The 141,956-nt window shown below is 38.6% G+C and overlaps 11 protein-coding genes and 2 pseudogenes across 15 annotated transcripts; 7 read left to right on the top strand and 6 right to left on the bottom strand.

Moving 5' to 3' along the window:
* Nucleotides 1–3,003: 3,003 nt before the first annotated feature.
* LOC145498554 (ATP-binding cassette sub-family C member 4 pseudogene) lies at nucleotides 3,004–3,979 on the top strand (annotated as a pseudogene).
* A 27,320-nt stretch (nucleotides 3,980–31,299) lies between these two features.
* LOC145496617 (small cysteine-rich protein 4-like) lies at nucleotides 31,300–32,776 on the top strand. The gene is made up of 4 exons (XM_081476322.1): nucleotides 31,300–31,579; nucleotides 31,713–31,844; nucleotides 32,034–32,154; nucleotides 32,732–32,776. The coding sequence occupies exons 2-4, from the start codon at nucleotides 31,724–31,726 to the stop codon at nucleotides 32,733–32,735; spliced, it is 246 nt and encodes an 81-aa protein (XP_081332448.1). The 5' UTR covers nucleotides 31,300–31,579; nucleotides 31,713–31,723; the 3' UTR covers nucleotides 32,736–32,776.
* A 4,156-nt stretch (nucleotides 32,777–36,932) lies between these two features.
* On the top strand, nucleotides 36,933–40,254 carry LOC145497986 (ATP-binding cassette sub-family C member 4-like; annotated as a pseudogene).
* Nucleotides 40,255–47,791: 7,537 nt separating this feature from the next.
* LOC145498336 (liprin-beta-1-like) lies at nucleotides 47,792–72,185 on the bottom strand. Its single transcript, XM_081478251.1, has 21 exons — nucleotides 71,868–72,185; nucleotides 71,562–71,783; nucleotides 65,886–65,999; nucleotides 65,013–65,127; nucleotides 64,246–64,287; nucleotides 63,317–63,426; nucleotides 62,158–62,341; nucleotides 61,122–61,295; nucleotides 60,491–60,531; nucleotides 59,889–59,980; nucleotides 59,105–59,209; nucleotides 57,545–57,752; nucleotides 56,966–57,023; nucleotides 56,531–56,619; nucleotides 55,675–55,748; nucleotides 54,789–54,837; nucleotides 53,527–53,652; nucleotides 53,147–53,335; nucleotides 51,897–52,100; nucleotides 51,208–51,267; nucleotides 47,792–50,553 (listed from the first exon to the last, which is right to left on the bottom strand). The coding sequence occupies exons 1-21, from the start codon at nucleotides 72,126–72,128 to the stop codon at nucleotides 50,500–50,502; spliced, it is 2,571 nt and encodes an 856-aa protein (XP_081334377.1). The 5' UTR covers nucleotides 72,129–72,185; the 3' UTR covers nucleotides 47,792–50,499.
* Nucleotides 72,186–72,953: 768 nt separating this feature from the next.
* LOC145498337 (transcription initiation factor TFIID subunit 7-like) lies at nucleotides 72,954–81,207 on the top strand. Its single transcript, XM_081478252.1, has 12 exons — nucleotides 72,954–73,553; nucleotides 73,750–73,822; nucleotides 73,943–73,995; nucleotides 74,542–74,622; nucleotides 75,440–75,530; nucleotides 76,076–76,134; nucleotides 76,613–76,685; nucleotides 76,957–76,996; nucleotides 79,231–79,472; nucleotides 79,895–80,013; nucleotides 80,368–80,427; nucleotides 80,508–81,207. The coding sequence occupies exons 1-12, from the start codon at nucleotides 73,488–73,490 to the stop codon at nucleotides 80,544–80,546; spliced, it is 996 nt and encodes a 331-aa protein (XP_081334378.1). The 5' UTR covers nucleotides 72,954–73,487; the 3' UTR covers nucleotides 80,547–81,207.
* A 2,788-nt stretch (nucleotides 81,208–83,995) lies between these two features.
* LOC145496817 (uncharacterized) lies at nucleotides 83,996–93,886 on the top strand. Of its 2 annotated transcripts, none has more exons than XM_081476567.1 (6): nucleotides 83,996–84,510; nucleotides 85,163–85,213; nucleotides 87,816–88,402; nucleotides 89,397–89,556; nucleotides 90,065–91,179; nucleotides 92,272–93,886. In XM_081476567.1, exons 2-6 carry the CDS (start codon nucleotides 85,174–85,176, stop codon nucleotides 92,743–92,745), a joined length of 2,376 nt encoding a protein of 791 aa, XP_081332693.1. In that variant the 5' UTR covers nucleotides 83,996–84,510; nucleotides 85,163–85,173; the 3' UTR covers nucleotides 92,746–93,886. The 2 variants fall into 2 exon arrangements, with proteins under 2 accessions (XP_081332693.1, XP_081332692.1); XM_081476566.1 differs by having other exon boundaries at nucleotides 83,996–84,735.
* A 67-nt stretch (nucleotides 93,887–93,953) lies between these two features.
* On the bottom strand, nucleotides 93,954–97,148 carry LOC145496818 (glutaredoxin domain-containing cysteine-rich protein 1-like). The gene is made up of 4 exons (XM_081476568.1): nucleotides 96,718–97,148; nucleotides 96,351–96,575; nucleotides 95,178–95,243; nucleotides 93,954–94,645 (listed from the first exon to the last, which is right to left on the bottom strand). The coding sequence occupies exons 1-4, from the start codon at nucleotides 96,976–96,978 to the stop codon at nucleotides 94,472–94,474; spliced, it is 726 nt and encodes a 241-aa protein (XP_081332694.1). The 5' UTR covers nucleotides 96,979–97,148; the 3' UTR covers nucleotides 93,954–94,471.
* Nucleotides 97,149–99,295: 2,147 nt separating this feature from the next.
* Nucleotides 99,296–103,309, bottom strand: LOC145498270 (cytidine deaminase-like). Its single transcript, XM_081478172.1, has one exon. It carries the CDS (start codon nucleotides 101,721–101,723, stop codon nucleotides 101,280–101,282), a length of 444 nt encoding a protein of 147 aa, XP_081334298.1. The 5' UTR covers nucleotides 101,724–103,309; the 3' UTR covers nucleotides 99,296–101,279.
* LOC145498269 (cytidine deaminase-like) lies at nucleotides 103,306–104,434 on the bottom strand. Its single transcript, XM_081478171.1, has one exon. The coding sequence runs from the start codon at nucleotides 104,402–104,404 to the stop codon at nucleotides 103,952–103,954; it is 453 nt and encodes a 150-aa protein (XP_081334297.1). The 5' UTR covers nucleotides 104,405–104,434; the 3' UTR covers nucleotides 103,306–103,951.
* A 48-nt stretch (nucleotides 104,435–104,482) lies between these two features.
* Nucleotides 104,483–113,049, top strand: LOC145498268 (uncharacterized). Of its 4 annotated transcripts, none has more exons than XM_081478168.1 (8): nucleotides 104,483–104,629; nucleotides 106,976–107,232; nucleotides 108,229–108,292; nucleotides 109,744–109,874; nucleotides 111,590–111,708; nucleotides 112,039–112,171; nucleotides 112,316–112,412; nucleotides 112,556–113,049. In XM_081478168.1, the coding sequence occupies exons 1-8, from the start codon at nucleotides 104,566–104,568 to the stop codon at nucleotides 112,603–112,605; spliced, it is 915 nt and encodes a 304-aa protein (XP_081334294.1). In that variant the 5' UTR covers nucleotides 104,483–104,565; the 3' UTR covers nucleotides 112,606–113,049. The 4 variants fall into 4 exon arrangements, with proteins under 4 accessions (XP_081334294.1, XP_081334292.1, XP_081334295.1 ...); XM_081478169.1 differs by adding an exon at nucleotides 104,829–104,897 and having other exon boundaries at nucleotides 104,571–104,644; nucleotides 112,316–113,049; XM_081478166.1 differs by having other exon boundaries at nucleotides 112,316–113,049.
* Nucleotides 113,050–113,777: 728 nt separating this feature from the next.
* LOC145498271 (protein POLR1D-like) lies at nucleotides 113,778–119,045 on the bottom strand. Its single transcript, XM_081478173.1, has 4 exons — nucleotides 118,942–119,045; nucleotides 115,964–116,038; nucleotides 115,391–115,485; nucleotides 113,778–115,068 (listed from the first exon to the last, which is right to left on the bottom strand). The coding sequence occupies exons 1-4, from the start codon at nucleotides 118,962–118,964 to the stop codon at nucleotides 114,911–114,913; spliced, it is 351 nt and encodes a 116-aa protein (XP_081334299.1). The 5' UTR covers nucleotides 118,965–119,045; the 3' UTR covers nucleotides 113,778–114,910.
* Nucleotides 119,046–119,142: 97 nt separating this feature from the next.
* Nucleotides 119,143–129,734, top strand: LOC145498266 (nuclear pore complex protein Nup54-like). Its single transcript, XM_081478164.1, has 13 exons — nucleotides 119,143–119,469; nucleotides 121,602–121,715; nucleotides 122,232–122,461; nucleotides 123,362–123,549; nucleotides 123,716–123,818; nucleotides 124,150–124,243; nucleotides 124,750–124,804; nucleotides 125,397–125,490; nucleotides 126,222–126,329; nucleotides 126,970–127,037; nucleotides 127,303–127,354; nucleotides 128,232–128,351; nucleotides 128,765–129,734. The coding sequence occupies exons 1-13, from the start codon at nucleotides 119,232–119,234 to the stop codon at nucleotides 128,879–128,881; spliced, it is 1,581 nt and encodes a 526-aa protein (XP_081334290.1). The 5' UTR covers nucleotides 119,143–119,231; the 3' UTR covers nucleotides 128,882–129,734.
* A 1,822-nt stretch (nucleotides 129,735–131,556) lies between these two features.
* Nucleotides 131,557–136,049, bottom strand: LOC145498267 (bone morphogenetic protein 2-like). The gene is made up of 2 exons (XM_081478165.1): nucleotides 133,391–136,049; nucleotides 131,557–133,270 (listed from the first exon to the last, which is right to left on the bottom strand). Exons 1-2 carry the CDS (start codon nucleotides 133,641–133,643, stop codon nucleotides 132,393–132,395), a joined length of 1,131 nt encoding a protein of 376 aa, XP_081334291.1. The 5' UTR covers nucleotides 133,644–136,049; the 3' UTR covers nucleotides 131,557–132,392.
* Between the last annotated feature and the right edge of the window lie 5,907 nt (nucleotides 136,050–141,956).

Genomic DNA, 141,956 nt, shown 5'->3' with positions numbered 1-141,956 from the left:
GCACTTGCCGGCATGTGTTACACAAGCCGATTTTTAACGCAACAATTTTTAAATCGATGTCGTGTAGCGTGGCGCACAGGGCGACTTTTTTCGCAACATTTCGTCGCAGGAACATGCTGCAGGTTTTTGAGAGCGGTTCAAAAACCTGCAACATTGTTGTCCGAATTTTGCATGTTGCGTTAAAAATTGTCTCGTGTAACATACCGTTGCCGACCGTTGCTGCAACAAAGTTGCGTCCAAAGTTGTCTCGTGTAACATGGATTAAAAAAAGCCGTTAAAAATCGGCTCGTGTAACATCACCTTCGTCAGGGGAAAAATATAGCCTGGTGTTAAAAATAGGACTTCTACTTTGCTGGAGCATTGTTTGGCTAAAATTTGTCAAACATCTTTTATGTTCGGAACTTAAACAAACAGCGGACTTGCGATAAAGCAATCTATATTGTGTTTTTAAGTAAATAAGTTTCAATACGCTCGCGTAAAGATGGTCGCTGTTCAAACTACGGTTTTGTACAGTAAGAAAGTATAAAGAAAAGCTATTTTGTTCTAGTTTCAATTTTCCTTTTGACCTCAGCCCAAAAATAATGTATCTTTATGCAGCTTTTTACGTTGAATATACAGCCTAGCATATAACTTCTGTTAAGTCTTGTTGGCACATGTATCTTGTAAACTGAGTTTAGTTAGTTGACGATTTCAATGAAGCTGACTCTATTCAGATGTCTATTCATGCCTTTTAGTTTGTCATTAGTTTCAAGCTGACTTTATTTAGCCGTCTTGATTTTGTTCCTTACACTTACATGATGCAATCGTGTATTGCTTTTGTATAAGGAAAGTACTCTGTTCATTGTCAGGCGATTTTACATCTCGCCGATTTACGATTTACATCTCGAAGATTTACGATTTTACATCAACGAGTTGTACAACGTAGACGTTTAGCGAAGTACGAAGAATAAAGAGTGAAGTCCAAGTTCTCTGAGTGCCCTGATTTCAGTTGTAGCAAATCCGACGGTACTTTGGAACCCGTGACAAGTTCCTCTCCTGCAGTAAGGGAGTTGCTCCGATTTTTTTCCAGTCATTTTAATCAACTAATTAATAGCTTTACGGAAGAAAAGACTGATCTGATTTCTATTGTTGAAAATTGAATAAATAAGGAAAATAGCAGCTGCACTGTAGTCTTTTCTATTTTACAGTTTGATTGATGACCGTGGCAAACAATTTGGTTCCAATATTTTAACAAGGATTCATCTGTCTGTCAAAATCAAACTTAAAAAGTTTATTTGTGTCCGACACAAGTATTAACTGTAGTTTGAGGCGTGTTTTCATGAGTCTGGGCTCACAAAGATTTGACAATAACTTGGAATGCGTTCTTGTAATAAGCATTAAATAATTCCAAAATGGGACATTTTCAATGCCTCACTGCTCCTTAACGAACATGGGCACCCCGCCCCCCGTTCTTTTATATAATTTAAGTTCTCATATGATAAATATTCAGTGGACAAAATTTCAACCTGAAAAATATATTGACAGTTTCATCTCAGGGGAATAACCTTAAGGGTTACCGTGTACATTCAGATCGACGATTTTCTTCAAATTTGGATTTTGGGGTCAAAGTAATGGTCGAAGACTAATCTCTAATTTTTGAAAACAAAAATTGAGAAAAACTTAATATTGGCGAAGAAAAGGCAGTTTTACGTTATGGCAGAAAGTAAAACTTCCCTCTTGATTGACAGCCCTATAACGTGTAGTATGCAATCAACCGAGATTACTTTCGCGGGAATATTACCTATACGGATACCACGAATTGGCTGGCTACTCGGTTGATCAGCATTGTTAATCCAAGCATTTTCCCTATAATTCTAGTAAGTTATAAGTAAACATGGACCACGTAAAACTCCGTGGACCAGTTTGAAAAAGAGAAAAACTAATAAAAATACATCAATGAGTGAAGAAGCGAAAGTTGGCCTTGAGGATGAAACTATAGCTTTCGTATCAAGGGGGCAAAAAGATCGAGAAAGGTTCTGCATAAAATTGAGAACTTGACAGCGATAACAGCGAAGTTTACAGCGACTCTTTCGTTGAGTCTGATACCGATGAATCGTCGGACTCATTGAGACCCATTGGAATATTATCCATGCACATTTGCTCCGCTGCGCTTTCTTTTGTTTGTTTTCTTCGCCCAGCCACTCTAGCGTTCGTGTCCTCTTTCGTCGTCTCCATTTTGCCAGATCAGCTTCAAGAAAAACCGAACTACGGAAAAATTATCTCTCCGCTTTGAGCGCATTGCGAAACACAAGGGTTTTTCGGAGATTCCCGAGTAAATTTCACCGCGAGGAGCGAGGTTAATAGTAGTAAACTTTCCAAGCGCTGATTGGCTCAGTGATCTGAGAACCCAGTTGACGGTATTTTGTGGGCCGGGTTTGTTTTTCTCAGCGCTGTTTCCTCGAATAATTTTTTTCGCTTGAAGCAGACTCTTTAAAGAGTTGCCCTCAAATTGCCCTCAAATTTGGACAGTAGCTAGATTAACATATAAAAAACAAACACGTGTCTGCGAATTGCTCATTTCGAAATGTTTTTTCTCTGAGAGCGATTTTTGTACGATCACTTCACATTTTTTAAATCCTATTTCGATAGTATTCTGTAACTTTTTACTGCAACTGAATATGGCAAAACGTAGACATGCTTTTTTAGCGCTTTTTGTCATGAAATCGAGGGAAAAAAATAAATTGGCGAAAAATAAAATTCGCTTTGACTTATAGCTTCCAAAAGGTGATTAGGGCGTTCGCATTTAGTGGTCGTGAAAAAATCAGCAATTCCTTTTATTTCAAAATTCTTGGTGTAGTTTGGTAGCCAGCTATATAAGTTTTAATTTGATATATTACATTAGTAGTAAATGGAAAGACACCATAGCATACAAAGTTATCAATATTTTGTGTAATCGATCAATCGACTTCACTAATCTTTGCATTACTATTTTCACCGGACGATCTCCCCTCAACCCTAGCTGGTATGTCCCTTGCTTTGTTGCTGGAATCATTAGATGAAGTTCAGTATGGTATCAGAGCATGTTCTGAAGTTGAAAATCTCATGACGTCAGTAGAAAGAGTTATTTCGTACGCTGGTTTGGAAGCAGAGCCCGGATAAAGCACAGAGAGTTATCCGCCTGAGTCATGGCCACAGAGCAGTGGAAGCATAGCCATCAGAGATTTGTTCTTAAAGTACCTTGAAGGCGGTCGTCGTGTGCGGAGGGATGTCAACCTATCAGTTACCGACAAGGAGAAGATAGGTGTGGCAGGCCGAACAGGAGCTGGCAAGTCGTCCATTGTTGCAGCACTTTTGCGTATGCCAGAACCAGAAGGGAAGGTAATCCTCGTATACATTTAAATTAAAGTCTTATTCACTTTTATGGTACAATAACCATGCTGCAGCACTTTGGTATTTAATCTGCTGTTGCTGACACGGGAAAACAACACTCTGAGTTGCATTATTTATTTTAAGTTAAAATTGTATTCGATTTGCAAGCTTTATTCCCAAGACTGAAGTTTTACGGGTCCGTCGATCAACAAACTGAATGTACTATTGCGTTTGTTTTGCCCAGGTTTTTATTGACGGTGTTGACATTAGAAGCCTTAATCTTCAAAGGGCTCGACGTTCCATGGCCGTGATTGCCCAAGACCCGGTACGCTTTGGAGGTAGCTTGAGAAGAAACATGGACCCATTCTCAAGGTACACAGATCTGGAGCTATGGTCTGCCCTTGAAGTAGTGCCGTTAAAGTTAAAGGTAGAGAGGCAGTTAGTTGGTGAGAGGCAGTTAGTGTGTTTGGCTCGTGCTCTGGTCCAGAAAAGCAAGGTCATTATCATGGATGAAGCCACCGCTAATGTGGATTTCAAGACTGATCGTCTGATCCAGGATGTGATTCTTGACAAGTTTAAGGATTCCACAGTGCCAGCCATTGCTCATACTAAACACGATCATGGACTATGATAAGGTGCTGGTTCTTAATGGTGAACGAGTGGTGGAGTTTGATAAGCCTGAGGTGTTGATAAGAAACGGTGGATTGTTTGCTGAGCTGGTGAATCATGCCAATCAAACCAGAAGGAAAGCTCACTGATTCAGAGGGTCAGTCTGGGAGCCTTAAATTGTCATTTTTATTGTTACAAACTTTTCAATTAGACTGGATTTTGAGCTCATGTACGCAGCTGCTAGACAATGTGTTTTCTACAAACTTGGCAATAATAAAGAGTATACCAAGATGGGCTTAATCGAAGAATACGCCGCAACTCTGCTTGCTACTCGGTAGCATAGCCGTCAAATATTGGTTACACAGTCAGAACGTATCCGAGTAGCGAACCATTTTTGACGGAGGGAACAATTTTGCAGTGAGTGGCTAAGCGTCTATGCATCCATTCTAAGATGGATATCCACGTTTTCCGAGATTACATGTAGTAGCAAGTCAAGTTCTTAGTGCTATTAGTATTCTTGGAATGTTAAGAGTTTTAACTCTTCAAATTAAGATGTATTTAAACATTAAAATGTTTTACATACGACGCTTAGCCACTTCTTCTTACTTATTGCAAAGCCTCCACATTACAGAGGATGGCTACTCCATCAACCCCTACTCTAGGCTCGATTTCCGCCGCTTTCTCGAGTCCGGTCTACGTTCCTCCCCGAAAAGAGACGGCTGCACGCGTGAGCGGCACACCATGTCTGTGACGTAAATTCATAATTTAATTCATGCGGCGCTCCTGGTCGCCGGAAATGTCATCTGATTACAATGTGGACAGTTCCACATGACACCTACGGCTCGAAACATTTGTACACTTGCCGTTCTCTTTTTTGAAATTTTGTTTTTCCAACCTATTTTGTTCCACTTTATTGCTGCGGAAGAGCGCTATATACATGGATACTGTGTTCTAAGGAAGAGTTCGTTTTTAACTCGTGAATTGCGAGCATGCGCAAGAGCGAGTTGTAGATATGATGTGCAGAATGGCACTCGCTCGCTCGCTCGATTGGTCGATTCCTGTAAACTTTTTTTCGATTTCAGGCTTTTACGTGCATTTGATAGTTTTTGGCGAGTAATAAACAAAAGAAATGGCCATCTTTGTTGCTAAGAATAGTGGTGGGTGAAAAAGAAGCCAATGAGAATCTTAAAAGAGTTTAAAACTATACGTTTTTCATCCGTGAATTAAGTTTGGCCAATCTCCGAATATACTTTTGGCAGTTTGCAGCGTATATCTCATTTATGGTGTCAGTGCTTCTATTTTTTCAATATATATATACGGGAAAATGATTTGTGTGTCCGAGAAAGAAAAAAGATAAAAAAGAAAAGAAATTAAGAAAATAAAAAAGTTTCAGGCGGGCGACGGATTTGAACTCTCCACCTCTTGATGGCAGGGCGCACTAGAAGGTCCCTGGCGGTACCACAGAACCACGTTTACAAGTGATTGTGACGAGGCTAAAATAACCATTTTATTAAGTAGTATCAAAACGCTGATCTTTTGGTTAAATCCACCACGGGCTCAAAAGACTCGAGTGTTCGCGAAGTTGAGCTTCACGCTCGCCGAGACCGATTAAGTGACTTAAGTGGTTAAGTGACTCCTTTAAGATGGCTGTGTTCGTTATTCCTGGAGCTGTATCGACGTTGGGAAGTGGTTCGTAAAGTTTGAGCCCACGAATGGCTTGCCGAACGTTTCTGGACTGGAGTCGTTCATTGTTGTGAGAAAAAGCCTTCGTGCCATTGCCAGGTAAGCACTTACAGTTTGTATCTTAAACAATTAAAGGTTTTTTATGTTTATTCTCGGTCATGGTTCATTTTCTTTTCAAAGAAAATGGAATTGATAGATCGACCGTACTTCGGCTGTCCTCGGGAAGTGCTCGTAAAGTCAAGTACTTTACTGCAGAACCTTGAACAGTTCATAGAGAGTAACACTGATCATTCTTGGCAAGACTATTTGAACAATATGTCATGTCAGGGAACACGGGCTGATGCAATTATAATTCAAGCACTGGCCAATTGCCTAAATCTGTCAATTCATATCGCTGAATCATTTCAAACGTTTGCTCCTGTTACTGTTGTTCAAGCAGTGAATGAGACAGGAGAATACACAAACATTTACATTGGACACATAAGTAAAACTCATTATGTTTCTACGGTAGAAACGAGAAATTGTCGGGTATCAAACAACAAAACATGTGATCAAACTGTAGTTGAAAGAAAAAAATTGATAAACAGGAAAAATACAGAGCTGATCAAGGTTGCATGAAAGAAAACATGAAAAAGAGAAGAGCTAGTGCAGATTTTAGAAAAAGAGAGAGTCAAAATTCCATGCAAAGGGACAAAATATTGAAACAATTAGGGAGAAAAGGAAACAAACTGTCACAAGAAAGAAAATGACCAACCCAGAACGCGAAAGAGAAATTGACAAAAAGTCTAAAAGGAAACGGAAAGCAGAGAACCCAGATCACATACAGGAAATTGCAAAAAAGTCATCTAGAAGACAAAAAGTGAAGAATCCAGAACAGGTGTGGTGTCAGGGTGGACCAACAGCTTTACTAAAACAATTGTTGCTAACACTTGTTATATCTTCTTATAAAATAGCAGATCATTCAGGGCTTATCTCACATACATTGGCCACTGGACTATGGAGACTACTAAAATACGCTATAAGAACTGGAATGATGTAGTTACTTGCACATGGTAATTAACAGAGACATACAGCACTGCAGTCAACTATATTCATTCTGGATTTAGTACCAGTTACAGTATCTGAAGTTACAAAAAAATGAACAGGGTGAAAAATGCAGGGATAGCATCACTGGAGTTCATGCAGTTAATAACACAAATCACAAAGAAAGAAGTACATGTATTATATTTGTTGGAACTACTGCTGTCAACTTCACTGAAAACAGCAATGTGGTCTTGAGAACTTAACATCAAATAATGAATTCAGCACCTTCCATCTATTCTTTGGTTATATTCATACAAGCACCATGAACTTCTATCATGACTATTTCAACTAGTAACAACAACATTTTGTACAATAGTTGAACTATTATTAGACTCTGTGATTGCCTTCCTCAGAATCATTTATTAAATGAACTGGCTCTTTAAGGCTTTGTATAAAGCACATAGACTGGTAAGTGCCAGTTTGATTTTACCATAGTCATAATTACCAAAACAAACCAGTTGATGTAAAACCACCATAAATGCAATCAATTCACTGCAAAACTGCTAGATAATCAAAGATTAGAGGGGAACATTTGATACCTTCAGTTAGCTTGAGTTTGGCTGATTTCATAGTTTGACAGTCCTTCATAGTAATTCTATTAGTTATTCCTTGTGAACTAATTTAATACATAATGTCTTGAGTTTCCATTTGTAAAGAACCAGTTTTACTGGCAGACATATTTTCATAAAACCAAGTAAAAATGTACATCTCATATTTATCTGTGTAATTTCCTTAATTACACTCAAATCTGGGTGAGTCACTTGCAGCTGATTATAATCTATACTGTGCAATTTTACAATCAACCCTCCTTCACAGTGCAATTCTCACAAGCTCCTAAAGGTACATTAATCTTTTACGAAATATTTAGAAGTCCTTCAGAATAGTTTGAAATTTTAAGTAAGTAGCCACAAGTCTTTGGCTGATCGGAAGTCCTTGAAAAATAAATTATCAAAAACGTTCGCCACTCTTAACTTACTTACTCATTGCTTTTCCACACCCTGTTGGAAGGGGTACTCCCTTGTGAAAAGGGTAATGATGTTTTTCTCACTTAACAAGGGTGCAAATCTCACTTAGGGTGCCACTAATTTTAGTCATCAGTACTTTTTGGGGTTGCACACAAAAAAATTAATTATATAAAGAGAAATGTTGTCATTGTAGCCCATTCTTTGCAGTCAAATAAAGTTTAAGCCACAGCCAGATTGGCCTCATTTAGGAGTTTAATTCAAATCACCAAAATTTTTACTTTAGAGTATCCCCACCCAGGTTATGTACAAAATACAGCAATGGCTCTAAGTCATTTCCCGCTACCTTGGAGCAAAACAGCACCCTTTTGAACTTTCTTTCCACAAACCTTTAAAGTAAAATGCGGAACGGTGATTGTCTTACATTAACTCCCACTCAGCCCATATTTTCTGTCTTTGAGGCCTAATTGAATTTCATATCATATTCCTCAAAATGTCCATTTACCAGTCCAACACTTCTTAGAACGGTTCATACCCTAGTATGGAAATCAAACCTCATTTCCTATTGACGATATTTAAATTTCATTGGGTTATCAAATTCACGAGTTGGCTCGCAGAGCCTTTGATTTGAGTAGAGCAGCCCCGTTCGACTGCGGTTTATGCATCAGTCAATTCCAGCAGTGCCCATCCCCCCCGGGCTAACCTCCGGACATTAGCATTTTTTTTAAAAAATGGCAAATTCCCCGGGGTGGGGACACATAAGCTGTCTAAATGCCCCGGGGTGGGAACGAAAAAAAAGGGCAAATGCCCCGTCCCCGGGATCGTCGCCTTCCAACACCTACGCAGGTTTTTAATTAATCAGTGAATAAAACCGTCAACTGTTCAGTATTTCAATGCAACAGTAAGACTTCCAGGACAACAGTGCGTGTTAGTTGATTCTGATTGTATTTTTTTCTGGGATTGCGGCGGACGTGCCCCCAGCCGCGAGCGATGATAGGCGCCTGTAATCGCAGGCTTCTTTTTCTGTGAAGAATCAAGACATTTTAAATGATGATGCATTGCATTTTAAGCTCGCAAGATCTGTCTTGAAGATCGCATCATTTGAATTCGCAAACCTTAAGTATTTTAACTCCACTTTCATGAATTTAAAAAATGCCAGGCTAGTTTTGAATGCGAAATACGAAATAGTCGTGTTCACGTCAGTGATTTTTTTGTGATAAACAAAATATAGTTCACCTTGTCGCTTATATTTATATGCTTACAAGTAATGAAGAAATATCTAAAATTGAGAAAACATACCTTTAAAATCATCTGCAAGTTTCCCTTGCCCCTGACGGACAAGCCATTGTTCGACAAACGCCTCGTCTTTCCCGATGGACTCATCCATGGCACTTTCCAAAACACGTGTGTCGAATGCCCGGGGGTCGCCCCGGGGTACGCAAATGCCCAGCCCCCGGGCCGCGATAAAATTGCGGATGCCCCACCCCCGGGACTGACAACGTGAGCAAATGCCCCGCGGTTGCCCGGGGGGGGATGGGCACTGCTGGAATTGACTGATGCATTAGCAAACTGGTCATCCATGTCAAAGGTGACATGTTGGTGTGCATGGTTTCCACTGTTAAGTTGATTCCCTGAAACTTGTCATGTATGTCTTGCCGGATGTCTTGCTAGTTCGGTTTGCTTTACCCGCGATTTAGCTCGTTTTAAAAAAATTAATTTTGCCCGGCTTCGCCAGAGACTGCTGTCGCTATCCTTAAAGAAGGTAATACACCTATTTGACTGACTGGTTGGTCTCTTAAGCCCAATGTTTAGTCTTTGTTGACTGGTTATCTAACGTCCCGGAAGCAAAAGATTCAAATTTTCCCGACCCTGTTGGCTAAAAAAAGAACACATCTTGGCCATTGACCAATTATTCTACTGTTTCTTGTCGTGAATTTTTTAACTTTCGATCTTGATTGTCTCTGAGGTTTTATCAATTCCACATCGTCCGCCATCCCGGGCCGCAATCCGAACTGACGAGATAATTTATGTCCGACAAAAATCTGCGGGCTGTTAACTGATTAGCTAAGACTTACAAAAGAATCCTCACGCGTCCAGCCGTGCCTTCGGGGGAGGAGCGCGGGCTCCTTTCCCGAACAGCGGCTGGTAATCGATCCTACCCCTACTCCGTCTCCTTCTTAGCATGTGGTCAGGTCAGTTGCATGGAGAAGAGAAACACTGATGGTAAAGTGTATTGCCCAACCCTTAGCCTGCGAACGCAGACGTATTTCCGGCTGTCGCTTGTCTCCACCGAAAAATAACGTCTGCGAACCCGAGCCAGGAAACGATTTCTGTGAAGTAATGACTTTTGTTTCTCTTTGGCCAATCAGATTCCATGATACAATGAAACTCGAGTGCTCCTCGCAGCGAATACCTCGCCCAGTAGTTCTGGGGTTACTTGAGCTAAACTGTGATTGGCTTAAAATTCCTACGTCACAGGCACGGCGGAAAAACCGCTGCTCATGCGCAGTAGAGTTCGGTTCGTCTTCCCGCCTTTCCATTTTTAAAATGGCGGACGACGAATCAAAAACGAACACGTCATTGTCATGGCTTTTGGCAACATCTTGCTCGCTCAAGGCAATTACAAACAACTCGGCTACTTTGGGCAATGATCCGTGCTGATGTTTTGACTGTGATCGAGAGGATCGAAACGGTGTTGTCAGTTTTCTCAGGCGATAAAGACAGCTCGTCCGAAAGGAAACTTTCAGCTTTTCCAAATTCACCCGAGGTACCGTTTTTCCTCTTCTTAAGGTCGTCTCAAGTTCTTTAAGGTTTTGAACCGCAATTTCTTATAGCCTGTTTAATTTTACGGAACATATAAAATATGACTTTTTTTTCGTGCTGATGAAAACTTTTAAATGCTATTTGTTCTTGGACTTTTGTATCGTTGCCTGAAGAAAAAAAAGTGGAGGACGAATTCGTAAGTAGTACACACTAATACCTAATTTTGTTGTGTTTTTCACTTGTGTGCTATTCATTCGTGCCTTGTTTTGCCGCTTCAGTGGATGCCATGTACTGCCATGAACTAAAAACTTGTAGTAAGCTTATAGAGGTTTGATATGGCATTGTAGAAAATTGTATTGTACATGAAATACAGCTTGAAGGATAAAATAAATTGCTCTTTGTTAATGTTAGCCTGTGTTTGATATTATGGCTTATGCTACTTCGCACTTACTACGATTCTTGTTCCTTGGCTATGCAGCTTTCCCCGCAGCTGCGGGCTTCGTTATTGCAAGCATTTCTCCATTGTGCTAACGAAAAAGGCAATCCGCCAAAAGGGGTTCTTGTTCCACTTTATACTGGCGGAACATTCGTTCTTGTGAAGGCTTGTAGTTACATCGAAATTCAGTCAGTGTAAAACGCAGACTGTGCACTGCAGACTGCAGAGTAAGGGGGAAGTACATACTGCAGACATTATTATAACTGAATCGTGTTTTGTCGAGAGTCAACCTTAAACAGGCTAACTGGAGAAAATATTCAGGCTAACCCTAGAACTATTTAGGCTAAACTCTCACTTCTTTTAGCTTGAATAAGGTTGGTCTGTTTACTGTTAACACACAGTAACACTTAAAAAGTCTACAGTCTGCATTTTAACACCTGGCCTGCAGTCCAAAGTCTGCGTCATACACTGACCACATTGGAAAGCATGCCTTTTTGCAAAAAGCACCATTGTGAGAAAACACATGAAAACTGCACCATCCCTCCTCCCCTAGTAGTAAGTTTAATTCTTGTTCCAAGCAAATACCGTATGCCATCTCTCCTAGACACTTTTAAGGAGTAGGTTCTGTAGCCTTCACTGCAACAAAATTCTACTGTTTCATATTGTGTTCCAGATAAATTCCATACCCTTGCAGACTCTGCCACCAAATTTTGTTTACTCACTCCCCCAACTTCCAACCATCCTAAGGGGTCACCACCTTATTGTGGAGGGATGGTTTTTGTATCCATGACCCTATGAGCTATGTCAGCTGGAGTCTTGTACTTCTGGTAGGTTGAAGGATAGGGACCAGACAAATTGTGATCACCAGGCTTTCTAGGTTGGGTGTTGGGCTGAGGGCTGATAACCCACTACTGTAGAAAATAAGACTACAGCAGATACAGAAGATATTCAAATCTCTATCAACATCAGTGAAGCAATAAGGGCTCATATCGTAACACATGCATTTGGAGCAAACCCCTTCCTCTGAACACCCCACTGAAAATGCCAGTTCACCTTCACACATTCCTTTTCAAAATTTTAAGTTTTGAATTCTCGTCCCCCCCCCCCCCCCCCACCCCCACTCCTCAGAATTTCCAGTGACCTCCCTTGAGGTGGATATGGTTATCTTCTGGCACCACAATTCACGTTTTGGTAAATTAATCAGATCAGGCAATGATGTCTCAGCAACATGTTTATCTGATTAAAATGCAACTTAGAGATTTGCAATTCCAAAATAACTACATGTAAAAACTACTGTTAAGTTAACCTCTCCCATTCCCAAACAAAAAGACCAAACAAGCGTGACTAGAATTGTTTCATTAAAAACACCCCTCAAATATGGAAAACTAAACTGAAATAAAAATAAAATCCAACACAAACACACAAGCAATGAGCATCATTAAAAAAACTGGATCATTGGATAATGCAATTTGAGAGTTTTCATTGTTTCAGCCATCAGGGGTTATGAGCCATTATACCATGCTCTACAAATATGGAAAGCGTATGCATGATTTTTTGAGCATTTTTATTGTTATTTAAGCCTAGTTTTCTATATTTTGGGGGCCTTTTTAATAAAAGAATTATTCCACTCGTGCCTGTTGGATATGAGAAGATTAAAGCCAACTCAGCGATACGTGCCTTGTTGGCTATCTATTATCTCATATCCAACACGCTCTCGTGGAATAATTGATAATTATTCACTCCCTAACGAGTGAATGATGCGTGATCCAAACAATAACAAAATGGCTGGTGAAAACTTATGTTCCACCAGTGTTTCTGAAATGGAAATCCTGAGAATACAAGAAGATACTGTACCAGAAAATACAAAAAAGTCTTCAAAGTTTTGAATTTTCAATTTTCATTTCAAGTAAAAATGAGAACTTTGATTGAACAATGAAATTGTTTAGCAAACAGACTTTTCATTTAGATTGCTGATTTGAACAGTGTTAACAGACCATTTTACTAGATTGTGATCAACGAGGATTTTATCGCAGGTTAACTAGACTTGCCATGTTAGAAGATTCTGCAAAGAATTGTGCACATCTTCATGCCACTTGCACGTTTTCCACACATGAATTGAGAGGTCAATAAATTATCTTTTAATGGTTTCCTTTTCATCTGTTGTTGAGATCACTTTGTACATAGAATAAAAACTTGTCAACCTCAGTGAATAACAGCCACCATTCACCTCGATTGCAAAGAATAATTGTTAAATATCGCATAAACTTCCACACCAAAATATTATGATCTACAAATTTTTAAGAAGTCAAATCCCAACCAAGTTGTTTACCAAACTATAATTTTTCTGTCTTCAAACATTTTTCTTTATTAATTACTGGGGAATCCTGAAATACTTGTTCCATGCATTTGGTTCCTTAATTATCCCTTTTATTATTCCTTAATCTTTTTATAAAAGGGGACATATCATTTAGTATCCTCTCCAAGGAAGATGGCATTCATTTCATCCATGAAAAAAACTTCTTCACGTTGATGTACACAATGTACATGGCCCCATCACACTGTCACCAGCCAGAAAATCAAGTAATTGAAAGAGGGGAGGAGAGCTGTGAAAATCTGAGGTCTAACTGTGTAAAAAGAGACGAAAAAATGTAAAATTAAATTAAGGTGTACTGCACTGTTCATACTGTACTGCACTGTTCATACATTATACGCAACTTCTTTCAACCTATATTGTGAATACCTCAGTCATTTTGCTAGCTTTGTAACTGGGAAATTTAAATCATGTAGTACAACATAATCATGAAGTACAACAAAAGGATTGTTACTTCTTGAGGTTTCACTCAATAAAAAATAAATAAATAAAAACATTTCATTAACCTCATCATCATCAGACTAATTAAACCCAAAAAAGTCTGCCTTCAGGCCAAAAAATAATTTTACAAGGTAACTTTTAAAAACTCCATCAAAACCACGCAATTAGTCCATTCAATAACAAAACAAAAAACTTAGTGTACATCTGTCATATCAGATTCTTGCACCGCTGCAAGAACTTTTAAATTGTAGACAACACAAGCCAGAGGATATATCTAAACGTGGAAAGAAATGTGTCACCTTGAATGGTATGCTGATATCCGGACTGAATTAAGCTCATTTACAGTACAGTGTCAACGGTTTTCGTCACCTATTTATATGAACATGGCAGACAAAAAACCCAACGGGTCTCTTCCCAGAGGCAAGTCAAAATATGACGGGTAATTCAGATGATAGCGAACAAAATCTTCAACTTTTAAAATGTAGACTCATCAAGTTAAGCCAAAAAGTTTCCGAAGCCACACACGAACTAGCAAATGTTGCCACTTGCAAAAATCAACCATTTACGGAAGGATAGGAAGGAAAACTTGGCATACCTTTGAACATAGCTTTCCATTATGCTGTGTTCATTGTGTTAAGTCATCTGTACACCAATATCTGCAGCAGAAGAGTGTTGTAAATAAACTAAGCAGGTGCTTCCGCTTGGAACACGACACCAACGGCCAAAAGAAATCACAACACAAAGAATAACACTCAAAGAAAGCGACAAAACCAGGCTAACATTTGCGGAAAGATTTCCGTATAACCCCATACATTTATTATGCATGCAGAATTATTAATTATGTATGCGCTCTATTGTTTTTGAAGACAATAGCAACTCCCTAAGGTATTGAATATGTACATTGATAATTACTACTTACTGTGTGAATGAAAGAGGATTTGATTGCGCGTTGTGGCGCGCTATCGCGCGTTGTCTTTTCGCCGATTCTTTTCGTCCCCTAGCTCCATTCATCTCTCTTTTTCTTCTCCATATTACCCAGGCTCCTTACGGATTTTTTTTCCCTTTTTTTTCTTGTACCCCATCAGGTCTCGAACCACTTACCTTTCGCACACCTCTCGCTTACCAGTCTCTCTTCTACACCACTACACTACGAGGTTCAGTTGAGAATTACCCCTTCAAAAAATAATTTTTATTTTACTTGACTCGTTCGCATTCCAAAAACTTAACATTACAATTTACTTATTCATGTGTTTAACGCATGTTGCACGCTGCACGAAAATATGCATCGCATGTGTGGGTCCCTGGTGAATAAAAGGGGGAGTGATTTCTTTCTTTCTCCCAATCGCTTCTCACAGTCAACCACAACCTAAACATCGTAGACCCAGACACAGGTGCGCACACCCAGCACATTGAAAATACGTGGTGGGGAGTCAAACGAAGTATGCCTCGTACAGGAACATCCAAAGATCTCTTCGAAAGCTATCTACAGCAATGGTTGTGGCGTCAACACTATGGAGATGATCCTTTTGGAAACATTATCAAGCATATCGCCGACTTACACGAAGTGCGCAAAGATGCGTAAATTGTTCCTCGTACCACTGTATGCACTGTTCGTGATCTGATCGCCACTTCATGGAGGAAAGAAACAAAATACACAGCTTCATCGCATGGGTCTGAATTTGAGGAAGGAAATCAAGGGGGAAAAAACGCGAAGAGACGCGACAGGTAAGCTAGAATTTTATTTCACTTTGTTTACATTTACAAAATTAGTACAATAGTCGCTAACCCGCGCAACAGATTATAGCTAACCGCAAGCAGCCGGTTTTGCTTAGGCCTAAAACAGTATTTTTAAGCTTTTTTAAAATAGCGAACAGGTCTAAATCGCTATTATTTTAAGCAGTTTTAAGCCTGCGCTCAGTTTAAAAATACGGTAAATGCGCCCAAAATTATGAAACTTCGTTTCGGTTTTCCGTAATTTAGCCCTAACACTCGTAAAATTATTCTAAGTCTCAAGAAATCGTTCCGTTTTTGCGTATTTTAGATAGAAAATTCGAAAAAAAGTCTAAGTCTAAAAGTATGCGACACTTTTAGAGTTATTCAAATCAGATAAGTCTCAAAGGAGCGCTATTGTTTTCGCTATTGTTTAGTTAAACAAAGAACTGTATGCATAATAAATGTATGGGGTTATACGGAAATCTTGCCACATTTGCAACATACTTACTTTTGCTTAATCCACATTCTCTGTGACAAGTAGAAGTTCTAACTGGGTAAAAAATCCACAACATTTCTTGCTGTTCAATGCTAACGCTTACAAAATGTCCAGACATTTTCGAAACTCGTTTGCAGCCGCAAATTGTCAGCGGCGAGCGCTTGAGCATGCTCCAAGACAACGGATTTTTCAGCCAATCAGCGGTTTTTCCGCCGTGCCATGCGCGCTCATGTAGACCGGAATTGACCTATTTCGCCAACCTCGTTCCCACGGCTTTGCCCTTAAAGATTGGGGGGGGGAACGAGGAACGAGGCTGTTATTTCGCGGGAAAAGAAGCCTAAAAATAGACCCATCGATCTGTAAAAAATGCCATGACATAGGCTTAGTGTGGGAGTTGCACATTCCTAGTGATGGGCTCCCAACCTGCGCGTACTTACTTATGCTGCAGTTTGCCGGGGACACCCCGCCAGAATGGAGATCTCATGAATACCGAGTGCCGATCTGAAAAAATCGGCTATGCATTCCGTTCATTCCTATAAAGGAGACAACATGTCTCCAGAGCACTCAACAATGAGTCACTTATCTCTTTTCCCCGCTACTCCTCCATTTTTGGACGGTTTCTTGGGCATAATTTTGACTCCATTCAAGAAAAAATTTGCATTCATAATGATATCCCTGTTCTAGAAATAAGTCAATACGCCGTTCTTTGAATCAAGTAAATTTCAAATTCCGCTACAGGAAAATTATTTCTTTTTTCATTATGTTCAAAGATAGTTTCATGGTTCGGCGAATGTGCAAGCTATACATTACCATAAAGTGGTTTTCAGCCTTCTCACTTAAACACAATTGTACTCTAATTTGTGCAAACCGAATGACTGATAACCAGATTTCAAGGAATATTTTAATTTATTTACACTGACAAATTTAGTACTGTACGGAACATGGAATTTGTCATTTGGCCCGAATGATTTATGTGCGAGTTTTCTGCCCACATCTGATTGGTTTATCACAAAGTTTTCATTTGTGAAATTTCCCCGCAAAACTCATCAGTTTGCTTTCGATTGAATTTTGGAATATAGCCGCTGAATAGCCGCTATTGGAGCTGAGCGTGCATCATTTTTTATAGATGCACGGCTTGAAATTATGGAGCACTGACGAATGTCTCGGGTTTTGTGATACCAGCCCAATAGCGACCCTTCTGAGATGTAAAGATTTTCGCGTTTTCATGCTTTATATTTACTCTAAACTAACTAAACCAAAAACAGGATGGTGTTCCTATGTTTCCTAAGAAATTAATGCACTTTTGAGGTCTAGAAAAAGTGCTGAACGTACTCGCGTTCCGCTTGTTCGGCAGTTTTTTTAGACCTCAAGCATGCATTATTTAAGAAATGGAAAACATTTTCCTCGCTTCTATCGAGTTTAAGTATAAATCAACTAGCGTTCTATCACGAATGCCGTTTTATGATTGGCTACGCTACTCACTAATGATTATGTGATAGAAAATGAGTAGTGTAGCAGTGTGCCCTTGTTAACAAAGTAACAGCCGCTTCTTGGCGTTTTCGAAGTGGATTTAGATAAAGTTTTGAACGACTAGTGGATTTATACTAAAACAATTAGATTATTCGCTCTTGATTTCTATCACGCGATAGAAATCTCGAGCTCACAATCTAATTGTTTAATAGAAACGCAAGTGAAAGTTTGGGCAAACGAGAATTCTGGGGGACGCGAGCCGATATGCGAGTGTTTCCACAGCTTTAACGACTTCCATAGCTCTTGGTTTGCTTTCGGAGGAACAGACCTAAGTAAGCTAGGAACGCGGAAGGGCAAGGAAGTCCTTCTGTTAAAAGCCTCTTCCTCGGCTTGTGCCGAAGTAAAAAGATCAATGAACGAATAACGAGTCCCTCGGACCTTCCACATGAAACTAGCTCGTTTATCGGCAAGTTTTGTCTTATTTTATTGGGTAATGGAGTCTTACGTCAACTTCGTAATGCAAAGTGAAGTCGGTATCAAAACATGTTTGTTTAAACTCTGATTGAACGCTTTTACCGGCAAAAAACCCGGATAATTTATTTAACAGGTGTTAAAATTTCTATGGTTCACAAATTAAGCTGGAGAAAAAGTTAAGCTGAGTTAATACTTTTTTTCACAGACAGTAAAACAATGTCTGTTTCGTTTATACTGAAATCGATGACTTTTCTATGAAGTTTCTATTGTTATGTGGCCCATATGTTATTTAAGTTAGCATTTCAAATGTCTTTGCAAACATTTATCAAAGAAATACTTCGAGGTCATGTTATTACAGCAATACCACGACTTTGATCCTCTATATCAGGTTTACCTTCTTATGTCTAACCAGTTTATTTCCTATATTTGCGCTGATATAATACTGGAAAGCAAGGTCGTAATTTTGAGGATGTCTTCTGTATCATTACAAGGCAAAGCAAGCCGAAATATCCTTGTTTAGTAGATCGATCGAGGCAAGCTATAAGGTATTTCAAGGTATGTATCGATGTGTAAAGTATCATCCAAGGTGATAATTTAAAATTCTGTAATACAGTGTATCGACATATAAGTACATTTCTGACTGCCGTTAATAATGGGGTTGTATACTTGATAAAGATCATGCATGGTAGTGAAAAGCAACTCATCTTTATTGTATCAGACGCGTAATAGAATGCTCGAGGAAACTCTTGCAGTAATGACGAAGTATCGAAGTGAAGTACTGGCGCGGGAAGCGCGGTGGCCTCATGGCTAGTGTGCTCGACTCGGGATCGAGCGGTGCGGGTTCGAATCCTCGCCGAGGACATTAAGTTGGGTTCTTGGGCAAGATACTTTGCTCTCACAGTGCCTCTCTCCACCCAGGTAAATAAATGGGTACCGGCGAATTTAGTGTTGGTGGACTATCATCCCATCCGGAGGATGGAGGATTCATGCTACGGAAACCGGGATAAGCTCTGGCCTCTTGGGCCTCTTGGCTCATATGCAGACTTTACCTTTTTACCGATGTGGTGTACGGGGGGACGGGTAATTTTAAAGAGATGATACTGCAATTCTTCAGTTCATTGATATTATTATTATTTTAGAATTGTAGAACCGCGCAACTTAACGATAAAACCATGAATAATCCTTGTCTGGGAACAAATTCTATGAACAATGTAATATTTTGTGGAAACGCGTTTCTAATAAACATGTGTGTTCCAAACATATTACGATATGAACCCAGTATTAGATGAAAAGTGTGCTTGCGGAGTAAACTGAACATATTTAGTCATGATTCAGGCAATGTACTGCCTGATATGAGCCCTCAGAGTCAAAGTGAAACTGGTCATTTCATTAGCGGCGAACAGACGACACATGTTTGAGCCTAGAGCTGTTGAGGCAGAGCAAACTGGACAAGTTAACACAGGAATACAATTTTTAAACGTAAAACACAAACTTCGGCTCCGGAATAGTTTCTTACTTGAAATAGCAACACCTTGTGGGTCAGAAGAACGATTAGGAAGAACAACCATGGCACAATATATTCAGTGTTGGTTAAAGCGTGATGGATTTAAGTACAATTACACAAGGATCAAAAGACTCGCCTTAAAGAAAGCCTTTTTCATGGCAGTCTTAGACTCGTTTATACATCTGCACAGTAGTGCCACAAAAACTCCCGCTGGAGAAACTAACATTGCTATTTTTTCTAGAATTAGTGTTAACCGTTTCCAGTGGGGGGCTTTCTAAAGACACCAATATCAGTATCAAAATTATCCTTATTGGTATCCATACATTTATCATTCTTTCAACAACTGGGAGGATTTCACTTTTCGTCATTTGAGCACTGTGTTGAATGTATGAGGGGAAAGGAGAAATATGATCAGTGTAGGGTTTAAAAGGTTAAACTATACTATTTGATCCTATTTCCTGCAGCAAAGTTTGGAACTTGGTTTGAACATCAACAAAGTACATGGCCAGCTAGAATTTGCGCTCTGTTGAAAGCATCTCTTTTAAGAGATCACAAACCAACCCTTTTTTCTTGCAGGTGATAGATGCACCCAAGATATTTGCTGTAATTTTTAAAAGCCCTTGTTGTTTTCTTAGAAGTTCTCTTTATTGGAAAACCCTCTCTTGCCGGGTATATCTAAAGCTCATCTGATGTTTGTTTGGAAGGAAAACGTCTGAAATAGTCCTTGACGCTGAGACATTGGTAGCTTGCATTCTAAATTGTAATTATGGAATGGGCGGTTCAATAAAACCTTTAGCATGAGATATATGTCGCTTCCCTCACGGATAACAACTTTAACTTTTATCCGGCTCTGTCAGAAACTGTTGTATGTCGCTGTAGCTTACTTCGAGAAGGCTAAGTAAGTTTGTCATTTGTTTATACATAAGTTTGTTGTTCGCCGAGCTGCGAAAAGCTTAGCTCGGAGAGTGGGAAATGTCCGCGACTTTCAACATGTTCAAAACGCCAGTATTTACAACCCAATGAATTTGAATAAGTCTAAGAGATGCTCTGAGATGATGTTTCTTACATCAATTTGAGCTCGGTCGATAGCTTTCAGGCACCACATGATTCAAGTGAAGAATCTCCTTACTCTCCTTCGCATGTCTGTTATTGTTTTCTTTCTATTTTTGCTGATTAGGGGGAGAGGGAGGGGAGGGGATATCATTCTCGACTGCATTTCTGAGGAAACGAAACAAAAAAATTCAACGTTATCACTTCGGCATATCAGGCGATTTTGGTCGAGTGATGATTCGTATTTCAGCGAAACGCAGTCGAGTCAGGATACCCATGGCGAGACCGCCTAATATGCCACTGAAGCGCACCAAAAAGCTACGATCAGGTATTTACTATCCCCAAATTCCAGCAATTTAAAAGGTGGCTTACTACAGTTTTGATGGATTAAAACAGTCCTTCTTCTAACTCTTTTGAAAATGTTCCAAGATGTTTTTCCTTTCTCTGTTTACTGTTTAGTTAAGTCTTTTACCATTCTATGTGAAACTTAAACAATTAAACGTCAACAAATGGCCAAAATGAACGACCGAGTACCTAAGGAGAGATGTACGGGTCCGCAAATGATCCCAGGACCGCAAATGATCCCGGACCGCAAATGATCCCCAAATTGAACCGCAAATGATCCCGGACCGGAAATGATCCCCATATTGGACCGCAAATGATCCCGATCAAAAAATATGGAATGGCATGGATGGCGGGATGGTGTGGATAAGGAATTGGCGTACGTAAATACCGATGTTTTTATTAAAGCCATCTTATAATTATACTGGCTTACAACTTGCTCTTTTTTTCATACTTTCGACTAAATTTTGTTGCTAACTACGATGTTGTGAATATCACCACTCAATCATCAAAACACGACTTGGCTTGCATTTCTTTGCAATTCTCAGTAAAATTATGATCAATGCAACATATCCTCCTTTGTTAAACATTGATATTTCGGTGTTATAGTTAAATCACATTTCATCAACCATTAACGCCACTCGTCTAAAGTTTTAAACTAAAATCTAACCATGAAGCAACTATTACAGAAGATGCTGTCACCTGAGTAGACCCACAAGCCTACAACGCTTTATCACTCTGTAAAACACCTAGTGTGTAGCACTGGAAATTTGAACAAATTTATTTTGTAATTTTTCCTTAGTCGTATTTTAGCTTTAATTCATCGGAAATGACTACTTGATTATTCTGAGAAACCAAAATTCCAAGCTATAGTTATGAAGTTCAGCTTCATGACCAAGCAAGGCCAAGGCTTGCGCTTCGTTTTGACAATTAGCTGTTTGATAGATGTTTGATACTATCGCCACCGGGATTTCGAGAATGTTTACAAGTACGTGTTTTTCTAAGACTTCTAATTCAATAGATCGTCTTCACGTGACGTGTTTTTATCCTCATCAGGCATAAGAGGCGGTATATTTATATCTGTTTACAATTAGCGTGCTTCGTTCGGACTCCAGAGCATTTTGAATTTCAGGGTTATGGAGGTTGCGTGACACAAGGCTACGATCGAGTTTGTTGAAAAATATACACTTATCTCATGATTTTGAGCCTTTTTTAGAAGTTAGAGCATTAGGAAAAGTGCTTATGTAAATGCTTTTTTGTTTAGTACTGATCATCAGTCGCCTAGAAAGCCAAAGTAAGTTCCAGAAGTTTACACTATATTCCGGCCGCCATATTGGTGTACCACGGATGTACATCAACATGGCGTTTTCTTGCTGGGCTCTGTAAATTTCTGGGAAACATTTACGACGAATATCTGAAGTTTGGGGAAACGCACAGGCCTAAAACTTGGAGAAGTGTCTTATTTAGTTATCTTCTATAGCGTACATCACAATTTCTTAGCTTTTTCCATTGTTTGGTTTTCGATTTATTATTTTCTTTTATTGCGTGACAGTGAAAACGATCTGTACTCTTCGAAGAACAACACAGCAGCTGTGGAATGTTTTTTTGTAAAATGATAAAACATGTTTTTTAGTTCATAATTCTTGTACATGTTGTCACCTTCCTCTGATATAAATCCATGCCATTCCTTATTTTTTGATCGGGATCATTTGCGGTCCAATATGGGGATCATTTCCGGTCCGGGATCATTTGCGGTCCAATTTGGGGATCATTTGCGGTCCTGGGATCATTTGCGGACCCGTACAGAGACTGGGCACTAGCAGGTCAACAAAATAATCTACCCGTGTGACCCCACCTCAAAATTTCAGGAATAAGAAATTGGCTCTGATTTAACATTCATGTAAAGTAAAATAAAAGTCTGTAAGACAGATTTTTCGCAAACTAAGAAAAAGTGAAATCAAAAATAGTTCAAAATCTGTCTTACAGATTTTTATTTTACTTTGCCTGAATGTTCAATCAGAGCCAATTTTTTATTCCTGAAATTTTGAGGTGGGGTCATATACTCAGTCGTTCATTTTGGCCATTTGTTGACGTTTAATTGTTTAAGTTTCACAAAGAATTGTAAAAGACTTAAGTAAACAGTAAATAGAGAAAGGAAAACATCTTGGAACATTTTTCAAAAGAGTCAAGAGTTTGGCCGTTATAATCCATCAAAACTGTAGTAAGCCACCTTAAGACATCATCATCATAACAATAGACATGGCTTCTGATTGGCTGATTGCGAATTTGGGTACGGTAACATCACACAGGTCTGCAGGAACAAAATTTCAATGAGAGGGCTCAAGGACTGACGGCATATGCTGATGGGCAGTTAGCGTGCGGTGGCATCTCAAGCCTTTTTTAACTCGTTTTTCTTGATCATAACTGCCTTGTGGTATAGAACTTAACTTCGTGTGGACAATTCACGAGTCAACTTTGACGCGTCAGTTACATGTGTTCGAAAATCGAGAAGTTGCCTGTCTATAAAATTCCATATTATTTCGAAACCTTGGCTGGATTCAAAATGATTTGTTTTCACACCGGCCTGGTCCTAGCGCTACAGAGGGAAATTATTTTTCAAGTACGTTTGCGATCCTACGTATTTGCATATGGCATCTATACGTTCAAAATTCAAGTAAAACGCCATTTTGGTTTTCTTACAGAGATTTGAAGAAACCTCGTAAAATTCTGGCTGGTAACACGGGGAAAGAACACGACGGAATCAGGAATGTATTCTCCTTCGTCAAATATAACAATAAATAAATGAATTAATAAATTGCTCAGTGGCACATCCCACGGAGAGGCTCTTTGCCCACTGTTTCCAGATTGAATTGGAATTTAGAAGGTTGGATAGATTATCGAGAGGACCGGAGTAAAACCTCCAGAGCAAAGATGAGAACTAACAACAACCTCAACTCACTTAGGACGCCTGGTGGGAGGCGATATATCTTTCGAAAACAATAAAAATCGTCCTATATTAACTAAATAGTCTCTTTTCTTTCATTACCTTCATCTGTCTCAAGTATATCCTTCAAGTTCAAAAAATTACCATTACGATAAATTTCTGCACGACATTGAACGAAAGACAATTTGAACTCCTGGATGAAAATTACTTGTATGTATATTTGATATCCTACTGATTTATCAGCCTAACAGTTAAGTGACACCCTCAAAAAATATTACCAGCGCAATTAAAACTCTGCAAAAGTATATCCTCCGCTATTTAGAGTTCTTTCCACTAATCGGACGAGAGTGCATCCATCTTTATTGTAGTCTTTGTTACCAGATTCTATCACGCCATAAGGTTAAGGCAATACGCAGAAATCAAGTAAAATGCTCTAAATATACTAGCACATCTTCCTAAGGAAATTATAAGCAAAGATTTTAACCTTATATTTTACTACATCTCCAGTTACTCTGCGGGATTTATTCTCCAGCAATACAAGCACCAATACACACAAACCGCTCGTTACAATCGTGTGGAAACCATTCTTCAGCGATTGCAGCGATCTTTACGATAACAATCGATGAAATAGACTTTAGTTCGATCTCGTTGATCGTAAACATTAAGTGGTCATATGGAAAGTGGTAGCTAGTGGCAAGGAGCGCTGAGCTGATAGTGATTGCAATCATCCAAACGCTAGTAGTGCTCACTGTATGGAAGTCTGATGCCAGCTGTCCAAATGGGTTTTTCAAATATATTGGATGGAGATCAAAAGCTATAAATTGCTGGGGAAAAACTGAACAAGTTTTATTGTTGAATAAAATAAAAAGAACACATAAATCATTTAACTATTGTTAACATTAAGTCCGCCTAGTTTACCCTTCATGTCAAGGGAACTGTAGATATTTTCAATAAAGCAAAACCGCGACCATGTGTTCATTTAAACTACTAAAGAAAATAATAGCTTTTCCGCCAACATAATGAGAACTGGTGATAATATCGGAACCTTTTAAAACCGACGTCTTTCAAAACAATTAACAAAGTGATTAACAACTCAAAACCTGAATGACTAAAGTACACAGTTAAATGTTTTTTTGTATTCATACAACTGTTTCACACAAGATAACACATCTAACTTTAAAACCGGCCACAACTTCCTAGTTGGCCGGTAAGACTGTGTTTTTAAACATAGTTTTGCAAGATAACTTAAAATTTGTCGTGGCTAGTTTCATGTAGCACTGACTAAACTGCCGATCTCAATTAGCAATAAAAAAAGACACCTACCAAAACAATTACGAGTAGGTATTTTCAACAAGCTTTTCAGCCTTCTTTATTTTTCATAGCAGCTCCCGTTATTTTTAGTTACTTTGAAGGAGTTTTCAGTTTGAAATGAGTTACAAATGTTGTCGGAGAAGCAAATATCATAAACCTGGAAAATTGAATAAGGGGCAGCAATTTTATTTACCCGTAAAGTTCGCTATTGCGTATTCAAAGAAAAATGTTTTGAATAACGTAGCATAAATTGGATTATTTAATCCAATTCGCCCTCGCTCACTAAGCCAATCCACTCACTGCTGCTCCAAATATCACCAATGGCTTTAACATCTTCACCAGCTTCAAAGTGTCTTTTGTTCTGTGACATATACAGATGAAGTTATTAAGCGGCGAAAAGGCAACTCTTTTTCACCAGCCGAGTGTCCACCGAATCAACTAAGCTATGCGTTTGATAGTTTGCACCTGACAATAGGTGATTCAAATGTGTTTTAAATATCTTTGGTTTTGTTTGAGAATTTTCACAATGTCACTGAAAAGCCCCAAAAATTGAAACGAGAGTCTCGCGATTTTTCAGGTGAGCAACCCCACTCATATTCCTAACTACTTAATAACCGAGAGTGAGGTCGTTACGGGAAAATCTCAAACTGAGGTCTTGCCGTATTGACCGAGCGACAGCGAGGTCAATACGGTAGGCCGAGGTTTGAGATTTTCCCGTAACGACCGAACGGTCGAGGTTATTAAGTTGTTTATTATATGGCTCACGAATTGAAGAAAAAAAAATTATTCGAGCGGAAGTCGTCAATTTACATCCGGCGATGCGCGCGTTTACCGATTCATTCATCGTCTCAAACCCAGGGCAAAACCACACAGTCAGTGAACTTCACTACTGTAATTCTTTACGGGAAAAATGATTGTCACAGCCCTCAAAAAGGTATTTTAGTATCGTGGAGCCACAACTTGATGAGGGAGTTTTTCCAACTTTTGTGGCGAAACGTCAACGCATATAGAAAAGACAGAAAGTGCTTCAAAATGGTCCAAACCAACGGTCTTTCGGTGAAAGAAAATACTAATGCTCCAGAATGCACTGCTCAGAATAACTCGATCTTCGCATTCGCTTTCGACAACATATCTTGGCCTTCTTCATTCTGGGACTTATGAATGAACTTTTCAAGCCTTGTGAGCGTCTAAAACTTCCTGCAGGTATCAGAAATACTGCTACCGACAGAAACCGTCCGATTGTTTACATCTGATGATCCTAGAAGCTGATTTTCACTCTCTTGTGTTGAAGCGAGGGAATCTATTTGATGAGAACTGAAACGGAGTTCAATATTTCGGTAATTATTGTGACTAAGATGATAACTTATAAGTTTCTTCGTGGTTTTTTGCTCAGGATACGTGACACATTTGCCGATGGTGTTTTACACTTAGCGATTTTAGCTTTACTCAACACTCGGCAAACTTTGATTGCTTTTCACTAGCGCTCGCCAAGGTTACCGGTAAGTCAAAAACGACTTCTTTATAAATTTTAGTAAGGAAAAATCCCTAAACTTTTAGCTAATCGGAATTAAATTTACCTCTCTTACTGTTTTTAATCGGCTTTCATCGTTTCAATCCGCTTGAATTTTCCGAGCCGGGCTCTTCCTAATTTGCATAATCCGTAATCGGCCCGTGGGCATTACGGGAGAATAATGCCCTACAATTCAGTGACAATTAACCAATCAGAGCGCGCGTTATATCGCCTACAAACACAAGCCATATAATAAATGGATGTTATTGACTTATCATTATCTGGTTGTTCTGAGCTTTGTTATCGCCAAATTTCATTACACAATAAAGTTCATTTATCGACATAGAAACACCGACATAGAAACTTCTATAATGTACCAATGTCACCGATACCTAGAATATAATAAAACTGTGAACAACTTTTGCGCATCAGTATATGTAGTTTTACTTTTTGAATTTCACTATGCCACCCAACAAAAACATATTTTGCGCACATCTGCCCCGCACAAATGTAGACCACGCTTTTTAATGAGTATTGCGTCTGTTCAATAAAATTAAAGTCAAGGAAAAAACGTGTCAGGAGAAAATAAATTTTAGTGATATCAAATAAGAAGTAATCAATCATTTTCTTGAAATCCTTTTAATACTGCGTTGCTTCATCTTTCGGCAAAGGAAATTAGAAAGAAATATTTTAATCCTCTATTTCACTACAGCTCTTACTTCTCCAGTTACTCCGGAATAATTCTCTTGCAGTGTGAGCACAAATACACACAATCTTGGTGCATTCAGACTGAAAAATGACTCAAATGTACTGTCTCAAAACAAGAATTGTTACATACGTCAAGTTTATCCTGTATGTCAAGGGAACTGTAGATATTTTATTTTTAATAGAACAGTAACATGTGCTCGTAACTCGTCAAGATTAAGGTAAGCGCTCAAATTATTCAGTGCAAGTAAGCGTCGGAAACGTTTCGAAAATTACTCCAAAGTACAGGGTTAGTAATACTAAAAGTGAAGTGTTTTGTTTACGTCGTTAGTAACAGTATAATTGTTTCCAAAAGGTACCACATGTTACCATGCCGGTAAGGTATGTTTTAAAACAGCAGTCATTAAAAAGTTATCACTTTAAATTTATCTTGGGCATTTACACGTAGCACTGACTAAACTATCTCTCTCAATTATCAATAAAAAAGACGCTGTAGTCAAAGAAATTACGGAGAGTATTTTCAACTCTATCAACATTCAGAGATTTCATGACGCTTTATTTCCATAGGAACGCCCGTAACATTCAATAACTTTGAAGGAATTCATTTTCTTAAATCAGTTCAAAATGAGCTAAACATTTTGTCAAAGAAGCAACCATCACAAACTCTACAAACTAAATAAGGACATCGGTTTCATTTACCGGTAAGATTCGTCAAGGTATATAAAAAGAACAGTGAGTTTAATAATAACGAGTAATTTCTTTGAGATCGATTTTGTAATGAAAGCTAACGATACGTGCGAGTAAAAATATATAAAATTAGCATAAATATGTTTCTAAGAGTAAAAATACTAAAAAATGTCACGAACGAATGCAATAAAATATGTAAGATAAGTCATAAAAATATTTACGAAGTTAAAAAGGGGATCAAATACTATTATTAAACTTCTTTTGTTTAATGCAAAAAAAATTCGAAGTCAAAGGACTTTGGAAATGGCTTTTGTTCCTGATATTTAATTTTTTCTTTTACTGCGCGGGACGAACGCGAAATTAACTATAGCGGCAAGGGATCAACCTGGCAAGGCAGTTAAGTTTCCGTGGAATGTTTTTTTTTTTTTTTTTTTTTTTTTTTTTTGCAATAAAATTACATTAGATACGAAAAAAAAAATGACTACTCTACTTACAATGTTAACGTAACTTACAATTTAACAATACCAACAAAACTTACAATACCAACATTATTTACAACTCGTCAATATCTTACATTACTTTCATGTCAGGGGTTAGCTACAATAGGAGGCTTTCTCACATATTGATTTGTGACTTAGATTTATGTTTCTCAATCTTAATTTTGTTTGTCAAAATCGCTAAGAAGGCATCGAAATAAAACTCTTCTTCCTTTCTCGAGGCAGTATATAAATAATATTTGGTTATCATCAAGCGGAGGTTTAAGTCAAGATGCTATATATTATTTCATATATGCCATATATGATATATGCCATATGCATATTCAATTATGCCATATATTATTTCATTTTTATCGAGAGTGATCCTACCTTTTTGGAGCTCTACCAATTAGTAAAGAGAGACCAAAAAAGCCGCCCTTCGGAACAAGTAACAAAAAGATGGGTTAACGTTTGTCTTTCTCCACAGAGGTGACATTTATCATGTTCCTTGATTGAAACTCTAAAAAGTGTCGAATTTGTGGGTAGAATGTGATGAATTATTTTGTATTGGAAAATGGCGAGTCTAGTGTCTTTGGTAACATTAAACGGAAGGCTATAAATGAGTTGTATTGTGTGTTCTGGCTTCTTTCATCCTTCTTTCGGCTGTTACTCTTAACAAAGAATTTAGTCGCTGATCTGCGAGAGAGTTTATCTAAAGATATCTTATCCTTACTCTGCCACATTGCAGCGGAGAGCAACAAGTGGTGGAGATTCGTTAAGTCTCAGAATTCAGCAAATATTAATTTTATTAAATGCTGCCTTCCGTTTCTTTTTTTAAGCCTAATATGTTTCGACATCTCTATTTTTCTCCGAGATTAAAAGCTGTACGATATTGCTGGGATAGTCTTCGTATTTTAAAATAAATAAATAAAAATAAATATACATTTATATAGCGCCATTTTCCACTAATTGTCCATGGCGCTTTACAATACTTTAAAATTAAAATCCTAAGTTTAAAATCCTAAAATTAAAATCCTAATTCTTTAAAAGCCTAAAATCCTAAATCCTAAAAGTTAAAATCCTAAGAATTAAATACGCTATACAGTACAATTAGGCTACAAATAAAAAGTAAAAACTACAAATCAAATGCACGCTTAGTGTTTCCTCTAAATTGATAGCCTTCACTATATAGAGGAGGAAAGTTTGTTTGCTTGTGGCAACAGGGGATAAAATACCGGACTTACTTTACGTCTGACAAGTCCATTCTCTTGGTTCTCTCTCTGTGCTTTTTTACATCTAGCTACACTAAACCGCCGCCTGGTTAGCTCAGTCGGTAGAGCGCCAGTCTGCTGTGTGGGAGGTCGAGGGTTCGAGTCCCATACCGGACCAACACTCAGGGTCTTAAAATAATTGAGGAGAATGTGCTGCCTTTTGTAATCACATCTGCAAATGGTTAGACGTTCAAGTCTTCTCGGAAAAGGGCTATAAACCGTACATGGTTAGTATGAAACGTTAAAGAACCCACACACTTATCGAAAAGAGTAGGGCACGTAGCTCCCGGTGATGTGGTCTGGCCTTGTCTCACGGGTTGGTGCTTGCACCCTTTCCCCCTTGGACAGAATTGTCCGAAGAAAAATTGCTATGGCTTTGCTATGACTATGACTAAAGAAAGGTCTTCAGCAACCAAGCTCATGATCAAATAAATATTTTATTTCTAAAAATGTGTCGACAAAGAATTGCCCGTGTCTATATCATAGAAATCATAGTTAAACAGAGAGTAGTGTTTATGGATAACTGGTTTAGGATAGAATATTTTTGAAACGAAACACAGAAACCAGTTTCACTGTTTAGCCCGTCTCGCTTTTTTCTCAAATGTTTATTCCATTTGCCGGAAAAAAAAACAAGGACATATTGCGTGTTTTCGGTAAAATCCTAATAACAAAAAAACATATCAACCAAAAAAGGCCGCCGCAAATTAAAAACAAAATGAACAAGGAATCGAGCGGTACTTTTCAGCCCAATAAAACCGCTCGAAACCAATAAGATGAAAGTAGTCTCCAGTAAAAAAGAATAATGGTATTTCAGATTCTTTTCAACGAGTTTTTGAAGAGTTATTTAGAAGGTTGTTAACAAAACAGATATTGATAAGTGTCTCATAATTGCTAGTAAAAAAATTGTCACTACGTTTGTGGCACAAGTAACGTTCTAAAACAAAGATATAAAAGTCAAAACAATCACAAAGAGGTATTATTTATTACTTATTATTTTCTTGATGTTCCTAAACATTGCCACATTATCCAACACGTTAAACTAGGAATTCGGCCTTGAACAACAGTTCTCGCGATTGTCAGTTACTCCGAATTCTAATGATTTTTACCTACATTTAAATTCGTTTCAAGAGAAATTTGTTTTAAAATGGCGTTTCTTTACAAAATCTCCGTACTCAGGACTCTTACGCAGACTGAACAAAAACACTTCAATTCGTTGGGTTTGGCTGGGAGCTTATCCAAGTCGTCCAAATATGGGTGTTACAACTCACTCCAGCTGTATCAAGAGGAATGTATTTATATGGGGGAACAACTTGAGTGATATATATCGCTGCAAGAAATAGGGTGACCTGCATATGAAAATAAAAAGAAAACTTCTTATCCGTTAGCCAAGTTGTCTTACTAACATAACTGGAATTCCACCACGACTGAACTGGTAAATCAAAATGAATCGTTCTTTCATCTAACGTTTTTGCAATCTACTCAATCCCGTGTGAATCTTTGTTACATTTGGCACGTGATTAGGGCTTACAGAACAAAGTTTTTCTGTCAAGTAAAATTATATAAAATAAAAATTGAAATAGGGACGCGGGGATGAAATAATATTTAATGTTTAAAGACGAAACTCAAAATATGCACAAGGCCTGGGGGAGATTTGCAACTAAAAGCATTCCCCGCTGAGGGAAATTAGAAAATAAAAGTACACCGCCATGATTTTGTAGTCAATGTAACCATATCAACATGTAGGAATGCTTTTCACGAGTATCTTGTTCATATTCCAAAAGGCAACCGCCTCTCAGAAACGCATAAATTATGCGGCCTATGGGGAATAAATAAGAGCGTGTCTGCAGTCTTCGTCAGTACTTGAAGAGAGTATTTGATATCACGCCTTGATCCACCGTTGCGAGTTCCAAGTTCCAAGTTCCAAGCAAAGGTAGGACATCAGAACGTGCTTCAGTATTTTGAGTTGAAAGAAGTTGATGTCCCGAATAAGCTTTGTTTTAAGCTAAAACTTAACAGCGTTTTACATTTGTTTTTTTCTCCTTATTCGTGTTTTTCTGTTGCAGTAACGATAGTTATGGACACCAAAGTTGCCTGCCTGTTGTTGATCATTTTGGGGGCCCTTACCGTGCAGGGTGCTGTCTCTGGAAACAAGAGGATGAACTTGCACGCCAGGCAGTGGGGCGGCAATGAACGAGGTGAGTGTTCCTCTGTTTCATTGATGACAACCATACGTTGTTAGAATTTTTTTAAAAACTGATTTGTGGCCATGTCAATTAAAATGAATTGCAATTCTTAAGTCGTATTTCAAGCGTTACTCATTGATGGTTTACAAACGAATGATCGTTGTCTCTTGTTTGTTTATTTGTTTGTTTGTTTGCTTACAGAATGCATGAATAATGGCGAAGAGCAGTGCTTCCCGATGGAGCAGTGCCCAGAGGGCTTTCGTGAATGCTTTGAATACTACTGTGGTTCCCCTAGTCTTAGATGCTGCTGCTGGGATGAATGGTAAGGATTCCTAGATGGAAATCATTTATTTTATTTTTTAATATGTTCATTCTTCTTTCGTCCGATTTTTAAACCGACCGACCAGCTCACTTTTACGAGAGAAGGACGATGGGCAACGAGACATTTTAGGGGGATGGCCTACAGTAGGGCAAGGGTTACAAGAAGACTGCTGAAGACTAGTTCGACTACTCGTTCGAAGCTCCTCGCAAGCAAATCTTCTGGGAACTCCCATATAAAAAAGACGGGGTTGGTAGACAGAAATTGTGAAAAAAAAAACCCTAAGAGGTACCAAGATCCTGTTTTGTGGGCGTGACTAGAAATTTTTTTCACCCCTAAGACGACCAACTCTAAACAACACAACATCATCTCTGGTCATATTTGTTTCGGCTCAATACCCTAAAAGGTACCACGCAGGCTCCCGCTGTGGACCTTTTGAGGCTGAACACCCTAAACGGTACCAAAACAGCTTTTTATATGGGAATTTCTCTCCTCCTCCCCCCCCCCCTCCCCTTCCCCCACCGAGGAAGCAAACATTTCCATCATGTAGTGTAATTGAAAATTTCCTTTCTTTTTCCAGGTAATAATGGCGGCAATGACGTCTCACGAATGGAATTAAGGCCTTAACATAGTCTTAAAATGATCATCGGCAAAATGACACCCGAGGAATTAGTTTAGTAAATGCGGGTATTGAGTAAATGAGGAACTGCCCTATAAGGGGTTGGTATTCTGGTAAATATGGGTAATCTGAGAACTTTAAAAATTGTAGCAAGAGGATAAATAAAGGGTGAATCATTGAAAACTATTTCTCTTGTCTCCATCGTTTATTAACACTGAAAGAAGGGGGAAAAGGAAGATTAATGGAACTCGATCGGAAACTCGGGGTTCAACACAATTGATTTGTTGGGTGCAGAAATATATAATAGTAGGACTGGGCAGGGCATTTAATTCAAAGATGAAAACTGCTAAGAACTCGGAGAATTCAGTCATGTACAATCAAAATTTCGTGCAAATATATGCAGCTGACGCAAAGCGCGCGAAAGTGTATGCAAGCGAGTCGCGATTGGCTCAGTGGATTGGCTTGGTTATTTCTGATTGGATGATAAAGTGGCGCGTTTCTTTAAGTGAATCGTGTAGTGCAGTGAAGAATGCAGTGATGTAAAATCCCAACAAATGCGTAGGAATGTCGGTCGTTTCGCCTACAAGTCGATTCGCCTACACGTTTCACCTACACGACAGGTACCGAAGTCGTTTCGCCTACGCTCTGAATATTCTTAGAACATAGCGCGCGCGCGACTTCGATGTAGGCGAATCGACTTGTAGGCGAATCGACTTGTAGGCGAAATGACCGGTTACCATGCGTATTAGTTTCGGCACTCGAGTGAAAACCGGTCTTATCTTAGGATGGATTGCCGTCAGGATGCCGGATGCCTTCCAATTGTTTGCTGGGCAAAGGGCGACCTGCTTACAACAGACCAGCATTCAGTCCAAGAAGAGTGCAAAATGCGGAAGGACTTCGTTCTATGTCAGGCTTACTACATTTCGTCAAAAATACTCTGCTGCGTGTCATATTTTTATCTCCCTTCTCGATGTTTAGATATTCCGATGAAACACGGCCTCTCTTGTTTAGTATATTACATCTAGCCCAAGCGAACAAATGCTTCATCCAGCTTGAAGTAAAGGATTTCCTTATCTTGTTTTTATAGTAAACACCACCAATGAGTGCTGCACTGCACTTGCCGGCAAGTGTTACACAAGCCGATTTTTAACGCAACAATTTTTAAATCGATGTCGCGTAGCGTGGCGCACAGGGCGACTTTTATCGCAACATTTCGTCGCAGGAACATGCTGCAGGTTTTTGAGAGCGGTTCAAAAACCTGCAACATTAGTGTCCGAATTTTGCATGTTGCGTTAAAAATTGTCTCGTGTAACATACCGTTGCCGACCGTTGCTGCAACAAAGTTGCGTCAAAAGTTGTCTCGTGTAACATGGATTAAAAAACGCCGTTAAAAATCGGCTCGTGTAACATCACCTTCGTCAGGGGAAAAATATAGCCTGGTGTTAAAAATAGGACTTCTACTTTGTTGGAACATTGTTTGGCTAAAATTTGTCAAACATCTGTTATGTTCGGAACTTAAACAAACAGCGGACTTGCGATAAAGCAATCTATATTGTATTTTAAGTAAATAAGTTTCAATACGCTCGCGTAGAGACGGTCGCTGTTCAAACTACGGTTTTGTCCAGTAAGAAAATATAAAGAAAAGCTATTTTGTTCTAGTTTCGATTTTCCTTTTGACCTCAGCCCAAAAATAATGTATCTTTATGCAGCTTTTTACGCTGAATATACAACCTACGCATATAACTTTTGTTAAGTCTTGTTGGCACATATATCTTGTAAACTGAGTTTAGTTAGTTGACGATTTCAATGAAGCCGACTCTATTCAGATGTCTATTCATGCCTTTTAGTTTGTCATTAGTTTCAAGCTGACTTTATTTAGCCGTCTTTATTTTGTTCCTTACATGATGCAATCGTGTATTGCTTTAGTATAAGTAAAGTACTCTGTTCATTGTCAGGCGATTTTACATTTCGACGATTTACGATTTACATCTCGAAGATTTACGATTTTACATCAACGAGTTGTACAACGTAGACGTTTAGCGAAGTACGAAGAATAAACGAGTGAAGTCCAAGTTCTCTGAGTGCCCTGATTTCAGTTTGTAGCAAATCCGACGGTACTTTGGAACCCGTGACAAGTTCCTCTCCTGCAGTAAGGGAGTTGCTCCGATTTTTTTCCAGTCATTTTAATCAACTAATTAATAGCTTTACGTGAGAAAAGACTGATCTGATTTCTATTGTTGAAAATTGAATAAATAAGGAAAATAGCAGCTGCACTGTAGTCTTTTCTATTTTGCAGTTTCATTGATGGCCGTGGCAAACAATTTGGTTCCAATATTTTAACAAGGATTCATCTGTCTGTCAAAATCAAACTTAAAAAGTTTATTTGTGTTCGACACAAGTATTGATTGTAGTTTGAGGCGTGTTTTCATGAGTCTGGGCTCACAAAGATTTGACAATAACTTGGAATGCGTTCTTGTAATAAGCATTAAATAATGCCAAAATGGAACATTTTCAATGCCTCACTGTTCCTTAACGAACATGGGCACCCCCCCCCCCCCTCTTCTTTTATATAATTTAAGTTCTCATATGATAAATATTCAGTGGACAAAATTTGAACCTGAAAAATATATTGACAGTTTTATTTCAGGGGAATAACCTTAAGGGTTACCGTGTACATTCAGATCGACAATTTTCTTCAAATTTGGATTTTTGGGTCATAGTAATGGTCGAAGACTAATCTCTAATTTTTGAAAACAAAAATTGAGAAAAACTTAATATTGGCGGAGAAAAGGCAGTTTTACGTTATGGCAGGAAGTAAAAGTTCCCTCTTGATTGACAGCCCTATAACGTGTATGCAATCAACCGAGACTACTTTCGCGGGAATATTACTCACACGGATACCAAGAATTGGCTGGCTACTCGGTTGATCAGCATTTTATAAGTAAACATGGACCACGTAAAACTCCGTGGACCAATTTGAAAAAGAGAAAAACTAATAAAAATACATCAATGAGTGAAGAAGCAAAAGTTGGCATCGAGGATGAAGCTGTATAGCTTTCGTATCAAGCGGGCAAAAAGATCGAGAAAGGTTCTGTAAAAATTTGGGAACTTGACAGCGATAACAGCGAAGTTTACAGCGACTCTTTTGTTGAGTCTGATAGCGATGAATCGTCGGACTCATTGAGATCCATTGAAATATTATCCATGCACATTTGCTCCGCCGCGCTTTCTCTTGTTTGTTTTCTTCGCCCAGCCACTCTAGCGTTCGTGTCCTTTTTCGTCGTCTCCATTTTGGTAGATCAGCTTCAAGAAAAACCGAACTACGGAAAAATTATCTCTCCGCTTTGAGCGCATTGCGAAACACAAGGGTTTTTCGGAGATTCGCGAGTAAATTTCACCGCGAGGAGCGAGGTTAATAGTAGTAACCTTTCCAAGCGCTGATTGGCTCAGTGATCTGAGAACCCAGTTCAAGGTATTTGGGTTTGTTTGCGAAGCAAGAGATTTTTCTCAGCGCTGTTTCCTCGAGTAAATTTTTTCGCTTGAAGCAGACTCTTTAAAGAGTTGCCCTCAAATTGCCTTCAAATTTGGACAGTAGCTAGATTAACATATAAAAAACAAACACGTGTCTGCGAATTGTTTATTTCGAAATACTTTTTCTCTGAGAGCGATTTTTGTACGATCACTTCACAGTTTTTAAATCCTATTTCGATAATATTCTGTAACTTTTTACTGCAATTGAATATGGCAAAACGCAGACATGCTTTTTAGCGCTTTTTGTCCTGAAACCGAGGAAAAAAATAAATTGGCGAAAAATAAAATTCGTTTTGACCTGTAGCTTCCAAAAGGTGATTAGGACGTTCGCATTTAGTGGTCGTGAAAAAATCAGCAATTCCTTTTGTTTCAAAATTCTTGGTGTAGTTTGATAGCCAGCTATATAAGCTTTAATTTGATATATTACATTAGTAGTAAATGGAAAGACACCATAGCATACAAAATTATCAATATTTGTGTAATCGATCAATCGACTTTACTAATCTTTGTATTACTATTTTCACCGGACAATCTCCCCTCAGCCCTAGCTGGTATGTCCCTTGCTTTGTTGCTGGAATCATTAGATGAAGTTCAGCATGGTATCAGAGCATGTTCTGAAGTTGAAAATCTCATGACGTCAGTAGAAAGAGTTATTTCGTAAGCTGGTTTGGAAGCAGAGCCCGGATAAAGCACAGAGAGTTACCCGCCTGAGTCATGGCCATAGAGTGGAAGCATAGCCATCAGAGATTTGTCCTTAAAGTACCTTGAAGGCGTTCGTCGTGTGCTGAGGGATGTCAAACTATCAGTTACCGACAAGGAGAAGATAGGTGCGGCAGGCCGAACGGGAGCTGGCAAGTCGTCCATTGTTGCAGCACTTTTGCGTATGCCAGAACCAGAAGGGCAGGTAAACCTCGTATACATTTAAATTAAAGTGTTATCCACTTTTATGGTACAATAACCACGCTGCAGCACTTTGGTATTTAATCTGCTGTTGCTGTAACGGGAAAACAACACTCTGAGTGGCATTATTTATTTTAAGTTAAAATTGTATTCGATTTGCAAACTTTATTCCCGAGACTGAAGTTTTACGGGTCCGTCGATCATCAAACTGAATGTACTTTTGCGTTTGTTTTGCCCAGGTTTTTATTGACGGTGTCGACATTAGAAGCCTTAATCTTCAAAGGGCTCGACGTTCCATGGCCGTGATTGCCCAAGACCCAGTACTCTTTGGAGGTAGCTTGAGAAGAAACATGGACCCATTCTCAAGGTACACAGATCTGGAGCTATGGTCTGCCCTTGAAGGAGTGCAGTTAAAGTTAAAGGTGGAGAAACTTCCTGGACAACTAGATTATCAACTTAAGGGACCGTTCATTTTTTATGAGGGAGGGGGGGCTGGTGGGATTTAGGAAGCACCATTTAAAAATCGCTTGACCCCCCCCTCAGCTTACCAATTTTTTCACATGGCCCCCCCTTATAGCGGTCATTTTTTGGGATGACCCCCCTACTTCACGTTATTGTGCTCACTATGAAGACAATATTTACAATCTCTATACGAAAGAGAGCTGTTGTTTAAAAAACAAATCAAAAGAAAGAGAAGTCAATTTCGGATCTCCTAGTTATGGCTCGCCCTGAGCGTGTGGCATTTGGCCTCTCATTGGCATCTTCCTCATCTGAATTGATGAATGCAAGAATGACGTCACTTGAGTCATCTTCTCCCCCAGAGTCAATGGCATCACTGTCATACTCATCATTGCCACTTTCATCCGTTTCACTGCTGTGAGCACTTGCCCTGTTGTCATTTTGTGTCAATGTCCTGGCATTTCTCAGTGTTGGTTGGTCAGCTCTGAGAGGACTCTTCTGCTGCAAGCATGAATGTCTTACAATTGCCTTTACTTTCTCACTCTTGCTGCTTTTCAAATGTTGCTTCAGTCCGTGGTGATTTGAGTACTTGTTTAGTTCTGGAACACGTAGCTTTTTAAGCTTGGTTAGATCTTCGCACAACTCAGTCCAAGGATAATCCTCCTCCCTACTTAACTTTGCCTTTTCTTCTGTTCTCTTTTTCCTTTTAAATTCCAGCACTTCAAGATGCTGAAGATAATCCACCACAAACTTCGATTTGACAATAAACTTATCTGCAAATAGAGCAACGCTCTCTGGGCCAGATAAAACCAGCCTGCCACTTCCATGCTCTTTCTTCTTTATATTGTTAATCCAATCGGGGAAAGAGCGCATTACTACATGAGCATCATGAAAGAGGCTCATTCTAAAATGCGCAATAATGGCGAAGACGACGAGTCGTTTAAGAAAAGGTTTACAGCTGAACGATCCAGGCAGTTTGACATCTTACAAGCAAAAGAAGCAATTTTTCTAGGTGCGGATGGTTGTTCAGAAAGGGCGAATGAGTTTTCCATGCAAGGGTACCAGTTGAAGCCCAATGATGGAAGAAAACTGAACTTCTCCATCAAAGAGCACAGAGCAATGGTGCAAAAGTTGAATGTCATATTGAAAGACGTAAAGGAACACGATTCCACACTCTTTCAGTCCAATGGGCTTGCTTTAAAGCAGGGCGAAGAATTTGCCCACAGTTTTAATGTAAAACAGATCAAATATACAGAAGCTAAGTTGACGAAGGTCACGTAGAACATGGAAGCACTAGAAAATAAGAAGAGCAATTATAACAGCATATTCAAAGGCATACTCAAACAGCTCATCAACAAAAGGAGAAGGAAAAAAGAAAACCGCAGAAAGTCAAATGAAAGAAAGAGGAAGCGGACTGAAAACAATAGGAAATGATCTTCCACAATGCCTTGTGTACCCTCCTAGAACGGCCGTCCCGGAGGAGTGTCTTAAAGTTGAGGATGTTGCCACGTCGATATTTAGAAGAGATGGGCCATACATCTCACAGCTCTTGGAAGGGAATTATTTCACCAATGCTGCAAGAAGCAGAATCACCACCAACCTTGAGCGGGAAGTCAGAGATTATGTTTACACCTTCATGTACCCTGAAGAGTACACTCTGACGGAAAGCATTGCTGCTTCTTGCAGCATTGGTGAAAGAGACTCCCATAGCAGCACAAGCGGCGACGAAGAACTCGACGACAGCGGAGATGAAGATGAGTGCCAGTGAAAGTCGCATTCGAAAATAACAGTGTTAAATACTTCTTTTCAGTAGCTACAAATGCTTTTTGTCGCCAAACGTTTTTTTAAAGCAGAAGGAAAGTTTGTAATAAATTTGTATCCTGCCTTCTATGTTTATTCTATAGCAATTTTTTTGATATTCAAACATTATGCCATTTTAAAGTTTTACTAAAATATTTCACGTGACCCCCCCTTTTTCCCTTATTTTTTTGGGATGGCCCCCCCTCGAAAGCCATTTTTTTTCGCATGGTCCCCCCCCAAATTCCACCAGCCCCCCCTACCTTATAAAAAATGAACGGTCCCTAAAGAGGCAGGATCTAACTTCAGTGTTGGTGAGAGGCAGTTAGTGTGTTTGGCTCGTGCTCTGGTCCAGAAAAGCAAGGTCATTATCATGGATGAAGCCACCGCTAATGTGGATTTCAAGACTGATCGTCTGATCCAGGATGTGATTCGTGACAAGTTTAAGGATTCCACAGTGCCAACCATTGCTCATCGACTAAACACGATCATGGACTATGATAAGGTGCTGGTTCTTAATGGTGGGCGAGTGGTGGAGTTTGACAAGCCTGAGGTGTTGATAAGAAACGGTGGATTGTTTGCTGAGCTGGTGAATCATGCCAATCAAACCAGAAGGAAAGCTCACTGATTCAGAGGGTCAGTCTGGGAGCCTTAAATTGTCATTTTTATTGTTACAAACTTTTAAATTAGACTGGATTTTGAGCTCATGTACGCAGCTGCTAGACAATGTGTTTTCTACAAACTTGGCAATAATAAAGAGTATACCAAGATGGGCTTAATCGAAGAATACGCCGCAACTCTGCTTGCTACTCGGTGGCATAGCCGTCAAATATTGGTTACACAGTCAGAACGTATCCGAATAGCGAACCATTTTTGACGGAGGGAACAATTTTGCAGTGAGTGGTTAAGCGCGCGTCTATGCATCCATTCTAAGATGGATATCCACGTCTTCCGAGATTACATGTAGTAGCAAGTCCAGTTCTTAGTGCTATTAGTATTCTTGGAGTGTTAAGAGTTTTAACTCTTCAAATTAAGATGTATTTAAACATTAAAATGTTTTACATAAGACGCTTAACCACTTCTTCTTACTTATTGGAATGCCTCCATATTACGGAGGATGGCTACTACATCAACCCCTACTCTAGGCTCGATTTCCGCCGCTTTCTCGAGTCCGGTCTACGTTCCTTCCCGAAAAGAGACGGCTGCACGCGTGAGCGGCACACCATGTCTGTGACGTAAATTCATAATTTAATTCATGTGGCGCCCCTGGTCGCCGGAAATGTCATCTGATTACAATCTGGACAGTTCCACATGACACCTACGGCTCGAAACATTTGTACATTTGCCGTTCTCTTTTTTGAAATTTTGTTTTTCCAACCTTTTTTGTTCCACTTTATTGCTGCGGAAGAGCGCTATATACATGGATACTGTGTTCTAAGGAAGAGTTCATTTTTTGAGCAGAGCAGCCCCGTTCGACTGCGGTTTATGCATCAGTCAATTCCAGCAGTGCCCATCCCCCCCGGGCTAACCCCCGGAAATTAGCATTTTTTTTTAAAATTGGGCAAATGCCCCGGGGTGGGAACGAAGAAAGAGGGCAAATGTCCCGCCCCCGAGATCGTCGCCTTCCAACACCTCCGCAGGTTTTTAATTAATCAGTGAATAAAACCGTCAACTGTTCGGTATTTTCATGCAACAGTAAGACTTCAAGGACAACAGTGCGTGTTAGTTGATTCTGATTGCATTTATTTCTTTATATTTGTTTTTAAGAGTTTGCTAGAGGATAGCTGGGATTCCGGCGGACGTGCCCCCAGCCGCGAGCGATGATAGGCGCCTGTAATCGCAGGCTTCTTTTTCTGTGAAGAATCAAGACATTTTAAATGATGATGCATTGCATTTTAAGCTCGCAAGATCTGTCTTGAAGATCGCATCATTTGAATTCGCAAACCTTAAGTATTTTAACTCCACTTTCATGAATTTAAAAAATGCCAGGCTAGTTTTGAATGCGAAATACGAAATAGTCGTGTTCACGTCAGTGATTTTTTTGTGATAAACAAAATATAGTTCACCTTGTCGCTTATATTTATATGCTTACAAGTAATGAAGAAATATCTAAAATTGAGAAAACATACCTTTAAAAACATCTGCAAGTTTCCCTAGTCCCTGACGGACAAGCCATTGTTCGACAAACGCTTCGTCTTTCCCGATGGACTCATCCATGGCACTTTCCAAAACACGTGTGTCGAATGCCCGGGGGTCGCCCCGGGGTACGCAAATGCCCAGCCCCCGGGCCGCGATAAAATTGCGGATGCCCCACCCCCGGGACTGACAACGTGAGCAAATGCCCCGCGGTTGCCCGGGGAGCGGATGGGCACTGCTGGAATTGACTGATGCATTAGCAAACTGGTCATCCATGTCAAAGGTGACATGTTGGTCTGCATGGTTTCCACTGTTAAGTTGATACCCTGAAACTTGTCATGTATGTCTTGCCGGATGTCTTGCTAGTTCGGTTTGCTTTACCCGCGATTTAGCTCGTTTTAAAAATATTAATTTTGCCCGGCTTCGCCAGAGACTGCTGTCGCTATCCTTAAAGAAGGTAACACACCTATTTGACTGTCTGGTTGGTCTCTTGAGCCCAATGTTTAGTCTTTGTTGACTGGTTATCTGACGTCCCGGAAGCAAAAGATTCAAGTTTTCCCGACCCTGCTGGCTAAAAAAAGAACACATCTTGGCCATTGACCAATTATTCTATTGTTTCTTGTCGTGAATTTTTTAACTTTCGATCTTGATTGTCTCTGAGGTTTTATCAATTCCACATCGTCCGCCATCCCGGGCCGCAATCCGAACTGACGAGATAATTTCGAGATAATTGACGACAAAAATCTGCGGGCTGTTAACTGATTGGCTAAGACTTACAAAAGAATCCTCACGCGTCCAGCCGTGCCTTCGGGGGAGGAGCGCGGGCTCCTTCCCCGAACAGCGGCTGGTAATCGAGCCTACCCCTACTCCGTCTCCTTCTTAGCATGTGGTCAGGTCAGTTGCATGGAGAAGAGAAACACTGATGGTAAAGTGTATTGCCCAACCCTTAGCCTGCGAACGCAGACGTATTTCCGGCTGTCGCTTGTCTCCGCCGAAAAATAACGTCTGCGAACCCGAGCCAGGAAACGATTTCTGTGAAGTAATGACTTTTGTTTCTCTTTGGCAAATCAGATTCCATGATACAATGAAACTCGAGTGCTACTCGCAGCGAATACCTCGCCCAGTAGTTCTGGGGTTACTTGAGCTAAACTGTGATTGGCTTAAAATTCCTACGTCACAGAAATCGTTTCCTGGCTCAGGTTCGCAGACGTTATTTTTCGGCGGAAACAAGCGACAGCCGGAAATACATCTGCGTTCGCAGGCTACCCAACCCTGAGCACCAGGGCTCGAAATCGGACCCTTCTATCTTCTAGTTTATCACTCAATGTGCTACAAAACTGAAATTTCCACATTCGAGATTTTTCCTCTCAGTGCGCTCTGTATCGACATCAAAAAATTCCACGCCATAAGAAGACATTTGTCACGAAAGAAACTAATGTACAATGTGCACGTACAGGAATGGTGTTTTATTGCGTGATTTTTAGTAAGAGCAGGTAAACCTATTCCGTGATATATTAAAAAATAGTTTGTACAATTTTTAAAGCTATTAACAACGCTTATGTTCCTACAATCACAAAAAAATTTATAGATTTTAGAAATACCGCTAAATACGATCTGAGGAGAACTGACATTCTAAACCTGGCTTAAGTCATCAAGTCAACCTACAGGATGAAATCGTGGCGTTACCTGGCGTCAAAGCTGTGCAACCTGGTACTAGATTCACACAGAACTATGAGAACTTTTGATAATTAAAATTATTTCTTCTCATCTCGCGCTTGAGCCACCTGTGGCGTGACCAAGTTTTGAAAGTGTGAATGATTTTTCCAAGTTTTATCCATTTTTCCAAGTGAGACCCATTTTTTCTGTTTAGAAATATTGCTCAAGAGCGCCTCACAGAAAGCTGCCTATATCTTATCCTTCGAGCGGAGAAGTATTTCCGGGTTTCGTTTGTCTCTGGAGCTTTGATCGCTTGAAATTTTTTATTTTATCGGCATCCAGGATCTTTCTTTTTTAACGGTGTTTCAAACTATTCCGAACAGATTAGCAACAATAACTGTATCTTTCTTTCTCGAAGATCGAAACCACGATGACCACGATAGATCCACGAACCCGCCATTTGTATCAGACAGATCAAAGATATAAACTTCTGCAATGTCAGCTTTGAAAAACGGAAAGGAATCCCTTTCGATGAACTCTCGTGGTTTATGACACCATTTACTCGACACAGCGAATCAAATTTGGCTCGGATCGAGCGACGGTCCGCGAATTTGATCGATAGAGGCGAACAGAACATGGATTTGCCGTCATGCTCTAGTTCGCGCCACCCATTCTTTGATCGCATTTCGCGCGATGCATATACAGCAAGGCCTCTGGTTGTAATATTGACAATTTAAACTTGTTAGGGTGGCTGAACACAGTTTTTGATACCTGTGTTCATTCACCTTTTCCTCTAAAACCCTTGGTCCTTCGGTCGCCAAAAATGGCAGCAAGCAAGTTAACAACACAAACTTTGGTTTTTTGATGGTTAACCTGACGTATGTACCGTTGCCATGGCAACATGAATAAATATAAACAGGCCTTTAAAATCGGTTTCGTTTATTTATAGAAAATCATTAGATTTTCTTCATATTTTGCATGCAACGAGCTTGTAACGATTCTCACAAGTTAACGCCATTTTGCTAATAATTTAACAGAGAGATCTTTAATTATCCCTTGTTGAAGGTTCACTGGAATATCTAGAATTTCCTTTGTTAAAGTTCAATTATTTTCAATACTCCAGTTACTTATTTCCTTAAGTATTTTCGTGCCAAATTTCGTGAAATTCTAATGAGTGGTTTTCGAGTAATAGGCGTATTTCCGAGAGTGCAATTTTCATTCAGTCGCAATTTTTTTACTTATTACGCATGCGCTGCATTTAACTGGGTTCTTTCGGTAACAAAGAAAAAGCTGAGAATTGCTGGGTTCTTTGCATCGTTACCTTTTCTAACATATCTTTGTAATAAAAGACTAAAGCCATCAATACACTGCGTTCAGTTATAGAGAAAAATAACGCAGATAGTGCGGGTGTTACGTAAATAAAATGATCGCTCTATTGACAGCATGTTTGTTTTTTGCAATCCTTGTGCGCGCGCTGAATTGCATCAGCAAAAGCGCGCGCGAAAACTGTGTTCGGCCACCTTAACCTGGCCATATATGGTTGGTGATCTGGTTTTCCGTCACCGGAAATTAGAACCCATGTCCTGCTGGGTATTTCAGAGTCTCATGAATCTCCGATCCCTTAATTTAAGATTAGAATTGTAATAGAGATGTTAACTGAACTATACCCAAAAAGCAAATAAAACAAAGTGCAACAAACGCAGCTAGACCTAGTAATGTAAAACGACACATGTGCCTACAATATTGAATAATACAGTGATTTCAGGAACTTTATCTACTGGTCAGTAAAATTACTCCAAAAAGTTTACAGATGATGGAAGGACATTATTTGCATATCATTTGCATAATCTGCACCACAGCTAAAACCTTATAGATTGCTTACGCAATCTCTGGGTTAAAAAAGGCCTCAAATGTTGGTACTGTTGAGCGAGAGTTAGCCTGCAGTGCAGGCGTCTTATTGGGGCGAGTTAGCGTTACAACCTTGCGACCGCCTTTTTAGACCGCCATGTTAAAATGCGAAACACCTCCTGATTAGTTGCGCTTCACTGCATTTCCGGAAATGAGCGGGTAACCAATCAAAATGAGGTTTTCTCGACACCGGAAGTCTCACAAGGGTACACACCACGAGAAGTTTGTGCCAAGCCGCAGGATGTCTTGCATTCTCACAGAGGTACGTGTTGCGCTAGCGACTTCAGACGTACAGAGTATTTTAGAAATACCGGCAACTGATGAGATCCACATGGAGGATCGAAACCATGGTCTTGCCTGAACTAAGCCGAACAATGGCATATAAAACACGCAAAACAGTTAACAGGACTTGCGCGTAAACAGCTACACTTGAATCGTGTGGTGCCAGAACAACCAAAGGAGGAATAAACCTATACATCGGGCAAGAGAAACATAAGCTCGATCAGATAGTTGCAAGAAACATAAGAATGTCTCTAGACAAACGTATAGCTTTCTCAAAGTAAAGCTACAGCGTCTCCGAAGGAAATCGTACGAGAACAAATATGATATCCGTATTACCGAACAGTCGTCCTTTCCAACAAATCCGTGTATCAGATGATGTCTATAAGTTTTCCTTTTATCCAAGGACAATAGTAGCATGGAACAATTTACCTATTTATGAAGATGTTAATATAAATAATTTTAAGACTATTGCTCTTGCAGCCATTAAATCTTTTGAATAATGTATATCCAGACGTCCTAACTTATCTCGACGAGATTATACTTAATCTATTTTATTTTATCTTTTACTAACTTATAATTTTTACTGTATATATACATATTGTAATTATTTATTACGTGCTTTTATTACGTTATTTTCAACTCCTAGTATAGTTCCACTGTTTCAGGAGTATACTTATTAAAGATTAAAGATTAAAGATAAGGATCTACCTACTGTGCTTGTGAACAGTTCTAGTCACAGCCGGGCCCGGTGTCACAATATAGAATGCAAGTAAGCAACATGTTCACGGTAAATTTCATATTTTGTACCTCAAAAGCAAATTCATGGAGACTTTAAAAAAAGCATATCTTGGAATAGAGATGAGCCTAAACAATGCATAAACACATGGCAAATTACAGAGGTGTCAAACTCAACGAGTCGACATGCAGATAACAGAGCAAACCATGCAGACCTATGACTTACAAAAAATTTGCCATAGCACGATCTAACGGCTCAACTCGGCTTAAAATTCCTTCTTATTACATAAGATGAAGTGCCCTTCATGAACACGAGTGAAGCGACAAGAAAGGTCGAGTGACCGAACAGAGAACGGCAAATGTGCAAATGTCACGAACCGTAGAAGTCGTGTAGGCTAGTCAACCCCATTTTGCGTAAATATTAAGCTTTTCCCAAAGCCAGTGGGTAGCACTGCCAACAGATCTTTTCCGGATACCAGTGTGGAAATTGTGTCTTTTTGCTCCGTTCGTAATTCGCGAGACATTCCAAGTTCACATAAACGCTTGAGAGATTCCTCGAGAGCGGAATTGAAACTAACAACATCACTTTCGACAGAGTTTGCCATGTTTCTTACCCGCACGAACGAAACAAAACTGACTGACAGACAATTGACAGGCAGGGTCAAGCCGCACCAATCAGAAACTCCGTTCGTGGGCGAACGGAGTTTCCTAAAAGAACAATGACCTCCGGCAGGCGAGATTTTCTTCGCTCCACCCCTCCCCTATCCTTCCTCTTGCCTATCATTCACCCCCTTGGTAAAACTTTCTTTCTCTCCCCAGTCTTCCACTGCATGAAAAATTCAAGATGGCGGCTAAACTTTTTACGATGTGAGCGCTCGCTCGAAAAAATCTCGCCTGCTCTGCAGGCTAAGCGAGAGTATAATGGTCGCATTATATCGAAATGCAACTGATTTCTCTTTATCGTTTGACTCTGCTGGCTGATAAATGCAGCTTATAAATCATAGTTTCAACAAAAAAAACTCACTAAGTTAAGCTCGATATATAATCACAAATAACTCTACAAGCTTTTCAGTTCTGCAGTCAGGCTGTTCCATCCTAATTACGCTTGATATCAGATAGTTTTTCTCTTAGTAACTTCCTCATAGGTCCTCTATTCTCTGGAGGGTCGTTACTTGCGGGGTTCTTTAAACTTTAATCTCTAACAAATTAATCCAAATTCAGTGTAAAAAACTATAGTAAAACAGCTCGTCCTCAGGGCCTTCTCCACTTTTTGAAATGGCTAGCCGGAGAAGACTCTGGTCCTCTCCGGACGACCCCGGGGACGAGGTTGGGTACAAATTAACGTTACTTTCGGGGAGCCCTTATTAAAGCTGAAAATAATTCTATGTAATTATCGATGTTGAGGACACTAGACAAAGTCTCAAGTTTTATTAAATCAATTATCGATTAGGTTGATTGCGCGCCTAGGTCTTAGTAAAGAACTGAGTTACAATGTTTACGTATGCTTATCTAGTTTCCTATTGGTTTTGTAATCGGATCTTTTAGCGTCACCACGCGCATATAAAAGCGTAGTTAGCGTCCCTTTAACAGAGTTTCGAAAGATTTCGCCTTGATTAGTAGTAACTTTGCTGTTCTTCGTTTCCTAACCTTGGTACAAGCGGGACCGATATGTAAGTGAATTTCGTAGCTGCATTTAGTTTGTTTAGATTTAGTTTGTTCTATTTTGGGCGAAAGCAGATTTTTGTACAGAATCGTACGTAACACAATTTTGATTGTCTTAGATTCAAAAAGAGAACATCGCATAAATTCGAGCATTATTTAGTGAACGCCCACATTTAAGACTAGGCTATTATGAGCTGTTGATCAGCCGCAAATGTTCATCTTTTGATTGTTTCTACAATCTCGAGTAGTTTTAACGTAGTTTATAATGATTAGTTTATGTTAATTTACGTTGTTAGTTGTTATTTTGTCGCGTTATCGACGTAGACACGTAGATTGTTACACGCCCCCTTGATCTTATGTTACACAGCATTTCAAGTAAATTGATTAGAAATTCGTTATATTGTTATTTCAGTTTACGATCGTTACTATTTGAAGCAATAAATCGCCGTTAACCGTCAACTTGATTTCCATGATTCTTGCTACCTCGCAGACGACGTAAGATAGTCCCGACACTCAGCAGACACGCTTTTACGCGACACGCCTTGAAGTTTGACTCGTTTTCAAGTCGCCGCAAGCGTTTCAATCGCAGTGGCGCGGGGAAAATTTAGTGGTGAACAATAAAGACAATACAATGTTGTCTCGAGACTCTCGGTCTGATTGTTGCCCCTTGGAAATTTGATGTTCTTAAAACTAGCATATTTGTTTTAGGAACATCAAATTTCCGCGGGGCAACTATCAGCCAATAGCTTCGAGACAGAAATACTCTATTGTTTAAACCTTTTTTTTTTTTTCCAGCGATCAAAGTACATGTACAGTAGCCAATTGGCTTACAAATTAAAATAACCACAACAGAGATTGAAAAAGTCAGGTAGCTTTATTATTAAGCTGCAGCGTTTACAATTTTTGTTAAATTAATAGTAAAACATTTATAAATGAGACATGTCAAATCCTGGGTTTTTCTGTTAGTACTGGATGCAAATGTTTAAACTCTGTATCTCGTTGTTTGTATTTTAGAACAGTACCTTTTATATCTTTCGTATTACGTCATCTGTGACCAGTACCTACAGAAGGAACCAAAGTGTTGAGCAACCCAAACTAGCCTGAGTACGGTAGCAAAAAAGGGTTCAAAAGTAAGGTGTAAACATCAAAAACGTCCAGAAAAGTTTACATTCACGCTCTCCTCTTGCAATAATTTTCCTCAAAAAATAATCCATGCCCTGTCCAATTGTTGGCTTCCTGTTATTAGTATATAGCTGTCTGCAGCAGACACAAATTTGAATTTAAGAAATGAAGAAGCTGGCGATGTCATTATGCTGCCATTAAGTATCCCCGCTTCTTCATGTACGCTGGCCGGCTTCCAAAAGAAACATCAGAGTATGTTCTGGTATGAAAGTTTGTAAAAAATACTGTTGATAGCTTAAGCTCGTAATGACATGGCTCCTCTAAGCATCTGATATAAACTGAAGCATTCTTTATCCTTGCAAAATTATTTTACACATTATCAAATCTGTAATATAAATTCTGATATCACAAACTATGCGGTTTAGAGTCCCAATGTGTTTCATACAATTAATACCCAGAACTAATGGTTATACCGCCATACGTCGTGCGTAAGGAGCCATCAGCTAAAGCCTGATTTTCACTAGCGGCGCAAGCACAAACGCGAACACAAACGCAAGCAATAGGGATGACCCAAGTGAAAACGAAATTCGACGCAAGCACAAGTACAAGCAAAATCATCCGAATCTTCGCCATTTTGGAGAACTGTTTAGGCATGAGGTAATCTGGATCCAGTGTTTTCATTGGCCAAACATAACCACGTGTGGTAAATATCCTTGTGCTTGTGTTATGCCTGAGCGGTATTTCGTTTTCACTTGTTGCAGTGCAAGCACAAGAAAAAGGAAAACTTTTGATCCTTGGGCTTGTGCTTGCGCTTGTGCTTATGCCTGCGTCAAGGCCGTTTTCACGGTGAAATAAGAATGATTGCGTTTGCACTTGTGCTTGCTTCGCTAGTGAAAACAAGGCTTAACTATAAGGCTACCTCGCCCCTGGGAGGGTTCCTGTTTTATGAGTCAAATGAGTCAATGAGTTATGAGTCGTGAGTCAATGAGCCATGAGTCAAGTTATGAGTCAGGTCAGCGGTTTTCAAAATTCAAAATGGCGGACGTCGCAAAACTCGGAGTAAGGACTGTGAATTCCAACCCATTTCAGCAAGAACATTACAAGGTCTTTCGCTGTAACTACCGTCCTTTGAGTAATTTCAACCTCTGAACTTGCTCATCTATTAAAATGAAGTCGAGAAACAAAAATCGTTGCGCGGCGAACCACCGAATTCACAGTCAGTACTTACTCCGAGTTTTGCGACGTAAGCCATTTTGAATTTTGAAAACCGCTGACCTGACTCATAACTTGACTCACGGCTCATTGACTCATGACTCATTGACTCATTGACTCATGTTTACCGAACACTCCGCCCCTGGTTGAAAAAAAAAGACATATCTCGTTTTATAAGACCAACGCCACCAGCCAATGTATGACAAAGCACATGATCAGATCTCAGTGCTAAAATGTTTATGCCGTATCCAAGACCAAGTTCCCGGTTGTATATTAATTACAACACGTAGACTGAATTAGAAACATTCCTTTAGAGAAACATGTTTGTGTCACACTTCGTAAGAGCCATTGCTTGCATTATGTCTCTCCTCTTTTAACATATGCTGTAAAAAACAAACATGGCTAGACATCAGAAATACAGAAGAATGGTAAAAGTAGCAAAAAACAACTTAAGTAAAAGCAAGGCAAAAAAAAAATGCAAACATTTAAGCAAAAGAGGGCTTTTTCTGTGTTTACATAGCCTCATCTAAACACGAGGGTAGTTGGGAGAATTCGAGACAGCTACGCAACCTGAGACAAGTGTTTAGATGAGGCTATATAAACACGGAAAAACTACTCTATTGCTTTTATAAAATATTCCTCAAAAAAACGCGCGAATCTAGAACGTCATAACCGTGTCTACATACTCTCGTTTAAATACACCTATCGACCAATCAGAGCACGAGTAGGAGATCAGTTATTTTATAAAACTGCTTACAGTCAATGATAAACGTACAAATACAAACGCGCGCATTACAGCCAAGCTAAAGATCAGAGAATTGAGTCTACAGTAGCGGTGCCAGGCACTGGCAGGGAGTGGGGGAGGAGGGGGTGAGTGAAGGCTCGAAAAAGAGAGATCCTCAAAAGTCTTGGTGACCTTCGCCAGGACACACCAGAATTGCACAGTAGTAAAACACCAAGAAAATTACACTTGGGACCAAGGAATCACTATCGACAGGAGTAAAAGCTAGGATTTATTAGCCAGTTCAACAGCTTACTGTTAGTGAATCAAGTTCCTGAGAGAAAGCTCCTATCGTACCGGTAACACAATCGTCGCCCTGAAGGAGAGGAGAATAATACAAACAATATTTAGCATACCAACAGCAACCCAATCTGTTAATGCAGTGCACATCAGTGTAACGTCATCTTTGTTATAGCACAAACATTAGGTTACCGTTTTCGGAATTTTTTCTAAACATTTTCAGTGGTGTAATAAATCTCTCATTAACCAAGTCTGCTCGAGAATATCTACTCTTGGTCTTTTTTGCACGGTGACAAGACCTCGGGCCGATATTCTCCCACTGCGGCCCTCACTCTTGGTAATTAACAATTATTCCACGAGCGCGCGTTGGATATGAGATGGTAGATAGCCAACGAGGCACATAGTGCCGAGTTGGCTATAATCATCTTATATCCAAGAAGCGCGAATGGAATAATTGTTTTATGAAAAACGCCTCCAAAATTAAAATAAAACTAAAAACGCCCCAAAAAATCACGCGTACGCCTACCATATTTGCAGAGCATGGTATAATGGCTCATAACCCATGATGGCTAAGCCAATTAAAACTCTTGAATTGCATTATCCAATGATCCAGTTTTTAATAATAAGATATATACAGTGAACAATATTCCAGCACCACATGAGGGGTTTTTTCTACTACCACAACAAGGAATAGAATTTCTGTACCTGAAAGCTGCTATCTTCGTCACTTCGTTTTCTGGATCGCATGGACTCTTCACTTCGTTCGTTTGACCGTCTACTTCTCTGTATCACAAATGACTTCAGAGCTGGAGGGACCTCCAAGTCCATGGGACATACATAGTCATCAAGCTCCACGTCACCTTTCCCACGCTTTCGGAGAGCACCAAGTGACATGGTTCTTTTTACTATCTAATCAAGTGAAAAACACTGACGATGAAGACGACGGCGATGGTGATTATGATGAATCAAGTGATTACAGTCAAACCTGTACTATGCGGACCCCATATTAAGCGGACACCAGCTTGAGTCCCTAAATTTTCTACCCACATTTACAGTAAAATAAACCTGCATTCAGCGGACACCTCTGTTAAGCGGACGCGGACAGCAATATTAAGCCATTTTGTTGCACAAAACCTGCAATAAGCGGACACTTGAAGGGCGTTTACCAAAAGCTCGGCTCAGACTCCTTTAACATTGTTCAGCGATGTCGTTTTAAAGCTAAAGCAGATTGATGCATTGACTGACTGGACATGAAGCTATGAGCAGTCTTTGATCTTATACTGTGTTGCAAAAGGGTTAATAATCAACTATTAGTGCACAATACTTCAGAACCTATTTAGAGCCACTAGTGAGTGTCCCAAGGGTGTCCGCTTAACACAGGTTTCCCTGCATAACCTTGTATGACTCTAAGTAAGTAGCAAGCTGCATGTATCTGGATAGAACAAGACATCAGACTAACTTTGCCTGGAGAGATGTCCCCTTCCCCACCGCCCCCCACCTCCCCCCCACCCCCCCACGAGCAGGAGGATTCTAATGATGTTGAAGATGAACTTTAGGATGACGGTGATAGGGGTCGACAACAACGACAAGAATGAAATATGAAGAGGATGAAGTTACCATGACGATATAGTCTCACTTTCGTACTTTAGTTCTTGTAATAACGTTTTCGGAGAAATCTATCAAGTAACGATTTTTTCCCTTATTGTTTTCTTTTTTGAATATTGCTTGCTTTAAATCTTTTTATTTCCATATTAACAGCTGCTTCTACTCAAGGCTAATTTGAAAAGTGGGGGTAAACGAAGTGATTTTAATATAACAGGCATAACCTTCCGGACTTCATCCATAAAAAGTAGGAAGAACTACTATGGAATCTGACCTGTCCTCAAATGAACTATGTTATCAGTAAAGCACTTCAGAAATTCAACAGTAATAAAATCATGCATCGCATGGGTTACCTTATGTTTAATTCCCGGCATGAGTGGTTGAAACATTGGGTCAGCGGCTGCTTCTTCCTTCACTTGATGACACTCAGTACCTACAAGGGACTGGAAATGAGTTGCCAAGTGTCGCCGAAGAAGTGTTTTACTTGTTGGTATGGACAATAGTGCTGCCAGGCTCTCTGCTGTGAAGCGTGGTTCAAGAATCTGCGATAGAAAAAGTACAGGGGAACTCGTCACATTGGTTCACTTAAGCAGACGAAAATAACATGGCACGAGTCCTGATCGTCTCAAACCCCTTGCTGTCAAAATAATAACAAACCTGCCCTAAAGTTTGTGCATTATTGAATTGTGTAAACATTGAGGAGTTTTAAAAATACTCGAGAAGTGTTTGTTACCATGAGTGATCCATGTACACCGCTTCCTCTGAGGTTGGGTGCATATTCTGCTAAATCCACCAGCCGTAACCATTCTGTGACTCGACCATTTGTCCATAACAGTACATCAGCACCTTTTAACCATGACTGTTACAAACGGTAAGAAAATACAAAATGACCTAAAAGGCCTGTGGCATAATAATTAATGCACATGCAATGACAGAGAAGATGCAAAATATTACAGGCAATAGCTGTAAGAAGGACATTCAAACGTCAAACTCAAACGTCAAATTGTTAGATCTAGCTTTACCTGTTTTGAAAAACATCCAGCAAAACAAGAGTCCCTAACACCATTAAACCTGAAACTTAACGAACTTTCTGACTTTTTGCTAGAAATAGAACTCAGCATTTTACAATTTTTGCACCAATTGTTTCTGCACATCCTTAATGCGTTCTAACACGCGACATCATGCATTTCTTTTCATAGATCACTTCCTTTACTGGTTCCCCCCATTTTAACAAACACAAAAAATCTATACATGAGAAGTTTTATTTCTGCTAATTTTGGTGTGCATGACTCACAACTATCTTTCTTTATACCGTGCATAGAAAACACAGCCAATCAGAATACAGGAAAGACGTGGTATACTCAACAGTATTACATCCAACCTTCCCATCATGCACCGTGCGTATGTCGCATTGATTGTGTTGGCCACTGTATTTTCTATTGCACGATATAAAATAGTGATATACCATGGAATATTCCACTTGTCAGCTGTATTTTCTCGATATACACACTCCCCTAATGGCTCGTGTGTATACCAAGAAAATACAAGTGACTCATGGGATATTCCATGGTATACCATTCCGAAAGCGTTGCATTACTGGTCTGTAAGTGAAAAAATGATATAAGTTGAAAAATATTGTTAAACACTTCCAACCCTATCTACACATCTTCGTTCTACTTATTTTTTCGCAGTAAGCAGGATATTGTGTTGCATGACCAAAGATTCTGTAAACCGCACGATCTAGCTCTTCTACCTACCTACCGATTTACCTCCTAAACAAGTTCATGTACGGTAGTGACCTCCCCCCCCCCCCCACCCCACCGCTGCCTTTTTTGCATTTCCCGCATTACTTGGTCGTAATCTAAGAGGTACCAAAAGCGCTTTTTTTAACCCCTAACAGGTACGACGAAAACCCCTGTCCTTTTAAAATGGGAGTTCCCCCACCCCCTTTGGGGGAGTTGGTTTGCATTCAACAACTTGATGCATAGAGCTTACCTCATCTACCGGGTGTCTCTTTAAACAGTTTGGATGGAAATTGTGTAATCTGCAAGAGAGACCACATGACAACTTAATTATTCTCACATTCTGTGTTATCTCAGTTTTCAATGATTACAACCTACCTTCTGTGTTACAATAGTTGAATTACAAACAGCAAACAAAAACAGCAAACAATTTAATCACATGCGTTCAATTATCCAGCGAAACAATAACTTACAGAGTGATTTGAGTGATCTTGTGTAACATGGTTCGTGTCTACATGTATGTGTTTTACGTTTTTCTAATAAGATAAGACATAAAGGCATTGGAGGTATTAAAAGAAAGACTTCAAATTCTTTGAAGACATTGGAATAATAGTGCACTCCCATGTGAGTGATATGCATTTACTATAATTATTGTTTAATACTCTTCTATGCTTACTGTGTACTTCTGATAATGAGATATTTGGAAAAACATTTCAGGATAAAAAGCAGCGATATTAAAACATGACGTTTCGGCGACGACAAGTTACCATTATAAAATGTAAATTATTGTAAGATCAGTAAAGTTATATAAAGAAAGGAAAGTGTGAAACTACATTAGAATAAAGTTAGATAGAGGAAAACAAAAGACTGGACATTACCATTAACAATGAATTATGATCATTCCGTTTTTGTTAATTATGTCCACTCTCTTGTTTTCCTTTCACACTTTCCTTTCTTCATATAACGTTACTGAACTTACAATAATTTACAGTTCATAATGGTGACATGTCGTCGCCGAAACGTCATGTTTTGATATCGTTACTTTTTATCCTGAAATATTGTGTACTTAAAAGGTTTTTGTTGTAGGAACCACAGCTTTGCTATAATTATTAATACTTAAATATCACCAAAGTTCTCACCTGAGGCACTGTATTGCCCTCTTAAAAGTGATATGGTGCAGTGCGTTATGTACTTTGAGGTGTAACATATCACTCTGTTAAATAAATAAACAACAACAACAACAAATTTTACAATACAGTCTACAACATAAAGTAATAATAATAATAACAACAACAACAATAATAATAATAATAATAATAACAATAATAATAATAATAATATTTATACAGGGGGCGATCTCACATAAAGTGGTTTTCAGAACGGCCCTGTGGAAAATATTGTAAAAACGTAAAAGCTACACAAAACAATGCTACCCAAACGTAAAAGATACGATATAATTAAATATGATAAAATTAAGGCAGGCGTTCAAGTTTCTTTTTAAAAAGCAAAATAGATTCAGTTTCCTGTATTTCAAGACTTAAAAGGTTAAAATCGAGAGCTGCTTAGTATGTGAAGTCAACAGCTGCTACAAATATGAGAGTTCATTTTCATGGATTAACATAAACTATCAGTAAGTACTCTAAAATTGTTGAAGACATTTTGGCACTTGAAGTCTTCTGGATAGATTGAAGTCTTGTTTATGCATGACAATCTTTGACTTACAAATCAAAAGCACATAAAGTAGTCCAATGACACGAATCACATTTGCATCAATTTTGCTCAAAAGAAATTCAAACTAACCTGCGTTATATAAACCAAATGAGAAAAATAAAGAGGGAAGCTGAATTATAATGGCAATTTGTACAATACAGTATTTCCTAGCACATATACATTGTATCTTAAAAAAATATTTGTGGAATGTTAACAGAATTATTACACAGGTCCAGGAACTGTTCAACTAAAACCCTTGCTCAGGCGAAGATCTTCTGAACTTACAAATGTGAGATAGTTCAACATACGACCATCAACTGAACCATCACTAAACGAGTCCTTGTACTGTGGCAAACCAATGTCATCAAGCCAGCCTGGAAAATGTGGAAAATACATGCATACATATTCAATTGTAAAATATTTTGTTTTTTCAAAGAGTTTTGATCAATACGTAGGCAAAGTGAAACGAAATTTCAAACATTACTTGGTTACTGGCCACTATCTTGGTAGCTAAAGGTACATTGAATTTATAAAAAAAATAACTGGTTCTGTAATCTCTAGAGAGATTGTTTAACCTGTCCGGCTTTTACCAAGTACAGTTTTATAATCACAAGTCTCAGAGGGTCAAACTATGGTATGTTAACACCTACACATCTGAGCATCTTTGAACTACTAGTTACTTGTTTAATTGCTTTGTACTGAGAATATTTCATTTCATACCTAAAACCCATTGGTTACTCAATCTACCCATCACATCTGCTCCATCTGAAACCAATGCCTATTACAAAGCAATAAATACTGTCACTTTATGGGACTTGAACATAAGGATAGCTTACTAACAAAGAAATACCATTCAGCAGTATCCTATTTGCCAATACACACATGTGCATGTTTCCAATACACTTCCAACTTAAAATCAGCAAAGTTTAAGGTGGTTTACTACAGTATGAGGGATTATTGGAATCTAACTGTTAATTTTCTTGTAATGTTCTAGGAAGTTTTTTTTCTTCATCTAGTAACTGTTTGGTTAAGTCTCTACAACTCTATGTGGCATGTTTAACTTAATACATGTAGATAGCCAAAATAAACAGGCACTATTGGTTTTAAATGACCTTGTTCTCAATACCTACCCTTGCAACACTATCTCAAGATTTCAGTAATGGCATGTAGAAAACATTGAATGATGAAATGAAATAAAAATGAACTATTTCTCAAATGGGCAAAATTTTATATTTCTTTACTTTGCAAACAAAATTAGCTGGTAGATAAAAAAGACAGATGGATGGGAAGTCAATGTACCTGAAGTGCTAGTTGTAGTTTCTTTCTGTGTAGTGGATTCTTTAATCCCATGTCTCTCTCGAGCTGGGCAGGTGAAGCCTTAAGGAGATCCTGTCCACATGTTATCACTTTTCCACATTGAGATGAATAATGTCCTAAGCCAAGATCATCAAGCCAACTCAACACCATTTGTCGACTCCACTGACTAAACGGTAGCTCTAACTGATCACTAAACGCAAACAAGACGTTGCTGTCTTACTTCACATTCACACCAATTGATTCGACCCTATTGAGCCTATGCCTTATTTCTGAGTTATTTTTTTGTTTTTCTTAGTCGGCATGTCAGGTATGTTATGGATGGGTCAATGGATGAGTGAGTGAGTGAGTGAGTGAGTGAGAGATGTATGTATGTCACACGAATCAGATTGGATCTACTATAAACAGCCAATCAAATTTCTTGTTGTGAAGGTAAATGGTTCCGTGGCACCAAGTTAAAGTGCAATTTAATTAAATCAGACTTTCAATGTGTCAGAGGTTTTTTTTCTCTTTCTTTCTATTTTCAGTGAAGTAGTGTTGTGTTGTGTAAAAAGGTAAACTTACAACTCATATAAAATGCGAAGGAGTCTCTAAATTAACTTGAGTATTTTTTAGCAAAAATTCCTCTTGGGGGTTGGAAGGGTTATGTGATCAGTGAGTGAGGGAGTTATGTATGTGCATGTGTCACACCAATCACAGTGCGGGTTGTATCAAAGAACGAATCAAATTGCCTGTTAGAAAATAAGATGGTATGTACATTAATCTGGAGACATGTCAGATTACTGTAGTTTGTTCAGTCAAACATTTTATGGCTCACTATTTAGCTATCTTACCATGACCGATGTAACATCGCAACCAAAAAAACTTGTCAAATTAACCAAATCATTACTGCACCATGAATGCTTCTATCTCTGACACTTCACACAAAAAAATAACTCGTGCATGCCTTGTGTGCCTATGTTTTTGTTTGTATGCCTGAAGGGGGGAGAGAGCTCTCCATGTTCAAGTGTGTATCTCCAAAAGAAAATGTGTGTAAAGAATCTAGTTAGTACTTGTTTGCTTATCGAGTGATAATCAAGTGCCAGTCATGATGTCATATTACACCTAAATGACATCCCATATCAAAAATGTCTGTCATCTTGGATTTCAAAAATATTTCAGAAAAATTACAACACCTGCAATTTTGATTTGCAAAAAATGTAGGTATAAGAACTGTACAGATTTTGGAATAAAATCTTTACAAAACTAAAAATCTTACCTAAACAGAAATTTAAGCTCCAAAAATCACTCAATTTCAATAAAGCATCCTTGGAAAACATGGTTGCCATAGAAATGTCAAGTCATAAAACCAAACATTTAACACACCAAAATGTTCCCAGGTTAAAAATTAGTGGGTTTGACCACTAAAGCTTGAATGCTTTAATGCAGTTTAAGCAAAAAATATTTCAAATCGGTGTCCTCAGAGGCACTTTTAAACACTTAAAATGCTATGATAAAATGTTATGTATGGCTTGCAATGAAAACTTAAGTGCTGTAGTACTTTACCCATAGTCCTTGTGATTGATATTTGTGTAACTTCGTAAATCAAGAGGTTCCACTGCCGCTACCCTGTCTTCAGGATTCATGCTCAATGATCGAGTCCTTCGCAACCTAAGATGGAGGGAAATTTTAAGATGCTGTAAGGATCGGCAGGTTAAATCACACTCGACTAGCCAACAGCCAGCTTATCCCAGATTCAGCAGTGTGACGCGACTGAGTATCACTAGTCCCCAGCAGTAGTTCAATGCTAAGTTGTCACTCTCCTCACCAGTTGTTAATTAACTGGCTGTTGTTGAGAAGGTTATTTATTTAACGAGAAGTTGGAACATGTTTTAGTGGCCATTGCTGTTGTGGAGAAGTGAACATTGTAGAGAGGTGAAAATAAGAATGAATATATGGACCATCTGCCAGGACAAAAAAAGTGGTTGTTGTAGTGAGGCTCCTGTTAGTGGAGGTTTGACTGTACTATCACTACTAAATAATAAAAAGTCCTTTTATTTCATTCCTGCACTAGAAATTTAACCAAAGCCAAAGTTATCAGATTTTGTCAAGCTTGAACCCAAGACTAACACACACAAAAATATTGATAGTAGTTGGATGTCAGTTTTATAAACTTCATTCTACTTTCAATGAAAAGGGACAAACATGTACTTGTGATGCCCCATCTTCTTACATGTAGTTAGACATGTGTAGTTTATACAGCAACTGATTATTATATTAGTTGTTGAGAATTTCAAAGCAGCCAATTAACATATTTACACAACATTGACAATACTTTACAAGAACTTACTTGGTAAATGCCTTTCCAAATTTACTCGAGCTCTTTTTCTTTTCCTCTTCATGTTTCTGAGAAGGAATGTTTCCTTGACCTCTGGCATTGTCCTGCAGTGTCCCAAAATCATAACACAGCACTTACAGTCATGTATTCATGTCTACTAAACTATGGATGGAATTAGTCGATGGGTGAGGGAACAATGAAATTTTTTTGGCTGTCACCAACTGTCTTTCGAGCAGTATTGTAGGATGTTCCTATTTTGAAGGTATAGAAGAAGGATGCACTCTAACAAGACTTTTCATCTCTCCTGCCACATTTTCTGGATCCACCCACCCTCACAGTAAACAAATGAATAGAGTCCAGACAAATCCTGAGACTTAAAGATAGTACCACAGCAACCACCACCCATCCAAATACTACAAAGTGACATGTAAAACTGACAAGTCCTGTCCGCCTGGTCCCAAGCAGATGTACATCAGGTAACGGCTGGTACTAAAAGCTGTGAAACTGCTAGCAAAAATGGGTTCATGTACATCTTGAGCCAAGAATACAGTGTGCTGTTTTAAACCTAACAACTTTCTCCAAGTAGTAGTAAGTGACAGTCATAATGTACACACCTTTATCTGTGAATTCGTATTTTCCTCAGATTCTGTTGCAGCTGTAAAGCAAGAGTAGTGTTACTATTCCTTAATTCCACAAAATATCAAAAAGGTTTCAGGCATTAAGAAATTGTGTGATGAGTGAATGATAACTGAAATTAAACCTTGACCTTGATAATTTATAAAGAAGGGCTATGTAAGAGTTTCTTAGATAACATTGTTAGCTCTTAGTGAAAAAGAGTGATGATCTGTTGAAAATACACGTAATTAATTTGAATGGTCGTGGTCTAAACCAGCCTTGCTAGTGCTGAAAATACATGTTATCCATGTATGAATGAAAGTAAGTAAGTAACTTTATTTCAACTCGGATTGAAGAGGCTGAGAATTCCCTTCATTTGAGTTGAAATAAAAATAATAAATAGCAAGAGACATTTTTCATAAAAAGAATGAGACCATGGGCTCAAGTTTTCTAGAAGCAAAATGGCTACACATGTATCCCTTTTTACTGTCCACTCTGTAGTTTGTGTGATAATTTAGAAGTTATTCAATAGTAGGTACCTACATGCACTAGACATTTATCTAGCTAAGTCATAGCCTTCATGTACTCATGACTGCATGCATGTATCAAAAAACTCCGAAAAACAATTACCTAAATTAGGTTCACTTGAACTTTTATGTCCTCTTAATTTCATAAGTCCTTTGCCAAATGAGGCCCTGATTCCATGTTTTTTTCTCTGAAATGCTGGTGTAGTTGGTGGAGTTTCTGTCTTCAGTGCTTTTAAACTTGGTGTGACTGGATTGTTTACAGCCTGAGTGTAAGATTCTGCAACAAAAACAAAGCTACCACTCAACCCAGCTCATTCAAACTCAGTTATTTCATATTCCTTAATATTTTCAACTTAAAACCATCTTCCTTGGACTTGCCCTTTGGTCATACCCATTCACCATTGGCTATTTTGAACTCACACTATGTCAAACTATTTCCTGTTTCTCCTGAGAGTTCAAAATAGCAGGCTTCAACGGTATTATTTTCTTAAGATATTAAATTTCCTATTCCCAATGTGGACATATATGTCAAATAAGCTACAGTACTAAGAAGATGAATCATCTGCACTCCAGCCACCCCTTAGTTCCTACATTTGATGCACTTGTTATGCTAAACAAGGCAAATGTATTGTCCACAAGTAACAGTTTTGTGGATTAAATTTTTAACAGTGTGTTCTCATCCAAACATTTTGATGGTCACTTTGTAATGGCGATAAAATATATGTGAAAGTTGGTCGGTTAAATTTCTTTAACAGCTTTCCACAGCGAAGTAAAATAATATTAACTATTTTGCATAACAAGGTAAAGCAAGTAGATAACGGTAATACTTTGATCATTCTTATGATAGGTCCATATCTTAGATAGATCCATTTTTCCATAAATGGTGCAGAATTTGAATAACAGCAAGCATGCTTGCGTTTGTGAACAAAAGATTTCTATCATCAAATTGAATGTGACTGGTTAAGGTTTTCTGACATACACACATGTGTTACAAGTTGTTCATATCCTGTACATAATACAATCACTCTACCTGTAAGTAACTGATAAACTAAATCTCACCAGTTGGTGTCAGAGTAGATGACTTATTTCTTCAAGGCATTCTTGTGATTCAACCACTAATCACTTATCACTAATCATACCTGTAAACAGTGTGCGGTTTAGGTTTGGGGTAGTTGCAACATATGGCTCTGGGCTACTGGTACTGCTAGTTGTTGTGACCAAATCTGCACTGTGAACACTAGTGCTGTCAATACCATCCAGGGACACCACAGGACTACCATCTGATCCTTTGCGCTGGTTTGCTTTCATAAGCATCTCTTCAATCTGGAAGCGAAACAAGATTACTTGGAATGGTTCCTGGGGGGGGGGGGGGGGTTACTCCCTTATATGGGCTATTATAGGTATGTGCGGCCCCAAATAGTAGCGTTTTTCAGCTGTTTTGGTCATAAATAGGGTATCGATTTTGGTCACTTTGGTCTTAAATAGAGTATGGTTTTAGCACTCTAGTCTTGAATTGGGTATGTTTCTTAGAAGGAGCTACTTTTTCATTGTTATCAAAAAGACCATCAACAAAAGCCCTTCACAACTTATGTTTAGCACAACTGTGCCAGCCGTAATGGTCATAAATAGGGTATCAAATTTTTGACCACGTCATTTAAAGGATAGCAAAAATCCAAATGTTGGTCATAAATAGGGTAAGGGTTTTGGGAAGTGGGCTGCACACGGGCCCCACCCAACATTTCTGGGAGTACCCCCCCACCCCCACCCCGCGGGGGAATGGTTACATGTCTGCTATAATGCCAACAAACCAATCAACTAGATGTAAAATTATAGTCTCACCAACAAAGTTTTGGAATATTTAATATTCAACTCAATTGCAAGTCAGAGCAAGAAAAAACTAATACCATTTTTAATAACAACTTTCCTGAGACCTTCAGCTAGTCAAACAATCTACATTTTATTTCCATGAATGAGCATAATTTGAAACACATATTTATTTAATAGCCAGTATTTCTTTGTATCATTAGCACTTTCATTAGCACCTTTGGAGAACTGAAGAGTCAACATTAAATATATGTATCAAAGGTAGGTGCAGGGTATGTCCAGAGGGTACAATGCATGACCAGTTCCCAAACAAAACTTGTAACAAACACTTTTTGCAAAATACATTTCTATCAAGGATAAATTTCACAGATTGCATGATTGGCATCGGTTCCTCTCATTATCCAATAATGAGAAGTAAAAAATTCATAGTCTACATGTACAATTCTCCTCAATGTTATAGCATGACATACTTACTCGCTTAAATTTTGAGAGAGACTGTTGAACTTCTTGCAGTTGTTGGTCCTTTTCTTTGCAGGCTGTAGTTAAGGCCTCAATTTCCATTTTTAGGTGGTTCACCTCTGAAGCTACATGTATGAAGAGTAGTATTAAAATAAAACAAATTAATGTTGATGTCATTAGCTCAGCATGTCATTAGTGTATCAGCTGACTTATCGGTGGTGTGTTAGTGGTGTGTCCATAGTGTGTCAGCTGACATGTTGGCCAATGCGTCAGTGAGATCTGATTCTTTACCTCTACCTGTAACTCTGTCTACAAGGTAAATGATGGTCACATACAACACCACAAACAACGTTTATACTTATTGATTGACATACCCATATACACTGTTTATACAAGGCACTACTACACAATAAAATAGGATAACTAAAGTAAAATATTAGACTATAGTATCAAAATAATTATTATTTATAGCATACATGTATGTGTATTTAATTTAATAGTACCGGTAAGTATAATCTTATAACAGAATGTGGAAAGGCCAAGTAACATCTGATTTTGCTGATGAGTTTAGAAAAATCTAGCGAATAAGTCATCTCTTTCTTTATCAATCTTTTTGCTGTAGATCCCTTTTATCAACCTTTTTATACCTAACTTCTGTTTACTTAATTTTAAATCTATCAAGGGTCCTTCATTCTGCAGAAATAAGGATCAAAAGGCATCAGGAGACAAAATTCTAATAGCCAACTTGGGTTCACTTTTCTCTTCTTATTTTCTGATCCTGCCAGACATTCACCTACATGTACATTTAATTCTGCAGTTGTACTGTATTCTCCTTCATTTCTTGAAGTTGTTCAAACAACCAACTTTAAGCTCAAAAATCAAAGTCATCAGGGTCTAATAAAGCAGACCACCCAGGTCTGAAAAAGACAGCAACAATAGCATACCTTTTTCTCTGAGCTGATGTTTTAATGCCAATGGTGGCTGACCTGGGAAAGAAATAGATTATTTAAACAAAATTACTGCAGCACTTTAAGTTCTCAATGACACCTTTTTTAAAATCTGATAAATTATTTTCCATGTAGATGTAGAAGGAACATAATTTTAATCTTGTTTTCCTAAATCATAATTAAGTGGTATTTTCTGAAATCTCAGTTGTATCCACTCAAAAATGTTTTAAACGTTTTTTATCATATATATCATTATCCAAACAAGTCACACTAAATTTCAGGTAATTCTGTACCAGAAATAATCATTCACTGAATTTAATAATATCCTTCCAGATTGTTACCCAAGCTAGATGCATCCTGAATTCAAGTTTCTAACCAACTTTATGTTGTTTGTAATCATATGTATTTTTAACAGTATGGACGTATCACCTTTTCAACTGACTCTTTAAAAGGATGTTGTGATCTGATACTACCAGTACATTGTAAATTTAGTCAGGAATCTGCTAAAATTAAATAATAATTACAGAAGTTACCAAATTAAGATTCATTTTAGTGTTTATGTCAGCTGTAGATGTGTCCCTAAAATAGGGGTTTGATATAAACTAACAAGAGGTAGAGAAACTACATGCACATGTATGTACATCTGTAATTTTGGGACCAGGTTTAGTGTCCACTCAAAAGGGACCGTGACCACTTAATAATTAAGAGTATCCACCCAATTGGAGTTCTGATGAAAAGGGTTTGAACACCATATTCCATGCTACCTTCTGTCTGATGTGACCTGTTAGCCATTTCTTGCTCATCCAGAAGAACTTCAATGTGGTCTTTCAACATTTCAATTTCCATCTCTTTTTCAGCTAATATAGCCTCATGATTTTCCTGAGCAACCAACAAATATACAATATTGTTTCACTGATCATCTCTCTATTTCATATCATAATTTGAGGCAAATTTCCAAAGTGTAAACTTGTTAATTTTTTTTATTATTAATTTGTTTCAGTTTGGCTCGTCATACATATATGTACATGTATCACCTTAATTTGTATGAAATAAATTACTTAAGGTGGCAATGAAAATGATCAAAGATGGTAAATAATGTCATTGTGTCTGCTCAACAAAAATAGGTTGAAATATACATATTTTGACTGATCCTTGTCAATGCTTGGTCAATAGAAGTCATTTGATAGTAAACATCTCTGAAAGGTACATCATCAAGCATTTAAGAGACTGTAATTACATACATATAAACCATCTCAATGCTGTCAACATGTCAAAATTTTTCCACTACATAAGCTTTAGGCTACATATTGTATAGTATGGGCAGAATACTGATATCTGATGCACAGGATATCACAGTAAGTTTACTTCAAATTATCTCCACCAATTAAACTAGAATAGCCCATTTCTAAGTTGCCTTTTGCCTCTGTGTCAAAATGAGTCTTTGTGCAAAACCATTGATATGAAAATGTGTCCAGTGACCAACAGTTGCATTTTCATGCAAATAAAACTCATTTTCATATGAAAAGTTTCACATGAGGACTCATTATGAAACAGAGGCACAAGGTAACTCACAAATGGCCTAAGTATTCTTCTCCACTCTTTAAACTCTGCACTAAAAAATAACCTAGAGATGGTACCTTGGATCCTGTTAATTCTGTCCCTGATGCCTCATTGAGAGCCATTTTTAGAGTAGAAATTTCTGTCACTAGCTCTAGTTTCTCATTTAATAAATTGGTCGTCTTCAATATCTCCTACAAAAATTCAACAACAATTTAAATTTTGAGGGTAATTATACCTTAGTAGCCCAATCAATAGAAGCACTGTGTTCTAGCTTACCTTCAAGTAAAACTCCTTTTTATAGATTTATCCTAGTATTCTATTGTATTAAATTGAAAGACCTGGACTGGACTCAGTGTCCATTGAGTATCAGTTAGGTAACACCCTTCTAAAATAGGTACTGGGATCCCGCCAAGATTCCCAGCACTTGCCGGGATCCCACCGGGATCCTGCCAAGGTGGCCCGTTTTCCCAGCTGGATCCTTCCAGGGAAAAATTCCTGCCCTGTGTCTCGGCAAGAATCCTGCCAAGAAATCTGTACTTGCCGGGATGCCACCAAGAAAAAACACTCCTCCGGGTTCCCAGCGAGAATCCTGCTGGGAAGCAAAATCTTGGTAGTATTCCCGGCGAGAACTTAATTCTCACCGTGAAAAAATTCTGGCATAGAAATTCCCGCTGAGAAGTTGCACATTCTCGTGGCTGGGGAGGGTGCATTAAACCTGATCTTGACATTTGACCCTGGAAGCAAGTACTGCTCTAAAACTATCATGAGCCAAATCTAGTTAAAGTAATTAATAGTTATTACGACTCAATCTTACAGTTCTGCATGTCAAAAATGAGCCATGAAGACGAAATCCCACGCGTGTTTTATCTAAAGGATGCCGATTGCATCTGGACAAACTGGAGCTGCAACGACTAGCTGCGTGCTCATAAATGTGCTTTGTAGTTTATAGAAGAAAGATAAGATCTTTGTTGACTTTTGTGTGTAGCTTCTTTGTTTTGAAATTTCTGCATGGTTTTATTAGAAGTCCATATATAGGATTACCTCTCTGCTCTCAGGATTCCAGTGACCATCACTCAGTGATGACCTTCTGATGGCAAACTATGAATATTGACTGTAGTATTAACGTTGACTCGGCCTTGTAAGATCTTGAAAATTTACTTTGTGACAGCATTCGGCAAATCTCTTTGGTGAACATCTTCCTGCAGGCCACATAAATAGCAAACTTGCCATGGGAATCTTCCCGCCTAGGTCGTTAAGGGCCCATTAACCGATTTATGCGCACACTTGCGCACGTTGCTAAGGAGGTGAAATTTCACTTCCGGTTACTTACATCAGCATGAGCGTGGAAAATAAAAACAACTCAATAACTTCCAAATTCGCTTACGTTTTAGATGTTTTTCTTTGTGTTTCACAAAATGCAGAGTAAAAAAAGTACAAGCAGAGACAAAATAAGAAAAAGACAGAAAAACAAGAGCAACAGAGAGAGAAAAACTAACTCCGTGTGGCTTTGTTTGATCTTACCGAAGTGCACTGGTAGTGTAAACTGCGCACGCGCTGATAGGGTAACTTCCAATATATATCGGGCGCACTTCCGGTTTCTTTAAATGCTAAAGGAAACGTGGTTTTTCATTAAATCCAGCCTTTTTCGATGGATTTCAATCAAAGCCAACATTGGCAAGATAGCTATGCATTCCTTTTTCAAAATCATGCTTTTTCAGAAAATTACGAATTTTTTAATATTTTGAAATTCTCTCAAAATATGACCTTTTAGAAATGAAACAAAATCTATGCATAGCGTAATGAGGATTTAAATTAAAATAGTAAATCAATAAAAAAAATCCTGATAAAGTAATTTGCCTGGGAGCCTTTGCGTTTTCTCAGTATTAGTCACATGACCATGGGCATGTCCTGATGACGTCATCACTAGTGTTACTAATCATGAAAAAGTTAAAACACATGAAATAACTCTGAAGTAACTAAAAATGATGAGCTTACATGAGATTAAATTTTCCTTAGCAACGGCTTGAAAAGATCGGTTAATGGACCCTTAACCCAGCAATACAACTGGCTGACTAAAATCATGTCAGACAAAGCACATGCCATCCCACGAGTAGGAGAGAAAACCTTTGAGAAAGTTTGAGAGCTTCTTCGAGTGCTGCTAAAAAATCCACCTCAGAAAGGAGCTGAAAAATTGTTTGTTTGCCCGGTTTGTTTACTTCGAAACTTCATCAAGGACCTTTCTGCAGGGAAAAGATGTTTTGTTGAAGTTGTTGCAAGCTTAAATTGCATGCCAGCTGTGTGAGCATCAAACCGTGGAGGTTGGTTGTGCGAGGAATTTCATGAAGACTTCTTCACGCTAGCCTCGATGGAACTGTGTGCAAAAGTGCTGAACAATTTTACCAGACTCCAAAACCTGGACTTCGGATGAAGACAAAAATTTTGAATGAAAGCCATTCACACTGGGGTGAAGTTGTACCTGTTACCACTTATGGTAGGCTATGATTATCGGACTTAAGTTTTGACGAGGCTTGAAATGTCATTCATGAAAACTATGAACACAAATTTGCTTCTTCATGGCTTCAACTGATTAAGCTTGGTAGATCACGTTATCTTCTTCGCTTCAGTAAGAGGTTAGTTTCCCTTTCATTGTTATTTCAGTAATGATTTTCTACTACTAAAAATTTTGTTACGTGCAGATATCGCAAAGTGTTGAGTACAAGAATATTCACATTTCTTTCAGCACAAAGCGTATCATGCTAATTTGTGTACATGAGCTTTGGTGAACATTTTATCTTCTTGCAAACCAAACAACTGTGACTTAATTTATCTGTTAGCTAATTAATTAAATTGTGTTGTTTTGAGTCTGTTTATCAGTTTGTTTTTCTCGCTATCCAGCTGTTTTTAAACTTCAAACCTTGCACCATGAATTTTGCCAGAACTTCTTCTTCTTAAGGTTACAGTATACCTTCGGGTCGGCAATTTTCTTCAAATTTGGATTTTTGGGTCAAAATAATGGTCGAAGAATAATCTCTAATTTCTGAAAAAATTTTTTGAAAAAGGCTAAATATTGGCGGAAAAATGGCGGTTTTATGTTTTCACCGGAAGTAAAAGTTTACCTCTTGATTGACAGCCCTATGGCGCGTATGCAATCAACCGAGACGATTTTCGCGGGAATTACCTATATGGATGTCACGAATTGACTACTCAGTTGATCAGCATTGTTGTTCTGACTACCCAGCATTTTTGGTATTAGGCTTGTCTCTATTAAGTGATAAGTAAACATAGACCACGTTTAAACCATGGACCAGTTCGAAAAAGCGAAAACAGCGAAGAACGAATGAAAATACATCAATGAGTGAAGAAGCGAAAGTTCGCCACGCGGATGAAGCTATAGTTATCATATAAGGCGGGCAAATATTCGTGGTAAGAGAAAAGAAAGGTTCTGTAAAAATTTCGGAACTTGACAGCAATAACAGGGATGCTGACAGAGACTCTTCTGATGAGTCCGATATCGACGAATCGTCGGACTCATTGAGACCATTTGAAATATTATCCATGCACAGTTGCTCTCTGCGCTTTCTTTTGTTTGTTTCCTTCGCTCAGCCACTCTAGGGTTTGTATCCCATTTTGCCAGACCAGCTTCAAGAAAAACCGAGCTACAGAAAAATTATCTCTCTGCCTTCGGTTCCTTGAGCACATTGCGAAACACAAGAGTTTTTTAGAGATTCGCGCGTAAATTTCACCAGGAGGTTAAAGGTAGTAAACTTTCCCTGCACTGATTGGCTTAGTTAGCTGAGAACCCAGTTGAAGGCGTTTGTGGGCGGAGTTTGTTTGCGAAGCAGAAAATTTTTCTTAGTGCTGTTTTCTCAAATAAATTTTTTCACTTGAAGTAGACACTTTAAAGAGTTGTAACTCAAAGGGAATTTGTTCAATTACTCTTAAATTTGGACAGTGGCTAGTTTAACATATAAACTACAAAAGCGTGTCTGGGAATTATTAATTTCGAAATACTTTTTCTTTGAGAGTGATTTTTGTACGATCACTCCACATTTTTTTAATCCTATTTCGAAAATGTTCTGTAACTTTTTACTGCAATTAAATATGCCAAAACGCAGACATGTTTTTTAAGTGCTTTGGGCCCTGAAACCGAGGAAAAAATTAAATTGGCGAAAAACGAAATTCGCTTTGACTTGTAGCTTTCGAAAGGTGATTCGGGCGCTCGCATTTAATGGTTGTGAAAACTTCGACAATTCATTTTCTTTCAAAATTTGTGGTATAGTTTGATAGCCAGCTCCCTAAACTTTAATTTGATATAGGGTTTTAGGTATCTACAGCTTAAACTGCACGCGCTACATCACCTGCGCGCAAGACACCCCTGAAGGTATACTGTAACCTTAAATCGTTGACACTATTTTTCTGTGTCACTGACATCTTTAAAAACAAATTTAAGTAGCATTAAATTGAACCGCCATACCACTATATGTGTACGTTTTTTAATTAAGTTAGTTTTGTCTGTATTTTAACTACTCTAAAGCATGTAAACACTGGGAAGCTTCAACCTTTATTTAAAAGACGATGGCTCCAAAAGAAATTCGTGGCAGCATGTCTAAAATTTTGCCAAGATTCCCACAGTGAATCTCACCAAGAACTTCACTTCCCGCTGTGAATATTGGCAAGATTCCCGGCAAGATTGCACCGAGATTTTGGCTGCTGGGAATTTGCTTCTCGTTGAGGTTCTTGTTGTGATTTGTGTTAGGAATCCCGGCGAGATTTTGGCTTCCGGGATTTTTGCTTCCCGGCGAGAATCTCAATGAGATTTGCGGCAGAATCCCGGCGAGATTTTGGCCGCCAGGATTTTTGCTTCCCGGCAAGAATCTCAGGGAGATTTGCAGCAGGATCCCTGCGAGATTTTGGCCACCGGGATTTTTGCTTCCTGGCGAGAATCTCGGCGAGATTCGCAGCAGGATCCCGGTGAGATTTTGGTTGCCGGGAATTTCGCTTCCGGGCGAGAATCTTGCTGGGATCCCACCAAGATTCCCACCGGGAACATTCCTGGCGGCCAAAATATTGCCAGGATCCCAGCAGGATTCCCAGCCAGCATCCCGCCAATATCCCATTACCTATTTTACAAGGGCAGTCAAGTATCAGAAGATGTGTCAGTCAATATATATTACACTGATACGTACGTTGGCCATATTATATTGTTGCTGGCTTGTAGGCCCTCATCCACATACATTACCACCAGGCTAGACTGAAGAATCACTTCTAAAATTCTACATGTTGCTACATTATTGTTTTATTCTGAAACAAGTCATTTTTAATTGAAATCAAACCCATAAGTTCGTACTATTTCAGGACAACCATTCATATTCTACAGCAACATCCAAGCAGTGACAGCTGTCAACTGGCAGTTGACCAGGAGTTAGTCAATACCCAACCTTTTTAAATTCTCGGTTGATACACTAATATTCAGATTTACATGTGACTGAGTGAGTTGACTCATTCAATCAAGTGACGGCCAATACTGAACTGTAAACTATGTAAACACACTTGACCGTACTCGGTCAACACTCAACTAATATAAGCCCACAGTTGAGAGCATTCACTAACCCTGACCAACACAAAAGTGCACATGACCCCCAGTAGTTTTTCCCCTAGCATCACGTCAAAACTAAAAGTTGACAATTAAAAAAGGCTTAGTTTTATACGTAAGACTTACTTCTAAGGGAATAATCGGACACAAAAACACTCACGCTTTCAAGAAATTGCTCTGCCTCTTCAAATTTTATTTGTATCTCCTCCTTAGTAAACTCCAAATCCCTAATCTTCTCTCCCTGTGCTTCGACCTGATCAGTCAGCACGCTAACTTGCAAGATCAAAGATTCTTTTTCGTCTTCTAATCTGCTGATTTGTAACGACTGCCTTTCACAGTTCGTCAGCTGTTCGCCACTTCGCTGTTCATCTTTGGACGTTACCTAAAGACGAGAGCATGACAACTTGTTTCAAAACCTGCATGAAAACTTAAAAGGTAAATCAACTCACCGATTAAGAATAGTTACATTTTGTAGAGAATTCAGCCAGCCAATGAGAAAGTCGATGGTTGAACCGGGAACCTCTATCGTCAGCTTTGCATCGCGTGTCATGTCTTCTAGTTTCCCCCTTAGTTCTTCAACCAAGGAAAGAACTTTATCTTTACTCGAGCAAGAATAAGTTTGACTTTTTAAGCTTTCCATGATGAGTTGGTCGTCAGAGATAAGCCCGTCCATTTGCTGTAGGGCTTCAGCTAACATTGTTGCCGCGTCGCTCGCTACTGCAGCCATCTTGAAAACTTGTGGCTTCCGCTAATACTTGCCTCGTCCTCGTGCCGGAAAAGAACTTGCAGAACGTGTGGCATGTGAAACAGATCCGGTGTGCCGGAAATTCCGGAGGAAGAAATCAACAAATTGTGTAAATTGGGATGTAAAATCAGTGTTACACATTTTGGCTCAGAAAAAGAAACTGCCAAAACGTTTCGGGACGGGAAAACCACCAGTTTTGATTCACATTTAATTTATGAACAAATTTAGTCAAATACCCGCGTAATGCGTTGCATTACGTGCCTAATACCTTCGTAATAACTTCTGGATTAATCTCGTTACCGGTGATGGGTAGGTGGTTTGTGGGTTGTAGGTCGTGGGTGAAAAGTTCACCTGCGGAAGGAAACAGCAAAATCGTTCCCATAAAAATGACTGATTAGTGTTGTAAATAACTGGAATAAAAAAGAAGGTGACAGCTGAGCCAATATTAACGTTGCAGTGATACGATCTACAGAGTGTCTAACCTCATTGCCGGAAACAATATAAATCACTTACAAGTAGGATCGCTGGAGTTGGTTAACTCTATGGCTCACCGTGTTTTATCCTACAAAGGTTACAGTTGATTCATATTTCGTTTCTTGGAGCGTTTTTATCCTTATTTTAGTTTAATTTTCTATATTTTGGGGGCGTTTTTAATAAGTAAAACAATTATTCCACTCGCGCTTGTTGGACGTATGGGATGATTATAGCTAACTCAGGGTTTAATACGCGCCTTGTTGGTTATCCATATGGAGGATATTTACAAGGCGGCTCAAAGATATGAATTTTATTTAATTTTCGAGTAGTAAAAACGATATTTTACGAACGAGCGCAGAGAGAGAGAGAGAGAGTAAAATACTGTTTTTAAATTTTAACACGAGAAAATAAAATTCATATCTTCAAGCCACCGTGTAATTTTCTTTTTATGATAGAGATGAACTGACTGTTTCCACAAACAACTGTAAAAAGCGAGAAATGATATCATCGGTTCATCAATGCCCTCCGCTCACTAGTGAGGATATGGTAAATATGTCACTCGGGTCCCTGATGTGTTTCGTCAGGAGTCCTTGGGCTCCTGGCTTCGTATGAATTTTACGAGTGGTGTATTTTCAGTAAAACACTCGTATCTATATAATAACATCCCATTTCCAAGCCTGAAGGCCCGCTTGTGGAATAGGGTAGCTAACTAGTTAAATTTATAAATTAACATCACGAAGCGGGAAATTTGCCTCCCACATCTCCAACCCTAGACCTCATGAAGTCGGAAGCCTGGTGAGAACGTACGAGTACTACCCATCACTCCATGCGGCATTAGCGGAGAAAATGGCGGATTGAATGTAGATTATGTCTTCGAAAGCAAGGTCTGATGGAGGTGAATTGGAAAACCAGTTTATTTTACGTGTGCCTCAGGTAAGATGAGTTGGTTCAAGGGCAGGCGTCAATCTAATACTACTGTTTGACATATTTAGTTGTCGCGACTTTCTGTAGTTTTTATGATCATCATGCTTTACTTGTCAAAAGCTGAAACAGTTCGATCTGTTCAACTTTTGTAATCAGTGATCTGATATGTCAAGACAGTCAGTGATTCGAAGGCATTATTTTACAGGTTTATGCGTCAGCACTAAGTCTTGCTATCCAGAATGGCACGCTAAAAGATAGGCTTTCGATTGAGTTTCAAGGTCAGTTTCATACGGTTTTTTTTTTTTTTTTTGATTTGTTGTTTGTGGTTATTCATGTCTACCGGGTTTAAATATAGTTTTCTTCATTTTAATCATACATATCTTTAAAATGTTTTAAAGCCGACTATAGACATGCAACAGTCAGATTTGATGGGACAGCTTTATCAGCTAAGGTAAGAATGTAAACTTATTTAAGTTTTGTGATCATTGTTTATAATTTGTGCAGGCAGACTTAGAAGTAGGGTTAGTTTTGACACAAACTGCAAAGCATTCTTTTACTAAAACTATAGCTTCACAATTTCCAAACTTATTTCTCAGAAAATTGCCGTTTCATTTGTTTTCCAAAGAAATTTCTGGGATTTCTGCTAAGTACCCAATGGGCTGTTGTTACATGTAGCAGTCTTTGAATCAACCACATCAATAAGGTCTAGTACAAATACATGGTGGACTTCAAATAAATGCCAAGGATTCGAAGAGTTTCAACACCCATCTACTGTACATTTGTATGACTTTTATGTCCTTCACCTTCACTTGTGAAACTTACCCTTAAAACTTCTTACATTTTACCTTACACTGTGATTCAAAGAGTTTCAACACCCATCTACTGTACATTTTTCTTCAATTTTCTGTTAAAAGAGAGGCTCTGATCAGTCTTAAAAAAGAAATCAGATGAGCTTCTTTAACAAGCGAATACCATGCTTTGCTCTTCTTTGTAATAGCTTGTGGATCTGCCAAGCATAATAGAATCTCACAAGACAGTGGACAGCAAAAGCTTTTACAAGACTGCAGACATCTGCCAGGTACTGTTTTAACACCAGACCAAAACTCCATTCACTCAATGCCCTTAATCAATCCTTCATTCAATCAATTAATCAATCAATCAATCAATCAATAACTTATTATTGTACTGTGAAAACTAGCTGGCTACTAGTGGTCCACTAATAGGTGATATTCGTATTCTCGGTATTGGACTGGAACTAGCTTGCAACTGAGGCTGATCCTGGGAGTCTTTTCAAATGAAAATGACATTTATCTCTTTTTAATGATATTCCCCTGCACGAGCCTCTATTGCAAGATACAATGGGCAACAAAAGTGTTGAGACAGTTGGCAGTAAAATTTGAATATTCAAGCATCTTGGAAACATTTTCCCCTGTTCCTCCCAAACAATGTCGATTTTTTTATTTCTTAGAGTACACAGACCACGGTGCCTACACAACATTGAATTTGGAGAAGGGCGGGGGGGGGGGGGGGGGCGAAACAAATGCATTAATTGAAATGATAATAGGATTTCTTTTTACTCACAAATGAGTTAATGCACTGACTTGCCATAACTCACAGTGTCTGAGACATAATTATGCATTAAAAATGTCTTAGTTTCTCAAGGTAATGTAAGTAGCAGCTTAAGATGATCTCCATAAACCTAAATTAAGAACTCTTTAAGGAACCAAACTCAGAAAGCCTCATGGCCAAAGGTAGAAACCGTCAAGTCAAGCCAAGCCAAAAGATTATCATAAGATATACAGATGGGAAGTAAAGACTGATGAAAAAATACCTTAATATGCAAATGAAGAGATATTTAACAAAATGTGGAATTTGTTGGGCATTTCTACATATAGATGCTAGTTTGTTGTGATGATGACAGCTTAACAGAAGATGAGAACATTTCTCCCAAGAAGGAATCCAAGAGATTTATTTGGAATCATGGAAGTATGTATTTTATGATAGTTGCAATTGTGTACTAGTTAAAATGTTTTATAGATGCATTGTACTAGGTTGTGTCATTTTTTCACAAGATAGTCCTCGTAACAGCAGTATTTTTTTTTTCAAACTGTGGCTTAATGTGTGTACCCTAATCTTGGTTGTTAGCAAGCTTCTGAACCTGGGTATGATTGCAGATGAATCTGTATAAATGGTACATACAAGTTATGTACATAATAGTCTAGAGCCTCTTAGCTTGGGCAGTTTGTTTTCCCATCACAGATCATGTGATTTTCTCTAGAGAATTGTTCTTTTATCTATCTAAAAATTGTTCATTCACATACATGCAACTATTTGAATATTTGAAAGCAAGAATTCTCAAGAGTATCATCCCATGATGAAATGGGGCAACAAACTGCCCAAGCTACAGTAAAAAGGCCTATTGTGGCAGTTCATATTTACTTACATCCCAATGCAGAATTATCTGTATCTCATAAAATAGAGGTTAATAATCATTTTCAGTGTATAATTAAAATAGTTCTTAATCCTTTCAGTTACTGGTCCACTGAAGAATGTCCGCAAGCGACGATTTAGAAAAACAGCAAAGAAAAAGGTATCTGTTAATGGAAATACTGTTGGAAGAAATTTATTAACTAATCTGCCTCAGAGGATTGCTTATAGAGAGTGCCACTGACTTTCTCCTGCTAGGTTCATCTGTACTTTATATAAGTCATATTGAAATTGATGAGGAACGTACATCTAATTAGACCCTTGTTTATTAGCGATGTTTGTACAATTCAGTAGTAATATGCAAATAGTTGTGCATGTATTCATTTAAGATCCAACAAGTGGTAGAGGCTGGTATGCCACTACCTGGCTTTCCACAGTAACTGGCTTATGTTTTGGCAAACATAAAATGTAACAGAAGGACTGTCAAACTAAAGTACTAAGACTACTACAGGAAAAGATTTTTTTTTCACAGAGGCTCCCCACAATAGAAAAAAAAATCTTGATGCCTCTTTTAACAGATCAAAAATGAACTCTGAAACAAGCATGAAACATGACTATTAACCTTCACTATTGTTTTATAGTTAGTGGAGTCCCCAGAAGTTGAAAAGGAAGTCAAACGTTTGCTAAGGACTGATCTGAGTGCCTCTAATGTCAATATCCTTTCTAAGTTACTGATGTTAAGGAAAGCTCAATATTAATAATGATGTCATTTTTGTCGTAATTTATAAAAGTCAAATATATTTTAGAATACACAAATTCCAAGATGGTTATTGCAAGGCTTTTGCCGTGTAAGTACATTTTCCATCTGGCTTTAAACTATTTGCCATTCATGCAGGAACACTGATAGTAATGTTGGACATCTAAGGCTGGATTTTGTCAAGACCTTTAAGTTGGCTCTCAGTTGTACCTCCTTAATGCACTATAAGCTTTGAGGTCCTACAGGATGAAGAGAAACCAGACGAAAGGTAACTTGTTTGCATTAATAATTATTTGCCAAATGTTTTGATTCAGATTACTTGTAGTCTATCCTCTAAATTAGTTAAGCATGCAAATCAAAAAGAATTGAGTCTGGAGATACCCACTAAGCGAGCAATTAAACTGACACCACCTAGCCAGGCTTCTTCTGGAAGAATTATTATTATTTTTTTTTTTTTTTTTTTTTTTTCGGGCTGTTCTTGCAGATTTTGTGGGCATAAGGGCAGGTGGATTTATGCTATAACAAGTTTGCTCCAGACATCAAAAGTCAGTAAACAAGGTTGTAGGATTTCTGAGGGAATTCTGTGATCAAGTTTTGTACAAAAACTTGGCCACAAAATGGCCATTCATGCTCAAACACATTTACGTTCAATCGTGTTTGGTTTCCAAACAAAAGCAGACTCCACGTTTACATTGTTTTTGTAACTGTTGTCGAGTTTGCATTTAATTACTTACATATTGCAGGGCTCAAAATTAATGCTTGCAAACTCACAAAATGCGAGTGATTTTGATAATCTGTGAGTGAGAAAAAATATCCACTAGCAAACATTTACGAGTTAGAATCGTCCATGTCTCCTAAACATTTGGAGAAAGCTGTTCCAACGCAAGAAAGAATGTACGGACGACATCTGAGCCAAATAAAACAGCAGATGCTGAGCTAAGAAGGGCAAGTGTTTTTTTGTTAGCCACTGACCAGCAGTATTACACCGAGGCTCTGTCTCACAACTGCACATTTGGGTGTTGTCGTCCCTTGTGATTTTGGAGCGATCGTTTTCATTACATATGTCAAAAATAACTTCTTTCTTCAAAAAGCCCTTTGGCCCCTCAACCTCTAACACGAGTGCCAGTAGCAATGAAGACCTCAACCCACCAAAGAACAAGAGTTTGAAGTTGGGATCCAACAGAGATAACACAGCAAATGCTGCTTGTGAATGAGGAATTTCCACAATGAAGAGAGTGAAGTCAGACTGGCATTGGGCCTTGGGTACTAACACCATGGACATGCTGATTAGAGTGAAAATAAAGGGCCCGAAAAAACAGACTGATTGTCACCCCAGAGCTGCAGTAGATAGGTGGTGGCTGTCAGGACAACGATAAAGGAGACCAAACATTTAATACCTTTCTTTTAACTTTTCAGCTCATTAACAGAATATCAATTCTAATCTTTATATCAGATATGGTCATTGAAGTTTCAAAGGGAAAGAATTTGCTAGTGGTTTCACCAGTTCGCTAGTGGAAAAAAATCTTACTGGCAAAACTTTGCAAGTGGTCCAAAAAGTTATCTTCAAGCCTTGTGTAGGTTAATCCATGAAATCAATGCAAGTAAATTGGATTACTAAATTTTCAATTGATTTCATCAGGATAATGGGGTGACAGTGCATTATTTGAGATGTACAGTTAGTCTGTGTCATGGCCACCCTCTCCAAAAGAAAATTTGGAGAAAGCATCTGTGTGTTGCCATTGATAATCGTGTTCCTTACATTAATTATCCACCCATAAAAACCATTTCATTGTCACAACAGCTGATGTGGCACACAGAGACAACAAAGAAACTTGCTCTCTGCATGTTATCTTTGCATGAGATGGTTAATGACTTTCAATTGGCATTCAAGATAAAGAAACAGGCCACTCACAGAATAATCTTGTCTACATAAAACGCTGATTACCACCGTTAATCTGGCTTTTAAACTTCAAAATAATTTATGTTGTAAATCTAAATGTCATACACAAAGTGTAACAAATTTTGATTGTGGTCTTGATCGCCAACTCTCTAAATATTTGTCATCGTGACCGATAAAACATAAGGCATTGAGTTCAATAATTTACTGCACTTCATCGATCAATGGATCAACCAATCAGGTCATTTTTCACACTTCCCTAGAAAATTCACGTGCCTTGAACATGATTAACAATGGCAACACACAAACGCATCTCTATTTTTCTTTTTGGGAAGGGTGGCTGTGACACAGGATAAGAATACAAAGAGTCCACAAAGTCATCAAGATATCAGTTTTCCCTTCATGTTTTTGTAACTAGTTAGATTATAACTGCACAAATCAATTTATTTTGGCATTTATGTGAAAAGTGCAGATGACACGTAGTTTCCTTATTCAATGGTATCTTTGAAAAGTTGAAAAACAACTGAACCATTTTGTCTAGGGACTGCTTCCAGTATGTCAGTATACAGTCATGTATTTGTCTATTAATATATTGTTTGTTGTAGTGTTGTATTAGATGCTGAATTACTCAACACATCCATGCCGTCACCTCTGTCTGGAACTCAAATTGAAGAGCAGGATGGTGGGAGTGATGATGAGGACAGGAATGAACTGTTCGCCATCCTTCAGGAGGCCAGTAGTGATGATGAGGAAGGAGATGAAGATGATACTCAAGAAGATGATGGAGATGACAATGACATAAATGTTGATGTGGAAATGGAAGAGCAACCATCCGCTGAATTAAGAAGTAAGTGAATTAGTCAGCTGTACATTATCATAAGGTATGCCTTATGCTTGAGCTCATTGAGACATTATTATTTTTATATTTGTTACATGACTTAAATAGCTGAGAGAACCAATAACCAGAAATGAACTCTTACTGCCGCCCCAATGGACTACAAGTAGTCTCTCGTTTCTCTTAGTCTGTCATGTCAACTGCGCTGCTTAAGAAAACACAAGATAAACTGTGGTCATACCTGCACTACTTTTTCTCTCACACGTGCTTTCGCATCACCCTCTTTTCTAAGAAAACAAGATTGCTACTAATCCACTGGCCCAATATTCTTAAGACCAGAGAACATATTATGAAGAAAAGTTTTTCTTAATTATGCATTTGCAACGTTTTAACAGATCATGTAAGCTAAGTTTGCTTATTATTATCTCTTTTAGTGAATGAAAAAGAATCTAAAGCTCAGTTACATTCTGCAAGGGAAAAGCTAAATGAGATCAGAGCAGCTCGAATAGAGCAGGAGACGCGAGTTAGAGAAGCCTCTAATCTATTCCTTAAGGTAATTTGGTGTTAGGGGGTTAGGCTTAGTGCTATACTTTTATCAAGGCATTGTTTTTGCATGCAAGTAACAAGTAACGACCTGATCACCTGTGATTTCAAAAAAATTAACATTTTGTGAAGGCTCAGGGGACTTTGACAAAAGAAATTGTTTATTCGTGCTTCGACCTCATGTGATTTCTTTTAGTTCAGTCTCGTGAGCCTCTGCGCCATGTAAGAATTTTATTATGTCGAAATTGACCCAAATCGCCATCTTTTGATAGCAATATGTTAATGGTGGCATCAAACTTGAGAACAAGCCAAGTGATTCCTTAATTCAGTTGACTAATTATTTCTTGTTTTCCTCATTCCACAGCAACGCTTTGAGAAAGGTCTCGAGGAAATCAAATCCCAGGAGACAGAGCAAGAACAGGAGGTAGATTGTTTTGCCGATTTTACATCTCAAGTGTTGACCAGTTAACCTATTAACACCATTTCTTTTAATTCTATGTGCAGATTCGAAGACTGGAGGGTCAAAGTCACACTAAGCAATGAAATCTGTAGAGGAAGTGGAGACATTATGTATTTACTGCAGGCTGTGATGCACGTTCAGTCCGTGATGATAATCAGCATTAGAGAGAAAGATTGCATCTGTGATGGGGAGGCGAAGTGTATCACCAATGAGGGCAAGGGTGATCCGTGAATAGGACGGGTGGAAGGAGAACTAAAAGCGAGAACTGGATGCACGGAACTCGTAGCAAGAAAACATTCCAAACTTCCTGGATTCTTCAAAATATAAACAATTTTGCAATAAGTAAGAAGAAACGATGAAGTAACGACCATGAAAGATGAGCGACAAAGCTGATAGGCGTGGATGGTTAAGGCGCTTTTCTCATACACTTTCTCAGTTGAAATATTTCGTGTACAAACTCGTCTCGTTACCTTGGTAACTGGGCTGACATTTCTCTTATGAACTGAATACTAAACTCCTCCCGCTGACCAGGCTAGCCCGGTTACCGGGCTCATCAGAAGAGGCCCTAAAAAGCAAAAACAAGTGTTAATTTCTGTGGGCTACAAATGCTGACTCTTAACAAAAGGAGCTGTGTTTGAGCGGCCAATAAAGTATAATCTTCTAAAATTCGTTCTTGGTTCTTGGTTTTGAGAGTACTGCGTGCTCGTATAATCTGCAAAGTGCATGAGAACTGCCGAGGGGGGGGGGGGGGGGAGGGGGGAAGGGGTAGCCTGCCTCGCAGACAGTCTAAAATGACGTCACTAAAATTCGAACTACAAAACTATTGATCTTCCTGAGAGTTTACTTTAATGATGTATAAGAGCAGCTGAAAACTAATATTCATACAAATTTTCGCTCCGAATGGATTCCTGGTTTTGTGATACACTACGCTTGAATTTCTAAGCTTTTGCGTGATGCCGCATTTACATGACGGCCTAGAGAGCTGTCATGATGGCCAAAAAAGTGACTTATTTCGGGGAACTTGGCTATCTGAACAGTTCATGTCTTAGAAAAAGTATTATTTTAATGATTTAGAGTTCCTCCAGGGATAAATTCACGCTTTTGTAGCAAAACTCAGTGACAAATGTTTCTGTCGGTTTCCGGCCGCCATGTTGGTGCCCATACGGATGGGCACCAGCATGGCGTCCCATACAAATCTCTATAAATTTGGGTAAAAAATTCTCCGCATATCTCGCATAAGAAAAGTTGCTGCGACCAGAATTTTGGCGAGAGTCTGCATATTTACCTTCTTTCATTTCCCAGATTCTGGACTTTATCTATTGACCGGTTTTGATTTTTATTTTGATCCATTTTGAATTGCGTGACACTGAAAACCAGCAATACCGGGGATTTTGTAACACGTCCGGCTGCAACGCAGGCTGGGGGGTGGGGGGCTTTCTCGCCTGCTCTTTCAGACGGCTTCGCCGCTCTTGCTTGAGAACCCAAGCATGAGCGAGTTCGTTTTGTGAAGAAAATAGTTGTGTTTAGGAGGCTCACTACGGTTTCTTGCATTTTTCAGCACTTATCCTATGCAACAGACTGAAACCTATCTTGGATCATAGAAAAAGCTTATCATTCAGCTAGAAGTCTTTAATCGTACAGTGAAGAAAACAACAACCGAATTTTTTGCAAAAGCTACTGGTAAACACAATTCTTTCTACATTCAGGAGCTAGTAACGGATCTGTTCCGTGAATTGTCTTCACCGCAGCCAATTTGTTGCTGGCTTAGCCTGCAAAACAGGTGGATGAGCGGGAAAGAGGGCGAAACGCGATGCCGGAGAGTTGAGCACAACCACGAGCGCGAAGCGCGATGCTGTCTGGAAAACTCGTGGCCAGTCGCTGCCATTAAACTAACCCCAATGCGGACTGTGGACATTTTTCGTGGCTTGTACTTGATCCCTGGGGAAATTTTGCTCTACCCCTCCCCTTCCTCCCTTCCTCCCTCCCCCCTCCCCCCACAACAGAAGTCGTAGAATGGCCCTGGAAACACGCCCCCAAGTGGTCAATTGTGTATGAATGTTCGTGATGTATCTGCTGACTGACAATCATCATCATCATTATGATGAATGTCTGGGCTGCTTAGCAGTGTCACGCCATCAAAAATAAAAATCGTAAACATTCAATAAATTAAGTCAAGAAGCTGAGATATGAAAGATGATTAATACATAAACAACCTCGACAAGATTTAGGTCTGCGGTTTTTCATTCGCGCGTTATTCGGAAAAGTGTTTCACTAAAATTTATAGAGCTTTGCATGGAGTCGCCATGTTTGTGCCCCTCGAAGGGACACAAACATGGCGGCCGTAAAGTAACAGAAACATCTCTCAATTAGTTTTGCCATTGAAATGGAAACTTAGAACTCGAGAGCTCCGACACATTGAAATTAATACATCTTCTAGAACAAGAACTGTTCAGTTAGCAAAACCTTGAGCAGTAACTCATCCTTTGACCTACTCGAGAGCCTTACTGGCGCCATTTTAATGTCACGCAACGCATAAACTTGGAAATTCATGTGTGCTCTAATGATGAACCCTATCGGGCTTAAACGCTGCAAAACGTCACGTTATTGGAGGGTCTTACATCTGATGAAACTAAAACTTCAGAAGGATTGATAATTTCTTACCTTGGAAATGATGACGTCACATGAAAACCGGAGATATAAACTATCTGCAGTTACAACACAGTAAGAACAATGGGAAACAAATAGTAACAGATATTTAGACAAGCATGTTTAACTTGTTTGTCTAATTCGGGTCTCTATTAGGGCTCTCGTTTATTTTGATTTCAAAAAAGTTCTTGTAGTGCTCAGTAACTTTGAAACAAGAAACATCAAAATTGTGTGGACAATTCTTAGGTTTTAGAATGATGTTTGAGCATCAAAACATGTTCAAAAAACCGAAAAGTCCTCTTGTGTGAATATAAAAACGAAACATACATTTGACCTGCAGGATGAAGATTTCAAGGCATGAGAGATTTCACAGTTAAGTACTTAACTTGAGTAGTTGGAAAATAAAGTGAAATAAAACTTCAAATGGCCTAAGCTTTTTTACCACAATTGCTTCTAATCTCGCAATCTGATTGGCTGATTTGCCGTGGTCGATTAGAGTCGAGTCCAGACAACGCTGCTCGCGTCAGTGTGCCACGCAATGACTTTTTCAGCTCGCGCTCTGAAAAAAAAAAGACATTTTCTTTGACGTTGATATTGCGGACTCACGAGGCACAGCTGAGTGAGTCCACAACATTTGACCACTGTGATGACGCGTACTCGTTGTAGAAAAGAGTACAGACAACTCTAATAAACCACATTCGATATGTTAATTTCACTTATTATAGATGTTCACACTTATTTAAAGGCCATCAAAGGTCGTAAAAATGTCTCTTCAACGCGGTTATTTTCGCTAAGGGTTGACGTAATTTGATATCCATATGACGTCACGGCAATGGGAAATTAGCAGTCTCTCGACAAACCTCCTACAAATCTCAGGTTATGATAAAAGTTGTCTCCGGTGTACCGGGAGTTTGACTAAATCTCTTAAAATTTTGACGTACTCAGTACGTCATATAGGCACTTGAATTGAAGGGCAAACATCATGACTTACTGAGTACATAATATATCAAAGTGAACTGCAGGAAAAATATATATTTTTAGACATGAGACTTGGATAGTCGCTAATAAAGCCTGAAAAGGTAAATTCATCCTTGAATAACCAGCATCTCGTGACACACGCCGCCTCCCTGAGTATGAGGCAAAGTTAATCATTGTTTGCTCCCCTGACCCCCACTCCCCCAGTCAAACCCCACACGTAATTTCCATACAAATAGAAGCGTTGCCTGTTGATCCGTTCGACACGGGCACACACACACAGACAGATGCGCTTCACTATCTTCTTGCTTTGTGGTAGAATTTTGGCAGCACCAGTGGAATGATCTCGTGGAAGTTATTTGTCGTTCTTTCTTCAATAATAGACATTCATTTCTTGGATTTCCCAACAAGTAGCAAGTGAAACAAGTTAGTTTCACCTTATGTTCTGCTAGCGTACTTTGTTGGAGAACCCACACGGTGTGAAAAATTGATTGCTAGAAACGGGGTTCGTGGTACGTGAGTGAATAATTTTCAATTCACTCGTCAAAAAATGTCATCCTAAAAAATCGTACTGGTTATCATGTACGATGGTGTATCGAAGGATCTGAGTCCCTGGAGAATAAAGTATTCTAACGTCTCATCATCACAAAGGTAAGGAGATTTTTGGTAATCAAAATACATGATGATTAACTTTCAATGAACCTTTTAAAAAGTTCTTAATGGACGATAAGCAGAATATTTTTTCTCTCACTTCTACACAGAAGATGTCCTTGTGAGTTTGCCCTGTAATGTGAATAACAACCCAATACAGCAGTAAAATGTATTAAATTATATTGGTCACCTAATCGAACCATGTTCGATCGATTTTAGTTTACATTGTGATTCGAACTAGATATTTGAAATGAGTAATCTTTTGGCTGTAATATTTTTAAACGCTTACATAGGCTTACTATAGTGTACGTTGAGGCTAAGCGGTTTATTTAGAACGTAAATATTACTTGGAGCGCTTTGTTTATAAACGAAGGTGTTTTAACCCAAGAATTCACGTTGTTGAAATGATTTGATTCTTTCGTTGTAGGGTTTCTAAACATGGCAGAGGGTGGTTTAAAAGGTTCGCGATCGGCCGAAGGTAAGTCTGAGGTTACCTTAATTAAGGCAAGGGAAAAGCTGTTCAAAACTTTTTGCATCCAAGTGTTTGCCAGTGCTTTCTTTTTGGTACCACAGGCTTAATAAAATTAATCTGCTTATTCTTTTAACATATTTAAGATTAAGCACAAGGCCTGTTCACACTAGCGACATAAACGACATAATGATATAAAAACATGATGTGAACATCGACATAAAGGTGTAGGGAAAAGTTCATTTTCTTCCTTATGTTGGTATGTTCATGCTGTTATGTTACTATTATATTACTATGTCAGGATGCATATGTTCACATTGCAAACAGAACACCACAACATTCTTCTTATGTCAGTATGTTTATATTGTTATGTTGCTAATGTGAAGTAGGCTTAACAGTATTAGGTCCAAAGGTAATGGGTTAACAATGTTCCCAGTGAAGTCAAACCAATCTAGCACTCAGTTGAGAAATCAAACACAAACTAGTAAAGAGCTTTCTGTGTGGGGTGCCTCTAAATTGAAGACCCTGAGAACCCAAAAACTCTAAAACGAAGATGCCCTTTTTTCTCTTAGGCATTTTCACCTTTAGTAAAGTTTTGCTCCTTTTTTATCCGGCCGATTTTGTTATATGACAACACGGCGGGAAGTTTTTAACTGCCATCTTCAGCTGAGCAACCAAGCTCTCACACTCGGCCAGAAGTGACATTCACAGTATGGTCAACATATATAAAACTCCATTTGGCACAAAAATATATATAGATACCAGCACTTGTCTGCAAACATTTTTTTTTTATATATATTCAAGTTTACTCATTTTGGGAGAACTTTTCTCAAAGCTTTTAAATGCTAAAATTATTCAGTCAGCATTCAAAATAGTTATGTTTTTTAAAGTTCCCATACCTGAAGAAGGCCAAACACCGAAACGTATTAAACTTGCGGGAACAGTCAAGGGTTTGTCTCTTTGTCCCGTCATTTACACCTATCTACAGATCTACATTGACACATTGTATTCTTGCAAGCTTGTATTTGGTTAACTACAGTACTTTTCCACTTACGATATAGATGATGATTACTTTGCGAGAAGCATAAAACTCGGAGTAGCAAATAAATGTGTTTGAACTTGTATGACTTCACAAATCTTTCTATTTTGTACATAGCTTTTTATCCAAAGAAAGCCGAACTGCCTAAACATTATTGAACTAGTCGACCTGACATAGATTGTTAGATACTCTCACTCCCGGCCAAGCATGGGAGCATGATTACTCAGCTCAAGATGGCAGTTAAAAAATATTTGCCGCATATAACAAAGTTGGCCAGATGAAGAAAGAGCAAAGCCTCACTAAAGGTACGTGTAAAAATGCCTTAGAAAGTTAGGGGGGTCTTCATGAATGAAGACTGGACTTGAGATAGTGGTGGAAACTATGCCAATAGTATTCTTGACCTGGGAATAGAATATGAATGCAAAATACAGTGTTTGGTGAAGACTTAAGGTCATTCCCCCAAAAAAGAATGCAAAATAGATTTTCATTCAAATTTTGCCTGTTGGCTGCTTACATCAAGAGAACTTAAATTTTGAAATAAAAATGGGGGGTCCCCATATTCCTTTAGGAGCAGGAGGACCCTCAATAAACTCCATAATTCCTTAAATTATCTGCTTTTAGAAACGTTTACATTTAAACCACACCCTTAACGCTTTGTGAGAGCAGAAAAATAGGGAGAAAGTTAAGCAAGAAATACAACAATGGATGTACTACATCAATGTTAAGGAGCAATTTGATGTACGTTTTATGATAAAGGTACCTACATTTAGTCGACAGGGATTCAATATGTTCCAAGCACGCAGTTTTCTTGAGGGCACGTCTTATTGTTTACGAGTGTTTGCTATGCTCTCATTTTCAGTAATAATTGTTACTCTGCAGTAGAAATTGGTCTATATTCACTGTATAGAAAGACGGTGATCGCTGCAATCAAACTAAGTAAAAAAATCGTTAGGTCCCTGTACTCGTTTCCGAGAAAAAATTATGATTTGTCTCTCGCAACCCAAGCTGTTTAGAAAAAGCCACCATTTTGTATGTGCACACGCTTATGAGCATGCGCTAATGACGCAAAAATCATGCGCAGTAGGGATGCACAATGCAATTCTGAGGAATAACCTTAAGAATAATTCTTAATAACAAACATATTTTAAACTTTCACATAAAAATTTTGTAATTATTTCATAATTTTCTCTATGAAAGTTTAAAATATGTTTGTTACACCATCAGTTCTTAACAGTATTAAATTGTTTTAAAAGAATCACATGACTCTCTCTCATAACCCCAATTGTTTCATTTCTGGTTCACTAATTTTATTTAATTTTCAACATTTTATTTTATTTTATTTTACAAAGGAAGTTGACCAGATTCCTTGCCAAACTCAGACAATTCAAACAATTGCTGGTAGTTATCTTGCCTGAGCACTAAGTATTTGTCTTAGATGAGCAAACAAGTGGAAGCTATATCTCACACTAGCTGTAATATAACTATTGCATTGAGCAGTAATGGGATGGGGGTTAGTATTAATTATGTGACTTACAGGACAAGACTTACAGGGGTGTTCATTTCCATTCACAGGCTTGGACAAACCAGGGAAACCAGGCAAGCTATCATCTGACCTTTTAAACAAGTTTGAGTCAGACCCTTCCTTAAGTGGTCCTCAGCCATTAACTGTAGGTCATTCTAGACTGAGCACACAGTCTTTTACATCAAGTTCTGAGGAAATTGCAACATCACAAGAAAATGTTAAATCAACAAGTGCAACCGTCCAAATCAAAATCCCTGATCAAAATGAAGATCATCTCTCTCCCAGTAGTGGTGATGAGGGCATGTTCTCTGATGATGAAGGAGGGAAAGACAAAAAGAAGAAGAAGCGGAAATACAGATGGAAGTGGAGTCCTTTCAAGAAAATGAAGAAACTCTTCAGGAGAAAGAAAAGTCCGACAAGAGTAAAATCATGTGAGGAACTTCCAAGAGAACGTTACAAGCCAACTTATGCGTCATCTGAACAAGAGGACAATGACTCACTAAGGACTAGGACAAAATCAGAACCTTCTCTGGTGGAAACAAAGACCAAGAGTCCACTTGCTGCCATTGAAGTGTATGAAAGAAGGAATACTGTGGACAATCCAGTACAAAGGACAAAGAGTGAGCCTTCAAGGCAGGTAAGCAACTGAATATCACTAGATATCAAATGTACAAGTTATATTGACTTGAGCAGGGGAAGGAGGATGCCAGAATCGTCAGTGGGGGGGTGGGGGGGGGGGTAGAATGTGTATGATCTTACCTTTTTCAGATCAAAGTAGGTGATTTGCAATTAGGGCTCAAAGTTCCCAGTGTTGTTTTCCGGAGCCTTGTATCACAGGTTGGTGCTTCACATTTATGTAGGGTTAACCTCATTGCACCTTCCCCCCTTGGACAGAATTGCCCAAGAAAAATTGCTTTGTCTATACCTCAGTTCAGACTTCTAAGAATTGTACATGTCTCTAATACATGACCTCAGCAAATCAGGAATGGCTCACATTTGCATAAACTTTTGAGATGGACTTTAAATTCACAGTTTCAATGGGGGAAATTAGTTTATACAATAAAAAGAATTGACAAATACTTGTAAAAAAAAATAGTTTTTGGCAAGTATGACGCTGCGTTTTGTCTTGGCCAAGAGACTCTTCAGAGACCTTTCAGAATTTAACAGCAAACTCGTTGACCATTGCTTTCAAATTCCTGTTCGCAAATTCAAGATGTTAGCACCCTAGCTGTCTCTTGGGCAAGACGAAACGCCACCCCAGACTTGCCACATAGTATTTTTTCACCTTATATAAATGAACTCATAAATGTGTGGTTGGGAATCCTGCAATAGAGGGCCAGACCGCTAACATCTTGAGTTCATGAACAGGACTTTGAGCACGATATTCATTAAGTTTGCTAAACATTAAATTGTGAAAGGTCTCTGAAGAGTCTCTTGGCTGAGTCGAAACATTACATAAGAAAATAAGTTCATGTGACCTATTGTATTAAGTTCAAGGTTTTATCAGGGGCTGAGAGTTGTCCTTCTTGGAAGCTAAAACTCCAAGTTGTGTGACTGACTCTCATGTGGAACAACACAATTGGTAGTTTAGCATTACATACAGGTGTAGTACATACTTTTTGTTTTTTCAGTCCTTAGGCAGACTGTTACAAAATGTCAAAGTGCAAGGCAAAAGTCAAGACAGCATCAGTGAAGAGCCTGCCATGTCTTCAGATGAACGAGAAAGTCAAACAGGATCCATAACTACAGGCCTGGACTGGACCATGATCAGTTCTGATAGTGGTACTGAAGGTACACTTCACCTCATGACTATTTACTGTTTATCTAACTTGCAGGATAACTTGTAGGAAACCGAACCTCTTGACTTACTTATTTGCATCTCATTTAACGCCCATAAAGCCCACTGGCCTTTTCTGTACAAAAAGTATGAATTTATGTAATCGTTCTTCACTCAGTGTAACTGTGGACTTGTCTTAAATGTAGGCTTTCAACAGCTCTAAAACGGGGTTGTTATCTTTTATTCTTCATGTGCTAAGAGGTTTCAACATTAGAGGCGATCGACACAAAAATCCTGTGAGCCAATGCTTAAACTTATGGAAGGGAAAGAATTGGGCTTAAAACCAGGATTTGGTGAAAGTGAATTTCCAAAACTCTTTATGAGGTCCCAGCTAGGCAGGCAGAAGCATTTACATTACGAGATAGTGTTTCTTGTCAGTGAAGGTTTACTGGGGTAGGCACCTCGCAAAGAAAGCAATCAATCCTCTTGGTGATGTGTAACAGATCTCTAATTGATTTGTAGCTGCTGTCAGCTTTGAAAGTCTGCCAAGGGCTTCATCATTAGAGGGATTACAAGCTGCGCATGACAGGATTAAAATAGCACCAAAACACCGCCGACCACCCACCAGAGCTCACCCCAACAGCTCATCCATGAACATCAAAAGAAATCCTACAAAACCACACAGGAGGTCCAGGACCGATCCCAAAGACATGTCTGCCAAAACTAGTGTGGAAACTGAATCTAATGAAGAACTGGCCAGTAACAGAAACTCAGATATTGTTAATGCAACTATTTTCGAGGCTTTGGAAAGCAGCGAAGAGCAGAGTAAGGAGAAAGTTCTTGCTGATATGAAAGCTAAAGCCAGTGACATTCTTGCTAGAGTACAGGAACCTCCAAAAGAAAGTGGTACAAGCACAATTGATGAAGTGGTAGCCGAGATAGTGCAGGACAAGGAAGATCATACCGAAGCTGAAGGAGAGAAGAACAAAGAAAGTACTGAACAACATGTCAAAGTATTGGATGAAAATGAAATGGATAATAAGGACAACGTTGTTATCAATAAAGAAAATGAAGATGTTCAGCCGACCAAACCAGACGTCCAGATGGAAAACAAAGAAGAGTCAAAAGCTAAAGAGACGATTCTTAAAGAACTCAATGTTAGGAAAGAGGGAAGTAGGCCTATGTTGGACATGAGTAGAAGGTCTAAGTCACTCGGCAAGAACTTTGGGAAAAAAGAGTCAGCTATGAAGCCACCGATGCCAAATCGATTCTCTCTAGATAGAATTGATCAAAACATTGACAACTCAGAAGGAACAAATACCGCTGCTCTGGAACTTAGAAAACTAGTTGAAAAGGAGAAATCAATTAAAACTGAAAGTGTTCATGAGGAAAAAAGCAATGATTCGCAGAATTCAGGCGAGAAGACGACTCCTGTAGACGACAGCAAACTGCGATCCAAAGATTCCACACCTTCCTCGCCGGTAAAGAGTTCTGATGCAGACAAAACTCCCACTGGAACAAAACTGAAAGGTAAACCCACAGAGCAAGATAACACTTCAGATCAACCAGACTGGATAAAACTAGCCACCAAGAAAAGCGCACGGCTCTCACAGCTGCTCGATAGCAAAGACGTTCAGGTAACCCATGCAGTCTATGTTTATCACTAGCAATGTGCTAGTTAATATAGTTGTAGACCAAGCTCTGCCGGAATTCTTGATATCCCGCAATAAATTCTTGACACCCCAACAAGAATTATCGGATTTGATTTCTAACACAGAATAAATAGTGTTTCCTTAAGGTAGCCGGTAGCTTTTATTTTCTGTAAGAAATCTGGTGCTTAACAGTGGCAGATCCAAACCTTGAGCTAAGGGAAGGGGAGGGGCGGGGTTTTTTTTTCTTTGCTTGCCCTGCCGGCTTTTCTTCCTTCTGTGATATTCTTTTTTAAACCAAAAGAGGCGGGGGATGGGGGGCGTACCCCTCGGGTCCCTCCCCTAGATCCGCCACTACTTAAGGAGGCTGGCAACAGTTTCCAGTACTCTTTTGAACAATTATACTTTGACAGATGGATGCTTCGTCTACTTATCCAGTGATACTGCAATATTGGTATCACATAATGCCCTGCCATTGATGAACTAATAATTGTTAACATACAACATAATAGGTTACCACAGCAACAGTACAACCTGCCAATAACTTTTAGCTTTAGGTACTTATAACTCAAAACTGAGCTCGGTGACCACCATTTTCATGTCAAATTGTAATAAGCATGAGAAGACGCAACTTTTGACAAAGTTTAAAAAAATTCTGTTTAGTGGGTTGAGAGCCATCGTAATTTTCGAAATTTAAGGTGGTTCTGAACCCGCCTAGACAGAATTTTTTAGAACCTTGTCAAAAATTGCATCTCATCCTGCAGATCAAAATTCCGTCATAGACAATTAGCGGTTGAAGCTAAAATTATTGGTGTTTTTAGCAGGCCATACTGTAACTATGGAAACCTATTTTGTCACAAAAATGAGAACATTGTGTTGTCCAATGATTGGGTAGTTTTTTGACGCCATGATTGTAGTATCAACTGATAAAAAGTGGTTATAATGACCCATCAAAATTCAAGTCTAGGAAAGCGCTGGAAACTGTTCCCAGCCACCTTAGGCACGCTAGAAGAGCTTCGAAGTGTATCAACGTACTTCCTGCTTGTAGAATTCAAACATGTATTTTTTTTTCTGTTTCAGGCATCGCTGAACGTGGATACTGACTCGTCGTCCTCTCCCGCATTGACATCCGATAATAAAGGTAATAAATTGAAACCTGCTGTCAAGGAAAAACCCAAAATAGCGACTAAACCACAGGGACTAACGAACAAGAAGAACTCACCCGACGCGCCTCAATTCGGAAGCAAAACGCCTAACATCGAAGTAGATAAAAAGGTACCATTTCGAAAATCTCTGAGTGAAGAAGAAACGAATAAAGACAAAGCGCTAAGTCAGGTATCTTCCACCGGGAAAAGTGTATCATCAGATAAGTGCGTGGTGTGTGGTAGAACAGTCTACCAAATGGAGAAATGTAACTTTGACAGCAGTGTGCTTCACAGACAGTGCGTCAAATGCTCTGTGTGCAATCGGCTCTTAACAGTTGGTAACTTTGTTATAACTGAGAGTAAGGTGTACTGTAAACCTCATGGACAGGCCATCAGTGTGTCTTTGTAGCTAGATTGCAAGTTTGCAATGAAGTAGGCTAAAAGCGCCACTACGTTTTACTGACTCCGAGAGTAATCCAAGAGTCTCTACAGACCTTCCACTACGCGGTAACACGCATGCGGTATGGGTCCACATAGTAGAGTACATGACTCTCAAAAATTATACTATTAATATAGGACCCTGGTGCAACAAAACATAAATAGTTTAGGTTAGAAATTTCTCTTTAGATGTATTATTGTTGTAGATTATTATGGCGGGATACGCTTTCGACTCGTGTATATGATGTTCGACATATGAATTGTCTAAACCTAGCATAACCCAGTGGCTTAATATTGCGAACAAACTCGTAATCTGATTAGTTACGCAGCTGTCACATATCGATCAGTAGAAGGTTCCAACAAGGTTTTCCATTTGAACAAAACCGTCAATATCTCACTCAGTCATTGGTTATGCGGGTAAAACAGTTAGACCACTCGGTCTCGATAGCTATTGACTTTGATAGACCTGTGGCTCTGGGTTTTGCCTCTCGTGAATGACCACGTTATAGATAGCTGGAGCTTATAATTGAGCCTGTTTCAGTGTTATGGAAACCACAATAGTAAACATAGCAGTTTAATTGACGGGCAGTTCCCTTTAGGCAATTTTGTTCTTTCTGATTTTATTAATGTGTACTCGGCGATACTTAGCTTCTACGTCACTTGTTTCACGGGATATATATTTTCTTAGAAGTCTTACATGATTTTACTTTATTCAGTTTTATTTTTGCGCAGTGATGTTTTAATGTGCTTTTAAACGTATGTTATTTTATTTAAGGGGCATAGCCTTCAGTGGAAATCTCTGGCTAAACGTAGTCATAGATAGAAGCAAGTTTCTAGTTGTTTTGTCGACTTGCGATCACTATGTTTGATGGCGATAGAACCTAGCTACTTTCGAGTCTGTTTTGACAGAAAATAAACAGAGATCTTCTAGTAGGTTAACCTAGTCCAAAAATTTAGACAGGAAATCTTATCAAAATTATTTTTGTTGATGTCAAAGTACTATTTTTAAAAATGTTAAATTTAAGCTGTATACTAATAGTTGGATTGTAAGTTCATTACCAGGTGCTAATATTAAAGAACACAGAAAGATAAAGTAACATTCAGTCTTAGTAATGTGTGAGGTTTATTTCTTTAGTGTACACGTAATTTCGGTCAACATTCTTCCGTACAAACCCGCAGGATCAGTTACATGGGCTCCGGGTACGAAAGAGGGCAGACTTCGGCCAAAAGTGAAAAGACAAATCCACTTTCAGTTTAATTAGTCTTTCTAGTTTAAACTTGGCAAAACATTTCGAAACAGTTTATTTCACATCTGTCTTGATTATTCTATTTCCACCAAAGTTGTTGGGTTTTAATCGATAACCCGCACCCTACATATTTTAAAACGTCCAGTTTTGGGACCGCTTCAGGTGTTCATGGCCGGCGTTCTAGGGTCGAGTAGTTTTAATAATGCTAATAGTCATTTTGTTTACAGGGTAGGAAGCCGCCAGTCTACCATAAGTTTTTACTCATTCATCAAAGTCGAACCAGCCGGCATAATTATAATATAATTATAAGCATTGATTTAGATGACTCCGCACGGCTGGAACTCAGACGAAGTACACCCGTTTTCTTTCTCCGTCTTTATAGTTTCGAGATTCTGGCCCGTGTTACCCTGTTGTTTGTCATTCTTGCTTATAACAGCAGATCCTGTTTGGTTATTTCGAACACTCTGGGCAGAGCTGCAAGCCGTTCTCATTGCACGCAATACATCGTAAAACATTTATCTCCCTTGAAATTCTTGTTTTTCGTGATCTCTTACTTCCATGACACTGCGTACAATTAATGTAGCGGAAACCACCACAGCCTGGGCATACGCCACTAGTCCGCCTCTGAAATGGAGATAATCATACCAGTTACCATGCTACCCCTGTCTATTGAATATAAAACGACTACGACAGACGTTACTGTCAAAAAATGTATTTAAAACTGAAAAGCGATGTCCTGTTTGAAAACAAGAAATCATATTTTCATGCAAATTATCATCAAGATCTTGTAGACTATTTCAGCTCCCTAATCAGTTCTATTCCGTTATTAAGGTGACTGAGATACCAACGGACTCGGAAAGTAAACTGCCTTGAAACACGATTTAGTTAGTAGAGGGAAACTATGAAAATAGTAGTTTGTGACAACACAGTCAGTTATAACCATGCATGGATACTGTTTTACCATACTTCCACCTTAAATGATTATAGCAAGATTTCCTATCATTGACGTACAACCTTCGATGTTTTCAGTTGAACGAGAGTATTTCATGAATCAAATACAAATTAATGTGTATCATATTGCAACTTGAAACAATATGTTTTGAGAGAAGACCGCTCTAACCATGATACACCTAACGAATGATATTTAGCTTCTTACCTCAAAGTTTTCAAGTAAAATTTTGAGTTCTCCAGTTTCATTTAAATGCTCCAGTTCTTTAACACCCTGGATAATAGAAAAACAGAGAAAGTCGTTTGCAAGGCATAATGTATTGCGCTAAAAGTAACAAAAAAGCCCGTTTTGTGTTAACACTGATCTGTACTTGTACTCAAATGTCTACCATCTTATTATTTTCGTAAAATTATGAATCAACGTGTGGGAGTGGAGTCGTTTTAGGCAGACAGTCGGAGCGGCAGCAGTTAGACTTAAAAGATTTGTTTTGTCTGTCGGTAACGCTCTTTATCAGTGTACAACTCCCACTAGAAGATATCTATACCTCCATCTTTCAATTTTAGTTCACCATTACGCAAGCTCCTCTTTCTACAATTTTCTATTTTTTTAATTACACTTAGCCTTAAAACTCTCGGCATCTGCCAAATTAGACGAAGGTCTATGCATCTCTTTGAAACTCGCCGGCAACCGGCAGCCTTTGGCTTTGGCATTGACTAAATAGCAAATAGTAACAAACGTGGTCAGTTCAAACGGACCAAGAGCAAAACATGTATTACGGCCAATGAATAACCGTTTTGAATGAAGTCACTGATATCGTGCACGGTTGGACTTTTGAAATAACCTTACATAAAATAGTATTATTGCTCTTTTATTTACTTCGTAAGGACTAGTTATAGGACTTATATAGTCATATGAATATGGACGCTCGCGAAAAATTCATGTCAACGAAAATAGATTCTTTACTGCTGGAATAGTGAGTGCTATAAAACATCGGCGTTCGCAGGATAATCCGCACAAAAAATCTTTTATCTTAATTTCCACAATTGACAATTCATCACTTTGTTATTACTGACACACACAAAAGATTGACGTGTAATTTGGCGACATGGGAATAGAAAGGACTTAAAAAAACATCATGAGCATTTAAGACAGGTTATTGTTAAGCTATAAAAACGAACTAAACCGCGTAGAAAGTTCCCACGTTATTTCTAATTTACGTCTAAATTGTAAATATATGCATAAAATATGAAAACACGGATTAAATACCTTGTGAAACAAGGACACAAGACCTCTGCCAGTCATTAAAAGAATCTGGCAATATTGTGGAACTAGCGAGGTGGGCGGCTCTTTGCCGGCAACATGTACTTTACATTATCTTACCCCTAGAGAAACGCCATTTACAAATACATGAGGAACGGAGGCGTTTTTGCTTGCCAGTCGCATGTCAAGTTGGCTTTGATAGTCTCTGTGCATAAATATATCTCGCTCGTCCACTTTAAGTCCCAGATTGTCAAATAATTTCCGGATGTACGCACACTCTTCCACTTTTGATCGAATTCCTCCCATTGAAGTAGTGTAAACAACGATCTTGCCTTCTTCGTTTTCCTGTAAATATTAGACAAAAGACGACATCGTCAGAAATATCGCACGCTTGGCATTTCTTATCACACGGATATATTAAACTGTTCGCATAAATAATTAACAACAAACGAATTTGTTTTGATTCGTAGGAGTTTCGTAGTCCTACCTCTGAAGTTTCTCCAACAAAGCTAAGTCTCAAAACTTCCTTCCGTTCTCTGATTATATTCTTGTATCCGCGTACAGTTCCTGTTGGTCCAAGGATTTGCGCCTTGGAAGAGCCCTGAATCGCTGTGCGAATCTGCTGCACTCCACTGCTTGGATTGTCTTGCGAAGTGGTCGAAGAATCTCCGTTTATGTGGTTAAAAGATGTGAGTTGGACGGAGTTTGCTGAGCCATGTTTCGGTGACATCTTGCTAAAACGAAACATCAGTGATAACGGCGGCGACTTAACAATCGTACATCACCGACAAGTCACTTTCGTTTCATCGTGACTCTTCAAAGTGTTCAAAAATAAGATGACATTGTGAGCTAACAATAGCTGTCCAATTGCGCTTTGTCAGTTGCTTTGTTTTCGGTCATTAAACTATGTTTCGCTCTTGCCACAGGATGAGGATGTCAAATTTTGATCTGAATAGCCTCATTCTTATTGGTCAAAATTTTAGTGCCCACACATGCATTAATTATATGTTACTCCTAACTCGTCCGGTAAAATATCACTCAAGAAAATACTAAACTTATTGCAAAAGACAAAAGGAGCTAAAAGGGAAGAATTATCTCGAATGTTTTGATTCAATTGTCATTAAACGCTTGAGTTGTTTTGTAAAAGACGTAACAGGCAACTTGAGAGTTTTGCACTGAGCGTGCTGAAAAGGAAATCATTGCTAACTGACAAGTAAATGAATGCAGAAAATGCTTTATCGAGTTTTTTTTGCATATTTGGGTTTTCTCTCTATATGCAAATAGACGTGCGGATGAAGGTGGTATAGATTTCGCAATATCTTGAGCTAACCAAACGGATGTTATCTTAAATTAAAACTTCCAATCTCGATGTAAACCGCACTTTTAATGTTAATTAACGCAGTCATAAACCCTAACAGCTTCTTTAGATAGCACAGCAGCTAATAAAGTTATAACTCCAGCTACTCACATGCTAACAGGTCCAGTACCAGTTTCATCGAAAGAATTAAGCAAGATCTGTCTGCGCTGGATCATGGTGCATCAAAAGAACCGATGAATCCATTCTGATCGTGGATTCATCGGTTTCTTTGATGCACCATGATCCAGACAGATCTTGGATCACTGATCCTGATCCAGATCACCCTAAAGGAACGCAGCCTAAATTGTCAGACACCCCAAAAAAGTAGACATAATTAAGGTCGGCGCTCACGAGGGGACTAGCCCCAGCGACTGGTTCTTGCAACAAGTCGCGGGGACAAGTCCCATCGTGTGAACTGGCCATTTTTGCTTCAAAATCTAGTCGCAGGGACCAAACTTTGGTTCCTACGACTAGTCCCACCAAACCAAACCAGTTTGAACTTTTGGGACAAGTCCCTGCGACTTGTTGCTCAAAACGCTTCGTGTGAACTGTTCGTAGGACAAGTCCCTGCGACCAGTCCCTTCAAGTTAACTCTTCAGGGGACTAGTTGCAGGAACTAGTTGCAGGAACTATAGTCTCAGGGACTACTGCCAGGGACTACTCGGCCCCTCGTGCGTGCCGACAGTAAACTACATGTATGTTAAATGAATGAATGCCGTGAGCGCTTAAAATTAGCAGTCAAAACTGCCAAAGAACAAATACAAAACTAATGTTATTGTCATGACACAAGTACCGATTAGCTAGTAGTTGAAATGCAACGTCACGGTAAGAACAGTCGCCATTTTTCGGCTGTCCGTTCAGTTCTTATGGTACAACAACAACAACAACAAAAACCTTTATTAACGTGTCTGGGGTATTTAGCATTGCTGCCAATAGTTTTAGCATTTTGCTGGTAGTTTTAGCATTTTGTGTCGGTCTTCCCTCGCTAATGATAGCAGCAAATCTTCATAGCTTAGCTTCATCATTCAGTACTTGTTATCTGCTATTCAGAATTTGTGTAGCAAGTAGATCCAACAGAAGGTATTTCAAAAGTGTTCTGCGATAGACTTTTCCAACGTATTCACCAAATAAAAACTTGAATAAGGAATGATCAGGGCTGTAGCCAGAAAGAAGTTTGACTGAAGCAATGTACATGCTTAAATTCTCTTCCTGGGTATTTAAGAGTGTGACTTATCAGTGATGACTATAAACAACGAAAACGAAAAAATATGACTGAGGCAAGTCTGTTACTAGCTAGCTAGGGCTCTGGTGATCTCAAATGATATCTAAAACCGAGGCGGAAAAGGCTCTACTCCACTGATATAAGGCTGTTCAGCAACTGTTGGAGGCACCTTTTGATATTTCGATTCTAAGCAACCTTTTGAATTCTACCCATTTGAAGAAATCGGAGCTAGCAGCGTTGAAGTTTCCAAATATTAACCGGGGGCCATGCGACGCTTCCGAACATTTCTGAATTCAGTTTCTGAATCTTGCCAAAGACGATCAACCACTTCTGAGAAAGATGGTATCTCTTTTGAAAGAGCATTTTTTTTAAATGATACTTTTAAATGATCACCTTTGAAGACAAACGATAAATAGGGCCAGAAAGCGTGAATAGAAATGTTGCTATAAGTTGTTCAAAACTCAAGTAAAACCACGACCTGCTGGCGAGTGCTTTCACTATTAAGTTTTGGATTTTCATGATGACTTTTCCATCCTCTACGTTCTAATATTAAGCGTGTACACTATGGAAAAGTGTAGCTAAGTGGGGTCTATTCAGAGTTTTCCTCTAGAAGGAAAATGAGAGTGAAATTACGTGCATGCGACAAGTCGCAATAACGAACTTTAACAACAGAAATTTAAATCAGAAGTAAAATTCTGGCGATAAGTAGGATTCCATGTTTTGTTATGGCGGACTTCACTGCAAATTCTCCACGTAGACCCCCACCCCTCCCCCTGTACGTCGAATCTTCCTGAAGGTCTGGAGGAGCTGTGATCAATCAACCAGAGATATTTTCAGGAGGAACTAGCCTTGAATAAATCATGTGTCTTCGGTACCACCTTTTTCTCGCGCTTAGGCCTTATCGCCTGACAGTCTAGGAAATACATTGAAATGTGGGTTCCCTCTCTAGCTATTGTAATTTATTCATTCTTTCAATTACTTATTCATCAATTCATGTAATCTAGTGGACCTTAAAAAAGGTTATACTGATTGATAAGAAATGAAGACTTCCTTGAAATCCTTTTCTTATTTCTAGAAACAGTCCTACCTGATGTATTTTATTTTATGAATTACTCAGTAAGTGTACTATATTATGTTCATGGGTAAGACAGCTGTTGGCTAAAGAGGGATAGAGGCAGGTGAAGATATCTTTATCTTAACCGGCCATCCCATTTTGTCACGACACAATGATCTCTAACTAAAGTAAGCAGTGAACAATCACTGTATCAGTGTAAATGAATCTAAAACTTCTGCTAAAATTTTTCAAGGTGTGTCTGGGAAAGGGTACACTACTATAAAGAACATGGCTCTTTGCCAATCTTGTCATCAACCCCCCTTTCTTCCACATCCTTTCACCAGGAGAGTGATTACCTAAGTCAAGTCATTGTATACAGTTACCACCAGGGATTTGAAACCTAGGCATGCCCCTGTTTGGAACAAAAAGCCCCTTAACCACACCCTATATAGGACAACACCCTTTATTCCAGAACCCTTTTTGGGACAAAGACCTAATGCCCTGCTAAATATCAGCAAACATTTTAGAACTTGAATCGATGAGTACTGCTCCATATAAACCATATTTAATGATAACAATCACATAACCAACCCTGTTAAGGAAAGACTTACATACATTTACATTGCCAGTCCAGTATCAAGTCCCCACACAGGCCATATAATCCATCCAGGGGTGTAGCTACGGAAGTCCTGGAGTTCCCGTGACCCCCACCCCTTTTGTAAGCCTTTTCTAAGCAAACAACCTACAACAGGTGTCGAAAATGACATGATAATCTGGTGAGTACCCTCACTTTGACACAGTGTGGCCCTCCTTTAAAAATCCTGAATATGCCCCTGCCTTCCTCCTCCCAAAGTCCTGGCTTGCCTTGGTGGACCTTGACAAGTCACCAATCAGAAACAATATTACATGAATTAAAATCGCATACAGTCAAACCAAGTGAAGCGTACCCCTCAAGATTACATGAATGAATTGATTGTTTGAATATTGAACCCACTAATCGTTTCAAGAATACAATAATGAATTGATTATTTGAATATTGAACTCACTATTTATTTCAAAAATCAATATTAAATTGATTTTTTTGAACATTAAACCCATTAGCCGTATTCTTGGAACGACTAATGGGTTCAATTTTCCAATAATCAACTTAGTATTGCATTCTTGAAATGACTGGCGGGTTCACTATTCAAATAATCAATTCATTAATGTAATCTTGAAGGGTACGCTTCACTTGGTTTGACTATAACACATGCTTATGTTTCACATCAGAATTTAAGAAAACACTGTGTTCTCTGCCAACCCGACGACCCTTAGCTACCATGAAGACATGTTGATCGGTTACTTGCGCAATGTTCAGTTCTGCTCAGTTCTTACTTCTCAGCTGAGATCGATACTAGGGAAAAGATCACCCTGACTTTATTTCTTCAACTTTGCTCTCTCCAAATCCTCAGATGTGAATGTCATTGGTAACAGCTCTGAAACACTCAATTTCTTGTAAGACAGGTCTGACTTAACAAGGTACACATCACAATCCAATCCAAACTCCGCTATAACTTGTCTGCAGTCGCCACAAGGAGCGATAAATTTTTCTGTATCACTTGATATGGCAATGGCAGAGAATTTTTTAAAGCCCATACTCACAGCCTTTACTAAGGCAGTTCTCTCAGCACAAATCGTCAATCCATAACTTGCATTTTCCACGTTACAACCATCGATGATCTCTCCAGTGTCAGTCAGCAAAGCTGCGCCGACACGAAACTTACTGTATGGCGAATGAGAATGTTGCTTGGCTTTAATGCTTCGTTTCAGTAAGGATGTCAGCGTTGATTCTTGGTAACTGTTAGTGAAACTCTTCTCCATTCCAGGCACGTCTGTATAAAACCAACGATCTATGAATGCTTGTCAGTCTGTTCCTGTCTGTTCCGAGTATCAATCTCATCCCCAGGGCCAACGCGTTTTCAGTCAGCGACGACCAAAGTATCGTCCCTTCCCTTGGTTCTCCATGTCCTCCTAGTACATTTTGGCACGCATGCTTGGTGGCCATGTTGTCCCCTTTCTTTGCCTAGTTGCGGTGATCACAATTTGTTTCAGGCCACCGTAAAAATTCCAAGTCCGACTCGGCTTTTACAACTTTATAAGGGGTTTTGGGTGGGCTCAAAAGTGCGCGGGGGGAGGGGGGTGGGGCGGGGAGCGTAGCGGGCTTGTAATCGGTTTATATAAAAATAATTTTATTTAACAATAAAAAGATCCTTCACCCTAATAAAAACGTCTCGAAATGACCTGATAAAAAAATAACTGGGGACTAACATCCTCCAGTTTGTTATAGATGTTTTCAATTTGTTGATTTTATGTTTTAAAGGCACAAGACATGGAAGTAAGGAAACAAATACACAAAACACAGAGTTTATGATACGGTGTTTCCTCATGATGGCAACCAATAAAGGGGTGTGTCGAGAATCATCATGAAACGGCAAAATGATTAAATGGCACTATGGAGATGTAGCCGTGGAAGGGGGAATACTGCAGTCCACTCCAAGGTTCAACCCCTTACCCTTTTGTATACCATTTTGAAAGAAAAGGTAGCTGTTTTGAATACCTTTTATTGAAGAGGTACACTTTAGACATACTGCTATAACTGGCCTCTCCACATAGGCCATTACCGGGAATAATTCTTAGGGGGTAAGAGTCAATGTGGCATATGGATGTCTCTTTGATGTCACTTCTCATCATCTTGGGGTGTTAAAACAAGATTTGCACGGCTATAGGTTATTTTAGTTAGCTTGTTTGACCTAAACACTATAGGGTAAATGACCTAAGTTCACTCAAAATTATCTCACTTAAAAACCTCAGGGAGGGGGTTGGGGGGAGGAAAGAGCCAGTAAAAAGTGAGGGGAATACTTGTTAAAAACTGTCTGAAAAAGAAACCCAAATGTTACCAGAATCCAGAGCACAGTCTTACTGTCCTTGTTTTTTCATCAAAAATGGTCACAGGTTCTCTAATCAAGAAATTCACAATAGCTAATTTACTCTAGGGAGACCATAGACAGTAATTTTGGCAGTGTCATCTTTTTTTTTATCAGAGAATATTTCAGGGGCAGATCTAGGGGGACGATGCAGGGGGTGCACACCCCCCTCCTGAGATGAAGCCTTCTTCTTCGTATTTGCTTTTGAAGTTTGTTTACCTCACCAGTCAGTTATGCCATTCCTTAGTGGTGCACCTCCTCCTAAGAAAAATCCTCGATCTGCCCCTGTATTTGCATTAATTGTTCCAATTGACTAGGACAGTCAGACCATCCACCAAGGCACTTCTGACAAAGTTAAAGACATGTTTCTTGAATCTTATACGACTTTGTGGGCATTATTTTGACCCTGATAAGTCTTGCATTACCATAATGAAATTCTTTTTTTGCTGCCTGACCCTCCCATATTTACTAAAGAGATACTAAAAAAGGGGAGCTAAAGAAGCAAAGATTGCTCCTTACTTGCTTGAAGAGGGAGGCAAAATATTTTGGTGTAGTTTGGGCCTCTTTTTTAATAAAAGGGAGCTGATCTGCTGATAGTGTATAATTAGTGAAACTAAAACCTAAAACTGCAGAGAAGCAGACTACATAAATGTCTTAAAACAACACAGAGAAGACTATAAATTAGACCCTCTCTGGCCCAGGAAATCTTCACTATCTTGTGAACTTCCGTTAGTTTACTTCCCACTAAACAGTGGGTGAACGATAATACAGGTTTGACTGTCTTCACAATACACCACAATTGCCGGTATTTTATTTTCCAGTCTCTGTCGAACCCAGTCCCTCTTTAGTTCGCCAGGCAAGGAATGGCGTTGCGTGATGATTTCAAGCGATGTGACAGACGCCTTGTTGTATCTGCGTGTATTTTCCCCAAGATTTTGCGAGTAGTTTCCATGTGCAGTCTCGCACTGAACGCAAATTTCATAAAACCATCGATCATATTTGTCGTTTTCGGCAAGAGCTTGGGCATGACAATGCACATCCCCACCACGTGCGTTGATCAACGTTGCGCAACGTTAGCTTTATAGCTGAAGTTCAGTTTATAAGAAAAACATTCATGATTAGATGCTATTTCTTCATATTTGCTCTCTCCAAATCTTCGGATGTGAACGCCATTGGTAACAGCTCTGAAACACTCAATTTCTTGTAAGACAAGTCTGACTTAACAAGGTACACGTCACACTCCAATCCAAACTCCGCTATAACTTGTCTGCAGGCTCCGCAAGGAGCGATAAATTCCTCCATATCAGTTGTGATGGCAATGGCAGGGAATTTTTTAAAGCCCATACTCACGGCCTTTACTAGGGCAGTTCTCTCAGCACAAATCGTCAATCCGTAACTTGCATTTTCCACGTTACAACCATCGATGATCTCTCCAGTGTCAGTCAGCAAAGCTGCGCCGACACGAAACTTACTGTATGGCGAATGAGAATGTTCCTTGGCTTTAATACTACGTTTCAGTAAGGATGTCAGCGTTGATTCTTGGTAACTGTTTGTACAATCGTTGTTTATTCCTGCCATATTATGGCCTGACTGTTGATCCTTGAATTATGACATTTGATGTTGTGTGACGCAAGACGGACTGTAACCAAGACCACCACGATCACATGGTTGAACGTGGCACAGTCGTCTGCGTACACTGAGGACTGGACCCGATCTAGAACCGCTGTTTTGGCGACAATATGGCCGCTTGGTCCTCCGCAGTCCTTCGCCTTGTTCATCAATTGAATAACTTTACACGACCAGGTAAGTCGCCTTGGAGTAAATTTTATGAAATTCTTGCTTACCTGCAACATTTCGTGTACCACTCTTCGTGTGCTGAGCACGAGAACTGAGTTTGTTAGCGTGAGGAACTGATAAGACGCTGATAAACATCTTCACATTTACATGAGTTAAGTCGGTAAGCTTTATTATTTCTTGTTGTTGCATATATTAAACAGTTGAGATGGCTTATAAAAGCTTATTATAAGTATAGTTTAAAGGAAAAAGGCTACCGCACCTAGACAGAGAACTGGTAAGAATGCTACCTGCAGCATGTGAGCTACAGGATTTTTTCAAAAAAACTAATTTGCTATAGTAGAATTCTTCTGGTATACTAATGCAAATGCTGTAATCTGATTGGCTGAGCTACTCGTATACTATCAGTCATAAGAGTGCAGTGGCTAGATGTACATAATGTCTGGGGGGGAGGAGGGGAGGGAATTCCATATAAAAAAGATGGGGGTGCTCATTGTAACTTTTAAGGGTTAAAAAGTAGTTTTGGTGCCTCTTAGGCTCTTCAACCTTAGATGGTCCACAGCACTGCAGGCGCTTTCTTGGTACCCTTCAGGATACGGAGCCGAAATAAGTACGACAGGAGATATTTGGTATTAGAGGCAAAAGGTCTTGTTTTAATTGTAATTGGTACCTCTTAGGGGTGAAAAAATTTTAAGCCATGCCCACAAAGCAGGATCTTGGTACCTCATATGTTTTTTTTTTCAGAATATCTGATGAGCACCCCTTCTTTTTTATATGGGATTTCCCCTGGGAGCATAATGGCTTTGTTTTCTACTTTCTCTAATGTTTTGAGGAAGATTTATCACTGGATAATTTAACTCTGAAGAACACTAAAGAAAGGAAACTGACCGTTATGCAATTTAAAAACCTAAAAATTTTTTAATGCACCAATGAGTGTGTATGCACAGCTGCAAGTTTTGAATAACAATTCAATCCATGCAATTTTGCTATTTACACTGTAGCATGAAGTTGAATACTGCGTTGAGAAATGATTCGTCTTAAAAATTTTGAAGGAAATGTAGTAATAATTCTTCTAATTAAAAATAATTAGATTATTTGTTCTCAGTTTTATATGAGTTGATAGTTGATTTGGCCTTTAGTCTCATTAACTATCACTTGTTATAGTTCACCACTAAATTTTCGCTGATTCTCATTGGTTTAAACTGATCACGTGACGTGATAGTGTTCATCCGCGGAGAGACACTATCAGCCCATAGTACCTGTCCCAGGAAAATACCTGGATGGACAGTACTTGTCTGTGAAAAATTTTCTGTAAACAAGCAAGCTTATTAAAAAATAAACAATTGAAATTGTATTAAGTGGGTTTTGTTTATTTTCCTTTTTAAATTTTACGTTTGGCTCTCACGGCTTTCATCTAAAAGAGTTGAAAATAATTCAATTTGATTTTTGAACTGGTGCATGGAAGAAAATTTAGTGGTGAGCAATAAAGACAATACAGTGTTTATGTTTCGGAACTAAACTAGCATATTTGCCCTTGAAATTTTGCTTCTTGGGCAAATATTTGTTTTAAGAACATCAAATTTCCAAGAGGCAACTATCAGCCAATAGTTCCCGAGACATGAACACTCTATTGTTTAAATAGAGATCTTGAGCTTGTAATCTAATCATATTGTTGTTAAGTAGTTATGTGCCTAGCAATGTTAAGCATGAGGGTGTTTTAGTGGAGAGGGGTTGGCACTGGAATAGCACACTTGTTTAATATTTCCTTTGTAGTCAATGGTTGGCTTGTGGGAAAGTTTTTACAGTTGCAGGAGTGAAGTTAACAGTACAACATCACAGAACATGATAAAACAATTTTAGTTGTAATTGCTACAGAATAATAGCAGCAACCTGATCTTTACATAACCTGTTATTGTTAAAGTGAGTGTGTGTATATTGTTACATGTCCCATAGAATAGTTCATGCTTTCCATAAGTAACTACACTGCCTGTAACAGTATGTTATGAAGACTTCTTTCAAGATTACCCAGACAAAACGTTTCATAGGAAAATTGGGACCCAAGTCTCAGAGGGAAACTTTTGATTGACCCTATTCCACAGTATGAACAGTTTGAACAGCTATAATAACCCCACATTTCTGCAGTTCCACTATTCTGGAATATCCAGAACGTATTACAAGCATTCTGCCAGAGTGCCCAGACGTCCTCTTTGTGTCTCATACATGTACTGTAGGTATTAGAGCAAGTAGGGTACAGGGTCAGAAAATGAATTCATGGCATGTTACCTCCTCACAATCAAAAGTCTTCATTATTGTGTTGTATATTATTGTCCACTAACTGACTGGTCTGGTTAACAGGTTCCTCCAAGTTATCTTGCAAGCCTTTCCTTGTTGATGGCATCCAAGTGGGTTACATTTCACCACAAATTTCCAGCTTCATTAGCTCTTATAGTGACGTATTTGTGATGGTTAAAGGAAATGATGGTGAAATTACACATGTTGCTTTGACTCTAGAACTTAAGAATTTCACAGAAAGAACCCAAAAAATTGCTGAGGTCATGGAAGATCTGAGACTTAAGGATGTGTTTAGTACTTTAAAGGGATGGAGAAATGAGGCAAGTTGAAATTTGTGTTAATAGAATTATGTTACCACTGTATACAGTCATGTACATGATGCACACTTAAAAAAATCTTCCAATTTGTGATCACATACACATTTTGTACTTTCTTTTTGCCAAAGAAATATTTTAAGTGTTATGAAAACCAATGCATACAATTCTTGTGTGGTCCAAAACAACAGAGGAAAACCACCATTGACATGTAAATTATAATGCTGTGGATTCTAGTCAGTATAAAAATGTGGGTACATCTTTTCAATTTGGCTTAACTAGTTTGTGGAGGGTTGTTGATAGTTTGGACATTCACTAAGTTAACATACTTTATGTTGGCATGGTAGCAAGATTAAATGTAACGAACTTGGTATCTCCTAGTCAACTCAGTCAGACAGTGTTATGTTTCTATTAACTGCGTGTGACTTAAGACAAGAAATTAGTAGGCAAGTCCAGTTATGATTTGTACGTTATCACTGAGTTACATCCATTTGCAACTGAACCTTATGCATAGGAAATCCTGTGCACAGTTTAAGTACATGATTATGCATGACTAAGATCCTAGTTTAATCTTCCTGTTTATCTCTATCCACCAGCAGCAGCAGCTGAGTAGGGTAGGTAAGGTTAAGTCTGCATATGAGCCAAGTGGCCCACCAGGCCGGAGCTTATCCCGGTTTCTGTAGCATGAAGTGACTAGGGGTATTTCTACTCTCCCCTGGATGGGATGCTAGTCCATCACAGGGTTACCCCCAGCATAAAGTTCACTGGTACCCATTTATACACCTGGGTGGAGAGAGGCACTGTGAGAGTAAAGTGTCTTGCCCAAGAACACAACACAATGTCCCCAGCCAGGGCTCGAACCCGGACCGCTTGACCTGGAAACGAGCGCACTAACCATGGTGCCATCGCACCTTCCGCAGCAGTTGGGTAGACCCTTTTGAAATAAAATGCTCTCAGGTTTCATGTTATATTGGTCTAACTTAAAGTGGTTTTATTTTCAAGATGTATCCTGTCATGCCTTCATTTGACAGCAAACCGTATTTTATGATGGAGAGATCAGCCACCTGTGAGTCAACTGTCATGAAAATTTTTTTTTCTCTATGAAGTAGAGAGTTTTCATGATTTGGTCGTAGATGTTACTACTATGTCATTATGACAGTCATTTAATTCTATGAATTCAAAGTGAAAATTTTGTCATGGACAAGCAGCTACAAAGAAAGTATTTAGTGTCCCTGATCAAAGTCAAACTTGTTACCTTCCACATACTGTTCAGATGCTCTGCAGGAGATTAATGCCAAGATTAGATCATTTATTTTAACAAATTATACTGGTCACGTGACTATAGACTACGAGTAGTCCCTCTTTCGCTTAGTCCGTCGTGCATGACGCGAAAGAAATTCGCGAGAAAAAAATGGCTGCGCGAAATCCTGGGGTCTAGGAGCACGCGAAAGGAGGGACTACCGCCTAAGCCCAAGAGTTTGCCCTTTCACGGCCGAGTGATTTTTCGGTGTAGGATTTCTCATCTTGATGTCCTCTTATTATCGCCTGTTATCAATAGCCCCGGGAGATCTGAATAAAATTGCTCTACTCTACTCTTCAAGAAGCCAGGCAAAAACATATGCCGTGAGAAGTATATCTTCGTTCAGTGTTTGTTCAGCGAAACTGTCGAAGAAGGTTTAAAAAGAAGACGGCGAATGAGGCCTCTTGTAACGATTTTCGCTGCGTCTAAAAGTTATTGCGAAAATTTCAATAGACTTTCAACCAAGAATTTACATTATACATTATACATTATACATAGGAGATAATCCAACTGCAGTGAAATGTTTGCCAATAGCAGCGGAAAATTTCAGGTGAATGTCCGGTGTCAAGTGAGAGTCCGGTTCAATCTTTCAAATGGACGGGAGAAAGGTCAAGCTCAGTGAATTTATATTCGCTGACTTAGACGATGCTGTTGAGCGGCGAAATCACTAACACGCTCGCAGTCGGGGTGGAGGCAGAAAGCTTTGCCAAACAAAACACTAGATAAATTTAAATCTTTCCAAAGCGCCTGTTGGCAGATTCGCAAGAACATCACAGCTTGCGAAGCGCGATTCCAACGCTTCGATTTGCTCTGGTACCGCTTCGATTTGCTTCGGTTCCAAAACATTCCTGCAAGACGTCACAGGTATCTCGAATGTTGACAACACGTTGTCAACGCTCCTAACATAAGCCAATCATATTTTTGCGTTGTGAGAGCAACGCATAATTCAAACTCTTGGGCTTAGGCGGTAGTCCCTCCTTTCGCGTGCTCCTCGCCTCCAGGATTTCGCGCGGCCACTTTTTTCTTGCGGTTTTCTTTCACGTCACGCATGACGGACTAAGCGAAAGAGGGGCTACTCGTAGTCTAACGTGACTATAAAGTCATTTACATTTTCTTAGCTATTCTGAACAGATCCTTGCTGTTAGGAGCTTTGCAGTAAATACTACTTATACTGAATAATTTTATTAATTTATTCTTTGCTTGTCTGTTCTTGTCAGGCCTGTTAGGGACTGTGCGGTATGGTGTTCATGTAAATGGTTATTACACAGATGAAAGCGGAAACATATATATGTGGTTGGCGAGAAGAAGTCCTACCAAACAAACCTGGCCAGGCAAACTGGATCAAATTGTAAGATGAAGTCATTAGAAATGTAGACTAAGAGAACTTAACTCTTTGCAATTATGTATACTACAGTCGAACCTCGATTATCCGTACCTCGATTATTCGGATTTCTCGATTATTCGGACTTTTTCTCTAGTTCCAATTTTGGCATGAATATTTATTAGTCATGATCAAGATCCGTAGCAATATTCTTCTTAAAACTATAGCACTGAACAGCGCAGTCAAAAGCAAGTTTGCTTTGCTTTAAAAAGCAGCACTCACACATGCCGTAACTAATGAAGAACACTCGAACGAGTTTTGATTGGTTCACAGTTGAGTGGTTCAAGATGTACAGTAAACCATATTGTTTTCCAAGCGATTTGTAAAAGTGTTGTTTCACGATTAAATGTTGCTTTATTTAAATAGTTTTGTTCTTCATTAATATTCATATTTTCGATTATCCGGACCCTCGATTATCCAGACTATTTCGTCCGGTCCCAATGAGTCCGGATAATTGGGGTTCGACTGTAGCTAATAAGGAATTGCAAAAAAGTGCAAAATTCTATTCAGTGGGAACAAAGAAATTGTGGTGTAAGCTGAGTGACTTGATTCCACTGTGAGTTCTAGTTGTTCCTATGACATAATGAATGTACAATAATGAATAATGCTGGTGTCAAATAATCATAGTCATGTTAACTACTGATGCAGATGGACAAATTTAAGAGATCTTGTCCCAGGATTGCAATAGTGTTAAATTTGAGTGGACCTTTCAGCCTTCTGCCCCCACAAAGTATGATTTAAGATCTCACTAAAATGAGCACAGCTGAGGAAAAGATCCTGTGATCTGTTGTGTTATAAATTGATAAATAGAACCTCTGTACAGGGGGTTTAAATTTAAAGGAATACTCAAAAAGTTCATGTACATTTATTTATTATTATTATTTTTTGATTTGCTATACAAACAAAAAATAGAATTAGAGTACAATGATTAAGAAATGACAAAAATTAATATTAATACAAGATTACAATGAGGATGCAAAACTACAATATACATGTATATATTAAAGGATAGAAAAAAAGTGCAAGGGAACCTAATAAAAACCATGGGACTAAATTCTTGTCATACTCTACATTTCTTTCTGCTCTTATCACTTTCTTGCCTGCTTTATACCAAGTATATAACCCTTAACGTATTGTTTTGTTCTGTTGTAAAGTACACAAGGAAGTGAAGAGAGCATGAAACAAGTGTAGAGAAAATGCAGGTGAGTGTTCTTTGCTCTTGTCCCTTTGTGTGTTAAAACAGGACAATGTGGACATTCTGATTAAGGCTGTATCATCCATTTTATTAGTTGAAGAATTAATTACTTACTGTTTTAATCTTCTATTATCAGCATGCAGAATGGCATCAAACCAGAATTAAGGAAATTACCTTAGGGAAAGCTCTATGTTTCTGTTAAATAACCATAACTGACCATGCTAATACAAACAGTTTTGAAATTTTCATAATTTGGATGACTCACATCCATTCTCAGTTTTGGTAATAGCAATAGAATTATGTCACAACTTACACAACACCTAGAAGTTTTTGTTTCCTCTAACTGAAACTGACAGTGAAAAGGGAAATACTGGTAATTAAATTTACTTTAACTTATTCTGACAAACTCCAATTCAATGTGCCATTAATGGGGCTTTGTTTTGTTTTTCTTTATGTGCACTAATATACACGTAATCTCTGACTTTAGGTGGCTGGTGGCATGATCTGCGGGGAAGGAATTCAGGAGACACTGATAAGAGAGTGTGCAGAAGAGGCATCTATACCAGAGGAGCTCGCTAGGACAGCTACATCAGCTGGATGTGTTAGGTACTGCTCTCCACCTGCATATGCACTTAGCTTGCAGGGCCACAATAGTTTCTCCTATGCTAAACAAGTGTATCTGGGTGAGGGCAGTCCTGAAACTGAGTGTTGTTGGTGGTGATTGACACGCTGACAACCTGAGCAGAGGTCATCTTCAGGATCAAGTGAAATTACCAATGAATTATTATAACACTTTTTCTTGTATCCCAATTTATAGGCCTCCATTTAGCATCACTAATGGATATTTTTGGTACAATTTCATGGAATGCCAACAATAGAAATCTCATCTTAATATCCGTCTATATTTTTTGTTTTCTTTCCTTTGTTACTCACCAGTTACTTCTTTGAAGATGAGAGAGGCTTATTTCCAGAAGTGCAGTTTGTTTGTGACTTAAAACTGTCTCGCGACTTTCAACCAGTGAACAGTGACGGGGAAGTTGGTGAATTTTATTGCTGGTCAATGGACAAGGTGTGTTGTTTGAATCTGTATCACAGAATATTAATTTTACCTATGTCTACAGGCTGTTCCTACAGCGGAAATTACTCCTTATAAGAAAAAAAATTGTTCTGCCCTGTCTGATAACTTGAATATTTTTATTTTTCTTTGTAACAGGTGAAAGAGAAAATGGCAACGGATGAATTTAAACCAAACTGTGCTCTTGTTGTGCTTGACTTTATGATTCGCCATGGCCTTATTACACCAGACAATGGTGAGGTGGTAGCTTCCGTAATCTTTTACTTTGTTGCAGTACTTCCATTATGCCAACTGTTTGTAACACTTGCTTGGTAGTGGTTTAATCAGACTACTGGTAATTGACTTTGAGTTTTTTGACAGTTGTTTTTCTTGTTGCAGAACCTCATTATGTTGACTTTGTACTTGGTTCTCACAAACCACATTTCTAATGTGTGAATATCTGTTAAAGAAGTTGAACATTTAAAAAGAAGCCGGATATTTCCATGAGGAGAGAGCTGGTATAAACTGTACACAGTTTCATAACCAAGGAAACTGGAGACTGGAGACAATTTGGTAGAGAGATATTATCTCTAGTGGGCTCTCCAGTGTTCATTGAGGAAACCAGAGCATTGGTTGAAGTTGAAGGGAAAAAAGAAACCATCAATAAACAGTTCATTATGAGCTTTTCTTTCTCTTTTGATGAAAGTGGCCATTTCCATGAAGTCAAAACCATTTACTAGGTAAAATTCCGAGTTGATAATCTATCACCAGGCTCCAAGTCCCTTGGAAATAATGCCATACCAGTGTACCAGTGAGCTGTGTAACAAGCACACCATTCTCATTACAGACACTGATCTACCATTCAGTGTTTGTGTTAAGTAGATTCCACTGTACCGTTATCATGGAAGTCATTGGCACAGGCACAGCCAAAGCCTGCACTGTAAAAATGGCCAACACAAAATTGGCAAAATATAGATGCTGACTTTGTTTGGTAAATTTTATGCAACAAATATACTTTGTAAAGAATTTTTAGAATAAAAACAACTTTCTTTTAATTTACAGAGTGTAATGCTGTTTTTAGTCTGGGGCAATTTGAAGCAAAGCACTGGCTTGTTAGAAGAAGTACAACAGTCACACAACCAGCCATAACAATCAGTAAATATCAGTAACAATAAATAAAGAGAAACTAAAATCCATGTGACTAACAATCACTAACAAACTGTTACAATCAGAAAGAATCTGTAGCATCTGTAAACTTTAAGACAGATTCTTATCCATAGAGACAGACCTGTCTGTCTTTAGAGAAAGATAAGTATTTAGAGAATAGTGGAATCCCAAATATCACTAGCTTGCCAAAATCACATTGAAATGCCCTGAGAAAATGGCAAACAACAAATACTACAACACAGCAACAAGACATGCCTATTTTATTCACTAAACATTTCATTTCATACTTTTTATAACAAAATTGTTCCATTCCTTTTCAAACCAATTATCAAGTCTTTGGAAAACGATACTTCTCACAAACAAGAGTCAACTCTGTGTCCTCTTACTGTGAGCTTGGACGACCTGCTGCTATTTATAGATTTTTTTATGGCAGAACACCATTTTAACTACAGAAGGCCGCATAAGACAGTAAAAAACCCAGAAAGTTGAAAGTTTTATTATTTTCTAGCCATTGACAACTCTACAAATTTCTCTATTCTTTTTAAAAGACGTATAAATTCAGTGACTCTAGTTTCAAGTTAATATATTACATGTGCGATTATGTTAGATTATAATACAAGATGGCCATTATGTTATGTCTGTACAGTGTTATGGTTTTGACCACTTCTACCCATGATTAGGGGTAGCCATAAAGTGCAAGTCTAAAATGGAGGCAAGGGGTGAAAAGAGGGGGGGTGAATAGCACTCTGTTTAGCCTGAAGAGCACTGCAGTTACCCTGAAAAATGCTTCGGTTAGCCTGTTTGCAGTTAGCTCTCAATGGTGATAATGTTAACAACCCTAGCCCCTCACATAAGTTCCCCATCTCTCACCCCTCAACCTCGTTTTAGACCTGTCCCCCTTAGGTAAACAAATGGTTCTCCTTCAGTTGTAATTCAAAGAAAACACATCATTTAAGTATTTTTCATTAAACTTAGAAGATGTGACTAGTTGCCAGTTTCAAGACCTGTCTTGCAAATTTTAATTTCATTTTGCATGAATTATGTTTAATCAAGTCACTTCCTAATGAAATTTTGAGGTAGAGTCAAACAGGTAAATTTTGAAAAAAATGTTATTACAAATTTCTACAACAGAGCCTCAAAAGTCTTGGCAAATTACATATATATTTCAGAATATCTGTTATGTATAGATGACAGATAATAGGCTATTCTGAAACTGCACAGAGAACTGGGGTGAGTTTCAAGTTTTAACCAATCGATAAACTGACACCACATGAAAATTTTTATGATTTTTGTGATACTCTTAAATTGGGCAAATATATGTGATTTTCATCTCAGTTTCTTTCAAATGGTAGGTGAATAATGGAATCTTACCTGTAGTTGTTACAAAACTGATAAAAAATTTTAAGAGTTAATATGGTTTTGGGGGACGCTGTCTCAACATTAGAGACGTTTGTATGGATTTTGAACCATGTTTTGCTGCTTATATTCATGTACTTAAATTCTTTAAACTGTAACATAAATGTAAATGGTTGGTGTGTAGTCCAAAGAAAGAACTCCAAAGTACCTTGAGTAGTTCAGTTTATAGCTTCATGGATTGGTATGTTTATGCTTGGACTTGTGTTTGTGATGTTTGTGTCTATCTTTGTCAGACTTGTTTTGGTGTTTGGATGTATTCTTGCGGTGACTGTCCTTGTGAACTGGTTTACGGTTTGTTGCTTTTTCCTTGGTTTTACAGGGTTCTGTACCTATGAGAAAATAATATAAAACACTTCATTGAAGATTCCAAATACAAACACAAGCAAAGTGATAACAACATAGCAGCTACAAGAATCTTTGATCCAAGGTTACATGAATGATGTATATTGAATGATGTATGTCATTACCAAGAACAAATAGAAGCTACCAGAAAAAATGGCACAATGAATGAAAATTATAGAAGAATACATTTCAGATGCACATGAACTTGCATTGTCTGTCAATTTGTTTAGCCTGTCAATGTGACCAGCAACTTTCCGAAAATTATTTTGAGGGCTGATGGGCATGCATAACTTTGGGTCATGATTATACCTGCTTGTTTGGGTTTCTTTTTTCTTGGCTCCAGCGTACTAACTAACACATTACGAAGGAATCTCTTGTTTGTCACTGGAAGAGGACACCTCTGCCTTGAACACAAACAAAATTATGAGTTAAATGATTGGAAATGACATACTCTTTTATTTGATCATTAATTGACTCATTCATGAAAATACTTGTGAAAAAGAACCCTTGAGTAACCCTGATGATAGAGATCACATGCAAGGAACTAATAGACATAGACAAAACAATTTTTCTTGGACAATTCTGTCCTTGGGGGAAAGGTGCAATATAACATTGCATTGCATAACAAAAAAATAAGTTTGGCTGGTACATCCTAGGTTAACTAGTAGATTTTCAAATTTAGTAGCCTCACAGAAAGTGGCAAAACTGTTTAACACTGGATTCCAATCCCAGCAGCTGCAGATATGCGACCAATTTTGAGAACGCTGTCTTAACGTAAGTTCTTCTGTATTTCTTCACCTCATTTTCTTTCTTGTAGCAACTTTTTTCAGGACAAAAAATATTGATAACTGCAGTAGCTAAGAAGTGTTTTGTTGTACTTACCAGCCCATTGGACCCACCTCTTCTGCTCTTGATTTAGCTCTCTTTGCTTCCTGTAAAAGTTCCTCTTGGGCAAGCCTGTAACATTAAATTATACCCAACAACATAATTAATAAACCCTTAAATTTGAGTCATTTCTGCAAACTGTCACCATAAAACAAATAATTATTAATGTTGCTGTTTTTCATATAATGTCAAAGATCAAGGAGATGGCATTCATGTTTCGAGTTTTGGTAGAATTTTACCAAGTATATGTATGTATGTATGTATGTATGTATGTATGTATGTATGTATGTATGTATGTATGTATGTATGTATGTATGTATGTATGTATGTATGTATGTATGTATGTATGTATGTATGTATGTATGTATGTATGTATGTATGTATGTATGTATGTATGTATGTATGTATGTATGTATGTATGTATGTATGTATGTATGTATGTATGTATGTATGTATGTATGTATGTATGTATGTATGTATGTATGTATGTATGTATGTATGTATGTATGTATGTATGTATGTATGTATGTATGTATGTATGTATGTATGTATGTATGTATGTATGTATGTATGTATGTATGTATGTATGTATGTATGTATGTATGTATGTATGTATGTATGTATGTATGTATGTATGTATGTATGTATGTATGTATGTATGTATGTATGTATGTATGTATGTATGTATGTATGTATGTATGTATGTATGTATGTATGTATGTATGTATGTATGTATGTATGTATGTATGTATGTATGTATGTATGTATGTATGTATGTATGTATGTATGTATGTATGTATGTATGTATGTATGTATGTATGTATGTATGTATGTATGTATGTATGTATGTATGTATGTATGTATGTATGTATGTATGTATGTATGTATGTATGTATGTATGTATGTATGTATGTATGTATGTATGTATGTATGTATGTATGTATGTATGTATGTATGTATGTATGTATGTATGTATGTATGTATGTATGTATGTATGTATGTATGTATGTATGTATGTATGTATGTATGTATGTATGTATGTATGTATGTATGTATGTATGTATGTATGTATGTATGTATGTATGTATGTATGTATGTATGTATGTATGTATGTATGTATGTATGTATGTATGTATGTATGTATGTATGTATGTATGTATGTATGTATGTATGTATGTATGTATGTATATATATATGCAGCAAATGCTACAATCTGATTGGCTGAGTTACTTGTGCACTATCAGCCATTATTGATCAGTGGCTGGAGATCATCCACACAATGACAACATTTTCTGGTTTCTCCAATGATTTGAGGAAGATTTAGAAATATCAAGTACTGGATAATTAAATTCTCAAGAACACTAAAAAAGTAATTTGACTATTATGCAACTTTAAACCTCAATATATTTCAGTGAAATGATGAACATGTGTGCATGACTGCAAGTTTCAAATAATATTGTAACAAATCAGTCTGTGTGATTCTTCTAAAGCATGCTGAGAAACATTTAGTTACAATTCTTCCACACCAATTAGATTACTTGCTCTACATTTCCATGTGATGATAATTGATCTCCCCTTCAGCCTTATCAGCTATCACCTCATAGAAATCAAGATCAAATGATCTAATTGTTAAATAGGTCTTTAAATTGGTCTTTCAAGATGGTGACCGTGTCAAATTCCCTACCCTAGGGACATTGCATACAGTCGAAATCCTCACCCAGGGGACAGACCTCACAATCAGATTCCAGTGGGCAATCCCACCCCCATGAGCTTGACATTGAAACAAACAAAAAAGTCTGAATTCCTCAAATTTTAAGTGGACGGTGACTTGCTGAAAAGATTAATAATGTTCATCTAATTATGCCAAAAGAATTGTGGTCAATAAGACTAATTTGTCTTTTGACAGGATGAACTGGTAACAGAGAGCTGGGTAAACTTAGAGTGACCTTTTGTGTACATTTGAAGAATAACAAACATCACAGCCTCCATTTGTCTTCAAAAATATCCAAGAAAATTTCCCTCGGACGCATCTGTTTCTTGGAAAAACGTTTTCCGCCGTTATAATCATGGATGGATAAAATGTCCAGTCTTATTGCTCATGATCTGTCTTGGAAGCATCATATTATTAAAGTAACTTCTAAGATATCAAAGCTACATGGGATTATGGTTAGAGTAAGACATTATTTACCTATAAGAACATTACAAACTGTATATAATGCTATGGTTTACCCATACTTGTGTTATTGTAATGTTGTATGGGCAAGTATTTATCCTTGTAGATTAGATGCTCTATACAAAGTACAAAAGAAAATTATAAGAATTATACCTTTTTCTAAGTACCAGCAAGTAACTAGACAATTATTCATATCGCTCCAATTGTTAAACATATATGAGTTAAACTCTTACCAAATAGGCTTATATTCATGTATTCATACACCAAGGGAAGCTTGCCTAGTGCTTTCTCAAACTATTTCTCACTGAATAATACTATTCATCAACATTATACCAGGTCTTCTGGAAAATTTCATATGAAATTCAAAAGAACAAATTATGGAAGATTCTCTATAAAATATAAAGGTCCTATGATTTGGAATACCTTACCAGATGTTTTAAAGAATATAAGGTCTTCGTAGATGTTTAGAAAGAAATTGAAAACTTTCGTGCTTAATCAAAATATTGATTATTAGATAAATTTAAACTCATTATCTTTATTATTGCTGTTTTGTGGACACAGATTTATATGGCCACCATATATTATGAAATGTTATTGTTGAGTTATGTTTAATATAAATAATAGGGGGATCTCCTTAGAAAAGCTTGTATGAGCTTGCTGGGATCTCCTGTTACTCTAAAATGTTATTTATTTATATATCACACTGTTGTAACAGATGAGTGGCAAATAAAAAAGAAAAAAAAAGATAATTTTATTTTAAATCTCGGCCGACTTTGAGAAAGTGAGAAAGTCTCAGCCTTACCTTTCTAATTCGTTGTTATCCATTGCATATGAACCTGAAGTTCTCTCTAAACAGTATGCTACACACAACTCCCTGAGATGTTGCCATAAAATAAACCGGGGAAAAAATATTTCGGACGATGCCGCGAGATTACATTTCAACTTACGAGAGATAACGAGTTACCTTACGAACGCTTACATGAAGTAACAGCTGCTGGACGCATGCAGGTTCGTTGAACTTCGCGCTTAGAACGCCTGTCCCTTTTTGTGATTTCTCGTTGGTTATCTGGTTTGGTTACATGAAGCTTTGACATGTCGTTGTTCGGTGCAACTAGTCAACCTTCCACTGGTGTAGGGTTTAGTTTTGGGACTCCATCAAGTACAGCTACAGGGTTTGGTGCTTTTGGGGCGAGCCAGGTTGGAAGTACAACCAACAAACCTCTATTTGGTACAACGAGTTTTGGGACCGGCTTTGGAGCAACAACCACTACAGCGGCTACTGGAACGGTGTTTGGCTTTGGCGCTAAGACAACTGCATCTTCCACTTTTGGTGGGTGGTTAAATTACGTTTACATGTCTGCTTATTAGACCCTTATTAGTCTTACTTGATGCCGTATTATAGTTGATGTACCTATAGGTATATATGTACCAGTCAATGTCAAGCCCCATGGTAGAGGGGCCGGGCATCCCCGGGGGATTTGACTGTATTTCCTTTCCCATTGGTGTGGAATAGTTAAAGATTTGACGCAACACAAGGAAGTTTGACAAGATCATGCAAGAGCCTGGAACTAGTCCCTCCATGTTGAAAACATTACCCAGGGCTTCTGGGGATTGCTGCACTATTCAAGGGCACATGTGTTCATTGCCCTTGCATTGTTGAATATTAGTCCTTGTTGGACTAAACAGGTTTAAAAGGCACTTGCATTTGGGAGAAATGCCTCTTTATAAAGCTTGGGATTTAACTAGACGGAAAAGAAAGGTTGTAGCAGTGAGAGTACTTTATATCATCTTGTCATCTTAGCCCCAGGGAAGGGGTATTTGACATCAGTGTTTTCCCCCCGGGGTAAAGAATTTGACGTGAAAATAGGCTAAAATGTCAAATCCCCCTGAGTATGCCCAGCCCCCTTACCCTGGGGCCTAACATTGAAAGGTGCATTATTAATAATATAATGCACCATGGTTTTTTTCACTGCCACAAAAGAGATCTTAATCATGTATTTACATCATCTTTACCTTGATTTGTAAGTCAGTGTGACCTTCCAAAAATTAATTTTATTGAATGAGACAATATAATAAATACCTTTTAAAATGAAAAAGGTCATTTTAGTACTTTATATACATATGTCTAACTTACATGTTCATGTGAACATTTGCAAATTAAAACAAAGCATAAAAAGTAATTGAGACTTAAACTTGTGGTCTCTGCTATACCAGAGCAGGGTGCAAAGAAAACCAATTTTAAAGATCTGATGCACTAGCCCCAGAAAGGCCTATGGTTTGACCAAATTCCAAAAACGGTTGAAAGAATAGTACCCTAAGGTATCTTTGGGAGTTCCGGGCTTGTGTTTTATTGGTCCGTGGTATGACTGTAATGACAACTTCTTCGAGGAGACGTGATAAGCTTGCAAAACTTAAGGAGCCAAAAACTCAGGCTTCATTTTTGCATGGATTCTCTTGCTTCAAGCAAATTAATAGGGTATGTAGATTTGATAGAGTTATAAGAAACTTGGCCAAAATGACTTACATGTATTCATCTATGTCAAAATAAATTTTCTGAGCATTCAATAACAAATATCAAAAAAAGCTTCACACATTTTTGTAGTCCGTCATCTGCTGATTTGACAATGTGCAGTTTCTTTGGTCATACATGTACGTGTGAACATAAAGCGAGGTAACTCAGTTCAGCAAACACTGTCATTTTTGCATTTGAAGGATTGCATGTGCTAATGAGGAGGACATGGGGTTTACAGTATTGGACAATTTTTTGTTGTGGTATTTCAGTAATTTTAATCTTGAATGGTGGTATTGCGGTATTCTCCAAACCTGTGAGATGTGGTTTTTTAGCATTTTGGACAGTATTAATAATATCCTCCGAGTCCTCCAACGTTTTCCAAACCTTTTCTAGTTTCCAGTCAGAAAAGGATATTAAGTTATTTTTTGTTAATTAGTAGCCAACATGCCAATAGATGTTACTTATTTTGTTTATTTTGTATAAATCTAGGGGGTTGGGTGTGGGTGTATTAACCAAGTGGGAGACTTATGTCCTATTGTTAAGCACCTGTACTTGTACGAATCCTAAAATAAATAAATAAATAAACCTGACTTAACATTCATTAACAAATTCCTAATTTTTATTTCCATGTTATTGATGCTCTAAACTTGACATACATGTACAGAGTTATGTAGTGGTTTCGGTATAACATCAAGTTTTGAATTTTCATTGAAGTGTTGTAATATTGGGCGATTTTTTTTTTTCAATATTGCAGTATTTACTGGAGGTCTACATGTACAATAACCTTAAGGACCAGTCATATTGATAGCAAAAACTTGCTTGTATGCAATCATTGACTGTTTATTTTCCTACATCAACCCCAGTAACCACTTGATTTCTCGACTCAAGGATCACATGTATCAGAGTGCCTGAAGTGTCTGATATTTTATTAAGCTTTGTTTGTTTGAAAGGTTTTGGTACAGCAATTTCCAGCACGGCTCCGTCACTTGGAGGAACTCTCACTACTGGCTTTGGCGCAGCTCAGGGGCTTGGTACTTCCACCTTTGGTCAGCAACCCACTACAGGTACAATTTTTACTAACACAATGAGTTCCAAGATCAATGATAAAATTTATTATACTGGTAATTGGTTTACCAGTACTGTTTTAAAGAAGAGAAGTTAAATTGTGAAAGTCTCTCATGGTGTTATATAATAATATTGTAATGGTTTTCTACTATTTCATATAATTATATTTTCTGATAAATTATGAGGGAGGTGCAACGCAAGGTTTTCCACTTGAAACATTGTATCTCTAAATTATTTGTCATTTGATTTCTGAAGACTAATTAGCACATTAGCAAAAGCATAAGAAACATACGCAGACACAGTGGAGTGCAGCTAAGTAGTGCTTTTTGTTGAGAAATTTCCATAACAAAAGTTGCTAACTATCAACATCTTACTGCATCTGCATATAATGTCTGCTTATGCTCGTGCTTATGTGCTTGTGAAACCAGTCTTAAGCCTATACAAAGCAAGTAATAGTATTAATAAAATGAAGCAGTTCACAGCCTCGTTTTGAGGACTTTCTGTTTTGTTGTCAGGTTTGTTTTCACAGCAGAGAACCCAGTCAGCAGCACCTGCAGGCCAACAGGTTGCACCCCTGACACTGTTAACAGCTGCTTTATCTCAGCCTCAGATATATGGTGATGAGAGAGATGGCATTATTGCGAAGTTGAATCAACTGCAGGCATACTGGGGAACTGGCAAAGGGTTCTACAACCAACAAGGAGCAGTTGACTTTACACCTCAAAATCCATTTTGTCGTTTTAAAGTAAGTTTAACACAACATATGACCAAGGAAACTTAAATCTTATAATGACAAAAATTACTAAAAAGAAAATTAATTTGCGTATCATACACATAATGGCTAACATGTTACAAAGTAGGGCTTTATCGACTATGTAACCTGAAATTTTTTTAATGAAATTACATAAACTGAACAAACTGTCAGGAAGGCATGAATGATTTCAGTGTTCGTTTTTTAAAATTACTATGGAAAGCCAACAGAAACAAGTAAATAAAGTGCTTTGTTAATATTCTTTAAATGTAGCTTAGTTTTTATCTGTTAAGCTGTTGAAGTATGCATGCACTTGGCCTTTTAGAGAGCACTTGAGCTAGAGTTGTTCTCAGACATGCCTCGACTAACTCTTACAGTTCTCTCATGCTCTTGAAACTCCTGTGTGCATCCAAAACCTGATAGATGCACAGTATGCTAAACATGAATCACTCTTAATTAAGTTTTATTTTCATGTCATATTTGTCTCAATCCATGTTGAGCAAATTGATTAAAATCAATAATTATTATCTAGGGATGGGCAAAAACAAGTCATAATAAAAATAAGAGTAATAACAAAAACAGAACTCCAAGAAGTTAAACATGTATAGTGGAACCCACCTTAAGACCACCCTGTTAATATCCTGGTCACCTCAACATAACTGTCAATTTTTTCTAGTCTGAACAAAAGCTCAGTCAGTCATTTTCTTATATAAAGAACCCCTTTAATACACCCACCCCGTTAAATATGGCCAAATTTTTGTGGCCCATTTGTGACTGGGTTAACAGGTTTCTTCTCTACATACATGTACATGGCAGTCTCAATTTCAAACTATGAGTAGTTAGGGCTTGAGTATAATACAACTGAGTGTGGTAAGGAATGTGTTCTGCCTGAAGGTTGTAGGCTACAGTCGTCTTCCTGTTGCAAGCAATGAGGATGGCCATTTATCTCTTGAGATAAAGAAGAAAGAAAGTGAGGTGCGTGCTGTGCAGCAGGGACTTGTGGATGCACTACACAAGTGTCTAGGAAGTAAACCGACCTTGATGGTGTGCATAGAAGGGATAAAACCTCTGCCAGATGACAGGTAGGTATTTTTTTAGCACTTCTTCAGAACCTGCGACCTCTCAATTCAAGTTTGTTGCTTTAACCACTTGGTCATCCTACCTCATATTAATATCTCCCTAAATATCTTGGTACTTAATTATAGGTAGTAATTATTTTGAATTCATGTTTTATTTTGTGTTTCTCAGGTCAGAAGTGGTTATGTATGTTGTTGAAAGACATCCAAATGGTTCCTCTAGAACTGTTCCAGCCACTGATGTTTTCACGCATCTTAACCAGACCAACATCAAGGTAAAGATGGTTGTATGAAAAGGTTCTTTAATTCTACTTACCAAAGATACTCTTGGCAGTCACCTCAGTCACTTTTAATTAGTTTTCACTTCACAGTACTGTCCAATGTCGGTAATCCTGTTTGTTAGGATTGCAAACAGGTTTTATTGAAAGCTCAGTGGTGAAATGATCACCACTGATGTGAAGCAATAGAAGTTCAATACCTATACAACAAACACAAGAAAAACGCACCCAGCTGTAGTATCTGCAACACAATACCTGCTTTATTCAACTGTCATTTAATCCATTTGGTTTACAATAGTAATATTTCTGTAAATGCTATTTTCAACAGGCTCAGCTTCAGACAATTGGCATTGTGAATATTTTGATGAAAACAAGTCTGTCACCATCTCAGTTACAACAGTACCTGGATAACCCTCCGGCTGGTTAGTGTACACCTTACCTGTGACTTGTTTCGAGAATTGATGAACTAAAGATAAAGTTGTAGCAGTATTTTTTTTTTTTTGTCATTGAACTTCAGTATTAATTATTACAAAGCACCAAAAGTGCCTAAATTTTGAATTACATGTAATCCCCTGGTATTTGAAAATTCCTATTAACATAAACAACAGGCAATGGCAAGACCGCTTGTCACTGTAATAAGAACGCTTACTATTTTTCCAATGCCTGTCTGCTCCGTAGAGGGGAATTAGGCTGCTTACAATCCCCGGCTCCCTATCTTACTCTGTGGGGTAAGTTGTACCAGGTTGGGCTAACTGTGGCGTCCTTTCTTCATCTCAGCAACACTAATGCGTCATGTGTGGCATGGCCTCCTCGTTCTCCACCTTCCTGTTGTTTTAACTCTTGTAGCAAGAGCTTTTACAAGCCAGCCAGCTCTTGTTATATATATCGGAGTTTTTTTTTCCGTTGATGTTTTGTTTTTTTCTTGTAGGAATAGATTCTCTTCTTTGGGAGCAGGCAAAAAAGGACAACCCCGATCCACAGAGGTAATTGACGAGAATCTTTCGCAAACCTTCTTGTTTGAAAGGTTACTTCGTATTCTGTAAACAAATTGGACCTTGATGTAGCTTCTGATGGAGGTTAATGCAGGATCTTTTCAAATACCAATGCTGTCGAACTCTTTTTTAATGATATTACCCCCTCAGTGGCGTGCAACCATGGACAAATGGATAAATTTGCACTTTTGGTACTTTTGCGCACACACCAGATGCAAATACAACTTCACCTGCCTAACCTCTTCCCCCCCCCCCCCCCCCCTCAGATACAATCTTGAAGACTAGTACCTGCAATTTCTCCTGAGTTTCAACATTGCTTTGGGTGGGGAGGGGGAACAGCAGTGCGTTTTTAAAAGGATAGCAGTGCTTTTTTTTCAAACTTCAGTTAAAAATCACAGATAAGTCCAATCCTAGAGTACATAAATATCCTATTCTTCCGGCATTTGATGCCTTCTCAACTGCAACCTACCTATCATAAAAATATTACGGTATGAAGGACCAGCAGTAAGTAATGCTTAACACATTGGCTAATAACACCTGTGTGACGCACTGAAACCTTGTTTGATTTAATCATTATCTTTAGATTAATTCCAACAACAATCACGGGATTCAGTGAACTGAAAAAACGACAAAAGCTTCAAGAGCAGGAGACATTACAACATCAGAAGAGGCTAGCCGTAAGTTACTGCTAACGATTAAGCCACCACACCTCCAGTGCAGCAAAACTAACCGGCCTTAACGCTGCAAAAGCGCTTGCCGAACGCTGTTGTTTACGCGATCATTAAGGACGGCGCACACGAGGGCACTAGCCCCTGCGACTAATCCCTGCAACAAGTCGCGGGGACAAGTCCCATCGTGTGAACTGGCCATTTTTGCTTCAAAATCTAGTCGCAGGGACTAAAATTTGGTCCTTGCGACTAGTCCCACGAATTCAAACTGGAATAAATTTTTGGGACAAGTCCCTGCGACTTTTGTTCCTCAAAACGCTTTGAGTGAACTGTTCGTAGCACAAATCCCTGCGACCAGTCCCTTCTTGTAAGCTCTTCAGGGAACTAGTTGCAGGGGCTAGTCCCCTCGTGTGTGCCGACCTTTAAAGTTTCAAAGCTAAGGTGCCTGGCAATCATATCCATGAATATGCTTCAAAGCATTCTGTTTTCAGTGTACAGCACGTTCCTTAAATTACGTTATTCCGTTTAAGTTTAATTTATGGAACCTTTCCAGAAAACTGAACATAAACTTGTTTTGAGATACTTATACATTCTATTTCAAGACTGTATGGTCGCCATCCCAAGGTAGTGGACACCCCAGCCTAACTGGCACCAGTACATGCACGACAAGTCGATATTATTGTCGACTGTTATGTTAGCCTCTTTACACCAGGTTCTCTTTTTTTCCTTTTTTCTTTCAGCTTATAAGTGAAGAGATTGCCGATCTTCGGCATAATCACGCTACAACAATGGCAAAACTGGCGCAGTTCAAAAGGAAACACTTGGAATTAAGCCATAGAATACTCGAGGTGATGCTTGCTGTCAAATTACTCTGATAAATGCTACACTGAAATTCAAATGCTAAAGTGTGCAGAAATTAAAATGGTGTTTTTCTGCTTATATCAAGTGGGAAAGCTTATTAAAAATTACGTAGGCCTGTCTCTTTAAATTTGGAGGCTAGTGCTCGATAGGTCTTCAAATGATACAATAGATTATCATCCAAAAGAGAAAACTAGTTCTTTTAAGTGTCTTTTATCAGTAGTTACCCAGAGACTGCCGACTGAAATGCTTTCTAGCCTGCGCCAGGCTCTCGGTTTGTGCGGGCGAAGGGGAACCTCGCTTTGTTAAACCTGTTCTTCGCACCAGTCCCGTTCTTTGTGCAGCTCCCTAACTATAAACCAAACATCTGGAACAGGCGCTAAATCGATGCTTAGGAGTTGACAACATGTTAACGCAAGGTGCTTTTCTCCAGAAAAGTGGATGCATTATCACGGAAATTGACGAAAAGACATCAGTTGTATTTAAGCCTTCAGATTATTGCCGTTTGTGCTTTTCTATAATAAAATGGTCCTGCGTGGATTAGATAGGTCTAGTTCTATCTGACATGAAATGACAATCGAAGCAATATGTTGATGTTGAGTAATCTTTAATATGAATTTTTTGTTTCAGGTCATGATAAAACAAGAATGTGTTAGAAAGAGTGGTTACTCTGTGCAAGCAGACGAGGAGCAGCTCAGGTTAGCTACTACTTCCACCTTTCCTTGCTTCATCCAACGTTTAAAGTTCCTGGGTTTTGTATTCTTGAGTTTAAAGAAAACGTACCGTACCTGCGTTTTCTTGCTAAAAATTATGTTCAAATGTGATGAGCCTGGTCACATATAATTAGGAGCTGAGGGAAAATTTGTTTAAAGGTGTTGTTGGATTATATTTTTCCTGTTTTAAGGTCGTTGTGTTCACTTCACGTTTTTCTGTGTTTTGTTTTCCTTTATCATTGATTGACAGAGTGCAACTTGAATGCCTGCAGGCAGAGTTAAACGCGCCTTCACAGTTCAAGGCAAGTATTTAAAATAACTACAGGTGGAAAACGCACCTCTAAAAATAACTTGTTTAATGAAACTTTGGTCAAAGACAAACTGAAAAACTTTCAGTTTATCAGACTAACGTGTACAACGATAAATCTAACCGGAGTTGTTTTAGGCACTGTTAAGTTGTAGATCAACCAGACTAAGTTATACGCCAAGGAAGGCTCGGGGGCTAGGGAAACTGAAGCAAAAGAAGCCGCATCCAAATTGATGCGTAAATGAATGATTTCTTTTGCTTTAGTCCCCTAAACCTCGAGACAGTGTTAAAAGTTTGACATGTTTTGATGCACTGAAATTGACGCATTTCACTTCCAATACAACTATGTCCCAGGCATGATCATTGAAAAAAGTCTCAGTCCTGCCTCACGGGCCAGTAACAATCAAGCTCAATCAGGAATAATCTGATAAGCACAAGCTAAGCATAAGGAATTTCGTTTACTCTTGTGCTGGGGACAAGGGCCATCAATAATCTCCTAAAAGAAGGGTAGATCGGATGAATCAGTTCATGTTATACAAGCCTCGTCATACTAAGTTTAAAACTGAACATTTCAAATGACAATCATAACAACTAGTTCCACCATTTCCTCTTTCAATGTTGGAAAATGGCAAACTACATTCATGTGTCCGTTCAAAGTGTTTTTTCAACATTGCGCAGTGGTGGAGAGGGACGAAATGTGTGAAAACTGAAGTGTTTCAACAGTTTTGAGAAGGCTTTTAGGTTATTTTTGATGTCAGTTCTGTATTAAAACGGACAAACACTCGAAACGTCTTGATTATCGTTTTACGGGTTAAAATTAAACCTTTTCCTACGATGCACGTATAGCTAACACTGCTTTGTTTTTTTTATAGGCTCGTCTAAATGAGATGATGTCACAGATTCGCTTGCGGCAGAGCCAAGCTGGCGAGAGACTGGGGCGAGTAGATGGCAGATATGTAGTGGAAGGTGTTATGCAGGAGCAACTAAAACAAGTAAGAAATGTTTGCAGCAAATGATTCTTATCAAGTCTAGAGCAATATTGAAAAGTGTTTAAATCCTGTCTTCCCACGTCAAACTGAAAGTCAATTGATATTGAAAGGAGTTATTTTTAGTGGCGCAAAACTGAATGTACAGTAGTAAAATAAATGAGTTGAATGGGTCAAAGTAGATACAAGACAAAGGCATAACAAACCCAGCTTCCGGGTATGTGGCTCCGTGCAATACCTACCTGTTATTGTTCTGACATGGCTGACGTCACGACGGCTTGTATGACGTAGGGTTAACCACTTCGAGTGGCTCCGCATTCCTCTCAAAGTTATTCGTCACTAGCTTTAGAAACAAAGCCCAGAGCCTAGATAATGGTACTATGGTGGTCAGGTATATAAACAGTTATTGGTTGTTACAGCATCTCGAGCGTCAACAAGTGGGTCTGCTGCATCTCATAACAATTATCAAGGACGACCTACAGGACCTGGGCACTATAGAACGAGGACTCACGGAGCTGCCTTCATCACGGACTTAGATAGAGACAGACTGGAAACTAGATACGAAAATTGTATTCTTTCTATTTATGTGTTTGTCTTGCGTGCTCGCTGGAATACTTGGGTTGCAAGTTACGTTGTTTCACGTCGCCACTGACTACTTTCGCGAAATAAATACCTGCGAAATGCCTTCGGAAAATTTACAACGCAAAATTGTTGAAAATCAGAGGTCTTTTTTCGGACGTCAGCCAACAACCTGATATTTAACAAAGACTTAACAGCAAATAATCTCTCAAGTTCTTAGTGGTGACATTAAAGTTGGCTTGTCAAGCCCTTTGTTTAATGCATGCAACGTGGCTCGTGAGCCCGCTTTATGGCTGATTTTGACCAGCGCATAACCGTAAGAAACATGCGTGGACGGAGCAAGGAGCTGTTAAGTAACGTATGCTTTCTGTTCTTAACAAAAGAAACTAACTATCCGGATGTTGCTACTTCTGCGTATGTTTCTAAAACCAGCAGTGACGGGAGGCGTCATGTGGTTATGATGGGAGGTGGGTTTAGTTAACGGACGTTTGAGCGAAGAAGTTAAACTTCCTTTCAAAGATCCATTGGAATTCATCGAAGAAATAGTTTCTACATAACAGTTTGGGACAGTTTTTCGAAAACGAGGACACAGTAAACAGTAAACAGACAAAGTAAACAGACTTAACTGAATTGTGCGTTGTTGTTTTATAGTGGCCTTAGCTAACGTTTTAAACGTACTCATCAAATGTGTTGTTACTTTTGTTCAAATACTGGTGCTTTCAATTTTGGACACTGTAATTTTAGCTGTCAATATGCTACGTATTCAAAATTGAATTTATTTTTCTGTGAAATAAAAAAAATAGTCCTTGCACAATGTCTCTGTCATTTACGTGCAAAGATTACGGAAAGTAATGTAGTAACAGATATTTAGCGCCCTTCTTTGATTAAATAATTAAAAAAGTCATTAGCAAATATATTGCTATCAACTAACAATATATTTAATAACGTCTTTTAGCCTCCCTGATTTTCCACTAATTAATTTATGCACGAATTGCACGTACAAAACAGGACACTGTTGGATTCTAAAACATTCATTCATTCATTCATTCATTCACAAATGTGTTTAACTGGCCTTCGTAAAGTCCATGGTATAATAAACTAGTTGAATATTGTTCAATACAATCTTCATTTAACAGGCAACTCTTATAACAAATAATAATAAACATCCTCCCTTTTACATCATTGAAGATTGTGGCCTTGTCTCGTGCTTAATTGGGACACAAATTAATTGCGTCTGATCCAATGCTGACCGATTTCGATGGCTTTCTAGAAATCGATCTTATGAATTGACCAATACAGTGGAAGCCATTTGTAAAGTATTCAATCAAAAGTAATTCTTTTTGCTGTTTTTGGCGTTCCACTAAATAAACCGATGAAATTGTTTGAATCGCATCATTCCAGCCGCCCTTCGTCTGTTCTGTTATTAACCCACAGTGAATGAACACTAATCAAACGATCACGTCAATAAACTTTGTGTTTACTCGTTTGCAACACGACGTTAAGGTTACAAATAACTCCGTAACAAGATAAGAACTGGAGTAAAGAGCGTTATTTCTCTGTATGTAGTCTCTGGCATAGATATTATGCAATCGTTGCCGCATACATAAGTATTGTGTTATTGTACTGAGAGAATAAAGGTTAATGAGTATTATAACAGCGTCGCAGTTCTCCTGCCTTCATGTATTCAACGTAATTGATGTGGAACTTTCTTTACTCCAACAACATGATACTATTTACACGTTTTTCGCTGCATATATATTTAAATCACCATACGTTGAGGTTATTCTACTGTTTGGCGTTGAGTAAAGAAAACCGACGAAACATATCCAAAAACTTGCCAGTTGCACATTAATCACTTGTATAATCCTCATTAATGCGAAAAGGAAATAAATACATAAGTACATTTTGACGTCGTCAATTAATTTCTGGGAAACCACATTAGAATTTATTAATAGCGATTTACGATTATCAGAAATGATCAGGACCTGAAGCAGTTAACATGACTCAACGTTAATGTCTCTAGAAGCATCTGAAGCAGCATTTAATTTGCTTTCAAATTCATTTGAAGTTACATAAGAGAATAGCTTTCAGGATGCAAGACAAAAGGAGCTCTTGAAAAGAGAGCCGAGGTTCAATCATTAATCCCACAGACAAAAAATGTTGTCAACCTGGTATGCATATTTAATTGTTTAATAATACAAGTCGAAAACGACATTGTATCCTTTGTGAACAATGCTTCAGGCAAGGCGGGCTATTTTTATCACCGACCAACCATCCACTCGTATATTTGTTTAACGGCATGTTGAATAAACTGAGAAAATTATACCGCACCCTGACATTATTCTTTGAAAAGTAACGTTCGATGAATGACAGCATTAAAATTTATGATGTGAAGTTTATATGAAATAATTCATGTATGTTTGATCGGTGGCTAGGGGATTTTTTGCTCAAATCGTACACCCTGAAACAACCGTTCAGATCATGTGTTCCAAATACCGTAACATAATTATCTGTTAATTGCCACTGATTAACAGACCTTTCTCAAACTGGAGTAAACAAAATTGCGTAAGTACATCAGCGGAATTTGCGCACAGGACATTGGACTGAATTGTTTGAAATACTAGTCTCCTCCTTAGAATAAAACAATATTTATTTGAGGAACTCCTTTGAACTGCCAATACAACCTCTCTCCCATTTATTTTCACCTCTTGAAATATTAGTTAAGTCACCAACAAGACGTCAGAAGACAAGCATTGCACGATATCCTTAGTCAACAATTTGCTCTTCACTGTCAAGTGCAAATGTTTCAAACAATGCCTTAAGTCCGTCACTGAAAATTGCGGTTTTCCTAAACTGAGTAGAAACAACATAGGTAAAGTGCCCTGCGCCAACATCGAAAACTACGAGAAAGAGTGCAAAGTAAGAACAGTACGTGATAGCGGAACAAGTTTTGCGCATCTAAATTTATTGAATTCATGCTTACACAAGCGTGATATATCAAGTCTGAAATTCATGCAAATTTCTCGCGAAATAGACGGCGGCATAGTGCCTCGCCGGAAATAAATAAAATTGTCTTTGAACAGAAGGAGGCGATTGAGGCTGTTTATTGGTCATAATGGCGTGGACTGTGCCATTTATAGCCTCTCTTATACTATTCAACAACTGAACGCTTTTCAGAAATTGAAGAATTCATTTAAGCGTATTATAAACGCGCCATTAGCTAGCGTGTGCTACAAGCGAGTAGTATAAGTGGAATGAAAATAGTCAAACTATATCTTGCTCCACAGCTGCGAACCTGCCTGGGGTCGCTTAAGACTCTACTCAAATTTATTCACTATATCTTCCAATATCGTATTAGGGTGCTAAACACCATTTATCAATATAAATATGTTCTTTGACACTTAATTTGTTCTCTATGTTTTCATTTTAATGTACTGGAAATTTCGGGCCTGATTTTGCTCTACTGTTTTAACGGCATCCACACGTTGACGCCACCATGCCGGAGTATTCTTTGAGTACAATGCTGCCATCTAATTCAAAGTACATCAAGCTCATAGAGTGTAAACTCGTTGGTACGCAGCAAGCGGCTGGGATGTCTTTATTATGGCGGTGATGAAGCAGGCTTTGTATGATGGCGTGGTTCGATGGATTGTAGACCTTGTCAATGATTTCTGGACATCTACCCATGCAGTAAAAAGCGCTGAATCCTCGAGGCGCTATAATCCATTTGTCCCAACTTAAGTCACGAAACTTCACAAACAGTTTGCGTCTTGCACACTTGTCATCATCTACTGATCTTCGGCTTCTTGTATTTGAAAAGGGACTATCGTCCTTGTTTGTTCCCTTTCGTTTTGTGTGTTGGTCGCCGATGTCCCGTGTTTCGTTTGGAATCTCATTGACAGATTTCAGTGATTTGCCTTGCTTTTTCTCCTTGGTATCACCGTAAATAACCAAGATAGGTTCTTTTCTACCGCCACTTGCAATGTCGAAATCCGAAGTCGGAATTCCAAACCCGACCACAGTGATCCACAGGCCGAAGTTTCGCGAGGGCCAAGAACTCCAAAACGTTACCGCGGAGGTAACATTTAAAACGATCCAGGCGCCAACTCGACGACATTTGACAAATCTGGTATCGACTGTAGTTAGCTTTCGCTTCCAACTGTTGCTTCCTTCAACAGGTCGACGGTTCAAACGATACACTGTCACCTTGAAATGGCCGTGTGTGTTGTCCAGCTTAGAACGTCTTTTAAATACCCTGAGCTCCGCTTTCTTTATTAGTTCGTCCGGTTGAAGCGAGGATAAGTTGAAGTAGAAATGTCGCTCGTCTGCACGGCCGACTTTCGGATCTGCAGTGAGAAATGAAAGGCGACGTTGACAAATTATCATAATATTTATGTAGTGCAATAATAATTTACGCAATTACGCTTCATTTGCGCGTGCATCTTGTGGTAGGAATGATAACATACCTCGAAAGAAAGTTCTTATCGTTTTACCAGGAGCTGACTTGCGAAACTTTGAATAACTACTCGGATGAGCTTGCTCCTTGTAGAGGTCCATGACATATTTAGGCACTTGAGACCTGCTTCTTGACACGCTCGGCTTTTCTTTAATTTCTAACAAGTTCAATAAATCGTTTTGCAAATGGGTAAGCTCGGCTCCGTTTTGAAGAGATGCTGGTGTGAAGCACACTAAAAGTAAAATGAAGTTGAACGAATTCATTGGAGATCTCTGCGGGAATCCTTGGCACTAGTTCACTCTGCTTGTCATTCGACAGGGTTAATCGTTGGGCCGCCGGTGTGGTTGCTGAATGTAGCACTGATTACTGAAGTATCCAAGTGGTTCATTTGTGATTTTATAGCCGCCCCCTATATTGTTCACGTGCACGCCCGACATAAGCCACAGTGCAGTCTGCTACTGCTGATGCCACGCAGGAATTTATATATTCCGTACACTTACTCCGAAATAACCTGCTAAAAATATGCGATAAGTGTTCCGGAAAAAAAACCAATATTTGTTTAGTTTTGGCAAACTCAACAACCATAAATAAAAAGTGTTCTTTCCGATTATGGTGCTTGATAAAGCTGGATCGATTACTGTGCTCACTAAAGCGATGAAATCGTGCTCACACACCGTTAAGATGTTGGCTAAAATATTTTTACATGCTGATTTGCGAGACAGCGGTCATTTTGCGGCTGGATGGAGAGCTTTACAACAAAGAGCACTTCACAGTACTGTCGTTTAGAAGTTATCTTAATTAAGCGGAAATGAGATGTAATCTTGCAAGACTCAGTTGGTCGTTAAACTCTGAAAGTGTTGACTTATTAGTCTTGTGTAATACAGAACTGTTAGGCTGACATAATTGCGACACTTTGGCTGCTGGAATGACATTATTCTCAAAGTGATTAGCAACAAAGGAAGAAGGCGTGATGAAGAGACAAAACGGGTTGAAAACAAGGATGTTTAAGCGCTTTTTCGCAATTTGACTTCCCAGAAAGACAAACTGATGGCAAAGCGTTCAGTTCAAGCACAGCGCAAATTAACATACAGCGGGCGACATGAAGCTTCCACTTAGTATTGTGTAGTTTATTTGCACTGCATAACAGCAAATCTCTGTCAGCTTCGTAACGTTCGCTCTCCTTTAGTTTGCTGGTTTTTAATTGTCCTAGCGTTTCAGACAGCTTAACAGTCTTGAAATTACAGGAACAGACACAAGGATTAGTGCAAAGCATGCTTTAATAACTCGTTTGCTTTCCTGTGCGTGGAAACATTAAAAAAAAAAACAACAAAAGCAGTATTGAAAAAACTTATCAGAGCGTGCCCAATACTATGGTGATGTCAGTTCAGATATTTTATTCGGCGATTTAAGTGAATCCTCGTTACCCCCAATCTACAACATTGAACTAAAATACTATTTGTTATGATGAGAGATAATATACTTAATGTAGAATGCTGCATATCGCTTAAAAACAGTCTTATTTTCTTAAAGAAAAACATCGTTATTCTACAACTTGTAAGCCTTTCCTTGTTTCGAGGGCAAAATGTAGCATGTTGCACTGGCCGAAAATTGTTTCTTGATTCCAAGTAACGAGAAAATTTTCGCAATTTTCATTTCTTTGTTTAGATTCTTTTACGCATGTCCTTCCTTCCGCTGGGAGGGAGAGTGAGTCATTTTGGACGTAATACATCCGTTGGTGGGTGGTGTAGGAAAGTTATTTTACACATGAAAGGCCACAAAAATTTAGTCGGTAATTTTTCATTGCCAAAAGTTATATGCAATTCACTATTTCTCGGTTAGAGCCGCAGGGAAGATGCCAGTGCATCTGTGACATTTGTTCAAATCGGTTTTCGATTTCTCTGTAAAGTATTTGACAGTATTTGAGTGCACACTGTTTATGGTTTGTTTTGGCGTAGCTGTGTTCGTAACCAAGCCCGTGAGACACAATTTGGAACAGACACCGCGCCTCGCCGCGTCACACAGACGTGTATAATATATAGGCCAACTACGCCTAGTGCAAATATCAAATAAAATTGTCCAAATACTTTTAATTCAAAATTACGTTAGTAGCAAGCTTTGTCAGTTTTTCAGTGAAGGCAAATGGAGTTGCGAAATCGTGAGAGCAAGTAAACACAAAGACAGTAACGTTTTTATATCTTTAGTATGGTCTAAAGTTGTATTATTTCATAGCCTTGGACTAAAAGAGAGCAGATCTGTTACATTGATCATAAACGTCATCAATTGTAACCCAGGGACAGAGTTAAAAGGAAACCCTACAACAACAACTACACGACGGCTATTTCCAGGTTTCTGCGGTGTAAATATGATATCAGTGAAATGGAAAACGCAATTCCCTTAAATGGTGTCATGGTTTTAACCTGACATCTTGTTTAGCAGATATTAAATTTGCGTTTTCGTTTCTGCAGGATTCAATTAGCAACCCACTATCGTATAAATTTTTCCACGGTCAGTCCTTTTAGAGACAAAGAACTTAAGTTAGCCCAAGTCACGTTTCCCTGAACTGAAATTTCTTCGAGATATTTGAATCGTGGGAGTTCTTAAATTAACAATATTTTGTACCATACTAAATTTAGTAAATAAGATACTGCTTTATGTGGAATCATGCAGGTGTAAAGCGTGGACCACAACTGTTTTTCTCGTGAACAAAATCACGACACTGCAGAAGTTCCAAGGTACAATACGCAAATACATTCTTTTCTAGGCGTTAACTACTGTTGTCTTGTGGCCAAACAATACATCTATATTGCCGCCAAGAAACAAGATCCTTTTTTCACTCCTTATCTTGAATTTTTGAAAAACAAGCTTAAGATAGACGAAAAAAAGATTCCAGACCTCGTTATTTGTTTTAGCACTCTCAGTGTGCGTGTGTGTTTACAGATGTAATCTGCAAATTGTTGTGCAAATTTGGTTGTTAGTATTTAGTTACTTGTTATACTTTTCAAATTATTGTACTTATATGGATCTATAGAGGTGCGCGGCAAACTATGATATGTTTCTGCATTTCGATAGTAAATGGTTAAAGAAGGCAGTGTTTTTCAGTAGCAAATGTGAATCGTAACATTTTTACTCTGGGTTTTGTCGAATTCGTTTTGACGTATTATTCCCATGAAGAAAAAACAGGCTGAGTTTACTTTTCATGGAATAATTGAAATAAATTTAACATTCGTCAATGTATGGTAAAAAGCAGACTGTATGTTGAAGAACGTGAGCAAAATTCAGAATACAGACCAGGAGCAGGTCCAACCTCGGAACCAGGAATTATCTCTTCTTCTTTTTAGCAGGGAAATTCTCGTCACCAGTGTCGCCTGTACCTCTCAGCGGCGGGGCCTTGGCACGAGGGAAAGGTGGCTTTGGAAACACGTGACTTGATCGGTTAGATTTTTTCTTTAATTCAACAATGGCGTCCTTCCCGAAATAACCTCTAACTAGAAACCGTTCGATTGGATCACCTACAAACTTTAACAGATGTAAATATCCATTCACGCATAATCCTCGCCGTGCTTAGGTAGCATTGAGGGTTTTAAGAAAACCACAACTTCACTGGCAACGGGAACGTCGCTAAACAAAAGGTTTAATGAGTAGTACAATGGCTGTGCACATGCGTTATAATTCTTGGTACATTTCTTTGCCGTCCTCTGTAAAACCATAACGTGAAATGACCAAATTCTGCGTTGTGTAGGGAACGTGAACCTCGTCGGATAACTTTTAAAATTTATGATTGTTTTCGAATTTTACGCTGTGTTCCATAATCAGTTTCAAGATAAACTCCCTATTAACAGATGTAAAACAGAAGTAAAATTCTGGGAGGAAGTGACCTCCATGTTTTGCTATTAATGACTTAACAAAAAATTCCCCTTGTAAACCAGTTTAACACTTCCCGAAGGTCTGTAGATGCGATTGAACGGTTTTGATAGAGATAAACAAGGAAGTATTTTAGGCAAGGAAGCAAGGAAGTATTTACGTGGGTCGATGAGCGCACGCCGGGCATACCGAAATATGCTGAATTATTCAAGGATGCCAGACTCGAAATACCTCTGGAATGTCCTATTAGAATCGACCTTTTTTTTCTTTTTTTTTTTTCATCTTCAACTTCAATACTTCAAGGACTAGCAACCCATCTGGGGGTGGGGGGGGGGGGGGAATAGAAATACTTGTAGTCCCTTCTTGCTACTGAAACCGGAGGTAAGCTCCAGCCTGATGGGCTGCTTGGCCCCTATACAGACTTAAATACATGCTGAATACTTTTGAATATTTTACGTAATATATCAAACACGAAAGACCGTGTTTGACCACATTTCCAAACACCGAGAAGAGAGTTGAAAATACGACGCGCAGCGGAGTATTTTTGACGAACTTCGAGGTGTTTGGAAATGTGGTCAGACACTGTCTTGAGTGTTTGATATATCTTCTCAATCGAAATTAAAACTAAGGAGAAAACGGAGAAATAAAGTCGTTCAAATCTATGCTAATTAAGATCAGATATCCAAACACCGTCACGGTCAGGATTTCCTTTGTTTAAACTTAATGAATTATTAATGAGTTTGAGAAATGTAGATCACGTATAACATGCCCTTGAATACTCTTGGATTCTATGGCGTCACGGTTGCGTACTCGAGGCTATAATACTAACCACTTACTAACCGAGTGCGAGGGCCGTACTGGAAAATATTAGCCCGAAGTACGGATCTAGCTGCGCTTGTTCCCCCAAAAAACGACCGAGGGTCAATATTTGCCAGTGCGGCCCGAGCAAGCTAGGTTAGTAAGTTGTTTATTATATGGTACAAACCAGAATATACACGGCTTATGAACGTTCCATGAAACTGTCCGAATGACAAAATCCCGACCAAGAGAGAACCAATCAGAAGGCTCGGATCTTCTATTTGCGCTTTGGTACAGTGCAATTAAAAGGGCTAGCCAATCAAATCATGTCTCCAGAGCCAACTTTTTCTAGTGTCAAGAAAAACGGGGCAGGTGACTCCGGGGAATTCTTACTCACACATGCGCATAAGAGCGATTTACCTGTTCAACTGGAAGCACCATGAACAGCGTTTGATTCACCCTCTCTCTCCTCTCTTTTACTACCAGTATAGCCCACCAAAACGAAATGTTACAGTGTACCTATTCTTACAAAATCGTCCATTTTAAGAGAGAGAGAGAAAAGTAAAATTTAATAAAATACTGGCTGTCTGGAATAACCATAGCAGCTACCGAGCTAGTGGAGCCAAGCAGCCCATTTAGGTATCAAATACAGTTCAACGCCTATTAAACGGCCACCCTCAAGGAAATGGATAGTGGCCGCTTAAAGAGGACTGGCCGCTTAATGGAGATAAAAACAATAGAAAAGCCCTCATCGGGACTTACTGACCTGATTCCTGATTACTGACCGGCTAATAGGGGTGGCCGTTTAATAGGCGGCCGCTTAATAGGGGTTCGACTGTCGATAGATAAACTGAAATAAAGGTCGGTTGACTATATTTACATACAATGGTGTAGCTTTGGGCTAAAAACACAAATTACAGTCAAAGTGGCCACCTATCAAACGGCTGTGAGAGCTTTTCTATTGTTTTTACCTCAATTAAACGGCCACTCCCCTTTATTCCCCGAGGCTGGCCGTTTAATAGGGGTTGAACTGTACCTCAGTACACAAAGGCCTGTGAAAGCGGTTTTTTAAAGTTATACTTGGGTCGCACAGCCTATATAGACCACCGTTCATGAACCCAGCATGTCATTGAGACTATCCCTGAAGTCAATGGCGGGTCGACGCAGTCAACTTGCAAATTTGTGGGTTTAGAGAAAATGTCCCGTCACAAACGCATATTTATTTTTTTACTCTATAGACACGATTGTTTTACTGGAAAATACATCTCTCGTAAAATTCATACAACACTACATCCGGGATCCGAGTGGCGTATTTTCCATATCCTCGTGATCACTTGTGAGGATATTGATGACGTCATTTCTCACTTTTCCACGATTGTTAGTGCAAACAATCAGTCTATATAATAAAAAGAAAATCACGCGGTGGCTTGAAGATATGAGTTTTATTTTCTCGTGCTAAAAACAGTATTTTTACCCCTTTCGAAAAGAAAATTCATATCTACGCACCGCAGTGTAAATGAAGTAACAGCGTAGACAGTAATTTGGAGCACACTGCTGTCTTGAAATACTTCGACCGAAGACACGGTTGTTTCGATATCGAACAGATCATAGAAAACTGTTTAAAGTGCTTTAATGGAATCGAGTGTTCCCTAGAATACACTTGAGACAACGCCTTGTTCTATCTAAAAAGGTGTTATATCGATTACAAAATCACGTGACACACTTGCGTTACTATGATCTCTAACCTAGTGATACGATCTATCGTTACAACGGTTATTATTTAAAAAAAAAAAAACGTCGTCCCAAATTAAAGCGACAGTGCGTTAGGTATAGTTACTGGTGAGGGCTCAGTGGTTTCACAAAGAATTTTCTTGATAGGTGAATTGAAATCAAAGGTTTTTTAGATAAAGTTGTGAGCAATGTTGCGTAGTTTTCTCCCGTTCAACTCCGGTCAGAAACGAACTGATTTGTGAACGGATATTTAAAGGTTGGCACACACCACCCACTAAGGGACATGTGTCGGGAACGTGAAGCAGAGACATGCCCCTTCGCGTGTACAGGAAGGACGCGGCATGTTACAGTGCGCAAGCTGGTGCACAGGAAGCTAAGCACAGTGGCATAAAAATGTTGTGACGATACATTTTTCCGCTGGGAATGTACATTTGCGGCCGAACGAGCACGGGAACTGAACTGAGCGAAGAACGCTCTAAAAAACGAGGGAAATCTAACTCTGGAGAGCACTGTTCAGTAAAAGAGCACTGTTTAGAACAGGCGTAAAGGTGGCAGTATAAGCGAACATCGAACAAAGAAATTAAGAAGAGCAGCTTATACAAAGGTGCAATGTTCAATCTCAAATGAATACAAAGGAAATTAAAGAAGCGCAGCTATAAGAGAATTCGAAAAGTACAAAGTTTAATTTAAATGAAACCTAAGTGTGGGTAAGAAACTTGGACTACGTTGTAAGGCAAAATACTACTGTTGGCTCTTCTAGAATTTTCCGATTAACAAAGAAATAACTGAGCTACAGTGAACTTTCTCGTAACAATGTGTTGTAGCGAGAACAGTTTACAGGAGTAGTGTAGACGGTGCGACATTGAACTTTGAGGTCATTTTGTTCCTGCTTCATGACCCGCGAATTCAAACCACCTGAATTTCATTCATTTTGTGCCGGTGACAGTTGTTCCCAGAACAGAACTTTTTTCGCAAAAATGGGCGTGTTACACGAGGAAAACTGTCACTGCCACGTGTCCTTACAACATGTTTCCTAACAGTGGAACCTCGCTTTATCACCAACGGCCGCTTTTTTGGTCAGAAAAATCGCTCGTTCAGCCATCGCTTTCCGTTATTTTCTTCATATTTTAAGGATCTCTTTAATTTTATGGCTCAACGATGGTCGTATTATGAGGCCCTGTTAGGGGGGGGGGGGAGGGTGCCCATGTCCCCTGTCTGAATTTCACAAGGGGCTATGTCGGCATTTCGCAAGGTTCTTATGTCGCCTGTCGGAATTTCGTCTTAGAGGAATTGTGTCAGGGAATTCGACCTTGTTCAATTGAAACGAAATTATACACGTGCATAAGACATCATAATACCTTTGTCTATTAAAAAAACTGACAATACGAAGACAAACATCAGGAGAACAAAAATCAATCAAAGTTCGACTGAAGAAGTCGTCTGTTCTAGCCATATTTTGCCAAACAAAAAAATAATAATGATAAGATAATTTGAAAACCGAGACCAGAGTGACTTTCGGTTTTTGTAGGTGCAGTTTATTCAACTTCGATCCATGGCTAGACTAGTAATGACCCCAATAAATAACGAATCGATGTGACACTACCAGTTGAAAGTGAATGCCTTGTATCAAATTTGACATGATAGTAGTGTAGAGAATATTAAAACATCAACTGAAGTCACTGAAGACACAACAGCAATGGAGTAATAATTGTGTATATTTTGGGGCCGTCTACGCTATTATTTGAAAAGCTCTAGTCAGAGGTCCAAACGGTCTGGGCGAATGACACTCCTCCCAGATGATATACACAAGGACATTCTGCCAAAGACCACATCTGCTCTCGCAACTTCCAATGTCTTGCAGATAATCTTTCATTTCATTTTGATGTCTAAGAAATGTCTCGTACGACATCTCTGTCAGTTTGATAAAGTTGTCTCCTCTTTGAAAATGTCCTGCGTCCACTTTGCCTGCTATAACATCTCGGTGAATTAGTGCTTTTCGGTCCAATGTAAAAAGAAGACAATCTTCAAATGAGGGAACAAATAACTAAACATCACAAAAGTTAGTTTGTTCCTCGTCGCTTATGTCAGCTTCAACAGTTCCAACAAGGAAGGGCCCTTTTTTTGAAAGTTCCACAAATGTGATCACGTTTCACTATCAACACTCTATTGGCTTCGAATAAAATGTT

This window comes from Orbicella franksi, chromosome 9 (assembly GCF_964199315.1).
Source record: "Orbicella franksi chromosome 9, jaOrbFran1.1, whole genome shotgun sequence".
NCBI lineage: Eukaryota > Metazoa > Cnidaria > Anthozoa > Scleractinia > Merulinidae > Orbicella > Orbicella franksi.
The sequence above is the reverse complement of the archived record's forward strand: the minus strand, read 5'-3'. Positions and strand labels throughout refer to the sequence as shown.

Excerpts from the sequence above, each read along its gene's own strand:
- LOC145496617 (XM_081476322.1), top strand. The coding sequence starts at position 31,724 with ATGGACACCAAAGTTGCCTGCCTGTTGTTGATCATTTTGGGGGCCCTT. Across the intron at positions 31,845-32,033 it reads GTGGGGCGGCAATGAACGAG|AATGCATGAATAATGGCGAA; the intron begins GTGAGTGTTCCT and ends GTTTGCTTACAG.
- LOC145498336 (XM_081478251.1), bottom strand. The coding sequence starts at position 72,128 with ATGGCTGCAGTAGCGAGCGACGCGGCAACAATGTTAGCTGAAGCCCTA. Across the intron at positions 63,427-64,245 it reads ACATCAGCTCAGAGAAAAAG|CTTCAGAGGTGAACCACCTA; the intron begins GTATGCTATTGT and ends TCATACATGTAG. Across the intron at positions 51,268-51,896 it reads ACGAAGATAGCAGCTTTCAG|GGCGACGATTGTGTTACCGG; the intron begins GTACAGAAATTC and ends CCTCTCCTTCAG.
- LOC145498337 (XM_081478252.1), top strand. The coding sequence starts at position 73,488 with ATGTCTTCGAAAGCAAGGTCTGATGGAGGTGAATTGGAAAACCAGTTT. Across the intron at positions 75,531-76,075 it reads ATTTATTTGGAATCATGGAA|TTACTGGTCCACTGAAGAAT; the intron begins GTATGTATTTTA and ends TAATCCTTTCAG. Across the intron at positions 76,686-76,956 it reads TCTGAGTGCCTCTAATGTCA|GCTTTGAGGTCCTACAGGAT; the intron begins ATATCCTTTCTA and ends AATGCACTATAA.
- LOC145496817 (XM_081476567.1), top strand. The coding sequence starts at position 85,174 with ATGGCAGAGGGTGGTTTAAAAGGTTCGCGATCGGCCGAAG. Across the intron at positions 89,557-90,064 it reads TTCTGATAGTGGTACTGAAG|CTGCTGTCAGCTTTGAAAGT; the intron begins GTACACTTCACC and ends ATTGATTTGTAG. Across the intron at positions 91,180-92,271 it reads TCGATAGCAAAGACGTTCAG|GCATCGCTGAACGTGGATAC; the intron begins GTAACCCATGCA and ends TTTCTGTTTCAG.
- LOC145496818 (XM_081476568.1), bottom strand. The coding sequence starts at position 96,978 with ATGTTTCGTTTTAGCAAGATGTCACCGAAACATGGCTCAGCAAACTCC. Across the intron at positions 96,576-96,717 it reads TTGTTGGAGAAACTTCAGAG|GAAAACGAAGAAGGCAAGAT; the intron begins GTAGGACTACGA and ends TAATATTTACAG. Across the intron at positions 95,244-96,350 it reads TAAATGGCGTTTCTCTAGGG|GGTGTTAAAGAACTGGAGCA; the intron begins GTAAGATAATGT and ends TCTATTATCCAG.
- LOC145498270 (XM_081478172.1), bottom strand. The coding sequence starts at position 101,723 with ATGGAGAAGAGTTTCACTAACAGTTACCAAGAATCAACGCTGACATCC.
- LOC145498269 (XM_081478171.1), bottom strand. The coding sequence starts at position 104,404 with ATGGCAGGAATAAACAACGATTGTACAAACAGTTACCAAGAATCAACG.
- LOC145498268 (XM_081478166.1), top strand. The coding sequence starts at position 104,566 with ATGGCCGCTTGGTCCTCCGCAGTCCTTCGCCTTGTTCATCAATTGAAT. Across the intron at positions 104,630-106,975 it reads GAATAACTTTACACGACCAG|GTTCCTCCAAGTTATCTTGC; the intron begins GTAAGTCGCCTT and ends TCTGGTTAACAG. Across the intron at positions 112,172-112,315 it reads ATTGCTGGTCAATGGACAAG|GTGAAAGAGAAAATGGCAAC; the intron begins GTGTGTTGTTTG and ends TCTTTGTAACAG.
- LOC145498271 (XM_081478173.1), bottom strand. The coding sequence starts at position 118,964 with ATGGATAACAACGAATTAGAAAG. Across the intron at positions 116,039-118,941 it reads GATAACAACGAATTAGAAAG|GCTTGCCCAAGAGGAACTTT; the intron begins GTAAGGCTGAGA and ends TTAATGTTACAG. Across the intron at positions 115,486-115,963 it reads GAGGTGGGTCCAATGGGCTG|GCAGAGGTGTCCTCTTCCAG; the intron begins GTAAGTACAACA and ends TTTGTGTTCAAG.
- LOC145498266 (XM_081478164.1), top strand. The coding sequence starts at position 119,232 with ATGTCGTTGTTCGGTGCAACTAGTCAACCTTCCACTGGTGTAGGGTTT. Across the intron at positions 122,462-123,361 it reads ATCCATTTTGTCGTTTTAAA|GTTGTAGGCTACAGTCGTCT; the intron begins GTAAGTTTAACA and ends TTCTGCCTGAAG. Across the intron at positions 123,819-124,149 it reads TTAACCAGACCAACATCAAG|GCTCAGCTTCAGACAATTGG; the intron begins GTAAAGATGGTT and ends TATTTTCAACAG.
- LOC145498267 (XM_081478165.1), bottom strand. The coding sequence starts at position 133,643 with ATGAATTCGTTCAACTTCATTTTACTTTTAGTGTGCTTCACACCAGCA. Across the intron at positions 133,271-133,390 it reads GATAAGAACTTTCTTTCGAG|ATCCGAAAGTCGGCCGTGCA; the intron begins GTATGTTATCAT and ends TTCTCACTGCAG.